Source organism: Salvelinus namaycush, chromosome 3 (assembly GCF_016432855.1).
Source record: "Salvelinus namaycush isolate Seneca chromosome 3, SaNama_1.0, whole genome shotgun sequence".
NCBI classification, from domain to species: domain Eukaryota; kingdom Metazoa; phylum Chordata; class Actinopteri; order Salmoniformes; family Salmonidae; genus Salvelinus; species Salvelinus namaycush.
In genome coordinates this window covers 55700881-55845059 of record NC_052309.1, presented here as the reverse complement: position 1 = coordinate 55845059, position 144179 = coordinate 55700881, and the positions used below count along the sequence as shown (strand labels likewise).

General features: G+C 41.8%; 4 protein-coding genes and 2 long non-coding RNA genes across 6 annotated transcripts; 2 read left to right on the top strand and 4 right to left on the bottom strand.

Moving 5' to 3' along the window:
• The first annotated feature begins 28332 nt into the window (after positions 1–28332).
• On the top strand, positions 28333–30366 carry LOC120044428 (heart- and neural crest derivatives-expressed protein 1-like). Its single transcript, XM_038989076.1, has 2 exons — positions 28333–28977; positions 29585–30366. Exons 1-2 carry the CDS (start codon positions 28507–28509, stop codon positions 29678–29680), a joined length of 567 nt encoding a protein of 188 aa, XP_038845004.1. The 5' UTR covers positions 28333–28506; the 3' UTR covers positions 29681–30366.
• Positions 30367–32218: 1852 nt separating this feature from the next.
• Positions 32219–47554, bottom strand: LOC120032747 (histone deacetylase complex subunit SAP30L-like). The gene is made up of 4 exons (XM_038978936.1): positions 46910–47554; positions 44817–44939; positions 44442–44540; positions 32219–34171 (listed from the first exon to the last, which is right to left on the bottom strand). The coding sequence occupies exons 1-4, from the start codon at positions 47093–47095 to the stop codon at positions 34043–34045; spliced, it is 537 nt and encodes a 178-aa protein (XP_038834864.1). The 5' UTR covers positions 47096–47554; the 3' UTR covers positions 32219–34042.
• Positions 47555–49265: 1711 nt separating this feature from the next.
• On the bottom strand, positions 49266–82063 carry LOC120032737 (gametogenetin-binding protein 2-like). Its single transcript, XM_038978926.1, has 13 exons — positions 81956–82063; positions 81279–81359; positions 71632–71885; positions 68947–69045; positions 66947–67060; positions 66630–66839; positions 63192–63366; positions 55374–55550; positions 52094–52247; positions 51021–51146; positions 50678–50835; positions 50231–50464; positions 49266–50051 (listed from the first exon to the last, which is right to left on the bottom strand). The coding sequence occupies exons 1-13, from the start codon at positions 82046–82048 to the stop codon at positions 49863–49865; spliced, it is 2064 nt and encodes a 687-aa protein (XP_038834854.1). The 5' UTR covers positions 82049–82063; the 3' UTR covers positions 49266–49862.
• Positions 82064–91807: 9744 nt separating this feature from the next.
• LOC120044427 lies at positions 91808–94505 on the bottom strand. Its single transcript, XR_005476549.1, has 5 exons — positions 94454–94505; positions 93595–93708; positions 93240–93370; positions 92624–92728; positions 91808–92512 (listed from the first exon to the last, which is right to left on the bottom strand). It is a non-coding gene; the product is annotated as an uncharacterized LOC120044427 (long non-coding RNA).
• A 4199-nt stretch (positions 94506–98704) lies between these two features.
• LOC120032726 (vitamin K epoxide reductase complex subunit 1-like protein 1) lies at positions 98705–123734 on the top strand. Its single transcript, XM_038978919.1, has 3 exons — positions 98705–98990; positions 113226–113335; positions 120242–123734. Exons 1-3 carry the CDS (start codon positions 98800–98802, stop codon positions 120466–120468), a joined length of 528 nt encoding a protein of 175 aa, XP_038834847.1. The 5' UTR covers positions 98705–98799; the 3' UTR covers positions 120469–123734.
• Positions 123735–133300: 9566 nt separating this feature from the next.
• Positions 133301–136160, bottom strand: LOC120044426. Its single transcript, XR_005476548.1, has 2 exons — positions 136109–136160; positions 133301–134246 (listed from the first exon to the last, which is right to left on the bottom strand). It is a non-coding gene; the product is annotated as an uncharacterized LOC120044426 (long non-coding RNA).
• Between the last annotated feature and the right edge of the window lie 8019 nt (positions 136161–144179).

Sequence of the window (144179 nt, the reverse complement as noted above, 5' to 3'; positions counted from 1 at the left end):
CCGATTTATTTTTTGTGATGCGAATATTGGGTCGCAAGGCAAAACCAGTTGAGAACCATTGATCTAGTGAACAAAATGGGAATCAGACAGAGGATATACATCAATGGATAGGTAGAGTCTTCAGCTTTCTCTTATATACAGTGCCTTTGGAAAGTATTAAGACCCCTTGACTTTTTCCCCAAAACATTACGTTACTGCCTTATTCTAAAATGGATTAAATTAAAAAAATCCTCAAATCTACACACAATACCACAAAACGAAAACCGATTTTTTTAGTTTTGCAAATTGCACTGTATATCATTCCTGTAAGACGAAAATTGTACTGTACGTTGCACAAGTCCTGCACATTTAAAATGGTTGTGTTCCAATGGGAATTTGTGCATGTTTAGAGGTAAAAGATCTGAGATACATTTTTCTGAATAACAAGAAAATCATTTTGGAACAGTATTTGGTGACATATTTGATATCAAACCTAGACTTTCAAATATTCTATTCTTTATTCTTTATGAGGATCGGATACAATATTATGCGTTGTTTAGAAAATGCCACCAGAGGTGGTCAGTTAGGGGAGTCACTAATCATGCTCTACCGTTTTCTTCCACAGGTCTTAATGGGCCCCGGCAAAACCCATACACACACACACACTCTATCACCCATCCCCCTACTTCTAAACAGAGTTGCGGAGAGAGACTGCAACCCAGGCCCTTACTTCCATCCCTCTCTACTAATTATCTTGAATTGCACCTCTTAAAGCCCAATGTGTTGCATATTATCAAGGCTTAACAGTGGAAGTGTAGGGAGGAACTTTTAAAGAGAAGTGATCTATTTAGCTTGAACCTGTGGCTTGGCAAGAGCGAGTGAAGTAACTCCAGAACTGAATTGAATCCCAAGCACGTTGTCAAATATCCAAGTATTTACTTTCCATCTGAAGCATAAACAGATAATAAGTCACCCCGTCCAAGCGTTTTGCAGTAATGGATTAAGAATCAGACAAAATGTGTGTGTGTGTGTGTAGTTGAGAAGGTGGAGCAGTGATCACAAAGTTCCTCCAACCATATCAAGCCTCTGCTGCCTAGTAAATGTCAGGTAGATTCAGGGGGAGATGTCACCCAGCAGGGAACTGAGGCTGAGTCCCAAATGGGACACTATTCCCTTTATAATGCACTACTTTTGACTAGGGCCCATAGGGTTCTCGTCCAAAGTAGTGCTCTAAAAAGGGATTAGTGTGGCATTTGGGAGTAACTTGAGACACCCAAACCCCGTGGGAAACCTCCAGGGGTCACAAAGCTCAACCACAGAACAAGACTTTAAAAAAAGGGACTCAGTTTCACCTTGTGCACAAACGTAAATGTTTAAATGAGCAGTGGTAAACATATCTAAATAATATCCAGGTCCGCAGTGTTCGTACACGCACCTTAGGGGAGCATGGAGGAATTATGAGTACCGAAGCTGTCTCTTAGCTGTCTCTGTGTTTGTATTTGAAGTGTGACAGAGGAACGGTTTGGGTGATTTACTCTCACACACAGAGAGGATAGCTAAGCAGCTGCCAGGAACAGATTTGGTTGAAATCTGCGGCTGTTGCCAGCTCTCGTCACAGCTTTTTCCATCCCTGCCAAGATCTATGATTATACGAGATACTGTAGCACTTAGGAGAACATGGCTTTCTTTCCTTCTGTCGTCCACACAGATAACACTGTGGAAAAACATTAAACATGATTTTGCCTAAATATAGCTAGCTATAAGTTACATTTGCTGCAAAGAAGCACTTTTCTGTGCTGAATATGTACTCACAATTGGGAATCTTTTTTTCCAGTTAGGATTAAAGAAAACCGCTGTTGAATAAAATACATCAAATATGAAATCATAAAAAATATTGTATGATTAAAACTCATGTCTGAAGGAAATCATAAATATATAAATATAAATATCATAATGTAACGAGGTTGTGGTGTCCTTTCCTTTCCTTAAAAAACTAATTCAAATAGACTACAAATTTAGTTTCTTGATTATTTTGAGAACCAAACAAATAATTAATTGGAATGCGGATAGAGCCTACTGATGGGAGTGTGAGATTGAGGTTGGGGGATAACTCCAAAATAAAGTTGTGGTGCCCCCTGCCACGGTGGATCTCCAGCTCCCAAGAAGCTGCCGGGCTTTGGTGGAGCCAGAGTTCTGCCCATCCATCATCCTTATCAGGGGGAGTCTGGCGGCACTGGAGTCCCAGACTGCAGCAGGGCCAGAAAGGCCTGCTCCAGAGGAGAGCAGAGGGCCAGCCCAGCATGTGCTGTTGGGGCCCAGGACTCGCCGACCGGCCAGACAGCAGACAGACAGGCAGGGGGAGGGAAGGAGGGGAGAACTGCATTACTGCAGTGATAAGTCCTGATACAAACAAAAACAACAGTCCCCGTCCACTAACATCAAAGACCCCCATTTAGATTTGGAACGTGGGGCTGAGGGAGGGCCGAGGGGTGTTCATCAAAGCCTGTACCAGAGACTGACCTGCGCTGGGAGTCAGAAAATATATTTTATAACGCAATGTTAAATAAACAAAACACAGTAAAAAGCACAGGAGAGAAGCGGTTGGAATGTCAAAACTAGCTGTTTTGTCTTAATAATGTGTTTATGGTATTAAAGGAGTTAAAGAAAGCTGGATGTCAGGGGGATAAAAAGCAATAACACTTTTCTGAATGTGAAGGATGAGAACTCAAATGAATGAAGAGATATGCTGGGATCAGACATTGTATGGGGATGGTTGGATGTCCCTGTAAACAGGGATAGCCAGTGCACCCCACCATGGCAATAGGACAAATACCAATGATCAGAAATGGCCGGCTGCACTTACAGCATCCAAACAACTTTATCATCAAAAAAGACTACATTGATCGTAACAAATAGAGTCCAAGAAAGCTGAAATGCATTGTGTTGCCATTTTTTTTAAAGTCAAGTTGATTATATCGGTGTCTTCTCAGCCAAAGGCATTGGTTTTCAACATTAGATACACCAGCACACATGCCACAACATCCTGACGGCATAGGAAAAATGGCACCATTTATCTTGATGAATGTCAAAAACAACAGCCATCCATCTCAGTGAAGATGAAGAAGGTTTTCTCTGGTTGGAAACTTAATAAAAACAATTTGTAATGGCTCGTAGTTGTATTAAGGCTGGTTATAAAAGCCATACGGCCACTGTCAGGCAGAGAGGGGAATACAGAATCATTACTGTAACAACAGACATCACTTTCTGATAACATTAAAGGAAGGCTTCCTTTGTGTAGCTGCAATCTGTTCAGCGCCATTCTAATTCTCTCTGGCATGAACCAGACAGAGGGCACTTTGAAGCCACACTCCATAGCCAGCGCTACTTATCTGATGTTGTTGGAGCAAAATATTGAAGAACAACCATAGCTGGAGGCTTTTTAATTAGTCACCAGAATAGGTTAGGATAGAGCGTTCATGTAATTTTCAAATGTAGGTCAGATGAAACAACTAAATGCAGCACTTTGACACTGATGATTTGAATGCAGTACTACACAATGTACATTACACAAGGTTTTACTGAAAGGCAATGTGCTTCGAAGGTTGATTACTCAGAAAACTATGCAAAACTGAACTTTGAACTACTCTCAAAACCGAACTTTACCAAACAAGAGTAGGCCAAATATAATATTTGTTACAGACCAATTATGAACTGTTCACAACTCATGTTGGTAAACATTGTTATAAATAGGGAGTCTTTCCTAGCCACCGTGCTTCTACATATGCATTGCTTGCTGTTTGGGGTTTTAGGCTGGGTTTCTGTATAGCACTATGTGACATCGGCTGATGTAAGTCATAAATACATTTGATTGATTTGATTGATAAATAGTATATCCGATCTGTGCCATTCAAGGACAGAATAAGACAGAATAAGTTCTGGAGAGTAGAAGCCTCCTGTTAGCACATTTCTACATTCATGTGGACAGGGCTAGACTTAGTGATTTGGAGGCCCCAGGCAGAGCCCCAGTGTATCAGGACTAAACGTCACAGCCATTTTGCATTGATTTATTGACTATGAGACACATTGTCCTATGGGAGAGGAAACTCTAGGAACATCTCTGAAATGTTGGTGCACTTTGGGTTATAATAACTCAGAAAAGACAAAGCACCAGTACAGAGCAGGGGAGAACGACTTCACCCTCTCATTGAAGCAATGAACCAGTACAGAGCAGGGGAGAACGACTTCACCCTCTCATTGAAGCAATGAAAGTTCAAGGCCGACTGCGTTACTGTAGGCATTGTTTGCCTACCCCCATTATAGTGAATGGTAAAATGCAAATCTTTGTGGTCAATCTTCGCATAAATGAAACTATTTTTAGAAGACAATCATGGTACCAATATTTGCTTCTAATACACCAGATGTATAGTATGTCCTTGAACTGATTATTTTTAAATCGCACACAGAATAAGTTGGAAGGACAATTTAGTAGCTAATGGCAGCCTGTAGTACCTCGGTCGGCCTTCAACTTGAGTTACTCAAGCCTGCAACTTCACTTCTTGGAGTAGCTCAAACTGCACCTGTTATGTATCCACGAGACGCCATCATAGCCCTGGTCACTAATAAGTGCCTAAATTGGAACGTAGTGGCTGTACAGTAACATGCTATACATGACGTCAGAGCTCTGACTCACTTCACAGCGTTGTGTGGATTTTGACTGACAGCCGCTTGAACGTGAGCACCAAGTGTGACAAGAGGTTCGCCCATCCCTCCCGGTAATTGGGCAACATTTGCAAATGTTTTGTTGTCTGACTGAGGGAAATACTGTAAATTAAGATGACTTGATGTAAAATGAGACGTTGAGGATTATAATAACTACAGCTTAGATGTCAAACAAGCAAGCCAAACACCCATGACTTCAAATTAGCACTTTTCCAAATCATAAAACTCATGTCATATACAGTGTCAACGTTTATGATCACTATGTTTGATGTACAGTTTCAAGATGACATGGCATCATTTCCTGTATTGTTTTGAACAGAAGGAGCCTATGTTTGTTTATTGTGAAGAAAATTTGCCATGGCACACGCACCTGAATGCACTTATGACTCCGTTCTATGCGCACCAATATTACGATATGTTTAACTAAATTGCCTTGTGAAAGCCTAACACTGTACAATTGTATTTTATAACATACAGTGGGGAGAACAAGTATTTGATACACTGCCGATTTTGCAGGTTTTCCTACTTACAAAGCATGTAGAGGTCTGTAATTTTTTATCAATTTTATCACAGCTGAATTGTACTTCAGCTGTGAGAGACGGAATCTAAAACAAAAATCCAGAAAATCACATTGTATGATTTTTAAGTAATTAATTTGCATTATATTGCATTACATAAGTATTTGATACATCAGAACAGCAGAACTTAATATTTGGTACAGAAACCTTTGTTTGCAATTACAGAGATCATACGTTTCCTGTAGTTCTTGACCAGGTTTGCACACACTGCAGCAGGGATTTTGGCACACTCCTCCATACAAACCATTCTCCGATCTGGAGGTTTCGGGGCTATCGCTGGGCAATACGGACTTTCAGCTCCCTCCAAAGATTTTCTATTGGGTTCAGGTCTGGAGACTGGCTAGGCCACTCCAGGACCTTGAGATGCTTCTTACGGAGCCACTCCTTAGTTGCCCTGGCTGTGTGTTTTGGGTCGTTGTCATGCTGGAAGACCCAGCCACGACCCATCTTCAATGCTCTTACTGAGGGAAGGAGGTTGTTGGCCAAGATCTCGCGATACATGGCCCCATCCATCCTCCCCTCAATACAGTGCAGTCGTCCTGTCCCCTTTGCAGAAAAGCATCCCCAAAGAATGATGTTTCCACCTCCATGCTTCACGGTTGGGATGGTGTTCTTGGGGTTGTACTCATCCTTCTTCTTCCTCCAAACACGGTGAGTGGAGTTTAGACCAAAAAGCTCTATTTTTGTCTCATCAGACCACATGACCTTCTCCCATTCCTCCTCCTCGGCGTGACATGGAATCTTTTATTTCAGCTCATGAAACATGGGACCAACCCATTACATGTTGTGTTTTAATTTTTATTCAGTGTAGTAATGACCAGTTGGAGTGCTGTTAAAGAGGATTTTTCCTAGATGTGGTAAATTCCCACTTCCCACTTGGTTACGAACGCATCATTAAACCGCTAACTATCCACTGTAGAGCCGTATAAGCGCAACACATAGACCTACACTTTGACATATTGTGGAGCGTTGTATGTAGTATAGTTTTTGTTTAAATCGATAACAAATTAAACAAAAAAATTATAGAAAGAGCCTAGTGTCAGATCTTTGGGAAAACGTCAGGTTTTTTAATGAAGTTGAACATGTGCTCTTTATGACAGAATGTTAACTTTTTATGGCTGCAGGGGCAGTATTGAGTAGCTCTGTTTAAGGTGCCCATTTCAAACGGCCTCGTACTCAATTCTTGCTCGTACAATATGCATATTATTGTTATTATTGGATAGAAAACACTCTCTAGTTTCTATAGCCGTTTGAATTATGTCTCTGAGTGGAACAGAACTCATTCTACAGCACTTTTCCTGATATGGTGTGAGATTTCAGACATCTTGGCCCCTGCTCCCAGGTCAGTTCATAAGTCCCTGTGAAGGCTATGATGCTACAAACACTGCCTACGCCTTCCTCTAGATGTCAGTAAGAGGTGACAATTTGAATGGAGTCGATTGCGCAATCAGTGCCTGTATAAAACGACAAAGACCGGATGTACCGTTCTTTTCCTGCTGCGCCTGACGCACGATGTACGTTGGACCTGCTCTCTTTCCAAGCTTGGGTTTAGCCAGTAATATTTCGCCGGTCATGTTTTTACTCGTTATAGGTGTTAAAGACATCATAAGGTAGTTAATTTAAACCGTTTTATAGCAATTTATATCCGTTTAGTGCGATTTTGAGGCAATTCTTGGTGATGCACTTTGAAGCTTTGGGCACGTTTCCAGTACCGGTCGAACGTTAGTGGGCATTTCGACGGACAAGCGGACATCTTTCGACCAAAAGAAGATTAGACCCAAGAAAGGATACATTGCCCAAGATTCTGATGGAAGATCACCTCATAGTAAGAAATATTTAAGATGATAAATCGTTGTTCTGTCGAAAAATTTTAAACGCATATTCCGCCATTTTCTTTGGTATAGCTTCGCTTGGCGAACCCTGTATTGCACAGTAAGAATAATTTTAGAAATGTAATTCAGCGATTGCATTAAGAACTAATTTGTCTTTCGATAGCTGTCCAACTTATATTTTTTTAGTCAAGTTTATGAATAGTTATCCATGAGACAAGATCACTGTGAAAGATGGCGACCGACATTTTCAGGCTAGTTTTGCTAGTTTTGTCATTGTATAACCACGTTTTTTTGTGGCTAAATATGCACATTTTCGAACAAACTCTATATGTATGTTGTAATATGATGTTACAGGAGTGTCATCGGAAGAATTCTGAGAAGGTTAGTGAAAAAATTAATATATTTTGGCGATGATTACGTTATCGCTCTCTTTGGCTTGAATCGATGCTCTGGTAACGTTTGCACATGTGGTATGCTAATATAACGATTTATTGTGTTTTCGCTGTAAAACACTTAGAACATCTGAAATATTGTCTGAATTCACAAGATCTGTGTCCTTCCATTGCTGTGAGCTGTGTATTTTTAAGAAATGTTTTATGATTAGTAATTAGGTAATACACATTGCTCTGTGTATTTATTCTAGTCGAGTTGTGATGGTGGGTGCAATTGTAAACTATGATTTATACCTGAAATATGCACATTTTTCTAACAAAACCTATCCTATACAATAAATATGTTATCAGACTGTCATCTGATGAGGTTTTTTCTTGGTTAGTGGCTATCAATATCTTTATTTGGCCGAATTGGTGATAGCTACAGGTGGAGAGAGAAAATGGTGGACAAAGAAAAATTGTGTCTTTTGCTAACGTGGTTAGCTAATAGATTTACATATTTTGTCTTCCCTGTAAAACATTTTAAAAATCTGAAATGGTGGCTTTATTCACAAGATCTGTATCTTTCATTTGGTGTCTTGGACTTGTGATTTAATGATATTTAGATGCTACTATTTAATTGTGACGCTATGCTAGCGATGCTAATCAGTGTGGGGGGGGTGGGGGATGTTGTCATAGGTGTACCGACCTCGGGCTTGCAGCCATAAGAGGGTATAGTATGGTGAAATCACAGTATGGTGAAATCATATCACTGCCAAAGTTTTGGCTTGGTTGCCAAAAACATGATCTCCGTTGATCAATAAATAAAGAGTAATTTAAGAATCTGAATTAGGACCACTCTGTCGACTAGATGTCATAGCCATGCATTTGTAAAATATTGTCAGGTCTTACATCCATTTGAACAAAGGTGCAAATGTATGTACATGCATCTCTGTAATACATTTTAAGGCATTAAATGCATTTGACAAAAAGATGCAAATGTATCTCCATGCATTTGAAATAAATATTATGTGACCTTAACTACACTGCTCAAAAAAATAAAGGGAACACTTAAACAACACAATGTAACTCCAAGTCAATCACACTTCTGTGAAATCAAACTGTCCACTTAGGAAGCAACACTGATTGACAATAAATTGGTGTGGGGTGGCATTTCTTTGTGGGGCCGCACAGCCCTCCATGTGCTCGCCAGAGGTAGCCTGACTGCCATTAGGTACCGAGATGAGATCCTCAGACCCCTTGTGAGACCATATGCTGACACATGCACATTTGTGGCCTGCTGGAGGTCATTTTGCAGGGCTCTGGCAGTGCTCCTCCTTGCACAAAGGCGGAGGTAGCGGTCCTGCTGCTGGGTTGTTGCCCTCCTACGGCCTCCTCCACGTCTCCTGATGTACTGGCCTGTCTCCTGGTAGCGCCTCCATGCTCTGGACACTACACTGACAGACACAGCAAACCTTCTTGCCACAGCTCGCATTGATGTGCCATCCTGGATGAGCTGCACTACCTGAGCCACTTGTGTGGGTTGTAGACTCCGTCTCATGCTACCACTAGAGTGAAAGCACCGCTAGCATTCAAAAGTGACCAAAACATCAGCCAGGAAGCATAGGAACTGAGAAGTGGTCTGTGGTCACCACCTGCAGAACCACTCCTTTATTGGGGGTGTCTTGCTAATTGCCTATAATTTCCACCTTTTGTCTATTCCATTTGCACAACAGCATGTGAAATTTATTGTCAATCAGTGTTGCTTCCTAAGTGGACAGTTTGATTTCACAGAAGTGTGATTGACTTGGAGTTACATTGTGTTGTTTAAGTGTTCCCTTTATTTTTTTGAGCAGTGTATATTGAAATAAAATAAAAATCTGTATGGGAAAGAAGAGAAAAGATATTGCATGAATTTACAGGATTTCTCATTCACCCCAGGGACAAAATGGTTCCGCCTCTCTCTGATATAAATAGAGAACTAGCCTCCTCGACTAATACAACGGTTGCATCCCAAATGGCAACCTATTCCCTGTATATATTGCAGTACTTTTGACCCGAGCCTTATGAGCCATCTGTGGCCCTGGTCAGTAGTTGCGCACTATATAGCGAATAGAGTGCCATTTGGGATGCAAACAATGTCTGTATTTAGTCTCCCTACTTGATTTCAAGTGCTTTCGAGCCATACACCCATATACAGTCCCTAACGCATCTGTTATTGTTACATCACACACATACTGTACATGATGTCTTGGCAAAAGTCCCATGCAATCGGACCAACAAAACATGACACTGTGGATAGTGAAGGGACTCAATGGAGGCTAAACAATATGTGACATGAATGGCATCTGTAAATCAGGTGGGAAGCTCAGTGGCTCATTGAGTATGGGGAACAATGAGTGGCTAGAGTGAGCGAGCGGAGCGGGCCAGATGTGGCATGGTGAGGCTGAGTGAGGAACCAAATTTAAGGCCCTTTCTTTAATGAGGTAACATCCTTTTCACTCATAAGACTTTTAAGAAACATTTTGTCCTACATGTGAGGAAGTAGTTCTCTTCCAAGGCGAAGGGAGAGAAAAACATTAAGAGGTATTGTCAAACATCAACATAAACATCAACATAAACAAAATGAAAGTAACCAGTAAAGGGAGTGTCTGGCTATTCATGGGAAGTCGGATTACTCTAATAGCAATGTCAAGGGACCATTCAACCGTTCATGACCTCTACATACCTCTTATCACCTCTACTACTGTACATATAATTCGTACTATATTTTTTGGTGTATATACAGTGTGGCAAAAAAGTATTTAGTCAGCCACCAATTGTGCAAGTTCTCCCACTTAAAAAGATGAGAGAGGCCTGTAATTTTCATCATAGGTACACTTCAATTATGACAGACAAAATGAGGGAAAAAAATCCAGAAAATCACATTGTAGGATTTTTAATGAATTTATTAGCAAATTATGGTGGAAAATAAGTATTTGGTCACCTACAAACAAGCAAGATTTCTGACTCTCACAGACCTGTATCTTCTTCTTTAAGAGGCTCCTCTGTCCTCCACTCGTTACCTGTATTAATGGCACCTGTTTGAACTTGTTATCAGTATAAAAGACACCTGTCCACAACCTCAAACAGTCACACTCCAAACTCCACTATGGCCAAGACCAAAGAGCTGTCAAAGGACACCAGAAACAAAATTGTAGACCTGCACCAGGCTGGGAAGACTGAATCTGCAATAGGTAAGCAGCTTGGTTTGAAGAAATCAACTGTGGGAGCAATTATTAGGAAATGAAAGACATACAAGACCACTGATAATCTCCCTCGATCTGGGGCTCCACGCAAGATCTCACCCCGTGGGGTCAAAATGATCACAAGAACGGTGAGCAAAAATCCCAGAACCACACGGGGGGACCTAGTGAATGACCTGCAGAGAGCTGGGACCAAAGTAACAAAGCCTACCATCAGTAACACACTACGCCGCCAGGGACTCAAATCCTGCAGTGCCAGACGTGTCCCCCTGCTTAAGCCAGTACATGTCCAGGCCCGTCTGAAGTTTGCTACAGAGCATTTGGATGATCCAGAAGAAGATTGGGAGAATGTCATATGGTCAGATGAAACCAAAATATAACTTTTTGGTAAAAACTCAACTCGTCGTGTTTGGAGGACAAAGAATGCTGAGTTGCATCCAAAGAACACCATACCTACTGTGAAGCATGGGGGTGGAAACATCATGCTTTTGGGCTGTTTTTCTGCAAAGGGACCAGGACGACTGATCCGTGTAAAGGAAAGAATGAATGGGAACATGTATCGTGAGATTTTGAGTGAAAACCTCCTTCCATCAGCAAGGGCATTGAAGATGAAACGTGGCTGGGTCTTACAGCATGACAATGATCCCAAACACACCGCCCGGGCAACGAAGGAGTGGCTTCGTAAGAAGCATTTCAAGGTCCTGGAGTGGCCTAGCCAGTCTCCAGATCTCAACCCCATAGAAAATCTTTGGAGGGAGTTGAAAGTCCGTGTTGCCCAGCAACAGCCCCAAAACATCACTGCTCTAGAGGAGATCTGCATGGAGGAATGGGCCAAAATACCAGCAACAGTGTGTGAAAACCTTGTGAAGACTTATAGAAAACATTTGACCTCTGTCATTGCCAACAAAGGGTATATAACAAAGTATTGAGATAAACTTTTGTTATTGACCAAATACTTGTTTTCCACCATAATTTGCTAATAAATTCATAAAAAATCCTACAATGTGATTTTCTGGATTATTTTTTCTCATTTTGTCTGTCATAGTTGAAGTGTACCTATGATGAAAATTACAGGCCTCTCTCATATTTTTAAGTGGGAGAACTTGCACAATTGGTGGCTGACTAAATACTTTTTTGCCCCACTGTATGTATGCAAAGATTGCATTTGGATTACTGACAGTGTTATTTGGGTTGTTTCTAGTATTTTATTATTTATTATTTGTCTACTTATTTAACATTTTACTGCACCATTAGGAGCTAGTAACACAAGCATTTTGTTGCACTCGCTATAACATCTGCTAAACTGTGTACGCTATTTGATTTGATGATTTGATTTATCAAGCCAAATGAATTTCCTAAAGAAAGCCAAAATGTGATTATGGCCCACATTATAGTATGTCGTATAAATCTGAAGGCTGTAGATTGTTTTTGCAGAGGCAGTGGGCGGCCCTTTATGAGCAGCTAACATGAATGGAACCAGGTTTTAAAAGAGAGTAGGTAACAGAGGATTTGTGTAGTTGCACTCTGGGGCCTCCTGAACGCTGGACTAGATTGTTGCCCCATCCTGAATGGTCGAGTCAGCACCCTTTAACTTCTCAAGATTCCTAATCTCCGTCCCAAATGGCACCCTATTCCCTACATAGTGCACTACTTCTGACCAGGGCCCTATGGATGCATCCCTTCACTACAGCCTCTCCACCTTCACTCAACAGTGTTTGAACAGTGTTGAAGGACCCTCAGATGAAGAAAAAAAAACATTTAATTCATGAATGGGTGTTGCTTTCTTGCTTTTCATAAAGAAAGAGGGAGAAAATGTCACAGAGGAGTCCCACTGACAGAGAACGACAAGAGTCTAAATTGAATTTCTGTTAAAGTGATGTAATCCGGTGCTACGGGTCAAGCGGAGATGTTATCTTGATTTGGGGTTCATTAATCCCGTGAGAAGCGACCCGATGACAGGGTTTCCACCTTGTCCGAGCTGCCTGGACCTGCCAGGTGATTTAGGAGGGCTCCCTGCTTTAGTATGTAAACCATTTGCAGCAGGAATGTATAAGCAAGCAATAAAAATAGGATTTGGTCTGAGACACATAAGACAGATAGCGCCATAAAACAATGCGCCCCATCTCCAGTGCGGCCGGCCAACGGTGGTTCTCAGCGGCAGAGGGGAGCCCGCAGGTTCAGAGTTTGCCAAATTACAGACTATAGATTGGAGGGGGAGTGTGTTTAAACCTTAGAATTTATCATTTGGCCAGAACATTGTTATCCTCCTCACAAATAAACAATATATTATGTACGACTCTCATGAGAAGTACTTAAGAAGATGACACATGCACAGAAGTAGAAAAAACGTCTCAGAAAATCTTGAAAAACAAAGGTCTTGAGCTTGGGGCCCCTGCAATAAATTCAGCCAGTCAAAAACATGGCTCCATGGCCAATTATAATCTTTACTGAAATAAGGCACAACATCGTACATGACAGCATGCACAGAAATACTTGATGGGCTCGCATCTCATGAGATGAGTTCACAGGAGATCTGTGCACACTGCTCTCTCCATTCATCCATGTGTCTCCATCCTGACTTGCTGTTCTTCAAGTCAAGGCAAATGCATTACAAGTGGATAATTAAGTATTTTATCTGAAATCTGAATGAAAGTGAAATAACTCATTATTTTGTATTATTTGATTTGACAGGGACAATGTACAACAATCATTGTACCAGATGTTAGATTTGTAGTCCCTGTGTTCATTATTATTTGTGAATCAATATTGAATCAATTAAGAGATAGGATAGGATTCCATTACACATCGTCTCGACATCTGATCCAGGACCATGTCCAACAGTGCTGCTCTCAGAGCATCTCCTCTACAAATAGAAACAGACACCATTACACAGAGATACAGAGGAAGAAAATACACAAACCTTTAACGCAAGGTTAATTGTTAAACGGCAACGTGTTGCCTCTCCAGCATAACTCAACTGAAATTGAGCTCCCTTTGTTAAAAAATAAAAAATAAATAAATAAAAGTATATAAAATAAATATTTCATTTTGGTGGCAGGCAGAACAAATAGTCGTCATGCAAATGAGTATAATGTATACACAGAGTTACAACATGTCATACTGTATAAGCCAATAGCCAAGCAGAGAGTCCACAGAAACCTACAATTAGGCAAGGTAGACAGGTAAAAAAGAAATTTGCCCAATGACTTCTACACTACACAGAGATGATTTCTTACCTTCCTAAATTGCCAAGCGTACTGAAAATCCAAGTGAATGTAGTTTGATTGGATTATAGTATATATATTTTAGGGAGGAATTAATCAACAATGTTATCGCTGCAGAAAACTGGCATGGACAGAGATTGGAAAGTAGTGCTTCCTATTAAACAGCTCTATGGACATGACTATATAATCACATGCTCTGTATTTCTGGCGTTGTATGATAGTGTACATGCTGTCTAATGCATGGCAGAGGTCAAATGTCAAAGGACCTGCCATAAAAAAGCCTGAGAGGAAAAGGGAAAGAGAAGAAAGCTGGGAGAGGGAGGAAGAGGAAGGGAGGAGGGGATGAGGGGAGGAGGGGAAGAGGGGGGAGGGTGGTGGAGGTGTCTGCTTTTTCTCAGGAGCGAGGCTGTGAGCAAGGCCGACGTGGAAAAGCCAGGGAATGGGAAAGTGGTGTGAGCGGGGAAGAATCTCCAGCCCTATGCAAGGCTCCAAACCCACCCCAGGCCTACGATCCGGGACAGGGACAGCACGCAGCCCTAGTCCCAGAGGCAGTTTGGGTCCAGATAAGACCCAGGGCTATGGCCAGGCTGTGATGGCCTATCCTGGGTTCAGATGACAAGGTGGTCCACTGGCACCACTGGAGCTTAGCCCAGATTGACCGTGTGTTTTCTCTTCCCAGAGAATTCCCTACATGACAAGGTTCAAACAATATGAACAGATTTATGTTCTAGCCACAGAATTTCCCTCTTCGCATTACGTTATACTGTGCTAACACTGCTCATAATGCTATTTAGTTGCTTTGCCACACACACACACATTTTCCCTCTATATTATAATACACATACTGTAAATGGGAAAGTCCAGACTGAAGATAGAGCCCACTGGGCACAGATGTCAATTCAACTTTTATTCCACGTTTCATTGAAATGACATGGATTCAACCAGTGTGTGCCCAGTGGGAGGCTACCTCACCCAGGTAAGGCATCCATGGCCCATAATCAGTATGCTTCCTAAATGGCACCCTATTCCCTATATAGTGCACCACTTTTGACCTGGGCCCATAGGGTCACCACTCAAAAAGACAGCCAACATTTCAAATTGGTTATTACTATGCTTCCAACAATCTAAATGCACAACCAAATTCCAATGGAAATACAATGTCTAATTTTTGGTTTAGTTGTCACCCAAATGTCTATCACTGCACTTTCAACTATTTATAAGCACAGCAAAGTTCAAATGGGCATACAATGTCAGGTATTTTGTTTATTTATACAAGAGATTAATTTATTATCACTGTGCTTCTTCTAATTAGCAGAACCAAAAGATCTGGATTGCAGCTGAGATTACATTAAAAGTACATGGTGCAAGTGATCAATGCCGTTTGAGATTATTCACAGATTATTACAGCAATTGTGAAGCTCTGCCCTGCGACGACCTATGCATGCTATATTTATATGATTACATAAAAATAAATGTTTAGTCACAGTAACCTCAAAATGTGCCCATGTTAATTATTTTAAGGATGAATGTTACATTATTTTGTAAGATATCCTTAACTGTAGGCTATTTACTCTATTACAAAGTAATATTGAATTGTGTTTGGTTGACAACGCAACCATATATCAACATTTAAAGGAGATGTATTTACTGCTTGGATAGATCCATCTGAGCCCCTGGCTTAATCCCATTCTTTAGCTCTAATTTTTGGTTGAGTTGGAGACGTGAATGCAACATATTATTTGTTAACAAATTAGGCTATTTATTGTATTTCAAAAGTAATATTGAATTGTGTTTGGTTGTCAACGCAAACAAATATCAACATTTGAAGGAAGGAGATTAATCTTCTGCTTGGATAGTTCCATCTGTGCCACTGACTTAGTCTGGCTGCAATTCCAGTTTTATCACGACTCACGATAAGACCCAGATGGAGGCACAGGAGGCGGATAGTTCGATTCTCTGAATATTTATTATAACAAAGGGGGCAGGCAAAAGGCAGGTCGAGGACAGGCAGAGGTTCGTAAACGAGGTCAGAGTCAGACAGGTACAGGACGGCAGGCAGGCTCAGGGTCAGGACAGGCAGAAAGGTCAGAACCGGGAAGACTAGAAAACAAAAACTTGAGAACAGGATAAACTGGAAACATGCTGGTAAGACCTGACAAAACAAGATGAACTGGCAACAGACAAAACAGAAAACGCAGGTATAAAAACATAGGAGATAATGGGGAAAATAGGAGACACCTGGTGGGGGGTGGAGACAAGCACAAGACAGGTGAAACAGATCAGGGTGTGACAAGTTTGTCCACAAATTAATAACTGATATGTTGGATTCATGTCTAGGGCTCTCACAAAATGTCATCAGCCGGTGATTGTCAAGCGAATAACTGTCGGTCTCACGGTAATTGACGTTAATGAACATAAACACTTTTAGCATCTCTGCTAACTCTGTGCTGAGCATGATCTCATCATCACTAACACCTTGTCCAGCAGAAGAACAAAAATAAAACATGGATGCACCCAAGCCACTGATGCCTTACATTGTAAGGCTGCATGATGCAACTCCAATGATGATTTGAAAAAAGTAGCTTGAAAGGCATGAGCTCTGCTTTGTTTTTTGAGTAGGCTGCACACACTTTATCAGTTTCTCATTCACAATTTGACAAGTACTTGATAATGCCTCGAATTTCACGGCGGAATACCCTTTGTGTGGCCATAATGCAACCTAAGAAAATCCATGCCTTTTGTGGCCAGTGGCCGTTGGGCCCTTGGCCTGGAGTGCTCCGAAGCACTTCTCACTCACATGGCTCTCCATCATGTGATCGGGTCTTTCTCACAGGCTACAAGTGAAGACCAACACACCCACGATGCAACTGCGCGCCTGCTTATCCAAATCTGAGGTGCATTGTGAAGATATTGGAAGAACAGATCAGAACGTTTAGCTTTAATTGTTGATAAACTATTAGGCTATTTCTTCATATTATAAGCCCAGCAATGTCCACATGGCAGTAGGCTATAAGCACGAATGTTCCATCAGCAGAAAAACACCATTATTAAAAGCGACTACAAATGCGATTATGCATGTAATGCTTTCATTATTAAGGTGCATTTCTATGGTGAAAATGATCTTCCCCCAAACTAGAAACTCACGCGCTGCTTATGAATGCCAGTTAGGCTCTACACCCCTTGTAAAGCAGATTTATGTGCTTAATTTTAAGAAATGTTACTTTTTTGTACCATCACCTTTGAAATGCAAGAGAAAGGCCATAATGTATTATTCCAGCCCAGGTGAAATTTAGATTTTGACCACTAGATGGCATCAGTGTATGTGCAAATGTTTAGACTGATCCAATAAACCATTGCATTTATGTTCAAAATGTTGTATCACAACTGCCCAAATGTGCCTAATTTGTTTATTAATAACTTTTCATGTTCAAAATTGTGCACTCTCCTCAAACAATAGCATGGTATATTTTCACTGTAATAGCTACTGTAAATTGGACAGTGCAGTTAGATTAACAAGAATTTAAGCTTTCTGCCAATATCACATATGTCTATGTCCTAGGAAATGCTCTTGTTACTTACAACCTCATGCTAATTGCATTAGCCTACATTAGCTCAACCGTCCCGTGGAAGGGACACCAATCCCGAATAAGTTTTAAACCTGTCTAAAAATAAATAATGGATTTATTGTGATGGATTTATTAGACTTTTTAAAATGTAGATGTTCCAAAGGTCTGCATCAGTGGCTTGTAGGCTATGCGTGGAAGCCAGGAGATGCTAAATGTGTTTATGTTAATTAACGGTCAATTACCGTGAGACCGGCAGTTAATTGCTTGACAATCACCGGCTGACAAAATTTCATGACCGCCACAGCCCTAGGTGGGACAGAAGAACAGGATATGGAGCAGAGTGCTGGGTAGGCATGGTGTTGGCCAGGTCAATGAGAACGGCATGAGACTGCTAACTCTGTGCTGAGCATGATCTCATCATCACTAACACCTTGTCCAGCAGAAGAACAAAAATAAAACATGGATGCACCCAAGCTCCAAACACTGGCACCTGATCAACTATGTCATAGTGAGATGTTCTGACACCAATGACGTCCTGCTGACACATTCCATGAGGGGTGCAGAATGCTGGACAGATCCCTGCATGATACTGGCTAAACTCCAGGTGACGTCCCCTCCCAATGCCTGCAAAAGTCCAGTAAGAGGCATCTGCACTGTGCCCAGCTTGAGAAAGCTGCAGTAAGGGACGAGTTCTGTTGCTCTCTCGCTGAAAGGCTGAAGGAGATTGAGCCTCTTCTGATCTCAGAGGACCCCATGGACCAGAAGGGGGCATCTATCAGCTCAGTGCTCTAACAGGCAATGGCCCACTCCATTGGCTACAGAGGTAGGAAACATCATGACTGGTTCGATGAGAACTCGGACACCATCACAACCTTACAGTGCTATTCTCAGCCCCACATCTGCTACTCTCCGCCAACAATGACGAGCATCCCGCAAGGAAGTGCAAACAACATTGCGTGCTCTGCAGAACAAATGATGGATGAATAAGGCAAAGGAAATCCTAATTTATGTCGACAAAAATGACATGCACAATTTCTACAGTCGTGGCCACAGTTTTGAGAATGACACAAATATACATTTTCACAAAGTCTGCTGCCTCAGTTTGTATGATGGAAATGTGCATATACTCCAGAATGTTATGAAGAGTGATCAGATTAATTGCAATTAATTGCAAAGTCCCTCCTTGCCATGCAAATACACTGAATCCCCAAAAAAACATTTCCACTGCATTTCAGCCCTGCCACAAAAGGACCAGCTGACATCATGTCAGTGATTCTCTCGTTAACACAGGTGTGAGTGTTGACGAGGACAAGGCTGGAGATCGCTCTGTCATGCTGATTGAGTTTGAATAACACACTGGAAGCTTCAAAGGGAGGATAGTGCTTGGAATCATTGTTCTTCCTCTGTCAATCATGGTTACCTGCAAGGAAACACGTGCCGTCATCATTTGCACAAAAAGGGCTTCACGGGCAAGGATATTGCTGCCAGTAAGATTGCAATCAAACATTTATTGTATCATCAAGAACTTCAAAGGGAGCGGTTCAATTGTTGTGAAGAAGGCTTCAGGGCGCCCAAGAAAGTCCAGCAAGCCCCAGGACCGTCTCCTAAAGTTGATTCAGCTGCGGGATCAGGGCACCACCAGTACAGAGCTTGCTCAGGAATGGGCAGCAGGCAGGTGTGAGTGCATCTGCACGCACAGTGAGGTGAAGACTTTTGGTGGATGGCCTGGTGTCAAGAAGGGCAGCAAAGAAGCCACTTCTCTCCAGGAAAAACATCAGGGACAGACTGATATTCTGCAAAGGGTACAGGGATTGGACTGCTGAGGCCTGGGGTAAAGTAATTTTCTCTGATGAATCCCCTTTCCGATTATTTGGGGCATCCGTAAAAAAGCTTGTCCGGCGAAGACAAGGTGAGCGCTACCATCAGTCCTGTGTCATGCCAACAGTAAAGCATCCTGAGACCATTCATGTGTGGGGTTGCTTCTCAGCCAAGGGAGTTGGCTCACTCACAATGTTGCCTAAGAACACAGCCATGAATAAAGATTGGTACCAACACATCCTCCAAGAGCAACTTCTCCCAACCATCCAGGAACAGTTTGGTGACGAACAATGCCTTTTCCAGCATGATGGAGCACCTTGCCATATGGCAAAAGTGATAACTAAGTGGCTCGGGGAACAAAACATCGATATTTTGGGTCAATGGCCAGGAAACTCCCCAGACCTTAATCCCAGTGAGAACTTGTGGTCAATCCTCAAGAGGCGGGTGGACAAACAAAACCCCAAATATTCTGACAAACTCCATGCAAGAATGGGCTGCCATCAGTCAGGATGTGGCCCAGAAGTTAATTGACAGCATGCCAGGGCGGATTGCAGAGGTCTTGAAAAAGAAGGGTCAACACTGCAAATACTGACTCTTTGCATCAACTTCATGTAATTGTCAATTAAAGCCTTTGACAATAAAGGTATATTCTTTAAAAAAGTATGTATGTCTATATAGGTATGTGTATGTATATGTATGCATACGTGTATGGATATATATATTTACCCCAAAAAATATGGGGGATTAGAAATGATGCAGACAATTACATTGGAAGCAACATTCTTTCCGCAATATTAAGCTGATCCACCCCTAAAAAGAAAAGAAAAAAAAGAAAAAAAAGAAAAAAAAAGGCCTTTGACACTTATGAAATGTGTCACGTTCCTGACCTGTTTTCTGTTGTTTTTTATGTGTGTGATGGTCAGGGCGTGAGTTTTGGGTGGGCAGTCTATGTTTTCTGTTTCTATGTTGGTTTTGGGTTGCCTGGTATGGCTCTTAATTAGAGGCAGGTGTTTTGCGTTTTCCTCTAATTGAGAGTCATATTAAGGTAGGTTGTTCTCACTGTTTGTTTGTGGGTGATTGTCGCTGTGTCTGTGTTTATTGCACCACACGGTACTGTCTCGTCTCGTTCGTTCGGTCGTTCCTGTTCATGTGTTCTTCGTTTCATGTAAGTTCGTAGTTTAGGTCTGTCTAGTTCGTTTTGTTATTTTGTAAATTAGTCAAGTGTATTTTCGTGTCTGTTCTTCGTCTTGCAATAAAGTCATTATGTATTCACAACCCGCTGCGCCTTGGTCTACTAACTCACCGAAAGACAGCCGTTACAGAATCACCCACCAAACCCAGATCAAGCAGCGGGTTAACGGACAGCAACGACAGCAGCAGTGGGTCAAGGAGGATTGGACATGGGAAGAGATCCTGGACGGTAAAGGACCCTGGGCAGAGCCAGTGGAGTGTCGCCGCCCCAAAGCGGAGCTGGAGGCAGCGAAAGCGGAGAGGCGACGTTATGAGGAGGCAGCACGGAAGCAAGGCTGGAAGCCCGCAAGTACTACCCAAAAATTTCTTGGGGGGGGGGCTAAGAGGTAGTGGGCCGAGGGCAGGTAGGAGACCTGCGCCCACTTCCCAGGCTAACCGTGGAGAGCGGGAGTACGGGCAGACACCATGTTACGCAGTAGAGCGCACGGTGTCTCCTGTACGTGTTCATAGCCCGGTGCGGGTTATTCCACCTCCCCGCACTGGTAGGGCTAGGGTGAGCATTGAGCCAAGTGCCATGAAGCCGGCTCAACATATCTGGCCTCCAGTACGTCTCCTCGGGCCGGTGTACATGGCACCAGCCTTACGCATGGTGTCCCCGGTTCGCCAACACAGCCCAGTGCGGGTTATTCCACCTCCCCGCACTGGACGGGCTACGGGGAGCATGCAACCAGGTAAGGTTGGGCAGGCTCAGTGCTCAAGGGAGCCAGTACGCCTACACGGTCCGGTATTTCCGGCGCTACCTCCTCGCCCCAGCCCAGTACCACCAGTGCCTACACCACGCACCAGGCTTCCAGTGCGTTTTAAGAGCCCTGTTCCTCCTCCACGCACTCTCCCTATGGTGCGTGTCTCCAGCCCAGTGCCTCCAGTTCCGGCACCACGCACTAAGCCATCTGTGCGTCTCCAGAGCCCTGTACGCACTGTTCCTTCTCCCCGCACTCGCCCTGAGGTGCGTGCCCTCAGCCCGGTACCTCCAGTTCCGGTACCACGCACCAGGCCTATAGTGCGCTTCGAGAGGTCAATGTGCCCTGTCCCTGCTCCCCGCACTAGCCTTGAAGTGCGTGCCGTCATCCCGGTACCTCCAGTTCCGGCACCACGCACCAGGCCTACTGTGCGCCTCAGCAGGGCAGAGTCGGCCGTCTGCCCAACGCCTTCTGCACTGCCTGTCTGCCCAGCGCCGTCTGAGCCATCTGTCTGCCCAGCGCCGTCTGAGCCATCTGTCTGCCCAGCGCCGTCTGAGCCATCTGTCTGCCCAGCGCCGTCTGAGCCATCTGTCTGCCCAGCGCCGTCTGAGCCATCTGTCTGCCCAGCGCCGTCTGAGCCATCTGTCTGCCCAGCGCCGTCTGAGCCATCTGTCTGCCCAGCGCCGTCTGAGCCATCTGTCTGCCCAGCGCCGTCTGAGCCATCTGTCTGCCCAGCGCCGTCTGAGCCATCTGTCTGCCCAGCGCCGTCTGAGCCATCTGTCTGCCCAGCGCCTTCTGAGCCATCCGTCTGCACAGCGCCTTCTGAGCCATCCGTCTGCCACGAGCCATTAGAGCCGCCCGTCTGTCCCGAGCCATTAGAGCCGTCCGTCAGTCAGGAGCCGCTAGAGCCGTCCGTCAGTCAGGAGCTGCCAGAGCCGCCAGCCAGTCAGGAGCTGCCAGAGCCGCCAGCCAGGCAGGAGCTGCCAGAGCCGCCAGCCAGTCAGGAGCTGCCAGAGCCGCCAGCCAGTCAGGAGCTGCCAGAGCCGCCAGCCAGTCAGGAGCTGCCCTACAGTCAGGAGCTGCCCTACAGTCAGGAGCTGTCCTACAGTCATGAGCTGCCCTCCAGTCATGAGCTGCCCTACAGTCATGAGCTGCCCTACTGTCATGAGCTGCCCTACTGTCATGAGCTGCCCTACAGTCATGAGCTGCCCTACAGTCATGAGCTGCCACTCAGTCCGGAGCTGCCACTCAGTCCGGAGCTGCCACTCAGTCCGGAGCTGCCACCCAGTCCGGAGCTGCCACCCAGTCCGGAGTTGCCATTAGTACAGAGTTGTCCCTCTGTCCTAAGCTGTCCCTCTGTCCGGAGCTACCTCTCTGTCCTGAGCTACCTCTCTGTCCTGAGCTACCTCTCTGTCCTGAGCTGTCTCCTCTATGTTGGAGGGGCCTTAGTAAAGGTTCCTGGACCATGGTTGGGGGCGAGGGTCGCCACTCAAAGGACGCTATGGAGGGGGACAAAGACAGTGGTGGAGTGGTGTCCTCGTCCACCGCCGGAGCCGCCACCGCGGACAGATGCCCACCCAGACCCTCCCCTTGAGTTTTAGGGGTGCGCCCGGAGTTCGCACCTTGAGGGGGGGGGTTCTGTCACGTTCCTGACCTGTTTTCTGTTGTTTTGTATGTGTGTGATGGTCAGGGCGTGAGTTTTGGGTGGGCAGTCTATGTTTTCTGTTTCTATGTTGGTTTTGGGTTGCCTGGTATGGCTCTTAATTAGAGGCAGGTGTTTTGCGTTTTCCTCTAATTGAGAGTCATATTAAGGTAGGTTGTTCTCACTGTTTGTTTGTGGGTGATTGTCGCTGTGTCTGTGTTTATTGCACCACACGGTACTGTCTCGTCTCGTTCGTTCGGTCGTTCCTGTTCATGTGTTCTTCGTTTCATGTAAGTTCGTAGTTTAGGTCTGTCTAGTTCGTTTTGTTATTTTGTAAATTAGTCAAGTGTATTTTCGTGTCTGTTCTTCGTCTTGCAATAAAGTCATTATGTATTCACAACCCGCTGCGCCTTGGTCTACTAACTCACCGAAAGACAGCCGTTACAAAATGTTTGTAATTATACTTCAGTATTCCATAGTAACATCTGACAAAGATATCTAAAGACACTGAAGCAGCAAACGTTGTGGAAACTAATATTTGTGTCATTCTCAAAACTTTTGGCCACGACTGTACAGCTAAACTCAGTTAAAGCTATCTATGGCCTTAGAAGATGCTCCATCACCCCCCCTGAAAACAGCTGATGGTCTGACTCTCTTGAAGGACCAAAACTAGATACTGTTGAGGTGGGCTGACCACTTTGAAGCACTACTTAACCAGCGCTCTCCAACCGCCCACTCCATCCTGGAAAAGCTGCCTGTCTGTCCCCCTATTCAAGACCTCAACCATTCACCAACCTTCCTAGAGGGGTTATCAAGACTCCTGGCGCTGACAGAATTCTGGCAGAGCTACTTAAGAATGGAGGTTACTTCTGCCCCAGAATGCTCAACCAGTACATCACTGAGGTTTGGGACTGGGAGATTGTCCCCCAACAGTGGCGGGATGCAAACACCATCTATATATGAAAAGGGTGACAAGTCAATCTGCGACAACAGCCGGGGGATATCCCTTCTGGCTGTTGCCGGCAAGGTCCTGGCCAAGGTGATGCTACACAGGCTGGTGAATAACATCACAGAGGAACTGCTGCCAGAGTCATAATGCAGCTTCAGAATGAATAGGAGCCCAGTCGACATGATATGCACGGCACGGCAACTCCAGGAGCGGTGCCATGAACAACATCAGGACCTTTTCATGGCCTTTGTCGACCTCTCCAAGGCCTTCGACACGGTGAGCAGGGAACTACTGTGGGGCATTATACTCAGATTTGGCTGTCCAAACAAATTTGTTAACATCCTTTGCCAGTTCCATGATGGGATGATGGCTCAGGTGGCCATAGGAGGACAGGAGTCAGTGCCCTTTGGAGTACACATTGGTGTAAGGGAGGGGTGCGTGCTGGCACCTGTACTCTTTAACATCTTCCTCCTATGTGTCACCCAGCTTCTCCACATGGAGCTTGAGGACAGCAGCGGCGTTGCGGTGGACTTCAGACTGGATGGAAATCAGAATGCTCCAAGCAAGCACCAAGGTTTCGATAGAGCGGGTTCTTGAGCTGCAGTATGCTGATGACTGTGCTCTTGTGGCTCACACTCCAGAAGACTTTCAATCCATCCTTGTAATGGCTGTGAGGGTCTGTAGCAGGATTGGACTGTCTATCAACCCCACCAAGACAGAGGTGGTCTGCCAATGGAGATCCAGCTCTCCACTCACAATCAAACACAAATCATTGACAATAGTCCCGTCATTCAAATACCTGGGCAACATCCTCTTGGAGGAATGCAGCATCGACCCCGAAATTCAAAACAGGATCAAGCATGCCTTCGGCAAACTCAGACACAGAGTCTTCCAAAACAGGGATCGCCACCTCTACAACAAAATTGCCATCTATCAAGCAATCTGCATTACCACACTTCTTTACAGCTGTGAAGCCTGGGTCACCTATAGTCGCCACAACAAGCAGCTTGAGTGAATCCACATAGGAGGCCTGCAGCACATCCTGGGAATCACCTGGCACGACCATGTGCCCCATACGGAAATACTTGCTAAGATCAACTGCAAGAGTATGGAGGCCATGGTCACCCAACACCAACAGTGCTGGCTCGGCATGTCATTAGAATGTCTCAGGAGAGCTTGCCGTGGAAGATCCTGTATGGCCATCTACACCTAGGCCGGTGGTCTGCAGGGGGGCAGATTAAGCGTTACAAGGACCAGCTGAAAAGATGTGCAACATCAAACCCACAGGCCTGGAGGATGCTGCTGCCAACCATTCCACCTGGCGGCAGCTCTGCCAGAGCAGTGTACAGAGGTGGGAGGAAGAGAGGAGCAAAACAGTTCATGAGACATACAACCATGCCAGCCCCCTGCCAACTGCACATGCCCCACCTGCAATAAAGTGTGTGGACCTAGGATTGGACTCTACAGCCACCAAAGAATTCACTGTCAACTCAAAAGTGTAAGTCCTCATCGGATACGATGTACTACCATAACTAAGTAAGTGTCTGTGTGTGTGTGTGTGTGTGTGTGTGTGTGTGTGTGTGTGTGTGTGTGTGTGTGTGTGTGTGTGTGTGTGTGTGTGTGTGTGTGTGTGTGTGTGTGTGTGTGTGTGTGTGTGTGTGTGTATAAGTAGAAAAAAGCATGTATACTCACCATACTTGTAGAGAAACGCCTATACCATCCTCCTCTCTTTCATGTTGCCGAAACAATCTATGACTCTGTCATACAGTAAGTCTACACACTTTAAATTTTTTGTTGTTCTTGGCTACCTGGCTAAAATGCTTGCTCGCTAGCCTAACTTCCTTTCATGGTCAACGATGAGCCATCTAGCCTTCTACATCTAGCTACATATTGAACTTCCATCCTCTCAGGCCAGGACACAGTGTATGAATTTATGGTTGGATCAGAATCGCAGTTATAATCATTTGCCAGTACAGAGAATTAAGTAAAACCACAAGTCCAAATCTCCAGCCATAGCTAATTTAGGAAAGGGACAATTGAGTTATCTAGCCACCGGAGGACAACACAACGAGATGCAACAATTCAAGTTTTCTCTGTCAATGACGTTTGGCTTTTGATGTGATGTGATGTGATTGGTGTGAAGCCATATCCAAACTGGCTTCCCTTGACACCAGGACCATTCACAGTTGAGGTCACTCAGTCACTGATTGGCTATTATTTTATAGTTTCTTTATCAAGGGAGGCCAAAATATTTATGAGCTTCCCTTGCATTCAATGCTACAGGTGGCAACAATTTCATACTCTTTTTGACCAGACAGCAAATTCCAAAGAAAAATCTTAAAACTAATATAAATATAAACACAAAAATATAATAACCTTGATATTCACACACTGAACCATCATTCATTTCAACCTCAAGACCATAAACATTAATTCAAACTATGAGTCATGCATTTGAATTATAAACATTTAACATATGACAACAACAACAAATTATGATTAATATGAATGTTTCTGTAGCATATCAATACTTAGACTTAGACTGTTATTATTACTTGCCATGGATTACATTACTTTAACAGTGAATTTAAAAAATATAGGATTCAACATAAGCCTCTCCAATTAAGGGAATAGATAGCCTAATTAATAATTGATATTTTGTTGGTCATGTTAACTGCATAGACATTTTTATAGTTAAAATATACATATGTGATAGCCTATGTAAACAAGTATGCCTATTTGATGAAATGGGCAGCTTTTACATTTTTATAATTTCCCAATTAGGACTAATATTCAAAAAGATACACACTGTTGAGTTTAATAAAAAAGTCCCTTGCTAGATTGACAAAAGTATGTTATAATTTAATTATTCACAGGACACACAAATATTAAGCTACATGTAAGTCAGATAAGCTTGTCAACTATGAGGTCATAATTTAAAGGGTCTTTATAAATACATTTTCTATGGTATTATATGATTATGCATTTATACAATTATAATAAAGGTTGATTCTACAGTTCTGGTAAAGCAACAATTATTTTGGGAAGATTTCAATCCAGGGAGTGAAAACAGAACTGATTGACCCTCATTTGAAAGGTTAATAAAAAATAAAAAAAAGTGTTTCCTTGGGTTATATGCCAAAAGTGTTTCTAAATTGTCTCGGCCACACATCTTACAAATGATAATACACGGATTTCACACGAAACGACTGGCCCACGTACCAACAATTTTACAAAGTAATAGCTATAAAATACATCCCTGCATGTTTTTTTTTCAAATGTAGACGTAAGACAACAATATTAGCCTGCACGTTTATTTTGCATTTCTTTCTCTAGCCTACATTATATTGAATTAACCATTTCCCTCCCTCAAAGTATTTCACATCTAGGCGGCGGCCTAATTGTATCAGCCTACTATAACATATACTAGGCTATACTCACAAAGAAATACAACATGCATTCAAGGAACTTATTTCTTCCACAAATGTATGCAAAAGGGGACCAACGTAAGCATGCTGAACGAAAACACAACATTTTACTAACTGAAGCAAAATATAAATATCAAAATTGCGTAAAATCCGTGTGCAAAGGCTGTCAGAGAGCTCATTATGGAATCAGCAGGAGCCCTTTCCACTGCAAATATTCTAAATAAACACATGAAAATGATGGCATTATGCCATTTTTAAAATGGGGAAAGACCCTGCAAATGATGTCTTGATTTGCTTTGTATTCTCCCATATCCAGTTACTGCAGTTTTGTAGTGGGACCATGGCGCATGTTTTTGTAGGTTTAGGTCGCGTCCCCTGCTCAGACATTACATGCATCATCCAATGGTCGCGTGCCACGTCATCGACTGTACCGTCGGGCACCATATTGCTATAACATATGATGTGGTTAGCTGATCCGTAAAATACCTATCCAGGCGTGGTAAGATCTGAAATACGTTGGCAAAGCCTGGGCAGAGGAACGCGCCCTTAACCTCGCGGACTTCTCTGCTCTCATGGTGCTTTCAAGACAAATGGGAACTCGGAAAAACGTAACGGCAGTGATTTATAAGTCGGAAAGACGAAGCTCTAGAAAGATGCCAGAGTTTCCGACTTGCACTTCCGAGTTGAATGATCATTCAGAACGATTTTTCCAAGTCGTAGAAGTCGGAAGTTGGAGAGTTCCGAGTTCCCAGTTGTCTGAACGTGGCATCAAACACGCTCCACCCAAACCTCTAGCATTCTCACGCTATTGGCTGTTCGTTCTGTCACTTCCGAAACCATATAAACCTATGGCCCGCACCTTCATTGCCGTCAAAATGTATTGCGCAAACGAGCGCAATCCCACGAAAAAATTGTGCACTCGAGATTGCCAAAACCTGTCTGGATTATACTAGGCCAACCTCACTTTAAACGTATCAGAATGTCAACGACAGATTCTCAACAAACTTGACACTTTTTTGATGATAAACGTTTAAAACGTGTGCTGGTTGTCTTATGTGTTTTTGGGCCTATTTGTAATGGTGAAGGTCTTCATATGTCGATTGGAACATCATTCGCGAATGTCACTTTCCCCTGTTCACTATAGCATAGGTCACTGACTAGTGTCACCAACCGCAAGACTCCAAAAGACCTGCAGACCGGTGGCGATTTTTATTTATTGTAAAAATGAACCTTATTGGGAGCTACCAGCATCATCACCTGATGCACAAGACGTTTCCATTCGTCCAGAGGTGTCATCAAGATTATCCCTACTTCCAAAACTGGGTGGTGAACCATGGTGAAGTCAACTCTGATTTCCAGATCCAGATGCCTTACTCCACGGAGTTCGGGGCTCCGGGTCCGGCGCAAGAAAGTCAGCTGGACGCTCTCTCCGCGTGCATGGGGAAGAGGAGAGCATCAGGGCCGAAGAAGGAGTGGAGAAGGACGGAGAGCATCAACACCGCGTTCGCCGAACTGAGAGAATGTATACCTAACGTACCGGTAGATACGAAACTGTCCAAAATTAAAACGTTACGACTAGCAACAAGTTACATTGCCTACCTAATGGACGTGCTGGCTAAAGAAACTGGGGAGACAGAGGGATTCAAGGCCGAAATCAAGAAATATGATAGAGATTTGAAACGGAAACGGGAAACGGTAGGCTATGTGAACTATTTTAATAAGCAGCCTATTATTTTTGCATAGGCCTAAGCTATATGGTGATAATATTTTACTGTTCCGAAAATCTAAATTCATATTCTGCAAACTATAACAGCATTGTAAAAATGATTTCTATGAATTAGGATCACGTAGTCTACGTTCTGCCATCAATCTAAATGATTGTCTTAATTATTGAGTGTCTTATGTGTTTTATATTACGGAATATGATGGAATATGCACCTTCGTGATTGTGGTTTTATGTTGAAACAACGTTGAGGCCATAATGTTGTAATTACTGTGTAGGCCTATTACATTTGTTAAAATAAATTGTGTTTGTTGGCTCTGTAAGCGAAAACATTTCAAAGTTTAGAGCAATCCCATGTCAGAGAAATTATACTTTGAGCTCAATTGAACAAGCCTGAAAAGGCCTATAAAGATAAACAATATAACATTATCCGACCTCTGGTTGTTAATGTGAACATGTAATAGGCCTAAGTGTTTATTTAATTCAGGCCATGTCATTTTACATTGAGTTTAAAATCAGTCTATTACAATTGCAGAGTGCTTATATCAATATTGACTACATTTTTGCTTTATTTCACAGAACGATGGCCTGCAAGAGTCATTAGGAAACGAGAAAACGTTCAAAGGACGGACAGGTTGGCCACAGCAAGTCTGGGCTTTGGAACTGAACCAGTGAATGTTTTGACCTCTGAGCATGCAACCCACTCAAAGACTCCGTATTCAAGCACGTCGCTGCAAGGAATACAACCACTTATACTCATCTACTGTATATACGTGCAATGTTTAAATTCAAACAAGGTGGACTTGGTAAAATGCAATATTATGCAGATATTTCAACAACTGCCTGGTAAACGTTCCTTTGTCAATTGTCGTCTGAGAGAACTTAAATGAAAGTTGTATAGCTTAGAATAAATATTTTTGGTTGTGGATAGGCCACAATAACGAACGGAGAGACTGGGATATTTGAGGTGTTTCTTTATGCCTCCCGGTTATGGGGCAATGCTGTTCAGCATTATTTTTCCCGCTTTGCATTTGTCTTGTTGTAGTAGAGTCGACTTACTGTCGTGCTATGTCTTGTAAAGAAAAATGTTGAATCTACCTCAAATTAATGTAACTGTTCGTTTGAAATAGAAAACTAATACATTCAGCAGTTCAAGACAAATAACCTATTTGTTAAAAAACAATGGAACGCACAGGTTTATATTACTTCGAAATGATACCGGTAAAGGCCAACTATTAGACTATTGGTATTTCGTTTTGATAGTTTTCTTCTTATGAATTCAATGTGAAATTATATTCATAATGACTTAATTTAATCACACAATCTTTAAAACGGCAATGAAATCAGTCAGTTCTTCAACAGAATGATTAGGTAGGCTATACAAATCTTGATATGCATAGCTCTAGGCAATTATTAATTTGCTTTATGAGGACACATTCTTATTTTATTTATTAAAACTTTTGTTTTATGGTGATGTAGGCTGACTAGATAATTTAAGGGTTTGAGGTGCAGTAGTATAACATATGAAAATACATGCTTCAGTGTGCTGTGTCCGGAGGTCAATAAACAGTGGTAGGACTAAGGTTCGATCTGTATTTTTGTCCAAATTTAGTTATTGACATAGAACATGGAACAGAAAAAGGCTAATGTATAGTCTACTCTAAATACCCCAATTCATGTGGTTAAGTTCAAAAGAGTACAAGATGAAAATTTGCTGACATTTATACCAATGAGGGTTCGGAACTTTAAAGCCAACTATTTCAGAATCATATTTTTGAAGATAGAACCTTATCGTCCCAAGCTCTCGATATTTCTAGCCATATGCCATTTGTGATTTTATAGGCTATTTTATTTCAGGGTACCCGCATGGTTCCATGGTGTGAGCTAAAACATTTGATTGGCTCTACACGATATTTACCAAATTGAGAAATTAATTATAGATCAATATATCTACAGCAATCAAATGATATTATCTAAATGTAGACGAAACAAATATTTTTCAATTTACGGTTCTATTCCTTTTTGGGGCTGGGACAGATGCATGCTATTTCGCCTGAACTAAGAGAGCGGTCTTTCGATTGAACAGCCCACAAGATAGTAGTCCCATCAATCAATCAATCAATCTCAAAGTATATCCTATAGGATATAATAATCGAATTAAGAGATGTAGGCTATTATTTCAATGATAAACATACAGTGTATATAGCCTATGAACAAATATTTGCTTATAGGTCAGAATAATATTGGTTTGGAATAGGCTATTTGCAGAAGCCTAATCATACATGACAACACGTTTCACATCAGAGAGGAAAAACAATCAAATTGGCCAGAATAAACCATTATTAGGCTAAATAAAGAGGCTGAGCCAAAACCTAAATCCTTATATTGTATAACTTATAACCTACGTGGTCTAACTTAGTTCTCTACAAGAAAGGGGTTCCTCGAGCAAAGGTGTACATCTGTGCGCGTTCAAGTTCATTGCTCATCAACCAATCATGCTCAGGCAATATTTCTTTGAAAAACAAAAGTGTCATTCTCCAACATCAATGCAAACTATATAAATTCGCCTATGCGAAAACTCACTGAAAAGGTGTGGTAGGCTATGATAGTAATTAGTAGCATGCAGGGAACCTTGTATTCCATAGCCTTTGTAGGGAAATGCAAAATATACAGCCTGAGCAATGTCCTTATTTCCTGATATTGGTGCCTCAATTCTGGACATAGCCCTACTCGTGCATGGACTAAATTATTGCAGAGAGAAAGGGCTAGGCAGGATACACATTTTTTAATTGTCCTTACAAAGTCATACAACTGAATTTATATATATATATATATAAGGCCTGTGTGTGTTTTTAGAAAACTAAAATAGACAGTATCATAAAAGTATAGAGGTTTAAGTCCTGTGACCTGCATAGAGCAGTAGGTAGATCTAGTGTTTCTGCTCAACCACTGGGGGGCCCCAACAGAATGCTGCTGGACACCTGGTGGTGGATCTAGTAACACAGAGCAACCTGGCCTCCGGGCAATTCATGATTTGGGGCATTTTTTTAAATATATCCCTCCATTTAGTACGACTACATAAGTCTCCCAGCTATTCCTTTGTCTATGGTTGAAAAAGCATGAAAGGAGAAGTTTTGTCCAGTCGCTAATTCCATCCACCCACTAAAATCAGAAAATGGCGTGACTGCCCCACAATAAACAAAAGACAAGCCATTATGTACAATACATTTATTAAAAGCAATAAGCAGCCATATTTAAATAAATGTGTCTTCTATAATACAACAATTGGGTTAAGCAGCACAGCCAATATGCTAACATAGGAGAAAAAAAAGAAGAAGAGGGAAATCTGACACTATAAACCTACAAGCAAAAACAAAAAAAAGCCATCGATAGTTCAGCAAATGACACATTTGACATGACTAATTGATGGTGTAAGATGGAAAACAGTAGACATAACTTATTACGTTGGACTTAAATAAGGTCTGGGACAGAGAACCTAATCAATACTAAGGCATAGCATCATCTGTGAAAAGACCACTGACAAACAAAACAGCGCGCATACAGCAGTGTTGAAGTGAACAAGAAAATCCCAATTAGTGATAGAGAGAAAGCAAAAACATTTTATTTAAATTTTTTTACAACTCCCATCTTCAATAAGCGGTAGGTAGTGTTATCGTGTGGTTGCGTGCCCACGAGACACACACATAATTTCAACACTGTGCCAGGAGAGGAAATAGACTTGACAGCTGAGGGTGACATGATTCCACAGAAATACATTGCAATAGAATAGAACAAATGTATTGTGAACACTAAGGCAAAGTACAGCCAGTGCTTGTGTGCACTGTGAAAACTATTTAGGTGGTTCAAATATGGTTCATTGCTCTCAAGTTGAGACGTTCTACGTGCTTGTGTTAGTACAGCAACAATTCTTCTGAAATAATATAATAGTAGTAGTAATAATAATAATAATAATAATGCATTTTAAACCCCTAATGAACAAGTTCAATTAATTGCTTTAAATTAGTCTCAAAAGCTGAAACCATGAAAATGAACAGACTGAAAGTTACTTTCCACCAGACACACACAACTTTACAGAGACCTTACAATCAAGGATGAACTAAAGTACTGTACTGACATCTCACAAAAAAGTAGAAAATGTAGTAAAGAAAAAAGTCAGACATAACATTTCCACCAATACTTGAAAAGAGCTTGGTATTCACTGAAACGCCATTTCAATCTGCAGTGTGTTTCAGTGTATAAGACGGGAAAGAGCGGGTAAAGTCAATGTAAAATGTAAAAAAGGGTCAGGGCCAAATGCTACATCATTCAACTTCAGTCATCCCATGTATGTCATAACACTGGATGAGTATTATAAAACTGGGTTGTTCGAGCCCTGAATGTTGATTGGCCAACAGCTGTGGTATATCAGACCGTATACCACGGGTATGACAACATTTATTTGTACTGCTCTAATTACGTTGTTAACCAGTTTATAATAGCAATAAGGCACCTCAGGGGTTTGTGTGATATGGCCAATATACCACGGCTAAGGGCTGTATCCAGGCACTCTGCTTTGCGTCATGCATAAGAACAGCCCTTAGCCATGGTATATTGGCCATATACCACACCCCCTCGGGCCTTATTGCTTAAATTCTAGTTGGACACCAGAAAATGTGCAACGCTTCCCAAAACCTTATCCACCATCTTTTCATTCACAAAATGCTCCATGACTAGTTTATTGAAATATTAAGTTTGCACACTCTGGTTTGACACAAGCCTTTCTTAAAGTTGTTAACAGTCCATGCAAAATACAAAAAATACAAACAAATCTTTAAGGCAGTTCTCATACATTGCATTCTATCGTGTTGCTGATATCTTTATACTCTGCGTATTTTGTACATATCGGCATATTCACATTACAGAATTACATTACCCTGCGGAGAGTCTTGACAACAGTCTGAAATCAGATTAGGCTGCCTGGCGGAAACACCTTTTCATCAAACACACGTGCTCATGTCCAAGACTTATTGGTGGCCTTTATTCCAGCTGTTTGCTGCCCTCCGATTTCTGGTCCAGTCGGCTTTTGCTGCTCTTCACCATATAAATAAAGTATGTGAGAGTCTCCTTCTCGTTCACTGGGATATTCCGGAAGTGGCGACTGACAGTCTGAAAACAAATAACATTGCATTGAGGCCAAAATCATTTAGTTATCACAGAGAAGAACTACATTCTATCCAAAGTGGTATGTAAGACAATAGAGGTGTAGAGGTCAGTTTAATCAGTCTATTTTTTGAACATCCAGTTGTTTTCTCCCCAATTTTAATAAAAACATTGTGGTGAGGATTAGTGGTATGGTCAGGGGCGCAACTTTCACTGGGGACATGTTTCCCCCCACATTCTGAATTTACATTTTTGTCCCCCCAGTTCTTTCATTGGAATGTAATACAAAAAACCCAAGCACAGGTGTGCTTTAGGACCATGCGGATGCCTCCAAGCGATCGGGTAGGCTGTTGGGAGCGTTTATCTGACTGGATAAATAAAAAAATAATAAAAAAACTTCCACTTCTAAAACCAAAGTTGCGCCCTACCTCATCAGTCTGGTTAAAGGGACACTTCGGGATTTTGGCAAGGAAGCCCTTGATCTACTTCCCCAGAGTCAGATGAACTCATGGATACCATTTTTATGTCTCTGCGTGCAGTTTAAAGCATCCATTTAACTCCCAACCAAATCAATGACTACAATTCTGACAAGGATCAGAACTCCATAAATAAATTCAGGAGACCCCGTCTAAACCCAAACAGATTATTTGATTTAAAATAATAAACGTGAAGGGAAATAAACATCCTCTATGTAGTCTCACCAAGGGCTGTTGCGGTATTACCGTCACACCGGCGGTCATGAGTTATGAAGGCAGTCAAATTCCATGTGACAGTTTAGTCACAATAATTAGGCTTCAAGCTCTGATGCTGCTGATGGTCATCAGTAGCCTACCAAACTGCCTTGTACTCAGCACTCTATATTCCCTCTAATCACTCTGACATCAATACAAGTCTAATCAAAATTCTAATCAAACACTTCATGAGAGCTTATGAGCTCATGTTGCGCAACATTTCTATAGGCTATGCAATTGCGCGAGAAAACAGAGTAATGGCCTCTATTAAAAAGAGGATCCAATCAGCTTTCTATAGGCTAAGCCTACTATATTTATTTCTCAACTTTCCTAATATTAAGCACATTGCTTATCTTTACAACAGGAGTATAGCCTACCTGACCGGCATGAAAATGAACCACGGGAAAAGCGTCCTCCATTTGCTATTTAAGTGCATAGATGACATGTATTTTCCCCACTACCCCTGTTGAGACAGGTGCATGATAATGATCCATTCTAAATCAAAACAAATTTCACCAATATTAGCCTATCACTTGTGAATGATATATTATCACTTGTGAATAATGCCCAGCGTAAGGCAAGAAACAATGCCTTTTTTGGGGGGGGGGACTTTTCTGATCAAAGTCGCACACCTCATGTAGCCTAGCTCATAGGCCTATATCATTTGATAAGGTTTGTATCAAATCAAATGTATTTATAAAGCCCTTCTTACATCAGCTGATATCTCAAAGTGCTGTACATAAACCCCAAAGAGCAAGCAATGCAGGTGTAGAAGCACGGTGGCTAGGAAAAACTCCCTAGAAAGGCCAGAACCTAGGAAGAAACCTAGAGAGGAACCAGGCTATGAGGGGTGGCCAGTCCTCTTCTGGCTGTGCCTCTTCACGTCAATTACCGTGAAACCGACAGTTATTTGATTTGCTTGACAAACACCGGCCGACTAAATTGTGACTGCCACAGCCCTAGTCTCACCCAGCTCCATTCAGGGCTGGCAGTTCCACTCAATGGGGGCAGCACGTAGAGAGCAGTAATTGTTTGGACCTGTTGACTTGTTCTTTATTAATGACATGACAGGCTCATTAATGGAGGTCTAGGCCTCTACCGCCTAGGGAAACATTTCATTTATTGCACACTCGTAACTGTCATAGCCATCTTGCTAGCTAACTTAGCTAGCTCAAACAATCAGTATTTTTCTGTGCTATTTCTGCACTATGACACTTATTAAAGCCTTGAATCTCATAGGGATCCCTGTCACCACTGGTCATCTAGCTAGCCACGTAACCAGCAGGGTTGCATACGTTTCTATTGGACTAGAGCTAACTAGGCTGGCTAGCTAGCTAATGCTAGCTAATGCTAGCTGGCTAACGCGAGCTGATAATCATGTAGCAGCCTATGCTGACTAGTATTGCTAATATACTAGCTAGCTAATGCTGGGTCCGCAAAAATCAAGTAAATGCTACTGAACTCAGGACAAAAATCACGTTTCCACATTGTAGTGGCTACTAATGTTTTGGTTGTTTGTTTATTTGCTTAGTGACATTGCGAATATCATATTTTTGTAATTTAACTCTAAATTTAACTACCGGTATGTACAGTGCATTCCGAAAGTATTCAGACCGCTTCCCTTTGTTACGTTACAGCCTTATTCTACAATGGATTAAATCATTTCTTACCCTCAATCTACACACAATACCCCATAATGACAAAGTGAAAACAAGTTTAGATTTTGTTGCAATTTTATTAAAAATAAAAACAGAAATACCTTATTTACATAAGTATTCAGACCCTTTGCTATGAGACTCAAAATTGAGCTCAGGTGCATCCTGTTTCTATTGCTCATCCTTGAGCTGTTTCTACAAAATGATTGGAGTACACCTGTGGTAACTTCCATTGGATTGGACGTGATCTGGAGCAACGAACCGCCCTTGCTGTCTCAGCCTGGCCAGGTCCCCTCTCTCCACTGTGATTCTCTGCCTCTAACCCTATTACAGGGGCTGAGTCACTGGCTTACTGGTGCTCTTCCATGCCGTCCCTAGGAGGGGTGCGTCACTTGAGTGGGTTGAGTCACTGACGTGATCTTCCTGTCTGGGTTGTGCCGTGGCGGAGATCTTTGTGGGCTATACTCGGCCTTGTCTCAGGATGGTAAGTTGGTGGTTGAAGACTTCCCTCTAGTGGTGTGGGGGCTGTGCTTTGGCAAAGTGGGTGGGGTTATATCCTGCCTGTTTGGCCCTCATATCCTGCCTGTTTGGGTGTCATCGGATGGGGCCACAGTGTCTCCTGACCCCTCCTGTCTCAGCCTCCAGTATTTATGCTGCAGTAGTTTGTGTCGGGGTGCACCAAGACTCTCCTATAGCTGGTCACCCAGCCAAACTGAGCAACTGGGGGAGAAGGGCCTTGCTCAGGGAGGTGACCAAGAACCCAATGGTCACTTTGACAGAGCTCCAGAGTTCTTCTGTGGAGTTGAGAGAACCTTCCAGAACGACAACCATCTCTGCAGCACTCCACCAATCAGGCCTTTATGGTAGTGGCCAGACGGAAGCCATTCCTCAGTAAAAAAAGGCACATGACAGCCTGCTTGGAGTTTACAAAAAGGCACCTAAATGACTCTCAGACCATGAGAAACAAGAGTCTCTGGTCTGATGAAACCAAGAATGCCAAGAGTCACGTCTGGAGGAAACCTGGCACCATCCTTACAGTGAAGCATGGTGTTGGCAGCCTCATGCTGTGGGGATGTTTTTCAGCGGCAGGGACTGGGAGTCTAGTCAGGATTGAGGGAAAGATAAACGGAGAGATCCTTGATGAAAACCTGCTCCAGAGCGCACAGGACCTCAGACTGGGGCGAAGGTTTACCTTCCAACAGAACAACAACCCTAAGCACACAGCCAAGATAATGCAGGAGTGGCTTCGGGACAAGTCTCTGAATGTCCTTGAGTTACCCAGCCAGAGCACGGACTTGAACATCTCTGGAGAAACCTGAAAATAGCTGTGCAGCGACGCTCCCCATCCAACCTGACAGAGCTTGAGAGGATCTGCAGAGAAGAATGCAAGAAACTTCCCAAATACAGGTTAGCCAAGCTTGTAGCGTCATACCCAAGAAAACCCGAGGCTGTAATCGCTGCCAAAGGTGCTTCAACAAAGTACTGAGTAAAGGGTCTGAATACCTGTGTAAATGTTATTTTTTGTATTTTATAAATTTACTAAAATGTCTAAAAGACTTTGAATTGTCATTATGGTGTATTGTGTTTAGATTGAGGGGGGAAACTATTTAATCCATTTCCGAATGCACTATATCTAATCCGGTTTTCGCATGAGAAAATTAGTGAAGTCCCAAATTCCCGGCGAGATACTGCGACACACACTTACTGATACGAAGTCTCAGAAATAAAAGATCCGGTCACGGATTAGGAACCACTCCCTTTGAGGATACTGGAGTTCTTAGGAGAGGAAAATGACTTTGGATAATTGCCCTAATGAAATCCCAAGACAGAAGTTAACTCTTATAGAGCTGAGTCCTTCTGAGACAGCTTTACCAAGTTCTTTAGATGGGCTACTAACTAATGAACAAAAATATAAATGCAACATGTGTTGGTCACCATGTTTCATGAGCTGAAATAAAAGATCCCAGAATGTCCCATATGCCTCAATCTTATTTCTCGACAATGTTGTGCACAAATCTGTAATCGCTGAACATTTTTCCTTTGCCAAGATAATCCAGCCACCTGACAGGTGTGGCATATCAAGAAGCTGATTAAACAACATGATCATTACACAGGTGCACATTGTGCTGGGGACACTAAAAGCCACAGATGTCTCAAGTTGAGGGAGAGTGCAATTGGCATGCTGACTGTAGGAATGTCCACCAGCGCTGTGAACGTTAATTTCTCTATCATAAGCCACCTCCAACGTCATATTAGAGAATTTGGCAATACATCAAACTGGCCTAACAACCGCAGACCACGTTTAACCTCACCAGCCCCGGACCTCCACATCTGGCTTCTTTGACGGCGGTATCGTCAGAGACCAACCACCCGGACAACAGATGAAACAGAGGAGCATTTCTGTTTGTAATAAAGCCCTTTTGTGAGGAAAAACGAATTGGCTGGGCCTTGCTCCCAAGTGGGCCCATGCCCTCCCATGGCTGTGCCCCTGCCTAGTCATGTGAAATCCATAGATTAGGTCCTAGTGAATTCATTTCAATTGACTGATTTCCTTATATGAATTGTAACTCAGTAAAATGGTTGAAATTGTCACGTTTATATTTTTGTTCTATATATATTTTTTTTTTTAACTAACAGGACAGCACTGCTGTATAAAATCAGTAATGTACGATTTTTAAAGCCTGCCTACTGTCACTGTGGCAATAAACAAATGAACCATTTGTCATTTGGATATGTTGACACTAAGCAGTACAAGCCATAATTAGGTTGGAATAAGCTTATTTAGACAAGGAACGAGATTGCAAGAGGGACGCGAGTAGTTTCTCCTGCCTGTGGGTCTGGCACTTTGGCTTTCTACTCTACCAGCCAGCTCCCCTTAGGCCAAGATGTCAGGCGAAACTGGTTTCGCAAGTTGCAGTTTGTTTTGGATAGCCGCTGGGAGACTTGGCATCAAAACAGACCATTGTATTTAATAGTCCAGTATTATGAAGTACATCTAGATTGCAAAATGCGAAAACTCCATATAGGACAACAATATATGAATACATTCATCAAAGTTAAATATTGTGCCTGGTGCTTGTCTTTAGCTGGAATAGATACCCCACTGCGGTGTACACTGTTAGCGTTCTATAACATACTACAAACATATTACTGCTGTAGGCCCTGTGGTTAAAACAAATAAAAATCCCAAGACAAACAAGTTAACCTCCCCTTTCATGTAAATTCCACAAATTCCAGTTCCCTTGCTTAGGGGGACCGGGGAGGATAATTTTTATGCAGAAGGGTTGAGAAGCTCTTTAAAAAAAGGACATTCTAGCCATTAATTAACTATTAGATAGCCTTAAATTATATATTTTAATACACTGAAAGTATGGACCAGAATAAGGCTCTCCTCCTCACTTTTCAGTTTGCTGCAGCTAGTGACTGGAATGAACTGCAACAAAGACTCAAACTGGACAGTTCTCAATCTCTTCATTTAAAGACTCAATCATGGACACTCTTACTGACAGTTGTGGCTGCTTTGTGTGATGTATTGTTGTCTCTACCTTCTTGCCCTTTGTGCTGTTGTCTGTTCCCAATAATGTTAGTACCATGTTTTGTGCTGCTACCATGTTGTGTTGCTACCATGTTGTGTTGCTACTAGAGGTCGACCGATTAATTGGGGCCGATTTCAAGTTTTCATAACAAATCGGAAATTGGTATTTTTGGGCGCCGATTTATTTTTTTACACCTTTATTTAATCTTTATTTAACTAGGCAAGTCAGTTAAGAACACATTCTTATTTTCAATGACGGCCTAGGAACGTTCTGCCTCGTTCAGGGGCAGAACGACAGATTTTTAACCTTGTCAGCTCGGGGGATCCAATCTTGCAACCCTACAGTTAACTAGTCCAATGCTCTAACACTGATTTACATTGCACTCCACGAGGAGCCTGCCTGTTACGCAAATGCAGTAAGCTAAGGTAAATTGCTAGCTAGCATTAAACTTATCTTATAAAAAACAATCAATGACTGTCATTGCTCAAATGTGTACTTACACATAAACATCAATGCCCTTCTTAAAATCAATACACAAGTATATATTTTTAAACCTGCATATTTAGCTAAAAGAAATCCAGGTTAGCAGGCAATATTAACCAGGTGAAATTGTGTCATTTCTCTTGCGTTCATTGCACGCAGAGTCAGGGTATATGCAACAGTTTGGGCCGCCTGGCTCTTTGCGAACTAATTTGCCAGAATTTTACGTAATTATGACAACATTGAAGGTTGTGCAATGTAACAGGAATATTTAGACACATGGATGCCACCCGTTAGATAAAATACGGAACGGAATAAACGTTTTGTTTGAGGTGATAGTTTCCGGATTAGTCAAAGGTATATGGTTTAGAGAGAAATAGTCGACGCGTTATAATTCCTGTAATAACTTGCGGCTGAATTTGAAAGGGGTTCCTTCGTTATTTTACCGTTCATGTCTTCCATAGAGAATGTCTTGATCTACTTCAAATAAAGTCTGTGTTTCGTGCAGGCTTAAACCGCCTCGACGTTTTGATACCCGTGTAATTCTCACTAGGATAAGGTAACGTTTGTCAACATATTTTCATAAATCCACTCTACAAAAAAAATGATCTTCGCTTATATTTAGCCAATATTGATCAGAGTTATCTTGTCCTATGAATATCTACAGTTATAAAATTGGCAAGGTGGTGTAAGCCTACACGAAACACAGACCTTATTTTAAGTGAATCTAAAAATATCCTATGGAATAAATGAAGGAACCGCTTTTCAGATTTTGCTAGGTGTCATGGGAATTATGACTCGCACTTTGGTCGTCAATTCTTACCATGCCCATTATTAAAATAGGATTTCCTGCATATAGAAATGACAGTTTTTGTTTTCAACATTCATCACAGGTAACTTAAACTCTATTTTTATTCAAATAGTTGAGAGTATTTGTCTCCTAAGCAGACTCTTCAGTATCATTGTCACTTCAGAGCTGTGTGTGTGTGTGTGTGTGTATTTATGTATTCAGTGTTGTTGCAGTTGTCATTATTACAAAAATGTGTGTGTGTGTTTATGATATATAACATATTTTTTTATTTATTATAAATCGGTATCGGCTTTTTTTGTCCTCCAATAATCGGTATCGGTATCGGCGTTGAAAAATCATAATCGGTCGACCTCTAGTTGCTACCATGTTGTCATGTTGTTTTGCTACCATGCTGTGTTGGCATGCGTTTCTGCCTTGCTATGTTGTCGTCTTAGGTCTCCCTTTATGTAGTGTTGTCTCGCTTGTCGTGATGGGTTTTGTCTTATATTTTATTTATTTTTAATCCCCCGTCCCCGCAGGCCTTTTTTTTTTGTTGGTAGGCCATCATTGTAAATATGAATTTGTTCTTAACTGACTTGCCTAGTTAAATAAAGGTTAAATAAAAAATAAAAATATTGTTTCTGCAATGAGAAATTACCATCTTCAGCGAAGATACAACGAATTTCATGGAGTATCACAATCATTTTTTTGAGATCGTATAGCGGTTTTCTCTACAAACGGCTCTTTTTGGTGAACGTCAGGAATCGAACATGTGAAAGAGCCATTCATTTGGCTCCCTGATTTGCATACTACTAGTATCTTCTCTGAAGATGGTCATTTCTCATTGTTCAGAAACAATATAGTGAGGAGAGAGCCTTCTGGTCCACACTTTTTCAGTGTATTAAAATATATACTTTTTAAGGCTATCTAATAGTTAATTAATGGCTTGAGCAGTCAGCACCAGGAGGAAGGCTAGAGTAGAGGCAGTTGTTTCCCCCCCATATGGCTCCTGCAACTTGAATGAGCCTCAAAAGGAATATGTATCTCGCATAGAACACAAGTTAGTAAACTATTCTACTATGGGGTTGTTTGAGTATGTTTTAATAACAACATTACATGGCAAAAATAGTAGCACTGGAAAGTTGCATCCTGAGTGACAAAGTATAGGCTGTGCACACAGCATAACAGAAAATAAAATATTTGAGAATACACTTATTTGGGAATATATTTCTTAGAACAGACATGCTTCTGTATTAGGCTACATCATCTCCAGAGATGTTTATTGCGGATCTACACTGATCTCAAAAACAACCTGTTCAGGATTCATATAATGAAAATCCGTCGCAGTAAAGGAGAACTTCAACCCCTGTGTAGAAATACTTATCTTTCTTGCACTTGTAGAAAGATGCCACTCAAGGAGTAGAGAAATAAGCACGGTAGCAATGGAAACCAGGGACCCCCTCTTTTTTTTTTTTTTACTTCTTATGGCTGCAAGGCAAAGTGTTGAGTAGCCAGTGAAATCGTGCCCATTTCAAACGGCATCCTACTCAAATCTTGCTCGTACAATATGGATATTATTATTCTTTTTGGATAGAAAACACTCTCTAGTTTCTAAAACCGTTGGAATTATTTCTCTGAGTGAAACAGAACTCCTTTGGCAGCACTTTTCCTGACCAGGAAGTAGAATGTCAGAAATATATGCTCTCTTCAACTTCCTGCCTATACATGGTCATGACACGTAGGAGTCTACGTACACTCCATACGCCTTCCTCTGGGTGTCAAGATGATGTGAGAGAAGAAATTTTGTGTTTATCTTGGTCTGGGGTGGAATAAAAGCTATTTCTTTGACGTGACCGTCCACTTCCGGTACTCTGAAGCGCGCGACTTGGAAGTGTGATTGCCTTCTGTTTTGCTGCCGTAATGGATGACTAACATCTCCGGCTCGGATTTTATTTGATACATGTGACCATATCATCGTAATGTATGTTTTTTCAATATAGTTTAATCAGATTATTGACATTTTTTTGGGAGTTTTGCCGTGTTCCGTCCTCTGACTTTGATTACGTTGGAGAGAATTGTGCCACTCGGCTAGTGCCAATGCTAAGTGAAGAGGGAAATTTGCCATTCTGAATCCAAACAACGACTCATCTGGACAGAGGACACCTTGTTCAACATTCTGATGAAAGATCAGCAAAAGTAAGACCCACTTTATGATGTTATTTCATATATCTGTCGTGCATGTGAACTGGTCGTGGGCGCCCAAGTGTTTCTGGCTATCGTGGCTATGCTAATATAGCGTTACATTTTGTTTTCGCTGTAAAACATTTAATAAATCGGAAATATTGTTTGGAATCACAAGATGCCTGTCTTTCAATTGCTGCACACTATGTATTTTTCAGAAATGTTTTATGATGAGTAATTAGCTATTTGACGTTGGTGTCTGTAAATATTATGGCTGCTTTCGGTGCAATTTCTGATTGTAGCTGAAATGTAAACTATGGTTTATACATGAAATATGCAAATTTTTCGAACAAAACATATGCTATACAATAAATATGTTATCAGACTGTCATCTGATGAATTTGTTTCTTGGTTAGTGGCTATTTATATCTTTATTTGGTCGAATTTGTGATAGCACCTGATGGAGTAAGAAACTGATGGAGTTAGAAAAGTGGTGTCTTTTGCTAACGTGGTTAGCTAATAGATTTACATATTTTGTCTTCCCTGTAAAACATTTTAAAAATCGGACATGTTGGCTTGATTCACAAGAAGTGTATCTTTCATCTGGTGTCTTGGACTTGTTAATGTGTGAAAGTTAAATATTTAAAAAAAATATATTTTGAATTTCGCGCCCTGCACTTGAGCTGGATGTTGTCATAAGTGTACCGGTGTCGGGCCAGCCAGCCTAACAGGTTAACAAAGGCCAAAATTGCTGCATTTCTTACTAGCACTTATTTCACCAACATTTGTTTTGCTTGCAGTGACTGTGATATGTGGTTGTCTTACCTATCTTAGTTGAATGCACACTAAGTCGCTCTGGATAAGATTGAACGCTAAATGACTAAAATGTAAATATTGGCCTACCTCAGCCAGTTGGGCCTTGTTCAAGCCAGGTCTGGTCTGGAGCTTGTAGTGTCTCTTGTAGCGTCTCAGCGTGTTTACCTGAAGCTGGAACAGGTCCACCTAACATCACAGAAACAGACATTGTGAGGAAAGAGTGGTGTGTTATTCATTAAGCATTGAATATCTTTAAGCACATCTGACTGTTCTCTATCAATTATATTTCACACAAAAGAATGCATAGAACTGTCATGCTATTATGCCTTTTCATCAATAGTCATCTTATGTTCTTTTTCATATCTACTCAACTTGATGTTTTTTTCTTCAAGGAGAAGCAGTGTCATTCTTAGAGACACATGATTAAAGGGAGGACAATGGGCTCGTTTTCCCAGCTGTTACCTCTGGCACTTCCACATCATGATCAGGAGACTCCCCTCCGTCGTCACTCGTCTTCCTCTTCCTTTTGTTACGGACACTCTGGATGAAGTTTTTGTGGAAGTCGCATATGTAGAGGTGTCGAACCTAAAATAAGAGGAATAAGAGTGTACAAAACATTTCCCATTACATATACTTACCAGTTGAATCCAGGTGAAAGCTATGATCCCTTATTGATGTCACCTGCTAAATTGCTTCAAATCAGTTTAGATGACGGGGAGGAGAAGGGGGATATCTACTAAGCCGCTCGCTCCTGTAAGATGGGAAGGCAGAGCAGGCAGTGGCCCGGTTGTGTGAACCAAATCGCAGAAAATAAACAAATGAGGAAAATCCAAAGCTTTGTGGACTCAGAGGAGTGCCAGATAGCTTTATGGGACTCTGCTTCCCTACAGTTTGGGCCTGGTTCAGGCACCTAGCCACAGAGATTTAGGTCTGTAAGCATACAGACCTCCTCCCACGCATTTGGGTCTAGGGTGTCAGAGTCCAGTTGCTTCCCCACATCCTCCAGTAGCTCAGCCTGATATGCCTACAATACAGAGTCCTGGTACATCTTCTGAAAAATTGAGGCAGTAAAGCGCTCCGTCTTTCAAGGGAGTGAGGGCCTGAAGTTGTTAGCCAGTGACTGCTCCACCGAGGGAAGGTTACCAAACCCGGATTCCTCCATGTTGTTCGTGTTCAGGCCCGGGGGTGCCTCTAACAAGAATCTTGCTAGTGAGAAGTTTGTCCAACAGGCTCTTAGCTTCCCTGAGGCAAGCTGGTAGTGCAGGGAGCAGTTGTTAAAGGTCCTTTAACAGGCCGAGCTCCTACGGGAGACGACCACTCAATGCAGCCAAGCACGAGTTTTCAGTGTAGCCTATTAATCGTCTATAAATGTTGAAATATCTTCACGCCTACAATACAAACCTCTAGGCTTCCGTCATAAGAGTAAAAAAAAAACAATTACAGGAGGCAGTTTGGAAAAAACAATCTTGTGTGAATCATCCTCTGGAATAACGCACATGCTTGGATAATAATTACAAAACCAGCGTCTCATGATACCGTCCAAATAGGGCTATAACATAGCAAAGAATAGGCTTCTCAGCATAGAGTGCACCACATCATCCCATGGGATCAGTCAAGGCTGCACACAGCAGAAATATCACTGAGCTATTATAGTTTGTACACATCACCTATATTCAAACAAAGTAGGCCTTTTATAGGCAAATGGGAAGCATCATGCTCATGTCAGTCCTCTAGAACGCAAATGTTGTCTTCCTAGTAGTAGGACTCTGCAATAGTGAGGTTTTGAGTATGTGTGCACCGTGTTTTGGGAGGCGAGCAAGAGTCGACTCGTGCACTACTAGCTATGCAGGGTGAAACCAAATTGTCTATCTGCAGACTGCGGTTATAAACATGCCGCGCCCACTGCCATTAGGTTGTTAAGCGCCGTCTCTGACACACACACACCAGAACAGTCCGTAACCGTAATGCACCAACGTTGGAAACCCCCACCTAAGAAGAAGGCTGCTGGTTAGCTAGGATACCCGTAGACAGTGTTCTTCGCCACCGCCTACCGAGCACTGTTTTGCCGCAGTTCTATTAACGTTACAGCGAGGGAAGTAGCTAGTTTGTGCAACCCAACACTTGCACCAACGCAACCCAACACTTGCTTAACGTTAAAATATCTGCGGAGAGGAGGCGGGGGGCGAAGGACACTGTGGCGGTCGCCTGGCTAGCTAGCAGCATCAATGGCAGTGGGCGCGGGATGTAGTAAACACGGAATGTTGGTGGACCTTCTCGATGAAACAGCCAAGGATTGGAGGTCCTCCTTGTTTGATGTTCCACAAACTAATCCAAATGAAGCCATAAGCAATCAGAGAAATCCAATGTTCCGTGATTATGGCGCAGAACAATTGTAAAACAATAGCAAATAGATAAGTGAGGTTGAATTTGCCAACAAGCTGAAGCGTGCGCGATTAGCACATTCTTGCCTAGAAAACTGTCAGTGGGAATGTCTACGGGGCTAGCTAGCTACCTCGTCTCATAGTTGGAACAACTAGTTAGCAATACACACTTACGCTTTTGTCGATGTCCAGCTTTAGTTTTTTCTGCGATATGCTTTTCTGGATCCGCTTGCTGAAGGAAGCGTTTCCAGCTGATCGTCCGCAGCGCTCACCATCCTCAATCAAACAACACGTCTGGCCGTAAAACGGAGGAGCCGGAGGTCCATCGTGACTGTCTTCTTCTGTGCTGAACCCGTTCATGATAGTTGGTTTGGGAATCTTCTTGTAAAAGCCACTGAGAACGTTCTGTCGTCCTTCAATGTCCACTTTCTTCTACAGACAAGCGTTTAACGTCGTTACCTAACAACTTATTTTATATTAAACCAATGCGAAAAATTAGATAATGAAATTTCACTGTACTGAGTTTCGTCGTCAAGCTAGGAACCCATACCACAATACAGGCTAGAATGCCAAGAAAGAGACAGGACCTCAAGGTGGCTTGCTAGCTAGGTAGCTACTGCTAGCGAACAAAATTCCTAAACTGATAACACGCAACCGTTACTTTTCTATCATTCGTACATGTAGCTCTAAACAGTTCACATATCAAACTAAATCGGAACACTTCAATCGTCTTTCACTGATTAAACCATTTTGAAGACATCACGTATTTCATAGACTTCACCTCAACAGCCGCGGTATTCTTTCAGAATAGCTTGTACAATGAACACGTCCTGCTACTGCAGCGGAAGTTTTCTTACTGGATCACCATTGGTCATTTTCTAATAGAGGCGGGATTAATATGTTTTGTATTGCTCTTCGGTTGGTTAAAATGTATGTAAATCGTCCAATTGTTGCTTCCTGGATCACGATGCGTATTTGTTTTGTATGAAAAGATGAGTCTGAAACGGCCAATGTGCTCAACTGTGTAATCTTCATACTGACAAACATAGACATACATTTCTTTGTGTGCATTATATACGGATAGTATAACAATACTAAATATGCAGTAGCGTAATAATGTTATGACGTACTGTAAGTGCCTTAATGTGTTTGGACCCCAGGGAGAGTAGCTGCTAATGGAGATCCTTAATACAAATACTGTACAATGATAGTCTGATATTATTTGTCTAAACGCGGTCGTTGTGTAGTCTGCTTTTGAATAAGATTTCCTTATGCATTCTTTTAGACGTCTGCAGCACACATGAGTTATCAATTTGTTAAAATACAGAAAGTAATATCCGTGGTCTTGAAAATGTAGCCAACCACTGCCCTAATCAGGACGTTTCCCAAAAGCATATTGGTTAAATTAAGATGCTTTTGGCATACCAGGCCTCGATGACAGGTTTGACAGGTTTTTCTAAAGTAGCTAGGTGATTTATTTTAAATATGAATAAATAGTGGATCTTTTTTTTTTTAAAGGATTACAGACTGACTCAATTATAATTATACTGCAAATTAAATGGTGGTTAGACATCTCAACTTTTTATGGAACAAGGCCCAAACTATATTTAATGCTTTAAAATTGGTGCTTTTAGGAGACATTGCCATCCTCAAAGTAACTAGTCAGAAGAGTACATTGCTACAGTATAGAAAAACAGTAGTAAGCTCTGTCATCATGTAACGTGTGACCTGTCCCCGGCAAGAGCTGTCCCCTGCAATGTCCCACGATTATAAAGTAGCAACTCTGTAGTTAAATTGATGATATTTCAGTAATCAAAAGCTGTATCAAATCGGATTTGCATGTAAAAATGTAGTCTCACCTTCACTCGTTTTATGGCGTTTTATCAGTGATACAATTTCAACCACCGAATGAACCCCAAAAAATGAACAGCCAAAAAACAAACAGCATAGGCTACCAAATTTGGGTGATTCTAAAATTACTACATAGACTAACATGACCACACCGCTGCGAGTGTTGCAAAATAAATGTACACATACATGTTATTCAATCATTGCCTCCACACTGCTTGCACACTTCAACGAGCAACATGCGCGCCCAGTCTAGTCAGTATGTTCGAGTAAAACATGGGGTAATCTATGTATGTGTTGTAGTTGAAAGAACTGTACATTTAAAATGGATCGTTAAATATAGTTCAATTATTTTTTTTCCCCCAGCAACACATTTCCCAAAATCTGGTCACGTTACTTCACATTCACGTGCATGTTGCATTCTTTTGCAACCAACGGGAGCCAAAGTGCAAACTTGAAGAGGGAATTTATTGCAAAACTTTCCATGTGTATAATAACAAGTTATTGGAATGGAATAATTAGTCTAACGAAGGTACAGTACCGTGCCTTCGGTCAGCTCCCAATGATAGGCCTGTGAAGCTAAACTTGTCATATTACGCCATCTACTGGTTATTCAAAAACATAGCGCATGGTAGGTAGCCAGGTCAGAAGCACGCACTAATAAATAATATCAAAACGCAGATCAATAAATATTTTTTTATTTAGTAAATATTACACATTGTCTTACTGTAAAATCTTTATATTCAGATCATTTCATGTATGTACACATTTATTGGTGCAACTTATTCCACTAAAATTAAGTGTCACAGAGTAAGACACACAAAATGGAATATGCGGGGGAAAAAACGACATAGGACTGACGACCAACATCTAAATCCTAATGTCACAGCTTGCAAGCTTGATTATCAGATCTACTGTGCTACAAAAAAAAATTTTTTTTAATCCATCAGCCCTACAAAATGAGACCAGAAAGAAACAGCTATGTTTGGTCAGGCTGAGAGGGAGAACAGATGGGGCGACAAGGTGAACGGGGAGAGGTGACAAGATAGGTGAAAAGTAGGGAGAGAGATAGATGGAGAAAAGATAAACAAATGGAGGGAATTAAGAATCACATTTACTTCAACCACAGAGTGGGGGAAAATAAAATAAACACCAGACCAAAATGTACTTCGATTTTTTCCAATTTTTTTTAAAAGGCGGTACGCACAGAGCAGTGCTAATAATCATGAGTGTTAAAAAGATTTCACAACAGTAGAGTAGTGCAACAGCAGGGAATTCATTAATTGACGCTGGTGGTGGCAGCAGCGAACCACTCTCCACCGCCGCGGCAGTACTTCGTAAATTTATCCTTCAGGTGCTGTCTGTACTGGTCGCGGTTGTTGTAGAAGGACTTGTTGCTATCCACAAACAACTGGATCTCGTCCTGCGTGAGGCAGTTCTCTTCGTCTGAAGTCACTTCAGAGTCGGTCTGTTTTCAATAGAAAATACAGTTAAATGGACCTTCCAAACACACACACACACACACACACACACACTGAATAAATATTTTACATCCTACAGCACCACTCATATGGAACTCAAAACGAGTACAAATAATGACATCCAGCACTGAAGTGACTATCACAGCTTTTTTTAAATTTCACTGACCAGTAGTTCCATGAGACTGTTGGCTCTGGTGTTCCCCTGACCACACACGTTTGCCTCCAGATAATGACTCATGTTCTTTTGATGTTCTGCCCATGGTAACTGCAGTGCAATGCTAGAAAAGGTGTCACAGCACAACTTGGCACACATCTCTTTGGTTCTGCACACACGTGACGTTGTAGAAGTGTTTTGCCCTCTCCTGTACCCTTCCATCACACAACCCTCTGTTTTTCGACCCTTTGGAGAAAATAAATGTTTTATAGTTTCGTTTAATAGTTTCACCTGATTAGCAATGAATGACGTCCTAATCATAGCTCTGACTAGACTAACATAACATAAGGAAAAAATGTCAAGGGGAAAAGTCAATTTAAATGATAAGCTATACAAATGGAAAGATCTGAAAAAATCACATCCCTACTATGGTGAAATCAAACTAAATTCTCATCTCACCTGATCGTTACATAACAAGCCCTTGCTCTTTCTTTTCTTATTATTTTTCTTGCCCTTAGTGTTTTCTTCAGAGTTAGCCCAGCACTCCACACAGCTGTATACCCAGTCCACCTCGTCTTCATCACAGTGATTATGATGGTGACCACACAAGTAGTCTCCTTCAGATGACAAGACACAGCAGCAGTGAGAAAGGAGACCGGTGAGGAGTCAAAAAACATGACAGGCATCCTATCCAGATACACCACATTCTGTCTTACAAAAAAAGAAGACAAATGACAGCAACACCAGGCTTGGAAAAACACATCACTATTTGGACCACACACACAAAAAAAAATGGACCAACCTGCTTCCTCATGGTTGCAGATTCCCTCAGTGCAGGCGACGTCAGAGCCCTCCCGTGAGCCAGTCTCGCTGCCTTCCATGCTAGAAGAGTAGCCACAGTCACTCCCATTGCTGTGGGGTGACAAACCTGGGGAAAGGACAAGGAGAAAAATCCTTTAAATGAGCTCAACAAGTGCCTGAGGCTGGTCTAGCGGGCAATGCCGGCTACCCATATACAGATAACTGCCAGAATAAAGGAAACACCAACATAAAGTGTCTTAATAGGGTGTTGGGCCACCAGGAGCCAGAACAGCTTCAATACACCTCGGCACATTATCCACAAGTGTCACGAGAAATTCCATAATTTGATGTTTTGTTGATGGTGGTGGAAAATGCCATCACGGGTGCCACTCCAGAATCTCCCATAAGCGTTCAATTTGGTAGATCGAGTGGAATACTACGAAGCAAGCTACAGTAGATCAACTCAGGCTTTTATAAAGCTAGCCAGCTTCAGTTTCACATTCCATGTCATGCTTCAGCTGTACTACGACAGTGGATATTGCTTGTCCGCCTGCCGCTAACTCAAGCAGGCTTGAAACTGCGAGTGCATGTTGCACATGGCTAGTGTGCAACACTAAGTTCTTCATTGAGACTAGGCTGAAGCAAATTCGTGCCACATTTTCAATTGTGCTGGAATCAAAATGAAAGAAAAGTTATTTAGCAAATTCAGCAGTCTATGGTGTGAATAGGGCTGTTACGGTGACCATATTACCTCCACACTGGCAGTAACGAGTCATGACCGCAGTCAAATTCCACGTGACTTGATTCACGGAAAGTAGGTTTCTCCAAAACTGCACTCCGATGCTGCTGATGGTCATTAGTAGCCTACCAAACTTGCCAAAGGCCAGTCGCTAATGGCCTGGTACTAAACACTCTATAGTCCCTCTAATCACACTGACAAATGCAAATGTGATCGAAAATCAAATTTAACACTTCACGAGAGCCCTGGCATTCAGAGTTTGAGTGAAAGATTGATCTTACCCAGGGTCAGGTATCTGGTCTTAGGTGATGGTTGGATATTGGTGGCAGCTTTACCTTTCTTGACTTTAGGAACGGTGCCGTCTGGGCAGCTGCAGGACATAGTGCTCTCGTTGCTGGTGACGACCACCTCCACACAGCCGACATGACCCTCCACCTCTGGGCTTCCACAGGCCTTGCAGCCTCTTCTCTCCACAGACTCTAATGAAGCCTGTATGGGGGAACATAGAAAATGACAGAACAGTATTATATTATTGTTAATGGGATGACCACAAAGGGGTGGCAGTAGGCCTGTCCCAGACAAAAACAATCTTGGTCGACCGAGTCGTCTGTTCTTTCGACTAATTGATTGGTCTATATTTTGTAACATGTATTTTTCCATATATAGACACAGCCCATGTTTTAATAAAATCAACTATATGCAGGCTACTGAGTCTGATAATTTTTAATCACAGTGCTTAAAGGCAAATTACTAGAGGGAGCCAGAGATTAATATAGCCTAATCAGAAAGAAAAAAAACCTGGGCCCATATTCACAAAACCTTCTTAAAAGAAATTTCTTCTTTACTATAGACTTAAGAAAGTTAAGCAAAGTTGCTATTCCTCAAAATAGTTCTTAGACATTTTCTTGCACTATTTCTTATGTTTCTCCTTAAGCAAAAAGTTAAGAAATTTGATTCTTGAAAATAAAGTTATTGGAAATGTTCTTAATTCCAAGATAGCTAAACCCTTTGTCTTAAACTCAGGGCAGTGAGAGAAAAAGTTCATGAAAGCAAATTAACATGTTTAATTCACTCAAACTTCTGAAAGTTTCAGTATTGATTATTTTAAATCCAAGAACATGTTTTAGAACAGTAATCTCAGTAAAAAATATGCTAACATGATTGCCAGTGCTAGCGAACTAAAACAGTTGCCTAGCAACAAACATCTTAACATTTATAAGATGATATTTGAGAAGTTTGTAAGAAAATCATTAAATCTTAAGACATTGTTGGGGAATTGAACTTACTATGTTATGAACTTCCTATTTTTGTTTTCTTAACCTTACATTTTTGCGCAATAAGTGTTTTGTGAATCTGTGCCCTGTTCCCGACCCTCCTCCCCACTGCTGCTGGCCTTCTGCCTTTATGCTCCAGAAGTGTCTGGTAATAGGCTACACCCGAGGTCGGCAACCTTTTCCATTTGCATTTACATTTTACATTTACTCCATTTGGAGTGCCAATTTATCGTACCATTTCTACTGATTTGCATGCCAGTTATGTTTTTCATGTGCACATTTTTGTGGAACAGCTTAATTTAATATGTACAATCAAGTCATCATATCTCAAAGTCAATGTCATGTGCAGGTAGAAAATATTGTATAAAATTCACATTGGCTACGCATGGCCTGTCTGCAAGGAACTTGAACATTTTTATCAACTATAAACTTGGTCCTGCAAATTTACAACATAGTATAAAATATTCTGGGCCCGAAGTTTCCAGTGCCAGTGAGCTCCTGACAGACACAGCTGTAGGCTATTTGCGCAAGGGATAAGAAGTAATTAGGTAGGACTATTTCATGACGTTTCCACCCAGATTAGAGCACAACTTTTTTTCCCCCTTTCATAATGGGTGATTATGAAAAGGAGAGAGCTGGAAAGATTTTTCAAATAGGCTACGTTGAGGAACTAAAATCAGAACACTCAAAACATGAGCACAATGGCAGCTCTTCCTTTAAAGAACTCCAGGCCTCAAGAGGGCAGATAACCCAAAAACACGGGTGGAACTAAAAAATTGAGCCAGGATTTCTGGAGGGACTACTTTTACATGCGCACCTGGCAGATAAGCATGGGTATAAAATGTTTGGGCTTAGCTTTGCTTGGGTCCTCAACATACAAACAGCTCATTGTTCAACTGGTATGTAATGTTTGGAATTATTTATTATGTTGCATCCAGTGCTTAGCACAATTTACATGTTTAACTCTGGTAGGAGTGGTGACTTTTTTGTGTGGATATTTTCTGACTGCAGAAGTAATTGCTTGAAGTGCTAGATTAAATTGTTTAAACGTTTACTTTATTCAAAGCCATGCTTTGTTGCTGTGTCATGCATTGTTTATTGTGTAAAATAATGCATGTTTATTCTCTGTTTAAGGTTATCAACCTATTCCTTATTCCTCTGTCATTCAACTACTCTATTCAACAAATCAACTGTTTCAACATATTCAACAAATGGCATCAACCATAATAAAACACTAAAAAGGAATTGATGTAAAAACAGACTTTGTTTACTTGCTGTTTGAGGCAAATAAATTACTTTGAGAAGCTCCACAGTGTTAGTGAGTTAAGACAAATCAGAAAACACCATCAGATCCCCAGACAGGCACATTTATAAGCTTACATTTGCACGCAGGCCAGGTAGTCTAGGCCTACTTTTATGCGTAATCAGGTGCGTTTCTCACAAGTGTAGCATAGGTTGTGCACTCCGCAAACAACGTGTCCACTCCAATAATGAGAACGATAAGACTAATAGTAATAATAATAAATTGAACGTATTAACAGAAATTACAGTAACCAAACAAACGTAAATGAGAAATTATTGGAATTAACAGTAAATGTAGGCCTACTACTGGTGTGCCATTCCCGGGCCTCTGCAATGGATTAGTCCACTCATACAGGCGTCGTGTGCCATAACAAAAATAATACATATTTGTGACTGCTCAGACATTTTTTTTTTTTATCTTGGTCGATTAAAAGCCCATCGATCGACCCCCCCCCCCCCCCCCCCCCCAAAAGTACAAAATAAAACATGCCTTTAAAAAAGAAAATATTTAACTAGGCAAGTCAGTTTAGAACAAATGATTTAAATGACGGCCTACCACGGCCAAACCTGGACGACGCTGGGCCAATTGTGCTCCCTATGGGACTCCCAATCACAGACGGATGTGATACAGCCAGGATTTGAACCAGTGACTGTAGTAACACCTCTTGCACTGAGATGCGGTACCTTAGACCGCCCTAAGTGGCAGTGTTATGGGCAGGGAGAGTTATGGACTTATAAACACTGTATGACCATTTGAAAGCCATTAGTTGCTATTTAAACCTATGGATGCCAAACACTATGGATGCCAAACACTGAGTGTGAATAATAAAAAAGGTCACAAATAGAATGCTTTAGTAATCTGGCAATAACATGATTAGCTTGATAATGAAGAGCCTGGATAAGGTTAACCACAATGTGGAACAAGTATGCCGGACAAGGGCATGTGGGGACAGTTTCCTAGAACAGACTCACTGGTATTTCCCTGTTGTCATACTGCCTTAGTACTCCTGTCGTGTGTAAGAGTGGAGAAAAAGATTACCTCATCCAGGCTCTGCTCTTTGCAGTCGGACATGTTGAAGCCGCACTTGTTTTTTCGTCTGTTCTTCTTCTTCTGCCTCTTCTTCTCCTGCTTCAGCTCCTTGGCCCTCTCCTCCTCCGACAGCTCTTCACACAGCTGCTCCAGACGACTGATGCCTTGCACCTTCTCCACCGCCATCTGGGGAAATGGGTGTTATAGTAAAAATTATTCGGCTAAATAAAAGGTTTAATGTTGACTCAATACATATAGCGCCTTCAGAAAGTATTCATACCACTTATTCAACATTATGTTGCGTTAAACTGAATTCAAAAATAGATTAAATACACACAATACCCCACAATGACAAAATGAAAACATGTTAAGAAATTTTTGCAAATTTATTGACAATGGATTTTTTTTAGTATTCACACCCTTGAATCAATATAGGTTAGAGTCACAGTTGGCAGCAATTACTGCTGTGAGTCTATCTGGTTAAGTCTAAGAGCTTTGTACACCTGGATTGTACAATATTTGGCAATTATTATTTTCAGAATTTTTAAAGTTCTGTCAAATTGGATGTTGATGATTCCTAGACAATCATTTAAGCAGATTTAAGTCAAAACTCGGCCAGTCACAAACATTCACTGTATTCTTAGGTAAGTAATTACAGTGAAGATTTGGCATTGTGTTTGGGGTTATTGTCCTGCTGAAAGGTGAATTAATCTCCCAGTGTCTGGTGGAAAGCAGACTGAACCGGGTTTTCGCCTGTGCTTAACTCCATTCCTTTTCTTTTTATCCTGAAAAACTCCCCAGTCCTTAATGATTACAAGCATATCCATAACATGCTGCAGCCACCACTATGCTTGAAAATATGGAAAGTGGGACTCCGTAAAGTGTTGTATTGGATTTGCCCCAAACATAACACTTTGCATTCAGGACAAAAGGTTTGTTGCTTTGTCACATGTTTTGCAGTATTACTTGAGAGTCTTGTTGAAAACAGGATGCATGTTTTGGAATATAAAAAAACGTTATTCTGTACATGCTTACTTTAAACTCTGTAAATTAGGTTAGTATTCTGGAGTAACTAAACACAACAAAAAAAGAAACATCCTCTCACTGTCAACTGTTTATTTTCAGCAAACTTCACGTGTAAATATTTGTATGAACATAAGATTCAACAACAGACAAACTGTACAAGCTCCACAGACATGTGACTAACAGAAATTGAATAATGTGTCCCTGAACAAAGGGGCGGATCAAAATAATAAAAAGTAACAGTCAATGCAGCTGGTTGCCACACCAGATACTAAGTACTGCAGTGCATCTCCTCCTCGTGGACTGCACCAGATTTGCCAGTTCTTGCTGTGAGATGTTACCCCGCTCTTCCACCAACACACCTGCAAGTTCCCGGACATTTCTGGGGGGAATGGCCCTAGCCCTCACCCTCCGATCCAACAGGTCCCAGACGTGCTCAATGGGATTGAGATCTGGGCTCTTCGCTGGCCATGCAAGTTCACTGAACACTGACATTCCTGTCTTGCAGGAAATCACACACAGAACGAGCAGTATGGCTGATGGCATTGTCATGCTGGAGGGTCATGTCAGGATGAACCTGCAGGAAGGGTACCACATGAGGGTGGAGGATGTCTTCCCTGTAACGCACAGCGTCGAGATTGCCTGCAATGACAAGCTCAGTTAGATGATGCTGTGACACACCGCCCCAAACCATGACAGACCCTCCACCTCCAAAATCGATCCCGCTCCAGAGTACAGGCCCTGGTGTAACGCTAATTACTTCAACGATAAACGCGAATCCGACCATCACCCCTGGTGAGACGAAACCACAACTCGTCAGTGAAGAGCACTTTTTGCCAGTCCTGTCTGGTCCAGCGATGGTGGGTTTGTGCCCATAGGCGACGTTGTTGCCGGTGATGTCTGGTGAGGACCTGCCTTACAACAGGCCTACAAGCCCTCAGTCCAGCCTCTCTCAGCCTATTGCGGACAGTCTGAGCACTGATGGAGGGATTGTGTGTTTCTGGTGTAACTCAGGCAGTTGTTGCCATCCTGTACCTGTCCCGCAGGTGTGATGTCCGGATGTACCGATCCTACACGTGGTCTGCCACTGCGAGGACAACCAGCTGTCTGTCCCGTCTCCCTGTAGCGCTGTCTTAGGCGTCTCACAGTACAGTCATTGCAATTTATTGCCCTGGCCACATCTGCAGTCCTCATGCATCCTTGCAGCATGCCTAAGGCACGTTCAAGCAGATGAGCAGGGACCCTGGGCATCTTTCTTTCTGTGTTTTTCAGAGTCTGTAGAAAGGCCTCTTTTTAGTGTTCTTAACTGTGACCTTAATTGCCTACCGTCTAAGCTGTTAGTGTTTAACGACCGTTCCACAGGTGCATGTTCATAAATTGTTTATAGTTCATTGAACATGCATGGGAAACAGTGTTTAAACCCTTTACAATGAAGGTCTGTGAAGTTATTTGGATTTTTACGAATTCTATTTGAAAGACAGGGTCCTGAAAAAGGGCCGTTTCTTTTTTTGCTGAGTTTACAATGTTGAGCCATCCTAATTTCTCCTATCACAGCAATTCAATTCTAACTAGTTTTAAAAATCACCATTGGCCTCATTGTGAAATCCCTGAGCGGTTTCCTTCCTCTCCGGCAACGGAGTAAGGAAGGATGCCTGTATCTTTGTAATGACTGGGTGTATTGATACACCATCCAGTGTAATTAAGAACTTTACCATGCTTAAATATACTTTTATTTTTTAAGATATCTGTGACCAACAAATGCATATCTGTTTTCCAGTCATGTGAAATCCATAGATTAGGGTATAATTAATTTAAATTGACTGATTTCCTTAAATTAACTGTAACGGGCTCATAAGTATGCATTTCACCTGTTGTATACGCATGCATGTGACTAATCAAATTTGATTTGAACAGTAAAATCTTTGAAATTGTGTTTTTACATTTTTGTTTGGGGTAGATGTGTTTTTTTTTATCTCACATTGAATATCCCCTTAACTTCTTAATAGGGGGCGCTGTTTTCACTTTGGGAAAAAATCGTGCCCAAATTAAACGGCCTCGTACTCTGTTCTAGATCATACAATATGCATATTATTATTGGATAGAAAACACTCTGAAGTTTCTAAAACTGTTTGAATTATATCTGTGAGTAAAACAGAACTCATTTGGCAGCAAACTTCCAAACAGGAAGTGAAAATTCTGAAAATGGGGCTCTGTGTCAGGGCCTGCCTATTCAACTGGCTTATATTTATGGATCTGTATGCACTTCATACGCCTTCCACTAGATGTCAACAGGCAGTAGAAGGTTGAATGGGGTGTCTAGCTTGATGTGAGGCCGAATGAGAGCTTTTGGAGTGACAGGTCTGCCCTTTTGTCAGTTTTCAACTGCGTGCCGGGGAACCTCATTGTCTTCTGAAAAGCGTTCGGTATACACTACGAATTGCTCCGGCTCTCATTTTATTGGATACATATGAGAAGAACATCATAAAGTAGGATTTTCAACCGAGTTTGACCAGTTTATTGGGAATTTTGGAATTTTTCGTTCCATGCGTCAAGAGATGATGGACACGTGCGCTCCACAATGCTAGCCAAAGTTGCTAATTCGACAGAAGAAATGGACATTCTAAAACCAAACAACGATTTATTCTGGACCTAGGACTCCTTGCACAACATTCTGATGGAAGATCAGCAAAAGACAAAATTTATGGTGTTTCGTATTTCTGTGTAATATGTTGACTCCAACACGGCGGAGAATAGGTGAGCGCTGTCTCACAATGCATGCTGTATGTTGTGGTAAAGTTATTTTTTTTTAAATCTAACACAGCGGTTGCATTAAGAACCAGTGTATCTTTCATTTGCCATACAACAAGTATTATGTAAAGTTTATGAATTCTTTGGTTAGATTAGGAGTGTCGAAAATATCTCCGGACATTCTGGTGAATTGTTGCTACGTATTCACAATGTATAACCACGATTTGCAGCTCTAAATATGCACATTTTCGAACAAAACATATGTATTGTATAACATGATGTTATAAGACTGTCATCTGATGAAGTTGTTCAAGGTTAGTGATTCATTTTCTCTTTTGTCAGTTTTGTGAAAGCTATTTTGGCGGGGAGTAAATGGCGTTGTGTGTTTGGCTATTGTAGTGAGCTAATAAATGTGTTTTTGCTGTAAAACACTTTAAAAAATCAGAAATATTGGCTGGATTCACAAGATGTTTATCTTTCTTTTGCTGTACACCATGTATTTTTCATAAATGTTTTATGATGAGTATATGTATTTCACGTTGCTCTCTGTAATTATTCTGGCTGCTTTGGTGCTATTTTTGATGGTGGCTGCAATGTAAAACCAGGATTTGTAGCTATAAATATGCACATTTTTGAACAAGACATAAATGTATTGTATAACATGATGTTATAAGACTGTCATCTGATGAAGTTGTTCAAGGTTAGTGATTCATTTTATCTCTTTGTGGGTTTTGTGAAAGATACCTATGCAGTGGAAACATGGTGCCGTTGTGTGTTTGGCTATTGTGGTTAGCTAATATAAATACATAGTGTTTTCGCTGTAAAACATTTTAAAAATCGGAAATGATGGCTGGATTCACAAGATGTTTATCTTTCATTTGCTGTATTGGACTTGTGATTTCATGAAATTATATTATATGATATCCCTGTCCCGCTAGGCTATGCTAGTCAGCTTTTTTGATGAGGATGCTCCCGGATCCGGGATGGGTATCACTGAAAGGTTAATCAGCTTCTTGATATGCCACAACAGGTGGATGGATTAACTTGGCAAAGGAGAAATGCTCACTTACAGGGACGTAAACAAATTTGTTAACATTTGAGAAATAAGCTTTTTGTACATGTAGAACATTTCTTGGATCTTTCATTTCAGCTCATGAAACATGGGACCAACACTTCATATATGTTGCATTTATATTTTTGTTCAGTATAGCAATAGGTGCTATTCTTTGCGAGGCATGGGAAAACCTCCCTCGTCATGGTGGTTGAATCTGTATTTGAAATTTCACTGCTTGACTGAGGGACCTTACAGGTAATTGCATGTGGGGTACAGGAATGAGGTAATCATTTTAAAAAATCATGTTAAACACTATTGCACACAGATTGAGTCCATGCAACTTATTATATGACTTAAGCAAATCAATACTCCTGAATTTATTTTGGCTTGCCATAACAAAGGGGTTGAATACTTATTTACTCAAGATTGACATTTAAACTTCATTTATTAATTAGTTAAACTTTCAAAATACATAATTCCACTTTGACATTATGGGGTATTGCATGTAGGCCAGTGACAAAAATCTAAATTTGATACATTTTAAATCTGGTCTGTAACACAACCAAATGTGGAAAAAGACAATAGGTGTGAATATTTAAGGCACTGTACATGAGTCATATGTCTGATGGAAACACAACACAAAATACAGCTCCGAACTGCTGACAATGGATTTTAAAGAAATGATTCAAGCTCTAAAAGATTTTAGAATGTGGCCAATTATTTCAGCTCCGGTACCATTGTTGGGCCGCGGGTGTGAAAGATTCAGCTGGCTAAAAGATTACTGTAGTTCTGTTGGCGTAACTTTCATACCTTCTGGAAACACAAGATGCTCTACAGGATTGACGGAGTCCATCCAAATCAGCTCCTGGACTCAAGCCCAGCTCAGATAATCCTTACCATCGTGTCACCGAGTTGTTGTAATTCTGCAGCATATGTACATTATCCCGGGGTTGTTGGCAGTCACAATGCAAGTTCCTCTAACTCCCCCGAATGCCTCTGTCGAGCATGCCTGGGAGGTATTCTCACTATCAGTATAAGCAATTTGGCAGTACGCCCAGAAAATTGTTTTGAGAACTGAAAAGGGTGTCTCAGTTTCAAGGTCTCAGCTTGGAGAGAATTAGTCTTGTAAGGTATTGGTCAGTCACATGCATGAACCTAACGTTAATGATGAATATTGAATAAGCTAAATCATGCAAATATAAACTTGTCTGTGAGGAGCTCTGCTGCTTACACAGACATGTACTACTTGGTGCATTAAGTTTGTTGGAACCTCTCCAGCATGCTGATAATAAAGAATGATTCATTTAAGGGTGTCCTTGGTGGTAATTTCCATGACAAAAGCTCGGGAGCAACGAAAATGCAATAGTCATGCAAAAGAAACAAAAGTCTTTATGATACCCAAGAATAGTAAAGCCCACTTTACTGGCTCAAATAGCTGACCAATCAGCCTGATACCAACCCATAGTAAACTTCTGGAAAAAATAGTTTGACCAGATACAATGCTATTTCACAGTAAACAAATTGACAGACTTTCAGCACGCTTATAGGGAAGGACATTCAACATGCACAGCACTTACACAAATTACTTAGATTGGCTGAGAGAAATAGATGATTGTGGGGGCTGTCTTGTTAGACTTCAGTGTGGCCTTCGACCAGTCTGTTATGGCTTTACACCCCCTGCTATATTGTGGATAAAGAGTTAACTGTTTAACAGAACAGAGGGTGTTCTTTTATGGAAGCCTCTCCAACATAATCCAGGTAGAAGCAGGAATTTCACAGGGCAGCTATCTAGGCCCCTTACTTTTTTCAATCTTTATTAATGACATGGCTGAGTAAAGCCAGCATGTATGTGAATGACAACACTTCAGATACAATTACTGCAACATTTAACAAAGAGCTCAAGTCAGTTTCAGAATGGGTGGCACGGAATAAATTTGGCCTAATAAATTTCAAAAATAAAATGGGGACAAAATCCTTCACTAAACCTCAACTAAATCTTGTAATGAATAATGTGGAAATTGAGCAAGTTGAGATGACTAAACTGCTTGGAGTAACCCTGGATTTTAAACTGTCATGGTCAAAACATGTTGATGCAACAGTAGCTAAGATGGGGAGAAGTCTGTCTAGAATAAAGTGATGCTCTGCCTTCTTAACGACAAGGCAGGTCCTACAGGCCCTAGTTTTGTTGCACCTGGACTACTGTCCAGTCGTGGGGTCAGGTGCCACAAAGATGGAGTTAGGAAAATTACAATTGGCTCAGAACAGGACAGCACAGCTGGCCCTTAAATGTACATGGAGAGCTAACATTAATATGCATGTCAATCTCACATGGCTCAAATTAGAGGACAGATTGACTTCATCACTACTAGTTTTTGTAAGTATTGACATGCTGAAGGCACGAGCTGTCTGTCTAAACTACTACCACACAACTCGGACACCCACGCATATCCCACAAGAAGACTCTTCACAATCCCAAAGTCCAGAAGAGACTATGGGAGGCACACATTACTACTTAGAGCAATGACTACAAGGAACTCTATATTCCACATCAGGTAACTGATGCAAGCAGTAGAATCAGATGTATTTTTTTACTGATAGAAAATACACCTTATGGAACAGCGGGACCTGTGAAGAGATATACACAACACACGTACACATGGATTTTGTATTGTAGATATGTGGTAGTAGAGTAGTGGCCTGAGGGCGCACACTTCATGTTGTGAAAAGTTATGAAATATAATATTTATTGTATATAACTGCCTTAATGTTGCTGGACCCCAGGTAGAGAAGCTGCTGCCTTGGCAGCAGCTAAATGGGGATCCTTAAAAAATACAAATACATCACTTCCATCAACAAATGTCTGATACATGTCACTTCAACTTGTTATTATGTCATGCAGCTGGCAGTGTATAACAAACCTCAGCTTGTTTGTTGGTGTTCTTTTTTGTATGTTATTGGGTGGAAAAATATATAATTTGAGCATAAAAAATAAATAAACAAACCTCAAAGCTTTTGCGTAGAGCGCCAATGCCAAGGTAGAAGAGCATCTGCCAGGTTTGCTCCTCTGCCCTCAGCTTCAGCCAGATTCTGTGCAGCCGCTCGTACAGGTGGATGCCCAGGCAGGTCAGCACTTCCTCTTGAGCAATGTCAATGGTCTTAGCGTGCCGTTCTCTACGTCTAAGAAGAGACGGCAGGAGTTTTGTTGTGAAAATTAAACTCAGCAAAAAAACAAACGTCCCTTTTCAGGACCCGGTCTTTCAAAGATAATTCGTAAAAATACAAATAACTTCACAGAACTTCATTGGAAAGGGTTTAAACACCGTTTCCCATGCTTGTTCAATGAACCATAAACAATTAATGAACATGCAGCTGTGGAACGGTCATTAAAACCTCTGGGATAGGGTCTAGTTTCCTGAATTTCCGCCTAACTGACATGCCCAAAGTAAACTGCCTGTTACTCAGGCCCAGAAGCCAGGATACGCATATAACTGGTAGCATTGCATAGAAAACACTTTGAAGTTCCTAAAACTGTTAAAATAAATGTCTGAGACTAACAGAATTGATATGGCAAGCAAAAATCCAACCAGATTTTGTTTGTTTTTGAGTTCCCAGGCTCTTATAATGGGAACCTATTGTTTCTATGTAAATCCATCTCCCAGATTACAATTCCTATGGCTTCCACAAGATGTCAGTCTTTATACAAGGTTTCAGGCTTGTTTTTTGAAAAATGAAAAAGTATTTGGAGTTTTGGTGAGAAGAGCACCAGAACAAATCAGTCTTTCGGTGCGTGAGGGAGAGGGAGCGCACATACTAATTTTCCTTTCCTATTGAACATACTACTTTCCGTATGAAATATTATAGCTCATCTACATTTGAGTACCTGAGGATTAAATAGAAACGTTGTTTGATTTATTTGGACGAAGTTTAGCTTTTTGGACTCCTTTGTCTGCATGTTGAATGAGTGGATTACTGAAATTGATGGCACCAATTAAACTGACTTTTTGGGATATAAAGAAGGATTTTATCTAACAAAACGACCAGTCATGTTGTAGCTGGGACCCTTGGAATAGCAAACAGAGGAAGACCTTCAAAAAAGTAAGTGACTTATTTAAAAATCGCTATTTGTGATTTTATGAAGCCTGTGCTGGTTGAAAAATATGTTGATGTGGGGTGCCGTCCTCAGACAATCACATGGTATGCTTTTGCCGTAAAGCCTTTTTGAAATCAGACAATGCAGTTAGACTAACAAGAATTTTAGCTTTTAAATGATATAAGATACTGTATGTTCATGAATGTTTAATACTACGATTATTTATTTGAATTGCACGGCCTCCAATTTCCAATTTCGGCTGGTGTCCCGCTATCCCTATTAAGACACTAACAGCTTACAGACGGTAGGCAATTAAGGTCACAGTTATGAAAACTTAGCAAACTAAGAGGCCTTTCTACTGACTCTGAGAAACACCAAAATAAAGATGCCCAGGGTCCCTGCTCATCTGCGTGAATGTGGCTTAGGCATGCTGCAAGGAGGCATGAGGACTGCAGATGTGCTGTGAGACGCCTAAGACAGTGCTACAGGGAGACAGGACGGAGAGCTGATTGTCCTCGCAGTGGCAGACCACGTGTAACAACACCTGCATAGGATCGGTACATCCGAACATCACACCTGCGGGACAGGTACAGGATGGCAACAACTGCCCGAGTCACACCAGGAACGCTCAATCCCTCCATCAGTGCTCAGACTAGAGGTTGACTGATTAATTAGGGCCGATTTCAAGTTTTCATAACATTCGGTAATTTTGGACGCCGTTTCTTTTTTCTTTACAACTTTATTTAACTAGGCAAGTCAGTTAAGAACACATACTTATTTTCAATGACGGCCTAGGAAGAGTGGGTTAACTCCCTTGTTCAGGGGCAGAATGACAGATTTTTACCTCGTCAGCTCAGGGATTCAATCTTGCAACCTTACGGTTAACTAGTCCAACGCTCTAACCACCTGCCTCACGAGGAGCCCGCCTGTTACGTGAATGCAGTAAGAAAACAAGGTAAGTTGCTAGCTAGCATTAAACGTATCTTATAAAAAACAATCAATCATAATCACTAGTTATAACTACACATGGTTGATGAAATTACTAGTTTATCTAGCGTGTCCTGCGTTGCATATAATCGATGCAGTGCGCATTCGCGAAGAAGGACTGTCGTTGCTCCAACGTGTACCTAACCATAAACATCAATGCCTTTCTTAAAATCAATACACAGAAGTATATATTTTTAAACCTGCATATTTAGCTAAAAGAAATCCAGGTCAGCAGGCAATATTAACTTCTTTATGATAGGGGGCAGCATTTTCACTTTTGGATGAATTGCGTGCCCATAGTGAACTGCCTCCTACTCTGTCCCAGATGCTAATATATGCATATTATTATTAATATTGGATAGAAAACACTCTGAAGTTTCTAAAACTGTTTGAATGATGTCTGTGAGTATAACAGAACTCATATGGCAGGCAAAAACCTGAGAAAAAAGGTTCTCTCAGAAAACCTGACGAGTCGCGGTTTCGTCTCACCAGGGGTGATGGTCGGATTCGGTTTTATCATCGAAAGAATGAGCGTTACACTGAGGCCTGTATTCTGGAGCGGGATCGATTTGGAGGTGGAGGGTCCGTCATGGTCTGGGGCGGTGTGTCACAGCATCATTGGACTGAGCTTGTTGTCATTGAAGGCAATCTCAACGCTGTGCGTTACAGGGAAAGCATCCTCTTCCCTCATGTGGTACCCTTCCTGCAGGCTCATCCTGACATGACCCTCCAGCATGACAATGCCACCAGCCATACTGCTCGTTCTGTGAGTGATTTCCTGCAAGACAGGAATGTCAGTGTTCTGCCATGGCCAGTGAAGAGCCCGGATCTCAATCCCATTGAGCACATCTGGGACCTGTTGGATCGGAGGGTGAGGGCTAGGGCCATTCCCTCCAGAAATGTCCGGGAACTTGCAGCTTCATTGGTGGAAGAGTGGGGTAACATCTCACAGCAAGAATTGGTGAGTTCAAAATCTGGTGCAGTCCATGAGAAGATGCACTGCAGTACTTAATGCAGCTGGTGGCCACACCAGATACTGACTGTTACTTTTGATTTTGATCCCCCCCCATCCCACTTTGTTCAGGGACATGTTAGTCACATGTCTGTGGAACTTGTTCAGTTTATGCCTCAGTTGTTGAATCTTAGGTTCATACAAATATTTACACATGTTAAGTTTGCTGAAAATAAACGCAGTTGACAGGTAGGACGTTTCTTATTTTGCTGAGTTTATAAGATCTTTAACAAGCAAACAAAGGTAATGGAAAAACTACAACTAAGCTAGTATATCAGAAGGATACGGGCATATTTTATCATACTTTACTACATGTTTATAGAACATAAGAAAAAGTAGCAGTTTACATACTCATAACCTCCGGTGAACTCGGGCTCGGCCCGGCCCAGGAGGTGTGCGATGAAGTCTGTCTCGCAGCAGACATGGACATGGCGCTCGTGGGGGCAGCAGCGGATACCCTCGTACAAGGCAGCGCAGTAGCTCTTCTCTTTAGTGCAGTCCAGCTCCCCTACCAGGATGTTGTACGCTCTCAATACCTTGTTCTTGCAGTCAGTACAGAACCTGAAAGGAAGAGAAGGGACAAAAGGAAAACACTGTAGTAGTAGTAAAATATATTTTCACAGTCTAAGTTACATTAAGGTGCCATTACATAAGTAACATTACTATACCTGTGTTTGCGCAAGTATGTTTCCAGGGTTTCCAGGAGGCAGGCACTGTCAATCAGAACAACCTCATCCCTGCACTCCTGAGACATGAGCTCCCACACCTCCAGCCAGCTTCCCCTGTGAGCAGCAAACCCCCATGGTTAACATCAATCAACAATTATTTTTTATTTTTTATTTTTTTTAAACCTATCAAGTCAGCTTCACAATAATGGTGACGAACAAGACAGGCATGCCAACTTAACATTGGTAAGTATTCATTGGATAAATCCTAATTAAAAATGCGCTTGAACTCAAGAAAGTATTTTACTTTTGATCCTGAAAATGAATTAAACTACTTCAGACTGGCGCTAACTAGCTAGCATTCAGAAATGTCACTCAAACTCTTAACGAACAAGCTGTGTTTGCTTTGCTGCATACCTGCTGGGGGACTGAAAAGGTCCAAAGTGAAAAACGACGTTACATCTGCGGTCTCTCTTGGCTCCTCCATCTTTGTCTTTCTCTAAACCTAGCCCTTTGTCTACGCTCCCTTCTCCTCTAAAGAATCAGAGACATCTCAAAGACACTTCAATACTGTACATCACAAAATACTCTTACTACAGCTTCAAATTGCCTAGTCTGACCAATAGGTGGACATACAGCTTACATTTAAATTTACCAGAACTGAAAGAACAGTATTGCAATTAAGTCCAATACAGCAGTTAGTGCATTCGGAAAGTATTCAGACCCCTTCAGTTTCTTTGCTAATGTATATAAAAACGGAAATATCACATTTACACAAGTATTCAGACCCTTTACTCAGTACTTTGGTGAAGCACCTTTGGTAGCGATTACAGCCTCTAGTCTTTGTGGTTTCAAGTCCAGCCACTCAAGGACATTCAGAGACTTGTCCCGAAGCCAATCCTGCGTTGTCTTGGCTGTGTGCTTAGGGTCGTTGTCCTGTTGGAAGGTGAACCTTCGCCCCCAGTCTGAGCTCTCTGGAGCAGGTTTTCATCAAGGATCTCTATGTAATTGACTCAGTTCATCTTTGCCTCGATCCTGACTAGTTTCCCAGTCCCTCCCGCTGAAAAACATCCCCACAGCATGATGCTGCCACCACCATGCTTCACCGTAGGGATGGTGCCAGGTTTCCTCCAGATGTGACGCATGGCATTCAGGCCAAAGAGTTCAATCTTGGTTTCGTCAGACCAGCAAATTTTGTTTCTCATGGTCAGAGTCCTTTAGGTAGCTTTTGGCAAACTCCAAGCGGGCTGTCATGTGCCTTTTACTGAGGAGTGGCTTCCGTCTAGCCACTCAACCATAAAGGCCTGATGGGAGGAACTTCCAGCACTCCACCAATCTCTACAGAGGAACTCTGCCAGAGTGACCACCAAGTTCTTGGTCACCTCCCTGACCAAGGCCCTTGATTGCTCAGTTTGGCCGGGCGGCCAGCTCTAGGAAGAGTCTTGGTGGTTCCATATTTCTTCCATTTAAGAATGAAGGCCACTGTGTCCTTGGGGACCTTCAATGCTGTAGAAATGTTTTGTGACCCTTCCCCAGATCTGTGCCGAGACACAGTTCTGTCTCGGAGCTCTACGGACAATACCTTCGACCCCATTGCTTGGTTTTTGCTCTGACATGCACTGTCAACTGTGGGACCTTATATAGACAGGTGTGTGCCTTTCCAAATCATGTCCAATCAATTGAAGTTACCACAGGTGGACTCCAATCAAGTTGCAGAAACATTTCAAGGATGATCAATGGAAACAGGATGCATCAGAGCTTATTTTCGAGTCTCATAGCAAAGGGTCTGAATACTTGTGTAAATAAGGTATGTTCTTTTATTTTTTATTTTTGCAAAAATTTCAAAATAATATTTTCGCATCATTGTGTGTAGATTGAAGATTTTTATTTATTTAATCCATTTTAGAATAAGGCTGTAACCTAACAAAATGTGGAAAAAGTGAAGAGGTCTGAATACTTTCCAAATGCACTGTAGATAGATAGTGCCAGTTAATGTGACTCACCCCAGTGGCTTAGGTTTGTGTGTGTCTAAGGAGTGCAACTGGCAGCGTTTATTCTTTTTGCTTTTTGGAATGGCATCGATCATGTCATTCAACTTTGACCTACAAAAAAAAAAAAAAAAAAAAAAAAAAAAAAAAACATTTGATTTATTTCTGGCACATTTACTAATACTGTAGTAGTTGTAAGAATATTTCGAAGATAACTACACAACGCAGAGGACTAAAAGTCAATAGAGTACTAATGATGAATGGAAAGTGGTTTCTGTAATAGGGGATTAACGATCAATGGGTTAGAGACATGGGAGGAATTTGTCGATACATTGAGCCGGAAATAGGATACTTGTTATTTGGCCATTGGTCCAGTTTTAATTCAAGGAATTCTAATTGGTCAACCACATACTAGGGTTGGGTTATAAAACTACATCCTGTCCCTTTGTTCTGTGGAGAGTATCACTGAGGACAAGGGAGAATGAACATCTACCTCTCTGCATAACGTCTATGATTTGTCCTCTTTGAATAAACCTATTCTTCGCCCCCAGTTTGCTTTGGGGTCTGTGTTATTGAAGAGTAACATCAACTGCTAACACTTGGTGCCGTGACCCAGATGGATTGGTCACGGCACAACCCACGGGTCCTGCAACCCACGGGATTCAAATCTTAATCTCCTGACTGCTAACATATTGCTGGGTGAGTCTAGACCGATATCATTTAAAAAGAACCAAAATGAGTGCATGCAATGAGTGATACCTATCTGTTATGTATAAGGTTAGAGTCCTTTGTTTGCTCTGTTACAGGTTTGTTATATCTCTATTATATGGGTTCAAGTCCATTTTGTGAAACCTTGTTGCATAGGAGTTGCTCATTTTTACACGTGTGGGTAATGTAAGCCTTGTAAGCCTTCAACAAGCTTTTGAAGAAAACAGGTTTTATGGGTAAACAGGCCCTACAGACACAATATGTATTCTATAGAAAGGAGGTTTGAGTCCTCAAGATTTTTTTGGTGGGTGGGGGGGGGTTAAATAAATATAGATATATTATACAACTTTTGAAGTTAATGGCATTACATTAAGTGAGAAAACCACTCTGGAAAAGGGCGGAACAGCTCCTCCAGATGTGAGCATGATAAAGATTTTAAATTCACTGTCTAGTGATATGAAGAACAATTTCAAAGCAGAGAAGTGTAGGCAAGAGATAAATAAATATTCTGTCATTGTTGACAAAGATGGAATCTGTCTGATGTACAAAAAGCTTGGATGAAAAAACAGAGAATGTCTAACTCGTTGACAAAAACAAGATGGTCTTTATCTGTATTAACAGAAGTAAGGAAGCGGGATGAGAAATTCTGTCTTGATAGGACATTGCAGAGAGGTATAGATAGTTTGAGAGCTCTTAGTGAACAGATAAAAACCTTTAAAGGAGAAATTCAACAAGTACAGGAAAGGGTTGTAAAAACAGACTTGGCCCCAACATGTGGACCCTTTGTTTTCTCCATCTACCGTCACACCGAGTTGCGCAACGCAGATAAGGTTTCAACCATCTGGTCAGCACTACCTGGCTTTGAGTCAACAGATACTGACAGAGGTTACAAACGATGTCTTAGGCCAACCAGAACACCGGCTGCAAAAAGGTAGTAAAGACAAACCTCCAGTGACAGTAATCACATAAATCAGCATCTCCAAAACAGATGGATGAATGGTCAAAAACATCCACAAGACGTGGGTATGAAGACATGGGACCATTTGAAGCGTTATAAGAAACTCTACAATCAACATCCTTATGATGGGTTACAGTTACTAGCCTTTATTTTGAACAACCGTGAACATGGAGTACTTAAAGAAAAGGTTTATAGAGCTGTGGGTGGTGAAGAGCAATATGTGGCCGATGGATGGAGAGCCATACATGTTTTCCTTAAGGGCCTGACCAATGCAACCACCAACTGGGGAGAGATAACCAAATGTGTTCAAAAACCGAAAAATAACCATTTGTTGAATATGAAGAAAGGTTTAGAGCAGAAGTGGTTAGACAGTGGGTTACCCGACATGGAAGAAGCACTCAAATCCTCCAAAAATGGGGAAAAATCACTCATCAGCTGATGCAATCCAAACATGATGATTTGCGAAAAACGTTTGTTTCTACAACTACGGACTGGGAGAGAAAACTACGGCGACATCATCGACAGGCTGTCACGACTGGACAGAACACCAACCAACATAATAAACTGGCTGTCAGAGTTGTGCAGGTCCCGAGTGAAACCAAAAACTACACTCATTCAGCAGAAGTGATGTGATGCTAAACCTGGTATCAAACTAAAAATTCTACTATTGTAACAACACTAACTAATAGCTTACCATAAAAACATAAGTGGTCAGATTTGATCAGTACTTATTATATAAGTTAAACAAAAAACCTTCCAACACACAAATACAGCTGATTCTTACTGGGACTCGAGAAATGGTAAGTAATATTTTTGCTGTCCATCAAGGGGAGTTTACAGATTCTTTCTAAGGCAAATTGGCCAATAAAATACGGATAAAAGATGGACCACAGCAATAGTATGAGTCCGTCTTATGACAGGTCAATAAAGCATTAATAAAAGTTAAGATACACAAGATTCAGTCTGTGACATGCCAATAAAGTATGAATAAAGAGATAAGACTACAAGAGTCTCATGTGACAGGTCTCACCCACCCATGGACGTAGAAGAGGGTGTAGAGCTTCTTTGCGTTGACCACGCAGGCCTTGGTGACAGAGAGCACGCCGATGGACTTCACAGTGAGGGGCTCCAGAGCCGGGTTCCCAGACTCCACCAGCTGGGAAAAGAGGCGCTCCACACTCCGCCTGCAGCCCACACACGGCACCAGCTGGGACAGGGCGCTGAACATCTCCCTGGACGACACAATCATGGCGTTGTTCAGGTCCTGCTGCTTCAGCATGCTGTGATGCTGAGGGGGGCAGAGGCAGGTAGGCACACACACAACTTGACTTAGTACAGTGTGTAGCGAAGTGTTGAAGAAATAAAGGCATGATCCTTGAGCAAAGTATGACAACCAGTCTTAAGGTCAATATCATCAAGCCATGTTTGAAAGGCACACACTAGGGATGCAAATTTGGGTCAATTTTGCTGCTGACACTAGGGATGAGGACCTCAGACTGGGGTGAAGGTTCACATTTGAACAGGACAACGACCCTAAACGCACAGCCAAGACAACACATGAGTGGCTTCGGGACAAGTCTCTGAATGTCCTTGAGTGGCCCAGCCAGAGCCTGAACTGACCCTCATTAACGTGTCAAACGTTTAAGCGGTTATAATCCAACCCCAGAAATAAAAATCATGAAACTCCTGTCAATTCAGTGAAAGCCTATGTTCTATCAGTGGGTAAAATAACAAACTTCTCTAAGTGTTCAATCTGAAATCAGGAAATCGTGTAGGAACGCATCACAGCTACATGGTTCTCGTCACTGGGCCACGACATTATACATTTTGAAGCGGAGCCATTTTCTTGTGCACTGCTACACAGTACAGTCATATCTGACTAAGATCCTAACATGGTGTCAGAAGTGCTTCAAACTCGTCAAGTATAAGGAGAGATATTTCACAGAAAATAATGTTCCTTGAGTTTAGAGTGAAAAGTAGCTAACTGCTCTCATGTCTCCACATTGAGCAGAGCAACCCAAGCGGAGCCGTTGCTATGGTTACTCACAGAGCAACCATGAGCAGAGAACATGCAGAGTGAGCTGCACACAGAGAGCAAGTGACAGACAGAGGAGCCACTAATAGATTTACTAACAGAGGAAGGTATTTCTGATTTCGGGCAGGGCCTTAAATTTGTCAGAAGCAAATCAACCAATAGATCAACGGTAGACAGCCCTGGTCCTGGAGAAGGCCTCAAATTTCCCGTCAGCATCGACCGCCATGGCCGTCGATGCCACGTGTGGCTGTAATGACACCTAAAAAAAATCCATGCCAAAGTGGACGTTGTGCCATTGGGCTGAATATAATATTTTAAATAATTGTTATTACAATTCCCTTCTCCCTCACAGAGCGCGGGATTTTCCCCAATGCTGGAAGTGGGGCCCCCTGAGTGAAAAAGTTTGGGAACCCCTGGTGTAGAGCATCCTTGTGCCATCTAAACCCCCAAAATATATTTTCAATAACCAGCTGTTTGATGCTGGTGTATAAAACAGACAGTGAAAAGACGCAAAAAATGACTTAAGAACGGGACGCATAGAAATAGTGCACATAGAACAGATCTACAGCTTCATATACTTGCTTTCAAGTAAAATAATATATCAATAACTTGCATTTCTATGCGAATTTGGTCAGGTCGCCCAAAAAGTTACATATTGCCACAAATAGGATTGTGTCTGGCTGCTGGACAATGAAAGAAAGTTGAGAACATGAGTTAAATATTGGTTTTAAATGGCATATGAGGAAGGGTTCATAAAATAATCCCCTTAACATTGCTATGGTTGGAACATGCTAAGAAATGCCTCAAAATAAAACGTCTAGGTTAAACAATTACATTTACAGTTAAATAGTTTCAAAAACGGGCCTCCTGAGTGGCTCAGGGGTCTAAGGCACTGTAGTGCTTGAGGCGTCACTACAGATCCGGGTTCGAACCCGGGCCGCGACCAGGAGACCCATGAGGTGACGCACAATTGGTCCAGCGTCGTCTGGGTTAGGGGAGGGTTTGGCCGGCCGGGAAATCCTTGTCCCATCACGATGTAGCGACTCCTGTGGTGGGACGGGCGCATGCACGCTGACACGGTCACCAGTTGTACGGTGTTTCCTCTGACACATTGGTGCGGCTGGCTTCTGGGTTAAGCGAGTAGTGTGTCAAGAAGCAGTGCGGTGTGGCACGGTCGTGTTTCGGGGGACGCATGGCTCTCGACCTTCGCCTCTCCCGAGTCTTTACGGGAGTTGCAGCAATGGGACAAGACTAACTACCAATTGGATATCACGAAATTGGGGAGAAAAAGGGGTAGAAAGGTTTCAAAATGTTTTTCCAAAACGTTGATGATAGGTTATATGACAAGATGGCGCTGACGTTTTACATTCTCCCAACCAATAGTGCTATTTTGTTATTTTTGTTTTGTTTAACTTTTTAAAAACGTATTGTGTACATAATGTTGCCGAAAAGAACTTCTGGACATCAGAAAAGCGATTACTCACCACGGACTGGAAGAAATGTTTTCCTGTAACAAGTCCGACAAGAAGGATATCCTGCTTTCACTGGAACAGGCCCAGATCCACGCCTTTTGCGTGAAGAAAAGGCGCCAGAAAAGAGGACGCAGATCGGGACTCCTGAGAATCCGGAGGCGAATGAGTAAACTCCCACTACCTTCCATTCTTCTCGCTAACGTGCAATCATTGGAAAATAAAATTGATGACCTACAATTCAGATTAACCTACCTACGGGACATTTAAAACTGTTACATCTTATGTTTCACGGAGACGTGGCTGAACGAAGATACGGACAATATAGAGCTAGCGGGATTTTCCATGCACCGGCAGAACAGAGACACTACACCTCTGGTAAGACGAGGGGTGGGGGTATGTGTCTGTCAATAACAGCTGGTGCGCGATGTCTAATATTAAAGAAGTCTCGAGGTATTGCTCGCCTGAGGTAGAGTACCTTATGATAAGCTGTAGACCACATTATCTACCAAGAGAGTTCTCATCTGTATTATTCGTAGCCATCTATTTACCACCACAAAAAGAAGCTGGCACTAAGACCGCTCTCAACCAACTCTAAGGCCATAAGCAAAGAAGAAAATGCTCACCCAGAAGCGGCGCTCCTAGTGGAGGGGGACTTTAATGCAGACAAACTTAAATTAGTTTTACCAAATTTACACCAGCATGTCACATGTGCAACCAGGGGGAAGATAATCCTAAACCACCTTTACACCATACACAGAGATGCATACAAAGCTCTCCCCCGCCCTTCATTTGGCAAATCTGACCATTATTCTATCCTCCTGATTCCTGCTTACAAGCCAAAACTAAAGCAGGAAGTACCAGTGTCTCACTCAATATATAAGTGGTCAGATGACACGGATGCTACACTACAGGACTCTGTTGCTAGCACAGGCTGGAATATGTTCCGGGATTCATCCAATGGCACTGAGGAATACACCCCCTCAGTCTTCGACTTCACCAGTAAGTGCATCAATGACGTCGTCCCAACAGTGACTGTACGTACATATCCCAACCAGAAGCCATGGATTACAGGCAACATCCGCATCGAGCTAAAGGCTAGAGCTGCCACTTTCAAGGAGTGGGACAATAATCCGGACGCTTATAAGAAATCCCGCTATGCCCTCAGATGAACCATCAAACAAGCAAAGCGTCAATACAGGATTAAGATTGAATCCTACTACACCGGCTCTGACACTCGTTGGATGTGGCAGGGCTTGAAAACTATTATGGACTACGAAGGGAAACCCAGACGCAAGCTGCCCAGTGACACGAGCCTACCAGATGAGCTAAATGACTTTTATGCTCGCTTCGAGGCAAGCAACACTGAAGCATGCACGAGCGCACCAGCTGTTCTGGATGACTGTGATAACGCTCTTGCCGACGCTCTAGCCGATGTGAACAAAAATTTTAAACATGTCAACATTCACAAATCCGGTGGGCCAGACGGATTACCAGGACGTGTACTCAAAGCATGCGCGGACCAACTGGCAAGTGTCTTCACTGACATTTTCAACCTCTCCCTGACCGAGTCTGTAATACCTACATGTTTCGAGCAGACCACCATAGTCCCTGTCTCCAAGGAAGCGAAGGTTACCTGCCTAAATGATTACCGCCCCGTGGCGCTCACGTTGGTAGCCATGAAGTGCTTTGTAAGGCTGGTCATGGCTCACATCAACAGCATCCTCCCGGACACCCTAGACCCACTCCAATTCGCATACCGCCCCAATAGATCCACAGAAGACGCAATCTCAATAGCACTCCACACTGCCCTTTCTCACCTGGACAAAAGGAACACCTATGTGAGAATGCTGTTCATTGACTACAGCTCAGCGTTCAACACTATAGTGCCCACGAAGCTAATCACTAAGCTAAGGCCTCTAGGACAAAACACCTCCCTTTTGCACCTGAATCCTGGACTACCTGACGGGCCGCCCCCAGGTGGCAAGAGTAGGCAACAACATGTCTGCCATACTGATCCTTAACACTGGGGCCCCTCAGGGGTGTGTACTTAGTCTCCGCCTGTATTCCCTGTTCACCCACGACTGCGTGGCCAAACACGACTCCAACGCCATCATTAAGTTTGCCGACGACATAACAGTTGTCGGCCTGATCACCGACAACGATGAGACGGCCTATAGGGAGGAGGTCAGAGAACTGGCAGTGTGGTGCCAAGACAACAACCTCTCCCTCAATGTGAGCAAGACAAAGGAGCTGATCATGGACTACAGGAAAAGGCGGGCCGAACAGCCCCCAATAACATCAACAGGGCTGTAGTGGAGCAGGTCGAGAGTTTCAAGTTCCTTGGTGTCCACATGACCAACGTACTATCATGGTCCAAACACACCAAGACAGTCATGAAGAGGGCACGACAAAACCTTTACCCCTCAGGAGACTGAAAAGATTTAGCATGGGTACCCAGATCCTCATAAAGTTCTACAGCTGCACCATCGAGAGCATCCTGACCGGTTGCATCACCGGCTGGTATGTCAACTGCTCGGCATCTGAGAGTAAGGCGCTACAGAGGGTAGTGCGAACGGCCCAGTACATCACTGGGGCCAAGCTTCCTGCCATCCAGGACCTATATAATAGGCGGTGTCAGAGGAAAGCCCATAAAATTGTCAGAGACTCCAGTCACCCAAGTTATAGACTGTTTTCTTTGCTACCGCACGGCAAGCGGTACTGGAGTGCCAAGTCTAGGACCAAAAGGCTCCTCAACAGCTTCTACCCCCAAGCCAATAGACTGCTGAACAATTCATAAAATCGCCACCAGACAATTTACATTGACCCCCCTCCCTTTTGTACACTGCTGCTACTCTGTTGCCTATGCATAGTCACTTCGCCCCCACCTACATGTACATATTACCTCAACCATGTACCCCCGCACACTGACTCAGTACCGGTGCCCCTCTTTATTATTATTCTTAGTGTTCATTTTTATTATTACTTTTTATTTTAGTCTACTTGGTAAATATTTTCTTCTTGAACTGCACTGTTGGTTAAGGGCTTGTAAGTAAGCATTTCACGGTAAAGTCTACACTTGTATTCGGCACATGTGACGAATAAAGTTTGACTTGATATTGCGGTGGGTAAATACATTTGACTGGTTATGCTTATCAACCTATAGGTTAATTTGCATAATTTTGAGGAATTAAATTGGCGTGTGTACTAGAGGTCGACCGATTAATCGGAATGGCCGATTAATCGGGGCCGATTTCAAGTTTTCATAACAATCAGAAATCGGTATTTTTTTGCGCCGATTCGCCGATTTAAAAAAATGTATATATTTTTTTTTTTTACACCTTTATTTAATCTTTATTTAACTAGGCAAGTCAGTTAAAAACACATTCTTATTTTCAATGACGGCCTAGGAACGTTCAGCCTCGTTCAGGGGCAGAACGACAGATTTTTAACCTTGTCAGCTCGGGGGATCCAATCTTGCAACCTTACAGTTAACTAGTCCAATGCTCTAACACCTGATTACATTGCAACCCACGAGGAGCCTGCCTGTTACGCAAATGCAGTAAGCTAAGGTAAATTGCTAGCTAGCATTAAACTTATCTTATAAAAAACAATCAATGACTGTCATTGCTCCAATGTGTACTTACACATAAACATCAATGCCTTTCTTAAAATCAATACACAAGTATATATTTTTAAACCTGCATATTTAGCTAAAAGAAATCCAGGTTAGCAGGCAATATTAACCAGGTGAAATTGTGTCATTTCTCTTGCGTTCATTGCACGCAGAGTCAGGGTATATGCAACAGTTTGGGCCGCCTGGCTCTTTGCGAACTAATTTGCCAGAATTTTACGTAATTATGACAACATTGAAGGTTGTGCAATGTAACAGGAATATTTAGACTCATGGATGCCACCCGTTAGATAAAATACGGAACGGAATAAACGTTTTGTTTTCGAGGTGATAGTTTCCGGATTAGTCAAAGGTATATGGTTTAGAGAGAAATAGTCGACGCGTTATAATTCCTGTAATAACTTGCGGCTGAATTTTAAGGGGTTCCTTCGTTATTTTACCGTTCATGTCTTCCATAGAGAATGTCTTGATCTACTTCAAATAAGGTCTGTGTTTCGTGCAGGCTTAAACCGCCTCGACGTTTTGATACCCGTGTAATTCTCACTAGGATAAGGTAACGTTTGTCAACATACACTGCTCAAAAAAATAAAGGGAACACTTAAACAACACAATGTAACTCCAAGTCAATCACACTTCTGTGAAATCAAACTGTCCACTTAGGAAGCAACACTGATTGACAATAAATTTCACATGCTGTTGTGCAAATGGAATAGACAAAAGGTGGAAATTATAGGCAATTAGCAAGACACCCCCAAAAAAGGAGTGATTCTGCAGGTGGTGATCACAGACCACTTCTCAGTTCCTATGCTTCCTGGCTGATGTTTTGGTCACTTTTGAATGCTGGCGGTGCTCTCACTCTAGTGGTAGCATGAGACGGAGTCTACAACCCACACAAGTGGCTCAGGTAGTGCAGTTCATCCAGGATGGCACATCAATGCGAGCTGTGGCAAAAAGATTTGCTGTGTCTGTCAGCGTAGTGTCCAGAGCATGGAGGCGCTACCAGTGGACAGGCCAGTACATCAGGAGACGTGGAGGAGGCCGTAGGAGGGCAACAACCCAGCAGCAGGACCGCTACCTCCGCCTTTGTGCAAGGAGGTGCACTGCCAGCGCCCTGCAAAATGACCTCCAGCAGGCCACAAATGTGCATGTGTCTGCTCAAACGGTCAGAAACAGACTCCATGAGGGTGGTATGAGGGCCCGACGTCCACAGGTGGGGGTTGTGCTTACAGCCCAACACCGTGCAGGACGTTTGGCATTTGCCAGAGAACACCAAGATTGGCAAATTCGCCACTGGCGCCCTGTGCTCTTCACAGATGAAAGCAGGTTCACACTGAGCACATGAGCACATGTGACAGACGTGACAGAGTCTGGAGACGCCGTGGAGAACGTTCTGCTGCCTGCAACATCCTTCAGCATGACCGGTTTGGCGATGGGTCAGTCATGGTGTGGGGTGGCATTTCTTTGTGGGGCCGCACAGCCCTCCATGTGCTCGCCAGAGGTAGCCTGACTGCCAATAGATACCGAGATGAGATCCTCAGACCCCTTGTGAGACCATATGCTGACACATGCACATTTGTGGCCTGCTGGAGGTCATTTTGCAGGGCTCTGGCAGTGCACCTCCTTGCACAAAGGCGGAGGTAGCGGTCCTGCTGCTGGGTTGTTGCCCTCCTACGGCCTCCTCCACGTCTCCTGATGTACTGGCCTGTCTCCTGGTAGCGCCTCCATGCTCTGGACACTACGCTGACAGACACAGCAAACCTTTTTGCCACAGCTCGCATTGATGTGCCATCCTGGATGAACTGCACTACCTGAGCCACTTGTGTGGGTTGTAGACTCCGTCTCATGCTACCACTAGAGTGAGAGCACCGCCAGCATTCAAAAGTGACCAAAACATCAGCCAGGAAGCATAGGAACTGAGAAGTGGTCTGTGGTCACCACCTGCAGAATCACTCCTTTTTGGGGGGTGTCTTGCTAATTGCCTATAATTTCCACCTTTTGTCTATTCCATTTGCACAATAGCATGTGAAATTTATTGTCAATCAGTGTTGCTTCCTAAGTGGACAGTTTGATTTCACAGAAGTGTGATTGACTTGGAGTTACATTGTGTTGTTTAAGTGTTCCCTTTATTTTTTTGAGCAGTGTATTTTCATAAATCCACTCTACAAAAAAATTGTTTTTAACTAACTGCAGTATGGAACGAACATTTGCACGTAGACTACTGCCTTGTGCGCTTATAATATAAATAAATAATAGTTCAACATTTTAAGATAAACGTTGCATCAGACTCTTTGCTTTGAAACATATTTTTACGTAGACTTGGCCTACTGGTTGTATGAATTTGGAATCGATCGTCCCACAACTGTCCCAGAGTCTGTTTGGAATAGGCAATTTTTTTTGACAAGCTGACCAATAGAATAGGTAGCCTAAACTTTGACTATAGCAGATTGACATAGGCTAGTGATTTTGCTGTTCGTTACTCATCTTGCTGGCTGAGGAAAAGTAAAATGTGGACAGTTATTCGAACATGTTCAAAGTGCACATCAAAAATCATTAAGGACCGCACATCGTTGCATCCTCAACTTGCATGTTCTGTTAATATGAATGACCATATTCGAAATGTGATTTGTCATTCTGAGCACCGTGGGTTTATTCCCTAATTAGGTTACGCACCCAATGCATACGGGTCCGGTAAAAATGTTGATGGTCAAATTCCAACTATCAATCACTTAGATCATGTATTTTCAGATAGAGATACATCACCAAGCAAAAGCTGCTTTCTAGATACCCGCACAATCGCGCATTCTTCTGCCTCTTCCGTAGCAGGCATAAAAGAAACACAGACCGGATAAGTAGAATCGCAATGGATTATGGTCATTCTAGTTAATAACCACGTTTTAAGCACTAAACTATGTAGAATATTGGCCTTTTAGAAACTCCTTAGTACATCACATAGTTCAGGCTGGACCTGATTTATCTCTATAGAAACTGTATCAATGAGCGCATTGAGTGCACAGAAGAAGAAAAAACAAACAAAATGGAATTCAAATAATTTAACTGACATCTGTCAATTAGTTGTTTAAAAAACTTTTTTAAAAGTACATTTTGGTTAATAAGATGCATGACGACTAACGAAAACACACACTGCAATTTAATTCCACCTAATTATGCAAATTATTTTATATTTATAACCTTTATTTAACTACGGAAGTCAGTTAAGAAAAAAATTATTATTTACAATGACGGCCTACCCCGGCCAAACACTAACTAGGACGATGCTGGGCCAATTGTGCGCAGCCCTATGGGACTCCCAATCATGGCCGGTTGTGATACAGCCTGGAATCGAACCAGGGCCTGTAGTGTCACCTCTAGCACTGAGATGCAGTGCCTTAGACCGCTGCGCCACTCTGGAGATAAATGAAATTAAGAATGACCGGTCAAATGTGTTTTCAGTGGGTAACCGACTAACGGTAAATGGGTAACGTCCCTAATACACACAAATCTTCTTCCTTCCTCATGACTAGGATGTTGACAGTACTCACTCACCTCAACAAACTGCTTCATCTCAGAGCTGTTGATCTGGTGACTGTCAAGGTTCATGACATTGTCAGTAAACTCCATCACCATCTGTAATAACAAGAGGACATATATTGAAAGTGTCATCAGCATAAGTATTCCACAACACAACTGGGAAATTCTACACTATGTAGAGGAAGTAAAGCTGTTCCAGCATTAAGTAAAACTCTTCCAACATTAACTTGTCCATACAGTGTCTGCATCGCCAACATTGGTCCAAGCCCAGTATCTAATATGCTGCCACTGCTCAAATTATAACCATTTAGGCTAGCCACCCAGCAACCGCATCCAAATTTGCGGTCATGATTAGCTTGCCGGTTAGTTAACTGGTCAGTTAGGCTAGCCTAACAGCTCAGAAATGTAATGGAACAATGCATTGCTTAACCTACATCAAGGTGTCATTGGAAATACGTGACAGCTAGAACATGCCTAGTTAGCTAGAAAGCCGGTTGGTGGATCCGGATAGCTAACGCTAGCTTGCTGGCGCTAGTTGTTGGAGAGGCCTAGCTAGTCCTCTCGGTCTCTCGCTCGCAACCGTGTTTCATTGTCGACATAGGTAGCTAGCTAGGTTCAGAAGAGTGCCTGATTGTAAAGCCTTCAAACAACTTGAGCACCATATGGGAGACGGAAACACTGCACTTTCTTACTGTGAGAGTGTCATCGATGTACAGGGGAATCTGTCGTGCGAGGAAAGGGAAGTCCTCTTCCCCGTCCCTGCAAACCGCAACCAAACTCGCCATGTCTTACAGCTCCTGTCGCGGTGGTATCACGTATTGCCTGTATACAGTGGGGACAGATTCACCAATAGCTAGGGCTAACGTACACACCGCGCGTCATTTCAAGTTCTATGCCTTGTCATAACACGCAGTGAACTATAATTTGGAAAAAAATACATTGTAATGTTTTTTTTTTTCACCTTTATTTAACCAGGTAGGCTAGTTGAGAACAAGTTCTCATTTGCAACTGCGACCTGGCCAAGATAAAGCCATAAATACTTATGATAAATAATAAATACATAGAGGGATGAGACATGAAAAGAGAACAGAGACAGCCGGGAGGGAAGGGATATTCAGAAATGGGCAGGAAGGCGGGTGTGAGAGTACTCGGGAGTACTGTACTGTAATATGAAATGATCCCAACAATTTTAAAAGCTTCTGTGGTTGATAAATGCCACTGTAGCAAGTCAATGATATATTAGTCATGGATAACTGGCTGCCTGCTGCTAGTTACCGTTAGCGCGCTGGACTTCGGGCTAGAAGGTCGAGGGTTCGAGACCTGCTCCCTGGTGTTTTATTACATTGGTGTCAGAATTGATCGGACCTTGCATCCACAACAGTGCCTGTGCTTGGCCGGTGAGCGCGCTCCTATAAGACGTAGAGTCGCAAGCTAGCGCGAGGACGTGCTCTTTGAAAGGAGGGAGTAGTGTGACGACCCTGGGTTTATACGCGCGGATATCGACTCTGCCGCTCGAGCATGCTTTTGCGGCAGTCGATAGTTAGCTAACTGGAGTGTTTTAAACTGAGTAGCAATCGTTATGAAATACAAAAACTACAACCAGAACGTGTTAGATTACGGAAAAGTTTACATTTACTGTGGTTAACTTTCTTATTTGGTTAACTAGCAACTACCTCCACTGGCACCAGGGTCTGAAGAAATTCGAATCAAATTGAAGCGTCAAAGAAACAGATTAATTTAGCTAGCTAACTTTAGCTGCTTTTCCGGCGAAGAGTTAACGTTATGTCAATCAATCTGTAAATTACTGATCTTGTTTCATGTTCTTGACAACTGAAACTTCTTCACGAATTTACAAATGTATAATTACATTATTTTGTAAACACAAGCAATCATCGTACATTACTTACCAGGCTTTTGAAAGTTGCCTTTTTATACAAAAACAAGCGCGTAATAGGCGGAGGAATCTTCATGTGTAACTTTTGCCCTCAAGACGTAGCAACAAATAAGTTCCAGATGTACGCTCGAGATGAGATTCGGGCGCTAGGGGTTGCCAGAGATAAGAACAGATAGAACAATGATACAGATATTTCACCGAATGTATAAATGTGCAACCGCTTGGCGTTTCCACGCACTTCCAAATATGGTAGCCTAATGGCCGGTGTCAGGTTAAAATCTTCCCAGCGTGAAATAGCTCCCAATCGTAGGAAAACTGTTGTAGTGAACACTTATGAGTATGGTGGGATGAATTCTGGACTTTACTACCTTAAATAATACTTTTAAGATCAATTGGATAAAACAATTCCCAAGAAGACCCACTTATATGTGGAATTGTATTCCTCACCATACTTTTTCCTCACCAATACATTTGGTGGCCTTCATTTCATGTTGGTTTGCAATTATAATATTGAAGTTCCAGTGAAACTCTGCTTTTCATCGGCAGGTTTTCTTATCATGGTCGTTAATTACTAAGCATAATTTTTCTCCACACAGATATTATATGTGGAATAATCGGGATATGGTATAAAAATACTTTTGTTTTTAGAATACTGTTTCCGAAATAATATCCTGTTGGTGAGCCAACTTGTAAATGCAGAGTTTTATAAAACTTAGTTATAAGGAATTCTTATCACTTTACATGATCCCTGTAACACCTAAATATTTTGCAATTGTTTTAGATGCCATTCCCTCAGGTGTTGATTTATTATTCAGGAACGTGTCAAGATCTGACCCTCAGAATCTACCTTCCCTGTTGACTCATCAGTAGGAAAGATTTGTTTCTCTTTTGGTCCATTCAACAACAGAGCGATACGAACCTTGTTTCAGCAGGATGTTGTATCTATACCTTTTGTCATGCCTTATTGGAACGGTTTTATTGATAATATCTGTTGGAAATAAGGTTGGATGTTGCCACAAACATACCTACTTGTTAACAAAATTAAGGAAGTTTCCTTTAAAATTATGAGTAAATATTATCCTGCAAACCACTATATGAAGAAGTTTAAGAAAAGCTAATTCAAATTGTAGCTTTTGTAATGACCACATAGAAACGGTGTTGCATCTTTTTTGGCATTGTATTCATGTGAGGAAACTGTGGCAAGACATCAGTAGATTTATAATTGAACACATTTATGAAGATTTTACACTATTGTGGAGAGATGTACTGCTTGGATTCTTTACCTACGATAGAACAAGTTGCAACAATTTTATGTAATTAATTTCATTATTCTTTAGGCCAAATTTTATATTCACAAATATACATTTACAAACAACAGTAGGGTATAAGGTAAGAAAATGTGGTTAAGTAGGGTTTAGAAATCCTGTGCTATATTGACATTGTGTGTGGAAAACATTTCATCACAGGTAGACATTTACTGTAATTTTTTTAGTATAGTCCATTTGTAACTCAACTCACTACTTGTAGCTGTATAGTCCGTTTGTGTTGATGGTGTTGACTAGATAATGTTAATGTTCGTAACTAAACTCAACAAAAAAGAAACGGCCCTTTTTCAGGACCCTGTCTTTCAAATCAAATTTTATTTGTCACATACACATGGTTAGCAGATGTTAATGCGAGTGTAGCGAAATGCTTGTGCTTCTAGTTCCGACAATGCAGTAATAACCAACGAGTAATCTAACCTAACAATTCCACAACTACTACCTTATACACACAAGTGTAAAGGGATAAAGAATATGTACATAAAGATATATGAATGAGTGATGGTACAGAACGGCATAGGCAAGATGCAGTAGATGGTATCGAGTACAGTATATACATATGAGATGAGTAATGTAGGGTATGTAAACATAAAAGTGCATTGTTTAAAGTGGCTAGTGATACATTTTTGATCAATTTCCATCAATTTCCATTATTAAAGTGAGCTGGATTTGAGTCAGTATGTTGGCAGCAGCCACTCGATGTTAGTGGTGGCTGTTTAACAGTCTAATGGCCTTGAGATAGAAGCTGTTTTTCAGTCTCTCGGTCCCTGCTTTGATGCATCTGTACTGACCTCGCCTTCTGGATGATAGCGGGGTGAACAGGCAGTGGCTCGGGTGGTTGTTGTCCTTGATGATCTTTATGGCCTTCCTGTGACATCGGGTGGTGTAGGTGTCCTGGAGGGCAGGTAGTTTGCCCCCAGTGATGCGTTGTGCAGACCTCACTACCCTCTGGAGAGCCTTACGGTTGTGGGCGGAGCAGTTGCCGTACCAGGCGGTGATACAGCCCGACAGGATGCTCTCGATTGTGCATCTGTAGAAGTTTGTGAGTGCTTTTGGTGACAAGCCGAATTTCTTCAGCCTCCTGAGGTTGAAGAGGCGCTGCTGCGCCTTCTTCACAACGCTGTCTGTGTGGGTGGACCAATTCAGTTTGTCCGTGATGTGTACGCCGAGGAACTTAAAACTTACTACCCTCTCCACTACTGTCCCGTCGATGTGGATAGGGGGGTGCTCCCTCTGCTGTTTTCTGAAGTCCACAATCATCTCCTTTGTTTTGTTGACGTTGAGTGTGAGGTTATTTTCCTGACACCACACTCATGGGGCCCTCACCTCCTCCCTGTAGGCCGTCTCGTCGTTGTTGTTAATCAAGCCTACCACTGTAGTGTCGTCCGCAAACTTGATGATTGAGTTGGAGGCGTGCATGGCCACGCAGTCGTGGGTGAACAGGGAGTACAGGAGAGGGCTCAGAACGCACCCTTGTGGGGCCCCAGTGTTGAGGATCAGCAGGGTGGAGATGTTGTTACCTACCCTCACCACCTGGGGGCGGCCCGTCAGGAAGTCCAGTACCCAGTTGCACAGGGCGGGGTCGAGACCCAGGGTCTCGAGCTTGATTATGAGTTTGGAGGGTATTATGAAGTTAAATGCTGAGCTGTAGTCGATGAACAGCATTCTCACATAGGTATTCCTCTTGTCCAGATGGGTTAGGGCAGTGTGGTTGCGATTGCGTCGTCTGTGGACCTATTTGGGCGGTAAGCAAATTGGAGTGGGTCTAGGGTGTCAGGTAGGGTGGAGGTAATATGGTCCTTGACTAGTCTCTCAAAGCACTTCATTTACATTTTAGTCATTTTAGCATGATGACGGAATTGAGTGCTACGGGGCGGTAGTCATTTAGCTCAGTTACCTTAGCTTTCTTGGGAACAGGGACAATGGTGGCCCTCTTGAAGCATGTGGGAACAGCAGACTGGGATAAGGATTGATTGAATATGTCCGTAAACACACCAGCCAGCTGGTCTGCGCATGCTCTGAGGACGCGGCTGGGGATGCTGTCTGGGCCTGCAGCCTTGCGAGGGTTAACACGTTTAAATGTTTTACTCACGTCGGCTGCAGTGAAGGAGAGTCCGCAGGTTTTGGTAGCGGGCCGTGTCAGTGGCACTGTATTGTCCTCAAAGAAGCAAAGAACAAATAAGTTATTTAGTCTGTCTGGGAGCAAGACATCCTGGTCCGCAACGGGGCTGGTTTTCTTTTTGTAATCCGTGATTGACTGTAGACCCTGCCACATACCTCTTGTGTCTGAGCCGTTGAATTGCAACTCTACTTTGTCTCTATACTGACGCTTAGCTTGTTTGATTGCCTTGCGGAGGGAATAGCTACACTGTTTGTATTCGGTCATGTTTCCGGTCACCTTGCCCTGGTTAAAAACAGTGGTTCGCGCTTTCAGTTTCACACGAATGCTGCCATCAATCCATGGTTTCTGGTATGGGAATGTTTTAATAGTTGTTGTGGGTACGACATCGCCGATGCACTTTCTAATGAACTCGCTCACCGAATCAGCGTATTCGTCAATGTTGTTGTTGGACGCAATGCGGAACATATCCCAATCCACGTGATCGAAGCAGTCTTGAAGTGTGGAATCAGATTGTTCGGACCAGCGTTGAACAGACTTGAGCGCGGGAGCTTCTTGTTTTAGTTTCTGTCTGTAGGCTGGAAGCAGCAAAATGGAGTCGTGGTCAGCTTTTCCGAAGGGAGAGGGCCTTATATGCGTCGCGGAAGTTAGAATAACAATGATCCAGGGTTTTACCAGCCCTGGTTGCGCAATCGATATGCTGATAGAATTTAGGGAGTCTTGTTTTCAGATTAGCCTTGTTAAAATCCCCAGCTACAATGAATGCAGCCTCAGGATATGTGGTTTCCAGTTTACATAGAGTCAAATAAAGTTAGTTCAGGGCCATCGATGTGTCTGCTTGGGGGGGAATATATACGGCTGTGATTATAATCAAAGAGAATTCCCTTGGTAGATAATGCGGTTGACATTTGATTGTGAGGAATTCTAAGTCAGGTGAGCAGAAGGACTTGAGTTCCTGTATGTTGTTATGATCACACCACGTCTCATTAAATTATAAGGCATATTATAAGGCATCTCTTCTTACCAGAAAGATGCTTGTTTCTGTCGGTGCGATGCGTGAAGAAACCAGCTGGCTGCACCGACTCCGATAGCGTCTCTCGATTGAGCCATGTTTCCGTGAAGCAAAGAACGTTACAGTCTCTGATGTCTCTCTGGAAGGCAACCCTTGCTCGGATTTCATCAACCTTGTTGTCAAGAGACTGGACATTGGCGAGTAGTATGCTAGGGAGTGGTGCGCGATTTGCCCGTCTTCGGAGCCTGACCAGAAGACCGCTTCGTTTTCCCCTTTTACGGCGACGTTGTTTAGGTTCGCCGGCTGGAATCAGATCCATTGTCCTGGGTGGATCCGCTTCGGGAAAATCATATTCCTGGTCGTAATGATGGTGAGTTGACGTTGCTCTTATAGTAGTAGTTCCTCCCGACTGTATGTAATAAAACCTAAGATTACCTGGGGTACCAATGTAAGAAATAACTTCGTAAAATCCAAAATAACTTCACAGATCTTTATTGTAAAGGGTTCAAACGCTGTTTCCCATGCTTGTTCAAGAACCATAAACAATTAAATAACATGCACCTGATGAACGGTCGTTAAGACACTAACAGCTTACAGACGGTAGGCAATTAAGGTCACAGTTAAGAAAACTTAGGACACCAGAGGCCTTTCTACTAACTCTGAAAAACACCAAAAGGAAGATGCCCAGGGTCCCTGCTCATCTGCGAGAAACATGCCTTAGGCATGCTGCTAGGAGGCATGAGGACTGCAGATGTGGCCAGGGCAATAAATTGCAATGGCCGTACTTTGAGACGCCTAAGACAGCGCTACAGGGAGACAGGACGGACAGCTGATCGTCCTCGCAGTGGCAGACTACATGTAACAACACCTGCACAGGATTGGTACATCCGAACATCACACCTGCGGGAAAGGTACAGGATGGCAACAACTGCCCGAGTTACACCACGAACGCACAATCCCTCCATCAGTGCTCAGACTGTCCACAATAGGCTGAGAGGGACTGAGGGCTTGTAGGCCTGTTGTAAGGCAGGTCCTCACCAGACATCACCGGCAACGTCGCCTATGGGCACAAACCCACCGTCGCTGGACAAGACAGGACTGGCAAAGTACACTGACTTCACTGACGAGTCGCGGTTTTGTCTCACCAGAGGTGATGGTCGGACTCGCGTTTATCGTCGATAGAATGAGCGTTACACCGAGGCCTGTACTCTGGCGCGAGATCGATTTGGAGGTGGAGGGTCCGTCATGGTCTGGGGCAGTGTGTTACAGCATTATCGTACTGAGCCTCTTGTCATTGAAGGCAATCTCAACGCTGTGCGTTACAGGGAAGACATCCTCTTCCCTCATATGGTACCCTTCCTGCAGGCTCATCCTGACATGACCCTCCAGCATGACAATGCCACCAGCCATACTGCCCGTTCTGTGCTTGATTTCCTGCAAGACAGGAATGTCAGTGTTCTGCCATGGCCAGCGAAGAGCCCGGATCTCAATCCCATTGAGCACGTCTGGGACCTGTTGGACCCCCCCCCCCAGAAATGTTTGGGAACTTGCAGGTGCCTTGGTGGAAGAGTGGGGTAACATCTCGTAGCAAGAAATGGCAAATCTGGTGCAGCCCATGAGGAGATGCACTGCAGTACTTAATGCAGCTGGTGGCCACACCAGATACTGACTTACTTTTGATTTTGACCCCACCCCACCCCCCCTTTGTTCAGAGACACATTATTCAATTTCCGTTAGTCACATGTCTGTGGAACTTGTTCAGTTTGTCAGTTGTTGAATTTTGTCATGTTTATACAAATATTTACACATGTTAAGTTTGCTGAAACTAAACAGTTGCTAGTGAGGACTTTTTTTTGTTGCTGAGTTTAGCTAGCTTTCACGTGGCTACTAGCACTGTCATGAAAAGGGGCATGAGGGAAGCATAACATTACGTTATTTTACGTCGTGAGAAGGCTCGAGAGCAGTCAATGTTGAAAAGTAATCTTTAGACATGTACTTTTCTTAAATTAAGTTTTGTAATTGACCTAAACAAGCAGACAAGAAAATTGCGTTTGGAAAAAGTCAAACCCTTTGCTGTTAGAGTGCAGTATGCTACAAATACTGCGTCCAAAATATCACAGTTGACTGCAGTTACTGCACTTTTATTGCAGCTTTAAAACTGCAATCTTTTTTGTAAGGGAAGTTTTTGCTGTAAGCCAATGGGTTAACCTAGGTAACCACAGGTTGTTTTCCCCCACACAGGCGTGCGGGCCGCAACGTTTTAATAGTCCGCCTCAGTGGAGGTGTCATAATACCCATAAAACCTAGCGGTAAAACATGGAAATGGTTCCAATCCTTTTTCCACCCTTCATTTTTCACAGTGAATTTTACAAACACTTAATTAAGTGTGTGTTTGGTGTAGGCTTATCTTGGTGTGACGTTTTGATAACTGTGTAATTCTTTCTTTGGTACCCTTTCTGTCATAGCTAGCCACTGACTGCACTTTAGCTAGCTAGTTAGAATAGCAGTAGATCAAAAAAGTATTTATTATTTAGCCTAGATAATTATTTGTACAGTATGTCAACCTTGGTGTCTATTTCAGACCTTATGACATTTTAAGGATGAGCATAAGAGCATTAAAATGGGAGAAGTCTGGTCATGTGGAGAAGTGCAGCTACAGTTAAGGCAACTTAGAGGTTTGGTCAGGGCCGGCATGAGGGTTAAAGTTTATCCTGTGTCGGTGAGTGCAGCTATTAAGTTAAGTTTGAGCGTCTTAGCAGTACAATGTGTTCTACACAGCTGTCAGCATTCTACAAGAAAATAGCCACTTAATCAATTATATAATCATTAACCAGATTACTCTGGATAACAGACTTGGATGAGTGATAACTCACTTCGATACTGCAAAAAAATATAAACGCAACAATTTCAAAGATTTTACTAAGTTATAGTTCATATATATGTACAGTTCCCTGGGTCGCTCGTCTTTTCAGTTCGCTGCAGCTAGCGACTGGAGCGAGCTGCAACAAACACTCAAACTGGACAGTTTTATCTCAATCTCTTCATTCAAAGACTCAATCATGGACACTTACTGACAGTTAGGGCTGCTTTGCGTGATGTATTGTTGTCTCTACTTTCTTGCCTTTGTGCTGTTGTCTGTGCCAAATAATGTTTGTACAATGCTGTTGTCATGTGTGGCTGGCTGCCATGCTGTTGCTTAGGTCTCTCTTGTCGTGATGTGTTTTGTCCTATATTTTTTATATTTTGAATCCCCGTAGGAGGCCTTTTGGTAGGCCGTCATTGTAAATAAGAATTTGTTCTTAACTGACTTGCCTGGTTAAATAAAATCAGTCAATTGAAATAAATTAATTATGCCCTAATCTATGGATTTCACATGACTGGGCAAGGGTGCAGCCATGGGTGGGCATAGGTCCACCCACTGGGGAGCCAGGTCCAGCCAATCAGAATTCGTTTTCCCCCACAAAACGGCTTTATTACAGACAGAAATACTCAGACGATCCCGCTGGTGAATAAGCTGGATGTGGAGGTCCTGGGCTGGTGTGGTTACACGTGGTGTGCGACGGATGTACTGCCAAATTCTTTAAAACTACGTTGGAGGTGGCTTATGTTAGAGAAATTAACATTAACAGCTCTGGCGGACAGTCCTGCAGTCAGCATGCTAATTGCACACTCCCTTAACTTGAGGTCCCGTGTGGCTCAGTTGGTAGAGCATGGCGCTTGCAACGCCAGGGTTGTGGGTTCATTCCCCACGGGGGGACCAGGATGAATATGTATGAACTTTCCAATTTGTAAGTCGCTCTGGATAAGAGCGTCTGCTAAATGACGTAAATGTAATGTAAATGAGACATCTGGTATTATGCCAAAACGGAGCAGTTTAGAGTGGCCTTTTATTGTCCCCAGCACAAGATGCACCTGTGTAATGATCATACTCTTTAATCACCTATGGATTATCTAGGAGTTATGCCCACTAACAGGGATGTACACTAATGTGCCCAAAATGAGAAATGTTTGCTTATGAAACATTTCTGGGCTCTTATTTCAGTTCATGAAACATGGGACTAAAACCTTACATGTTGCATTTATTTTTGTTCAGTATAGAATGTTGTCATTGATGAGAATTAATCTTAAAATCGATTGACGTTCAGAATTGACTTTGTTTAGACCTTCTGCTTGTATTTTAGTTTCATGACCAGAGACAAAGCTTCAAAAACTATTTATTTATTCAGAGTGGTACATGTATTCACAGTCTTGATTATAGGACCCTTTGCACTCTGACTGATGTCAAGTGATAAAATCCCAAGTTATCAATTAAAAGTTTATGGGAAAACTGCACTTGTCCTTATGAAAATTACAGTTGAAATATTCTACAGTTGTAATGTCAATCAAACTTTTTATATAGCACTTTCTTACAACAAATGCATTTCAGCGTGTTCAAAGTCAAGCATTGAAAGGCATGTGGCACTTAAAATCCTTCCACTTGTCAGGTCTCTATAATAAGTGACCAGGTAATTCTCTCTACCACATGCAAATGCCTCCGTGGAGCTCATAAGTGTAGCAATGCAGCCTATTTTGGCAGTTCACAATATCGGTTGTACGGATGTGGAATGTGAGGAGGAAGCCAGCCGTGCCCAACCAGGTGCATTCAGTGGAGGACCTGTACCTGGCCGAAGACTACAACCCTCTGTCCCGAGAGCCCACAGAGGAGGATCTTCAGTGGCTAAGGAACCGTCCCCGGGGAAGGTTCAGTGGAATGGCATGTCTCCTTGAACCTGAGCTAGAACAACCGCAACCCTCCCTGTACCAGACATTGTTCAAAAACAAGGCCACCTGGGGCATGCAGGCTGGCATGGTGCTGTCGGTGGAGCAGGGTCCTCAGATCACACTCATTGGATGGGGTGTCGTCTGTAAAGTGGGGCACATAAAGAGGGCGGCATCAGGCATTCAAAATGGCTACAGGGATGAATATCATGGTCACAGTGAGAATTTATATCTGATGTTTAAATTATGTCTTACCCCAAAGTGAGAGTACATCACTTCCAGCAGATCTCCTTGCTGAGGATGGCGTTGATCATGTACCGCTTCTCGTGGGGTGAGACTGTTTCGCATGTCACGCCTCATCTAAAACATGGGGTATCTGTACTTTACTATTTATATTTGACAACTTTTACTTCACTACATTCCTAAAGAAAATAATGTACTTTTTACTCCATACATTTTCTCTGACACCCAAAAGTACTTGTTACATTTTGAATGCTTAGCAGGACAGGAAAATCGTCTAATTCACACACACTTAAAGAGAACATTCCTTGTCAACCCTACTGCCTCTGATCTGGCGGATTCACCCCCTGATCTGGCTGATTCACATGCTTTGTTTGTAAATTATTTCTGAGTGTTGGAGCGTGCCCCATAGCTATCCGTAAATTAAAAGAATAAGAAAATGGTGCCGTCTTGTTTGCTTAATATGGAATTTTAAATGATTTAGACTTACTTTTGATACTTATATATTTGAGCAATTACATTTACTTTTGATACTTTAAGTATATTTAACCAAATACTTTTAGACTTTCACTCAAGTAGGTTTAAAATGGGTGACTTTCACTTGAGTCATTTTCTATTAAGGTATCTTTACTTTTACTCAAGTATAACAATTGAGTCCTTTTTCCACTACTGGTAGCCTCCACAACTGGACGCTCATGCTCGGATCACACTGGCGCAGGATGTCCATGCACCGGATGGTCTGAAGGATGCATTCCTGTTGGACTGGAAAACAAAAAAGAGACATTTGGTCAGTGATAGGTCTTTTTCAATGCTGTATCACCATCTTTATCTGGACAGAAAACACATTGTTTTTCATAACACAAACACACCTTGGACAATGTGACAAGTGGTCCCTCACCACCCAATCTTAACTCATGGGAACCATACACAAACATACTGTGCAGATATCTACAAATTCATTGTATCACATTTGATGAGTTACTGACCTCTCCGTCCACAGGCTCGATCTGCTGTAGTCTACAACTGGACGGTTGCGCTCGGCTCACACTGGCACAGGATGTCCATGTACCGGATGGTCTGAGGGATGCACTCCTGTTGAACTGGAAAACAAAGACATTTGGTCAGTGGTAGTTTTTTTTCACCCCAATAGGTTGATTACTAAAATTGTAACATCTATATTTAAATACCAAAACCCACAGACTTGACTATAGTAACAGTAAAATAGACTGGACTTTGGTCTATCTGCACATCTGAAATCCTACTATGTGGATGGGACATTTCTGCTGGGATGGAGAAATTATCTGGAATGCTCAACTAGATGATCAAGACAGTCTAGGATACTATTTGCCCGAAGAGGAAGTATTGCGATGAGCTATACGGCTGTACTTATGATTCTAATTCTCAAGAGGAAAGTTAAAACCCTCAGCCGTAAGGTCACCGAGGAGGACCAACAATGATGGGGGAATCGTCTGAAGGGGACTGACATGCAGGGGTAGAACATAAGGATTTCAACTAGCCTGGGTAACATTCAGGTCCCAAATCTGTGGCAAGCAATTTTTGTAAAGGCAGAATTTCACTGCTGTGTCAGGCTAGTTTGGCACATTTTCTACAAGCTATTCCACAGCTGTGTCAGGCTAGTTTGGCACATTGTCTACTAGCCCAGTCTGAAAAGTAATAGCCTCGGGTAAGCTTAATTTCCATCCCTGTTGACATTTCCAACTGACTTCACAGGTCATTTGATTAGTCATGTACACCAGATGCACTTGTGGAACAAAACCGTTTCTGTGTTTTGTATGGGGAAAGCATTGAGGCCAAAAGTCTCTGCTAGGTAAAGCCCCGCCTTACCTCAGCTCACTGGTCACCATAGCAGCACCCACTCGTAGCAGGTATATCTCACTGGTCACCCCCAAAGCCAATTCCTCCTTTGGTCTTCTTTCCTTCCAGTTTTCTGCTGCCAATGACTGGAACGAACTGCAAAAATCTCTGAAGCTGGAGACTCATATCTCCCTCACTAGCTTTAAGTGTTACGCCCCTGAAAAAGAGGAGAAATAATCACGAGAGTGATTTCCTCAAGGATAACTTTTAGTGCAATCCATTTTACAAAAATAACACATTTTACAGAACAACAGATCTACAGGAAATAGATAGTTTTGTAGGGTACAAGGCTATAACAGTATACACTGTAATTCACTGAAACAGATACTAATTTCAATATAACTGTCAAGCACAAAGCTTTACCTCAGTAAACCATAACTCAATTTATCAACAGGCAATAAAGTGTTTGAAAAACCATTATACAAATAACACCGCAAAATATCTTATTAACAACGCACATGTTCATTCACAATCGACATAAAATGGCAGCTACTCTCAGTACGAAGCTATTCTTCGCTGCAACCATGCAGGGCTCATATTACTCTCTGCAAACTTAACCTTAAACACTCTTGACATGTTAGCGAGTTATTACATTTAAATTACTATTTTTTATCATCAATAACGTACCTGAAATAATCACGAGAGTGATATGGTATTGTTTCCTCAAGGAGAACTTTTAGTGCAATAAGGAAAGACCGCGATTTCCCCAGGAACTTGGGTTGAGACCAGAGCAATCGATCTCAGGCTCATAGATTAAGAGCATTTAGTAGATCACAGATTAACACTTTTACCCTTCCATTAGGCACCACAAAATAAAGTAATCAATATAACGTTTACACATTCCTCACAATTCGTACCCTTTGTACGCTTGACGGATTTTAACACAATTATATGAATGTTATCAATCTCTATCAACTAATACTGAATGCATGATCTTCTTAACCTTAGATGTTTTAAGATCCTCACATACTATGAACTTACTAATACTTTTTAATGTATAACAGGCTATGAGTATTTCCTTTAACCTGTCACATAAGCACCAGCTGTCAGAGCAGCTCACAGATCACTACACCTGTACATAGCCCATCCATCTACCTACCTCATCCCCATACTGTATTTATTTATTTATCTTGCTCCTTTGAACCCCAGTATCTCTACTTGCACATTCATCTTCTGCACATCTACCATTCCAGTGTTTAATTGCTATATTGTAATTGCTATGGCACCATGACCTATTTATTGCCTTCACTCCCTTATCTTACCTCATTTCCACTCACTGTATATAGACTTTGTTTTCTTTTGTTCTACTGTATTATTGACTTTTGTTTATTCCATGTGTAACTCTGTTGTTGTATGTGTCGAATTGCTATGCTTCATATTGGCCAGGTCGCAGTTGCAAATGAGAACTTGTTCTCAACTAGCCTACCTGGTTAAATAAATGTGAAATAAAAAAAATCTAATAAATAAATAAAAAAGTCCCTTGTGAGCTAGCTAGCCAAATTCAGCTAGCTAGCCAACCAGGCAATATTTAGCTAAATAACTAGTTAAAACTTCTTATGGCTGCAGTCCCGATATCGGGACCAATATGACAACAGCCAGTCCAAGTGCAGGGCACCAAATTCAAAAACCAGAAATCTCATAATTAAAATTCCTCAAACATACATGTGTCTTATATCATTTTAAAGGTAATCTTGTTGTTAATCCCACCAAAGTGTCCGATTTCAAATAGGCTTTTCAGCGAAAGCACTACAAACGATTATGTTAGGTCACCACAAAACCAAAAATAATCACAGCCATTTTTCCCAGCTAAATATAGCTTCACAAAAACCAGAACAGAGATAAAATGAATCACTAACCTTCGATTATTTTCATCAGATGACACTCATAGGACTTCATGTTACACAATACATGCATGTTTTGTTTGATTAAATTCATATTTATATAAGAAAAATAATTGCACGCTATAATCTGAGACGGCGCTCAAAGTAGCATACCACAGCTGCAAAGATAACTTTATCTATAAACAATAAAATACATGATAAATATTCCATTACCTTTGTTGATTAGGATCAGAAAGCACACCAGGAATCCCAGGTCCACAATAAATGTTTGTTTTGTTCGAAAAAATCCGTTATTTATGTCCAAATACCTTCTTTTGTTAGCGCGTCTGGTTTACATATCCAAACGCTAATTCTGGTCAGCGTTATATCGGACCAAACTTCAAAATGTGATATTACCGGTTGAAGAAACATTTCAAACTAAGTACTGAATCAATCATTAGGATGTTTTTAACATATAGCTTCAATAAAGTTCCAACCGGAGTATTCCTTCTTGTCTCCGTGAGCAATGGAACGTCAATGTCGTGCATGAAGAAAAGGCATGAGCAGCGCATGGCTGCTTGATGGACACCTGACTGATTCTGCTCTCATTCTCTCCCACAACATCATAGAAGTCTCATTGGAATTTCTATTGATTGCTGACATCTAGTGGAACCCCTAGGCAGTGCAACATCAGTCATAACTCAATTGGATTTCTTAAAGGACTCTGGTGAATACAGACAAACTCAGATTTCTGACGTCCTGTTTTGATTTCAACTCAGGATTTTGCCTGCCAATATGAGTTCTGTTAATCTCACAGACATAATTCAAACAGTTTTAGAAACTTTGGAGTGTTTTCTATCCAATACTAATAATAATATGCAAATATTAGGAACTATGACTGAGGAGCAGGCTGTTTGAAATGGGCACCTTTCATCCAAGCTACTCAATACTGCCCCTGCAGCCATAAGTTAACATTAGTTCACCGTTCGTGTAGTCAGACTTTTCTAAGTGGTGACATGCTAGCTAACCAACTATCATTGCCGTGGTGCCGTCCTAATGTTAGCTACTGTAGCAAGTCTGGCTACACAAATGGTGAGTTAACGTTAGCTAAATATCCCTTCCCTGGCGGGCTAATGCTAGCTAGCATGTCACCACGTGAAAAAGTATGACTAACGTTACACAAACCGTGAGCTAACGTTAACTAGCTCAACACAGTCATTCTAGCATATGCTGGTTCTCCTTTTACTTCTAAGGTAGGTAACGTGCATTGTACACGCACATTACCTACGGTCGGTGGTTATCTAGCTAATTTTCATAAGTACCTAGCTAACCACAGAGCTTTGACCTAACCAAAATAGCTTGTTAGTAGCTAGCAAACAGGGCTTACCTTATCAGACTGCTCCAGCGACGTCTCTCGAGGTCGGAAAACAATCAAATGTGTGTGTGCTTATTGGAGTAGTGGTTACAATCCGGTACATAGCACAGAACCATCCTTGCTTCTGATCGACGGAGAGACCTAAGGTTAGCTAGCTCGCTACAAAAGGCCAGAGTGTAATAAACATTTAGAAAATCTAGTCATTTAAAAACTGCTAAACGTAGCTAGCTAATTTAAAAAATGCTAAACAAGACTACACGAGAAATACACACTATCAATAATTTACACGAGAAACTAAAAAGGCTATAATACTGTATCTACATGGTAGGTTACTTGTCGATGAGAGTTTGCATGGAGAAACGTGCCTTGGGTGATGACGTCAAAGCTTGAGGTAGGATGTGTAGTTAGTTCTGTATGATAGCCACATTAGAGATAATTAGCATTTCATTTTTGGGGGGGGGTAATTACAGGCAAATATATTGAGAAAAGTTACCTTGTCCGAGAGAGATTTGCGCGGTTATCAAAACGTCATGCCAGGATAAGCCTACAAAAACAGATACCTTATATGAAGTAGTTCTAAAATTCCAGACGGAAAAATGAATGGTTAAAAAACGATTGGAAACATTTCTGGGTTTTACCGCTAGGTATTATGACTTATACTTAAGCAATAATGAATGATGGGGTGTGGTATAGGGCTGTTCTTCGCATGATGCAACGTGGAGTGCCTGGATACAGCCCTTAGCCGTGGTATATTGGCCATATACCACAAACCCCAGATGTGCCTTATTGCTATTATAAACTGGTTACCAACATAATTAGAGCAGTAAAAATACATGTTTTGTCATACCAATGGTATACGTTCTGATATACCACGTCTGTCAGCCAATCAGCATTTACGTGTTATTCGGAACTAGGAAACTCGGAAATTTCTGACGTACTAACAGTAGTTATACAGGTGGCCACATCGAATCAGCAAGTCGGACATTTTCGAGTTTCCTAGTTCCGACTACTATTGGAATGCAGCATCAATACCGACTGCCCTGGTCGTGTGGCACGTTTTTCCACGTCGCAGTTCTCGTCATCGGTTGCGTTGCGTGTACGACTCGAGCGAGGCCGGAAAGATGGCGGCGCCCGTCCTGAGAGTGTCCACCCCTCGATGGGAAAGAATAGCCAGGCTCCTTGTTTGCTTATTGGGCATATTGTTGTCTTTATACGCCTATCATGTGGAAACGGAAAAGGCCAGAGACTCGAATTATCGGGCCATGTGCGACGTGAGCAATTCTATCAGCTGTTCAAAAGTCTTCACCTCCAGGTAATTTTAATTCAACAGAGGCGCCGAGTACTAGCAGCGCTCTGGATGACACTGAGCGTTTTTTTTACCATCATTGTGCGAAACTGTCAATGTTTTAGCATGCGCTGTTCTTTAGTACATTAAACATGTCAACTCTGTTGATAATAAACGTAGCCTGTTTAGTGTGTAGAAGCTATCGTAGCCACATTGCTAACACTACGGTAAATTACTTAGTTATTCACCAGGCAACAACTAGGTTAGCTACTAGCTGGCTGTTAGATACTATGAAATTGTGTATTTTAATTTGCATGGATGCACACTATTGTTCTCCAACCTTAACACTGATATTTAGTTTTAATTAGATTGCTAAATTAGCTAGTTAGCGAATGGGGCGCCACCCTTATTGAGTTAACATTGGCTAGCTAGCTCGACGAGAGGCGTAGCCATTCAGCCAGTTTTGTGTAGCATTTTCTTAGCTATGTGAATCAGCTGTCTACTTTACACATTAAATACATTGGAGAGTACCTCAAACAAGTTTACCAAGATCTTAAACTGATATCATTTTAATAAGTCTCACTACAATTTTAGAAACTATGCTGCATTTGTATAATTCCATAGCGATCTCAAATATGGGCCTGGCATTTCTGCCCTCGATGCGATTAGTTGGATTGTGGGCTGTAATATGTCAATGACAAGATAAACAACCTAATCCTTAGATTGGGAAATACAGAATTGTATATTAACAAAGCTGAATTCACATAAGGGCATCTGTTGTCTGAAACTGTTGAATAGTCTGTTGAATTAAACTAGAGTCCTAAAGTGAAACAGTGTCATTAGAGTTCAGCTTATGATTGTTGGTCACACATAGTTCATGTGCCCAAGTGATCTTAGGTAATTTATTTGTGAGTAGCTATCTGGGTTGTAGGACATTAACACTCCTGTTTGGTGTACAAATGCTGACATCCAAGCAATGTCAGGTCTCCGGGGGAAATGCAGGGAATAGTTTTTTCAGACATGATGCACAAGTCATGAGAACAACACTGCTGAGACATTCAGTTAAACAACCACAATCTGCCTGCCAAACGCCATCATGAGCAGCCTTGAATAACACCGAAGCAAATAACCAACCTGCCCTGTGAAGTGTCATTGTGTAGGACTACAGTATTTTGTCTCAACAAGGGGAGTTTTTTTTATGGTAGAGCGTAGTGACTTGATGCTCTTTGTCTGTGTGGCATGTCTGTGAACTGTATACAGGAACCCTATAGGGAAGTAGGCCTAACTGCTAGGAAGTACACTTTAACTTGAAATGAAAACGACTTTCTGACAAAATTAGAAATGTGTAATATCTGAAAATGTAGCTAGCTAGACTCACTTACCCGTATACATGGATGGACGCTTCTCCCTTTTTGTCACGGATGCCATGGTTGCCCTTAGTTTGAACATGTAATCCGGAGCCTTCCGTGTGTTCTCTTTTCGACTCAGTCTTCATATTTGCAATCAAACGCCAGAATTTTCTCCATCTCCTTAGCTATCATACTCTAATTCCACCGGGCATTCCACTGATTTCAAAACTTGGTCCTCCAGAAAGTGGAGAGCGCCACTTAAGCAATTATTATACGTGATATCTTTCAAAACAGCCATGTTAGAAAGGATTACCTACACATACTAACCAGCTCATATTATAGACAGAAGCGTGCTACGTGGCAGACCAATCTGAACTCATCTCTCGGCATGTCCAGCCCACTCATTATCTCAGCCAATCATGGCTAGCGGGAAGGTTGCGGGCTTTTTCCATGGCTAAACCAACTAGGCTCGTTATTTAACAATTGTATTTGTATTTACAGATGGCATACAGTTTGTTATTAAGGCACATGAAATTTCACATGTTCCAGAAAGCATTTCTGCCCCAAAAAACGTTTTGATTTAAAAAATGTAAAAAAAAGTTTACATTCAAATGGCGCTCCTGTTAAGTAGTGACACGCAACATACACCTAGTTTTCTGAAACGAGTCACATATAGCCTAAGCATACCTGATATGGACCATGTAATTAGCAATAATCATTATCACCTTTAGCCCAACTGATGCAGCAAAGTACAAATAAATAGGCTGAAGCATGGGGTTTCCTTTCTGCATTTACCCTATTAGGCTAATCATTAGCCAGATCTCAAATGTGATCTTTTAACTAGTTATTATCATAGATTAATTTTATGTCCCAAAAAACTTGCATAAACACTGAATATAATGTAGGCCTACCTGTTAGGGTAACTTGGTAACTCGCCACCTGGGGTAAAAAGCCCCCTGCCTGTACTTCTCACAGAAACCACTTCATGTAACAATTTTTCCCCCAACACTTTTCCTGGTTTCCACTACTCTTACTCAACAAAAAATATTATCTGTCTCATCACAATTTGAGTAGTTCTAAATACATTATTTTGAGGTAGAGAGGCATTGTACCCCAGTCAGCCTACAATTGACCGATGTTACATTTAGCCTGACTCTCCCCTGTGCACTCACTGCCAGTTGCAGAGCGGTAATGTGCTTAACCATGCTTCTGCTAAAAACCCTGAGTTTAAAATGGTGCAGTTCACACATATTTAGGAGTTGAGAAAAAAAGTAGGAATGGAAAGCTGTGACTCCCCTCTTTTTAACAAAAGCCATTAACTAGAGGTCGACCGATAATTAAATCAGCCATGCTGATTAAAGAGTCGATTTCAAGTTTTCATAACAATCGGTAATCGGCATTTTTGGATGCCGATTATGGCCTATCACGTTGCAATCCACGAGGAGACTGCGTGGCAGGCTTGACCACCTGTTACACGAGTGCAGCATTCCCGTGTGGCTCAGTTGGTAGAGCATGGCGCTTGCAACGCCAGGGTTGTGGGTTCAATTCCCACGGGGGGACCAGGGTTCAATTCCCACGGGGGGACCAGGATGAATATGTATGAACTTTCCAATTTGTAAGTCGCTCTGGATAAGAGCGTCTGCTAAATGACTTAAATGTAATGTAAATGCAGCAAGGAGCCAAGGTAAGTTGCTAGCTAGCATTAAACTTATCTTATAAAAATATAAAAAATCTTAACATTGTCACTAGTTAACTACACATGGTTGATGATATTACTAGTATAACTAGCTTGTCCTGCGTTGCATATAATAATTGCGGTGCCTGTTAATTTATCATCGAATCACAGCCTACTTCGCCAAACGGGTGATGATTTAACAAAAGCGCATTCGGGTCAGGGTATATGCAGACCATTTCTTCCTATCAAAGACTAATTTGCCAGAATTTTAATTAATTATGACATAACATTGAAGGTTGTGCAATGTAACAGCAATATTTAGACTTAAGGTTGCCACCCGTTCGATAAAATATGAAACAGTTCCGTATTTCACTGAAAGAATAAAGGTTTTGTTTTCGAAATGATAGTTCCCGGATTTGACCATATTAATGACCAAAGGCTCGTATTTCTGTGTTTGTTATATTATAATTAAGTCTATGATTTGATAGAGCAGTCTGACTGAGCGGTGGTAGGCAGCACCAGGCTCGTAAGCATTCATTCAAACCGCACTTTCCTGCATTTGCCAGCAGCTCTTCGCAATGCTTGAAGCACAGCGCTGTTTGTCTTCAAGCCTATCAACTCCCGAGATTAGGCTGGCAATACTATAGTGCCTATAAGAACATCCAATAGTCAAAGGTATATGAAATACAAATAGTATAGAGAGAAATAGTCCTATAATAACTACAACCTAAAACTTCTTACCTGGGAATATTGATTGAGAAGAGTCAGGCTTCTTCTCAAAATAATTTTTGGGTAGGCCTAGTCCAAAAAAGTATATTTCGTACACGTGGACTAGCCTATATGATCTGTTCCGTTTGAGATGGCGAGCGCGAATGTGAGGACTGGAGGTCAACTTTGATAGCTTGCTACTACTATAATTGATTTGAATAAAACAGTATGTTTCTTGTCTATGATGTAGTAATCAGAGTTATTGACCTCACTATAAGCCAGATTCAAGTAACTTGGTGCTAAAACTTGAGCTGCAGCACAGTCAATCTGAAATGGATAGCTCATAGTGGTGAATGTAGGCAAATTCGAGTAGGCATAATTAATTTCAACAGTCATAATTTTAGTTTTGACTAAACTAACAACCAGGGGGCTTTATGTTGGAGCCTATTTCTTCTTAACTTCTCACGAGTCACCATCCCAGATCCGGGAGCACCCTCATCAGTAAAAAAGCTGACTAGCATAGCCTAGCATAGCGCCACAAGTAAATACTAGCATCTAAATATCATGAAATCACAAGTCCAAGACACCAAATGAAAGATACACATCTTGTGAATCCAGCCATCATTTCTGATTTTTAAAATGTTTTACAGGGAAGACACTATGTATTTCTATTAGCTAACCACCATAGCAAAAGACACAACTTTTTTTCCCCACCATTTTTTTTCCTGCATATAGGTAGCTATCACAAATTTGACCAAATAAAGATATAAATAGTCACTAACCAAGAAACAACTTCATCAGATGACAGTCTGATAACATATTTATTGTATAGCATATGTTTTGTTCGAAAAAGTGCATATTTCAGGTATAAATCATAGTTTTACATTGCAGCCACCATCACAACTCTCACCAAAGCAACTAGAATAACTACAGAGACCAACGTGAATTACCTAAATACTCATCATAAAACATTTATGAAAAATACACAGCGTACAGCAAATGAAAGACAAAGATCTTGTGAATCCAGCCAATATTTCAGATTTTTTAAGTGTTTTACAGCGAAAACACAATATAGCATTATATTAGCTTACTACAATAGCCAACCACACAACAGCATTGATTCATGCACGTTAGCGATAGCGAATAAACCAGCAAAAGATATTACATTTTTCACTAACCTTCTCAAAACTTCATCAGATGACAGTCCTATAACATCATATTACACAATACATATATTGTTTGTTCGAAAATGTGCATATTTAGCGGCACAAATCGTGGTTATACAATGAGAATAGTAGCCAAGCTGCAAAGAAAATGTCGGGAGAAATCTTGGGAGAGGCACCTAATCTAATCAATAACTAATCATTAACTTCACAAAAAAATGCAGGTTGGACAGCAAATGAAAGATACATTAGTTCTTAATGCAACCGCTGTGTTAGATTTTTAAAATTAACGCTACTACGACATACAGCGTGCGTTAAAGCGAGACCGCACCGAAATTAATGGCGGAATAGTAGTTTTACATTTTTCAACAGAACAACAAATTAACATCATAAATAGTTCTTACTTTTTGATGAGCTTCCATCAGAATCTTGGGCAAGTTGTCCTTTGTCCAGAAGAATCGTTGCTCGGTTGTAGATTGTCGCCTTCAACTTTGGAATTAGCAGTAAACATTAGCCATGTGGCGAAGACGTGTCCAACTCACTATAACGCAGCACTAAGAAAATTCCGAAAATCGCAATATACTGATATAAAATGATATAACTCGGTTTAAAATAACTACATTATGAAGTTTTTAACACCTATATCGAATAAAATCAGAGCCGGATATATCTAAGGCCTATAACGAGAGCTTTCCAGAATGCCATCCTGAGGTCTGTCTCGCGTCATGGCGAACGTTGAAAAGAGTGCACCCCACGTACCAAGACCCTTTATATGGCCTCAGATCTGCCTAGCAACTCCATTCCAATTCTCACTGCTTGCTGACATCTAGGGGAAGGCGTATGCAGTGCATGCCGACCAATAGAATACATGCAAATTAATAAACTGACCCTAGAACAGAGTGCCCGATTTCAGATTTCTCACTTCCTGACAGAAAGTTAGCTCCAACTTGAGTTCTGTTTTATTCACAGATATAATTCAAACGGTTTTAGAAACTAGAGTGTTTTCTATCCAATAGTAATAATAATATGCATATTGTACGAGCAAGAATTGAGTATGAGGCAGTTTACGAAATTTTACAAAGTGAAAACAGCGCCCCCATATTGACAAGAAGTTTTAAGAAATAAAAGGTACGTCTACCTTTTTGATAGACGAAATTAGGCTATAGGCTGCTATCCATAGATTCCTCCACCCACCATGCAGTATTTAAATAGCCTACCTCTGTGTCAGTGAAGAGCTATTAAGTTAAAACCAGGACTCGAATTGAGCGTGTATGAGAGGGTATGCCATAGGAATACCTTATATTAAAGAAAATGTCAAAAAGCATAGGCCTACGCCTTTTCGCTTAAGATTTAGAAGAAAATATAACGAATCCAATTATTTGAAGTGATCTATAACAATGCTTTATGCTAGAAACAAGTTGTGAAATACATGGGAAACAGGTGACTCCAATGCATATGGTATCTTTGTTTTGTTTTTTTGACTTTGAGGCTGAGCTACAACCTATAGCTTGGGAAGTAATCTAATTATGTCACTATCAATTGATTAAGCTATTCATTTTCTTTACAATAAATGTTTCAACCAAGACAGCTTTTAGGGAAACACTTGTGACTTTCTCTCGTTGGGTTAAGCCACCGGAGAAGAGTAGGCAGAAGTTAAAGCTTACATTTTTCTGAGTTGGTAGGCCTACTCTGTCTGGGTTGAAAAGGTAGTCTTAACTTTTGAAAATCCCATTCTCAGATTCATAATGATGCCTTAGATTTCATTATTTGCAAACAGGGACAGTTTTGTTGCAAACAAGACACATTGATTTGGTATTTGAGAAATATGATAAGATTAATATATAGGCCCATCTCTGTACATGCTTAGCCTTTAATTTCGGTGGTATTAAAACATATTATACTAAGGTCTCCAGTCATGTAAAATACCTTAGAACTGCTTGACATAAAAAACGGCAATTTTTTTCTTGGACCCGCAAATACTATGCTAGATTCATGCAATGCTTTTACTAGAAAGATATTTCCACCCCTACTCTTGTCCACGGTGGTCTGCTGACCCACAACCTTCTTGCTCGCAGCCATGTGCGCTATCAATTTCTGCATTACCATGTAATCAAATAAAATGTATTGGTCACATACACATTTAGCAGATGTTATTGCGGGTGTAGCGCGACTTTACTTTCATTAATTTGAAGACTGTTATTTATCTAATCAATGAACTATGTTTTGTTACCCTGTTAAACAATTATGTAATATGTAACAATTAACTCATTGGGATCTGGGGCATCATGAGAGCGGTTCTTTAAAAGAGTTACCATCTCCCAAATTAAACTCTTAAGGTCTTTACCTATCACATCCATAAACAGTCAGCTTATCAATCACAACCTCTTATCATATCGTTCTGAACAGTCATAACCTTGCTTCTGCAAAAACCCAAGCCTTACTTATGATTCAGTACTACACAAATTGGTTTAATTATTTATTTACTAGCTAACTAAATGGTAGCACAGGATAAACATACATACTTAATGCATTAGAAACAGGTCCCTAGCGGACTGACAACAATATGGCTGCTTGATCCAAAAGATATGGAGAGGGCGAGAGGGACAGACACTTAACGTTGGAACATTTTGAAATTACTCTCACTTATACTTTGCACACGAACCGCCGCCCGCTTGGAGTAAGAAGTCATGAATGTATTTATGTGGAAAAGCCTTGGTTCGCCATGTATCTCTCTGAAACGGGCTGCCTTGGAAAGGGGATTGGTTGGGCCTTTATCGTGGCATGCTTGTAAGGCTCTGATTGTCCAAAAGGATCCCAACCTATCTTCTACTGTTTTTCTCTGCAGTCGTCCAGTATCCGGTGAGTTGTCGTATAGTCCTGAACAGAACTAAACGTTTATTCTCCTTCCATTTGCTCTGGAAGATGCTGCTTTGAAAATAGGCTAGTCAGCCGTGTTGATGGATCCCAGTGGGGTAATGAGAGTAGCATACTACAGTGGATTGAGCCAAGTAGTAGAATGGTCCCACTTCAATTCGATTTTTACTTAGGATAGCTAATCAGCCTTACCAGTGATTGTCCGGGAGGTGACTTTATCTTCTCTACCTTATGTTGAGATTGAGTTCAAACCACTTTAAACGTGAGCTGTAGCTCAACGTCTCTGGTATGATATGTTCATTCTTAACCCATCATTTTATACAGTTCATTCAAAAGGGGTGGATCCGTCAGGCAAACACGCTCTCTGACCTCACTCAAGGGTGTGCCTTGTCAAAATAAATGGCTCCTAAAATCATGTCCCTTAACAAAAACATCATTTTTCATGCACAATGCATCGGCTGGACACCACACACATAGTTGATAAACTTTCCAAGTTACAGTATTTCCTTTTATGGCATTTTTAATGACCACAAAATAACACCCAAAACGTCACCAGTGTTCTCCAGATCGCCCCTGACCATTCCCCACGTCCTATGTTAGCAATATTGTTCCAGTATTCGCTTTAGAACGTGTTAGTTTAGTCAGGAAAAGGTCTGTTGAAACAAAAGCACATTCCTTAGGTGAATTTGGAGAGGGATTTGCTGAATGTTCTCTCCTTGATTTACAACTGGGTGTGAGCTGTCAACCTCCACCAGTTTTCTTCTCCCCCCTCTGCGGGTGAGAATGGGTCTGGTTGAAGTTATTTATTACAAAGCTGATCTGACCTATTTGGATCCTCACAGGACAGTCCTGACAAGCGAAATGCTTGTGTTCCTAGCTCCAACAGTGCAGTAATATCGAACAATACACACATCTAAAAGTAAAATAATGGAATTAAGTAATGTATAAATATTAGGACGAGCAAAGTCAGTGGCATTGAATAGAATACAGTATATATGTATGAAATGAGTAAAGCAGTATGTCAACATTATAGTAACTAGTGTTCCATTATTAACCTTTACCGAACCTCAACCCCGTATCCGGGATCACCCCCCACCCCCCACACACTGATTAGCATAGCTAGCATAGCTTCACAAGTAGATAGTAGCATCTAAATATCATTAAATCACAAGTCCAAGACACCAGATGAAAGATACAGATCTTGTGAATAAAGCCACCATTTCAGATTTTTAAAATGTTTTACAGGGAAGACAAAATATGTAAATCTATTAGCTAAACACGTTAGCAAAATACACCACTATTCTAACTCCATCAGTTTCTTACTCCTTCAGGTGCTATCACCAATTCGGCTCAACTAAGATATTGATAGCCAATAACCTATAAAAAAAACCATCAGATGACAGTCTGATAACATATTCATGGTATAGGATAGTTTTTGTTAGAAAAAAGTGCATATTTCAGGTAGAAATCACAGTTTACAATTGCACCGACCATCACAAATCGACTAGAATTACTAGATAGAGCAACGTGTATGACCAATTTACTCATCATAAAACATTTCATAAAAATAGACAAAGCATAGCAATGGAAAGACCCAGTTCTTGTGATTTCAGACCATATTTCAGATTTTCTAAGCGTTTTTCAGCGAAAACACAATAAATCGATAAGTTAGCATACTACATGTGCAAACGTTACCAGAGCATCGATTCCAGCCAAAGAGCGCTATAACGTCAACATCGCCAAAAGATATTAATTTTTTCACTAACCTTCTCAGAATTCTTCCGATGACACTCCTGTAACATCATTTTACAACATACATATACAGTTTGTTCGAAAAGGTGCATATTTAGCCATACAAAACCGTGGTTACACAATAAAAATACTAGGAAATCAAGCCTCAATATGTCTGACGTCATCTATCAGAGTGATCTAGTTTAATTGAAAGCTAATCATATACTTGACTAAAAAATACAGGGTTGACAGGAATCGAAAGACAAATTAGTTCTTAATGCAACCGCTGATTTACATTTGTAAAATTATCCTTACTTTTCAATACAGGGTTCGCCAAGTGAAGCTATACCAAACAAAATGGCGAAATATGCGTTTAAAATATTTCGACAGAACAACAATTTATCATATTAAATATTGCTTACTATGAGCTGTTCTTCCATCATATTCTTGGGCAATGTATCCTTTCTATGTTATAAACGTCTTTTGGTCGATAGATGTCCTCTGTCCTTCGAAATATCCACTAACGATCGAACGGGACCCCAAAACGTGTCCAAAGTTTCAGAGTGCACAACAAAGAAATTCCTCAAAATCGCACTAAACGGATATAATTTCCTATAAAACGGTTTAAATTAACTACCTTATGATGTTTCTAAGTCCTATATCGAATTAAATTACAGACGGATACATTTCAAGTTGATAACCGAGCCTGTGAAAATGGCGTCCGGAGGTCCCTTCCTGCGTAAGGGCGAGCGTCGAAAGGGGGGCTACTCTCACTCCTTGGTCTTTTATAACCTCTGAGAGCTACGGAGAAGGCCCATTCCACTTCTCATTGGTTACTGACATCCAGGGGAAGGCGGGTGCAGTTCGTGTCGTTCCATAGGATAGACAGAGACCTTAAAAACTGATCTGAAACCAGAGCTTCGCTCTCAGACCTTTCACTGTCTGTCATGGATTTCGCTGTAGAAAGAGTTCTGGGTCACCCACAGACATCATTCCAACTTTGTATGAAACTAGAAAGTGTTTTCTTTCCAATAGAATTAATAATATGCATATTGTACGAGCAAGAATTGAGTACTAGGCAGTTTAATTTGGAGACGACAAAATGCTAATTCGGAACAGCACCCCCTGTAGTCGCAAGAAGTAATAAAAGTGACCAGTGATTCCATGTCTAGGTACAGTTGAAGTCGGAAGTTTACATACACCTTAGCCAAATACATTTCAACACAGTTTTTCACAATTCCTGACATTTAATCCTAGTAAAAAATTCCCTGTCTTAGGTTAGTTAGGTTCACCACTTTATTTTAAGAATGTGAAATGTCAGAATAATGTTAGTCATTTATTTATTTCATCACATTACCAGTGGGTCAGAAGTTTACATACACTCAATTGGTATTTGGTAGCATTGCCTTTAAGTTGTTTAACTTGGGTCAAACGTTTCGGGTAACCTTCCACAAGCTTCCCACAATAAGTTGGGTGAAATTTCCCATTCCTCCTGACAGAGCTGGTGTAACGGAGTCAGTTTTGTAGGCCAAATTGAGGTCAGGGCTTTGTGATGGCCACTCCAATACCTTGACTTTGTTGTCTTTAAGCCATTTTGCCACAACTTTGGAAGTATGCTTGGGGTCGTAGTCCATTTGGAAGACCCATTTGTGACCAATCTTTAACTTCCTGACTGATGTCTTGAGATGTTGCTTCAATATATCCACATCATTTTCATACCTTATGATGCGATAATTTGTGTGACGTGCACCAGTCCCCTTTGCAGCAAAGCACCCCCACAACATGATGCTGCCACCCCTGTGCTTCACGATTGGAATGGTGTTTTTCGGCTTGCAAGCCTCCCCCTTTTTCCTCCAAACATAACGATGGTCATTATGGCCAAACTGTTCTATTTTTGTTTCATCAGACCACAGGACATTTCTCCAAAAAGTACAATCTTTGTCCCCATGTGCAGTTGCAAACCATAGTCTGGCTTTTTTATGGTGGTTTTGGAGCAGTGGCTTCTTCCTTGCTGAGCGGCCTTTCAGGTTATGTCGATATAGGACTTGTTTTACTGTGGATATAAATACTTTTGTACCTGTTTCCTCCAGCATCTTTTCACACCAAAGTACGTTCATCTCTAGGAGACAGAAAGTATCTTCTTCCTGAGCGGTATGACAGCTGCGTGGTCCCAAGGTGTTTATACTTTATACTGTGCTATTGTTTGTACAGTTGAACGTGATACCTTCAGGCGTTTGGAAATTGCTCCCAAGGATGAACCAGATTTGTGGAGGTCTACAGTTTTTTTTTTTTGGCTGATTTCTTTTCATTTTCCCATGACGTCAAGCAAAGAGCCACTGAGTTTGAAAGTAAATACATCCATACGTACACATCCAATTGACTCAAATGATGTCAATTAGCATTTTCTGGAATTTTCCAAGCTTTTTAAAGGCACAGTCAACTTAGTGTATGTAAACTTCTGACCAACTAGAATTGTGATACAGTGAAATAATCTGTCTGTAAACAATTGTTGGAAAAATTACTTGTCATGCACAAAGTAGATGTCCTAACCGACTTGCCGAAACTATAGTTTGTTAACCAGACATTTGTGTAGTGGTTGAAAAACGAGTTTTATTGACTCCAACCTAAGTGTATGTAAACTTCCGACTTCAACTGTATAATTTTTTTCTGCCCAATTTTGTGATATCCAATTGGTAGTTAGTCTTGTCTCATCGCGGCAACTCTCGTACGGACTCGGGAGAGGCGAAGGTCGAGAGCTGTGCTTCCTCCGAAACACGACCCGGCCAAGCCACACTGCTTCTTGACACAATGTCCGCTTAACCCGGAAGCCAGCCGCACCAATTTGTCAGAGGAAACACCGTACACCTGGCAACCTTAGCATGCATGCGCCTGGCACGCCACAGGATTCGCTAGAGCGCGATGGGACTTGAACATCCCGGCCGGCCAAACCCTCCCCTAACCCGGACGATGCTGGGCCAATTGTGCGCTGCCCCATGGGTCTACTGGTCACAGCTGGCTGTGACAGAGCCTGGACTGGAACCAGGATCTCTAGTGGCACAGCTAGCACTGCGATGCAGTGTGTTAGACCACTGCGCCACTGGGGATGATGTGGGTGAATCATTTCAGATCATCAGTGACTTGTACGTCGGGGAACTTGACGCTTTCCACCTTCTCCACTGCAGTCCTGTCAATGTAGATAGGTGCATGCTCCCTCTGCTTTTTCCTGAAGTCCTCGATCAGCTCCTTCATTTTGTTGACGTTGAGAGGTTATTTTCCTGTCATCACTCCACCAGGGCCCTCACCACCTCCCTGTAGGCTGTCTCATCATTGTTGGTAATCAGGTCTACTATGGATGTATGTTCTGCAAATGCTTACAGTACGAAGAACAGTTTATAAAACTGCATATCTTATTCTCTGGTAAACGGTAGGCATGTTATCTGCTATCCACTTCGTTTACATTTTTATTTTGCTAAAGGGGAAGGTCACTTTTTGCTGAAGGGAGGGCCTTCCATTTTAATTTCTGAGGTCAGATTTTCTCCAGGTGACTCTTATTATAAATAACGTATACTCCCTGTCCCTTAAAGGGGCAGCTGAACATTTGTCTCACCTAATGATTGTGGTTGATTGAGCATGGATCACCCCTAAGGACTTTAATTCATAATTCTTTTGTTATTTCTTATCAAAACTTTATTCTTTAGTCCTTCTCCTAGATTTGTGTGCTTCTACATTTCTAATTAGGAGCACATGTACTCCTTATATCAGCGTAGTGCCCTGAAGTATAATAAATAAGCCACATCACTTAGCCTTTTGTGGCATGGTAGACGCCTTTGTTGATTCTTGATAAACAGTTCTACAACTGAACAGCTGTTTTTACTATTGTATCTAAAAAAACAAAAGAAATGTTTACCATGTATTTGTTAAGACGCAGTTCATGAAATTCAGCAATATACCCCATTACTTCTTACTGGTAATACATTTCTTGTCTTATCAAAAAATTTGTTTTTTGTAAATATAGCGTAAAACATATTTTGGCTTGTAAATGATCTGAGAGACTAGTAGATGACATAGTGGCGGGTGGGCCAAAAAGTTAATTTCCCTAGCTGGCCAGCATCCCTGTGGTATGCTTTCGACACCTTTTAGAGTCCATGCCCTGATGAATTGAGGCAAAAGGGGTTGCAACTCAATATTAGGACGGTGTTCCTAATGTTTTGTACACTCTGTAGGTCCTGAATGCATTGCTTAAATTCTGCTGTGAACAATGCAGTGGTGTGATCCTGTGGAGGCAGTGCAAGGAGGGGAGACGACAAACCAGGACCAGTGGTTGTTGCGCCACTCAGGTTTCCAGGGTACTTTGTTATCTTGCTTCTGAGGCCGTACAGTAGGCTCAGTTACGTACAGTTATCTTGCTTCTGAGGCCGTACAGTAGGCTCTTTACTATATTCCGTTTGTTCCCTTTGGTTTGATGAAATTCTGCTTTTACTTTTATGGTTCTAACTTGTAAATGACACTGTTAAGCCTTCCTATTGAGATACTGTATCAACATGGTTATATAATTTAGGATTGTAGACGTCACCCGTCATATCTTTATGATTATAACTTGTAAATTACACCATTTAGGCTATCACCTTATCAGAATCTCACCCAATAATAGTTTGACCTTCTCAGACATTTTCCTTGGCGTACATTGCTATTTGTCCCTGCAATTCATCACGATTACTAACAAATTTCCATTTGTTTTTTTCTAATTTCTCTCCCTGTGTAGGTGGGGTCGAGGATTTGGACTGTTGGGCTCAATCTTCGGAATCGACAGTGCAATGAACCAGCCAAACAGTGTCTATGGAATTTTCTTTTATGTCTTTCAACTGTTACTAGGTAAGACTTTCGATTCCACAGCCACCGGCTCTTGCTATTCAAAGTATGGAGAGAATTTAGGTGACAAGCCTCCTTGAATAGTCGCTTTGGGCTATTTGTGCTGACACACCACTCTGTCAGGCCCTCACTCCCTCTTTACTATATTTGACTGCACCCTGGCTCAGATAAGTCCTGAGTCAGGACTGTGGAGTATATTAAAGGTAGCGTTGTCATGATACCAGAATTTTTACTTCAATGCCAGGTTTAGTATCACGATACTCCATATCATCAAGATACTCTTTACCGCAGCAAAAAAAGCATATTAGCCAGTCACAGAATGGCACTTGATCTAGACAGAGACAATCAGCTAATGCTAAATCTCTAAATAAACTGGGTAAATCAAGATGTAGCCTAGGCCAGTGGTCACCAACCTCTTTTTTAATATTTTTTTTACCACTCAGATTAAAAAATAAAATACTTACAAAATGTAAGCATATACAACATTAACCTAATACACGTTTTGTAGGAATTAGGTTTGTGCAGTAGGCCTAATATCACATTCGCGTATTGGCATGGTCTGCCAATATTGTTCTTCTCAGACCAGGTATTCCCAAACCAGGGGTACGCGCAATGCCGCCGGAGGTACACCAAAAAGTGATTCATTATTTTATTTAATTTAAGTAACATTTTTCACATTTTTCAACGGTCCATTTATATTTTCCAACAGGGCTATACATTTGGGTGAGTTTTTTTTTCTTGCCTGAGTAGCCTTGTTTCACTGCCAAAAATAAAATGTAAACTATCTAGTGTTGAGCAAAATAACAACACAATGTCAAATACAGGTAGTCTAGTCAAATAATTAACATCCAATCACAATAACCGTTACTCTCTTGTGGGAATTCCACTAACATTCCGTATGTAGCCAAACGTAGGTGCTGCTCATTCCGTTTGCTCGAAAATGGATAAAAGGTCTAAAAAAACTAAGGCCCATAGAGACCCATACCAGCAGCACTGCACCTGTCGACGACACAAGTTGTTCTGCTTCCACGAGCAGATCCAATGCTAGCGTCAGTAATTCTACATTTGTTGTTAGCCCAGCTAGCATGGACACTGAGTCTGATGATGCAGCCGAAGAGCTACTGCCCCCTTACCCGGGAAAGCACCAAACAGGGACGTTGGACCATCGAAGAGGAGCAAATATGATGAGAACTACATTGATTTGGGCTTCACTTATATTGGGAGTAGTGCCTTTCCTCAGCCACAGTGTGTTATATGTGCATAAGTACAATCTCACAACTCGATGAAACCTTCACTATTGCGCAGACATTTAGAAACAAAACATGCCAATTTGAAAAATAAGCGAGAATTAAGACTACTTTCGAGTAGTAAGACGTGTATAAAAGCAACAGATACCATTAATAAGAAGGGGCTAGAAGCGTCTTATATGGTGAGCTACCGAGTGGCTAGGATTGGCAAGCCCCATACTATTGTGGAGGACTTAATTCTTCCTGCTGCCACGGATATGGCTGGGACAATGCTGGGGGAAAAGGCCCCAAAAAACTACACAGACAATGCCTTCATCAAACAACACTGTTTCACGATGCATCAGTGACATGGCAGGAGATGTTTTGAAACAATTACTGCTTTGCATACAAGCCAGTGAATTATATGCATTACAGCTGGATGAGTCAACAGACGTGGCGGGCCTGGCATATCTCCTGGTATATGTCCGTTACATTTATGGGGGGTCAATTAAGGAAGACAGCCTCTTCTGCAAACCACTGGAAACCAGGACAACAGGAGAGGATATTTTTAAAGTACTGGACAGCTTTGTGACATCAAATGGACTTTGTTGGTCAAGATGTGTTGGTATCTGTACTGATGGTGCAAAAGCCATGACAGGGAGACATAGTGGAGTGGTAACGTGCATGCAAGCAGTTGCTCCCGACACCACTTGGGTACACTGCAGCATCCACCGAGAGGCTCTTGCTGCCAAGGGAATGCCTGACCGCTTGAAAGACGTTTTGGACACTACAGTGAAAATGTTTAACTTTGTTAAAGCAAGGCCCCTGAACTCTCGTGTTTTTTCTGCACTTTGCAATGACATGGGCACCATGTAATGTAATGCTTTTACAACATACAGAAGCGTGCTGGTTATCAAGGGGCAAAGTATTGACACGTTTATTTTTAATTGAGATGAGCTTAAAGTTATTTTTACTGACCATAATTTTCACTTGTCTGACCGCTTGCATGATGAGTTTCTCACACAACTGGCCTATCTGGTTGATGTTTTTTCTCGCCTGAATGATCTGAATCTAGGATTACAGGGACTCTCCGCAACTATATTCAATGTGCGGGACAAAATTGAGGCTATGATTAATTAGTTGGAGCTCTTCTCTGACTGGATTAACAAGGACAACACACAGGTCTTTCCATCGTTTGATTTTATGTGCAAATGAACTCAAGCTTACGGACAATGTCAAATGTGATATAGCGAAGCACCGGAGTGAGTTGGTTGCGCAATTACACAGGTACTTTCCCGACACGGATGACACAAACTAGATTCGTTATCCCTTTCATACCCTGCCTCCAGTCAACTTACTGATATCTGAACAAGAGAGCCTCATCAAAATTGCAACAAGCGGTTCTGTGAAAATTTATAATCAGAAGCCACTGACAGATTTCTGAATTGGGCTGCGCTCAGAGTATCCTGCCTTGAGAAATTGCTCTGTTAAGACACTGATGCCCTTTGCAATCACGTACCTATGTGAGAGTGGATTCTCGGCCCTCACGAGCATGAAAATTAAATACAGGCACAGACTGTGTGTGGAAAATGATTTAAGACTGAAACTCTCCAATAAAACCCGACATTGCAGAGTTATGTGCATCCTTTCAAGCACACCCTTCTCATTAACCTGTGGTGAGTTATTCACAATTTTCGATGAACAAATAAGGTTTTATATGTAAGATGGTTAAATAAAGCGCAAAATAATTGGTTATTATAATATTATTATTTGTGCCTTGGTCCTATAAGAGCTCTTTGTCACTTCCCACGAGCGGGGTGTGACAATACACTCTTATGTTTTATAAATGTATACTATAGTGTGTGTGGGGCAGGCTTACAATGATGGCAAAAACATTTGAGAGTTCGCTGACCCTGGTGCTAGAGGGGGTACGCAGCTGTAGGTTGAATGTTTGAAGGGGTATGTGACTATAAACAGTTTGGGAACCACTGTCTCAGACCGTATTATATTTCAAAACTCGAGCTATGATAACAAAATAGATCAGTTGTATTACTTGCGAGGCACAGCTGAGCATACATGTAAATCATTTGCTTTTTTATTTTACTGGACTGATGGCGTCTCCATTTAATGGTCAGTCTCAGGGGAGAGACGGAGAGAGCAGCAAAGGGTCCGTCTCTTACGGGTCCATCTCCCTGCTCTCTCCTTTTCTCCAGCGGATCTGACCAGATAGATGAGACACTGTTCCACCTAATGTGTGAAAAATATAAATATTTTTCTATATTAAGGAAGAATGCGGGCACACTCGTTTGCCTAACCAAACTGAAGCATGTGGAAGGCTTTAGATGTGACACAGACAAAAGGGGGAAAGTATATTTGGATGTGAGGGAGAGATGATTAAGTGAATTCATGTTTTTGGGGACAAGCTTTCATCAGGGGACTTGGTCCTCTCAACCAGTATACGATGTGAGAGACATTTTGACAGCAGCACCGAAAGCAACAAATTCAAATACCCAAACGTTTTCAGCCGAATTCGGCCCACGGGAAGCCAGTTGTGGGGAACCCTGCTCTATTATATACCTGAAATGTTGGTGTCCTTAAGGTAGTAGGCCTAGATAAGTGTAATGCTTCTTGCTGAGCCCCTCTAAGGGCCCCTTCCCTGTGTGAAGTCATACTATACACTCCCGCCTGACTGTCTGATGTCCTTGTGGCAGGTTGGAGGTTTTGCTGACTCAGTCCTGCTGGTTTAGATCTGTTCCCCTGCTGACTGGCCTAAGGGCCCTGCGGCCTGCTTAACCAACTGGTGCTGCCTCAGAACTAGAGGCCCTTCTCCCATACCGATTTACTACACAGGTGGATTTGACTAACACAAAAGTGGTACAGTGGGTGAAACTTACTGTCCAGGCATTGTGGTTAGGTTAGTGAGGATATTAGTTATTTTTTTTAAATTATCATTTAGACACGTAGGTTGAAGGGACCATAGATTAGCTGGTGTCTCAGAATGGTAATTCTCCTAAAAAGAGCTTGAGCAAGAGGGCCTTTTCATCTGTGGCTACTGGACATCGTTTCATTTTTTATTCTCATGATCAAGTCAGCTAAGAAGACTTAGGCCAAAAGATATGGCCTAAGGCTTACTGTACATTTGGTTTCTGTTGCCCCATTCTTGCTGTTTTTTTCACTGTATTTACACAGTTCCGTTAACTAAAAACCAGTAGCTTTAACCTTATCCTGTAGCACTCTCGCCCTGTACTCTCGTACAGAATGTGTGAGCACTGTTTGTCCCTTTCCCCTCTAATATAATTTCATCACTATGAATAGAAGCCTGTGCCAGAACCAGAACATGTCTGTTTAGAATGTCCTCTACTCTAGAACACCTGCTCTTCTTCCTCCTTTAACCAGAGGGTCCTGTGTCCTGTCATGCATCTGGCTCGGTGGTTTACTTTCTTAAGCAGACCTGGGTTCAAACACTATTTGAAGTCATCAGAAAGAGAGGAGGACCAAGATAAAATGCCTTTATTTGTATGGCATGTTCAATGGAAACAAAGTTTCAAAACGCCAACGCGTTTCGGGTGCATAGCCTTCGTCAGGGAGTGCAAAGATATGATAATCTTTGATTTCATCAACCCTGATTTTGAAGAGGGAGTGGTTACAGAAATGATTTGTAACACCTAGTAAGCAATACTATCCACATTAAAAAGTGAAATACTGTAGATATGTTATCAGAAATGCATCTCAAGGCTAGAAGCATCAGAAGCCCCAGAAAGGCCGTTCCAACCCTGAATATGACTGGTCAGTGTTAAGAATAGGATAACCATTTATTTTATAGTACACTATTACACAGTTAACATGGACCACAACAGTCTAAACATAGCTGAGGGAAATAGAGCAAAATGTCCACTAGATGACAGCAAAGGGACCTCTCATGACCCTACAGGAAAGGAGAGAAATCCATATCTTAATTTAAACCAGGGTACTTAGTGGCCTGTAGTTTGTAAATCCAAAAACTTTCCCTTTGGTTTAGCTGTTTAAGATGGTCCCCTTTTCTAATTGAGGCCGGAACATGATCAATGCCCATAGCTTGTAGGGAGGCAGGGTTGCAATGGTGTAAGGGCTTGTAGTGCCTTGCCATGGGGTAGTCTTCATTGCCTACCCGTATGGCATACTTGTGTTCAACTAAGCGGTCTTGAAGGTGTCTCTTTGTCCGTCCAATATATAACACCTTGCACTGTGGACATTCCAATCAAATTTTAATTGGTCACATACACATGGTTAGCAGATGTTATTGCGAGTGTAGCGAAATGCTTATACACTTAATGTTTTCTGGGCTAACAATGTAAGAAATAATGCATAAAAAACAAAATACTGCAGTTTCCTAAGGACTAGAAGCGACTCTGCCATCTTTATTGGCGCCATCTTGCCTTCAAGATGGTGCCGATAAATCTGTAACCACATGAGTGGTTTTGCAGTTAAGGAAATGCTTGACTTGATACTCCATTTTAGAAGCTGTCAACAAAATACTTGCATTTAAATGAGCTCCTAGGTTTGTGGTATAGCAAAGTGTTTTGAGAGTCACCAGGAAGATAGCTGTAGACTAATTTGTCATTTAGGGTAGGACATCGCTTATAACTGGTGGCTCTGGTAAGACTTGGCGTAGTGACATATCACTTTAGTGACATATTTTGTAACAAAGTACACTCTCTCTGGTGCATCATGAGGCGCTCCCCTTCGCAACATGTTCTCTCTGTCAAGTTGTCCAGCCCTACTACCTGCATCTTTCAGGACCTGAGCGCCTTAGCCCCGATTCAAGAAGCGATTCTCCAATGCAGCAGATTTGACACTGTAGTCTGTTTCCTGATCGCAAATTCTGTGGATTCTTTCGAATTGGCCTTATGGAATGTTCTCTTTTAGCCTTTTAGGTTGGAAGCTGTCTGCCCTCAGAATGCTATTCCAATCTGTAGGCTTCCAAATGATTGATGTGTGCAAACAACCTCTGTCATCTTTACTGATGTCAAGGTCCAAATTTTTTTATCCTTGCAGTATTCCATAGTTTGATGTTAGGGTTATTTCTGGTATTGGTGGAAGAAATAAGTGAATCTTCTGAGCCAGACCAGAACTGTGGGAGGCATCTCGGTCTCAGGCCGGGTACTCGAGAAATGGTGCATAGCTGCCAATCCTTGTTCATGTTCAATGGTGGTGTATAGAGACTCCACATCCATGTTGACTAAGTCATTTCAAAAACTTTCTGGGTTTGATTGAGCTTGCCCGGCTTATTGGACCAAGACAAGTCCTAAAACTGCAAACCCACCCATCTGGCACTGTAGAAGATTTCAAGTAGTATTTTGAACCCAGGTCTGGTCTTAAGCGCTCCACTTTCAGTTGAAGGGTGCAGCCAGAGATTTGTGGTGGTCACTCACTAGTGCCAGGTTACAAATGAGGGGCCTAAGGGCCCATACAAAGGCACCAAATGTATTCCCCCCTGATTCAAGTGTACAAGGTCCAGGCATTTCATGACCACCGTTTTTATCCAAAACGCTTGCTTTTGTCTTTTCCATGTAGTAGTGTTTGTCAAAGTGATTATATTTCTTCACTGCCACCTTTGCACAGCATGTCTTACTGTACTTGTTTGTGCAGTGCACGTCATGTCAGTAGCCTAAGCCCCTGCTCTCTCTCATCTGGTTGGTTACAGGAATCACCGTGAGTGCGATGGCTGCCCTGATCCTCATGACGACGTCTATCCTATCGGTGATGGGCTCGCTCTATCTGGGCTACATCCTCTACTTCGTCCTCAAGGACTTCTGCATCATCTGCATCACCACATATGCACTGAACTTCATTCTTTTTATGCTCAACTACAAGCGACTGGTTTACTTGAATGAGGCCTGGAAGCAGCAGGTGCCAGCCAAACAGGACTAAGATGGGTTGTAAAAGTACAGTAGGCAAGTGAAAAATATAACAAACAAAAAATGAAATGTGACCTCTTGAACAGAACATTTTGACTTGCCACCAGGAGACCTTGCTTCCAAAACAATGTTTATTCTGCTGTGTGTTGTAAAAAAGAAACAAGAAGATTACCTTAAAAAAAAATTGGGACAGACATCTCTCAAGTTCATTGTTGCATATGTGATGGAAGGATTTTTTTTAAAAAGAGGGGGAATAATTTGTTTCTTAAAAAAAAAAAATCTAACTCCTGTGACACAGGTGATGAATAGGGTTATGGGGGTAAAACACATTCAATCCAAGCAAGCAGGAAGGCAGAATGCCAGTCTTCACTGTGGAAGATGGGAGGACAGGACACCCTTCTCCTGAAACAGAAGGACCAGAACATGGAAGAAAACTGGGACTTATAAAAAGGTGTTTACTTGAAATAAATAGGAAGGTCCTGTTCCTGCACACCTGACCGGGTCCGGAAGCTAGCTGAAACATTACTACAACCTGAGCGGAACTGAAAAATGGGTCAGAATACAAAATGCATGGTCATGGGGTGAACAATCATACAGTTCACAGCAGCAGCTATGAATCCATGAGGAGAGCGAAACAGAGAAACAGATGAACAACAAACACCATACAATAGTTTTTTTGTTTACACTTTACAGCAATTTTGTTTTGTCTTTTGAAAAGGACCACTAATATGAACCATTTGAGATTGTGTGTAATTCAGTCAGATTATTGTGTTTGTTTTCTTTTAGAAATTCTGTAAATAGCTGCTGAGCAGTATTCCAGGCTAGATTGTGATTTAGTGTTAACATAGACTTTAAGTTAAAAAATCTAATAATTGAATCACAAAATGAGGAACAAAAAAGTAACTGAAATCAAGTCATCTGAGTCTGTATGAAGATCTGTTTTGCAGTCAATCAGTGTGTGACATCTTAAGTTCATACAATCCCAAGCGAGGCATGCTGCTCTAAGTTGCGTGGATCTAATGTAAGTTAAGTGCTCACTGATCAGTTTCTTTCATCTCTTTCTCAGTCACACTCACTGAGGTCCCAAGGCATCTGATAAGCCCTTCCTCAGTGTTCAACTATTTACACTGGAAAACAAGGTCCAGGTAGTCCCAGCTGTTTCATTTAGATTTCTTACGTTTGGTGTCTAATGAACATGGCCCTAGTTAATTTCTTCTCTGCCGAGACTACTTACTCTCCATAATGGCACCTTCACTGTCTTGTCTTTATTACGTGTGAAAAGCATTCCTGACACCACACGCTACTGTAGGAGTGGGATCCATTAAGACGTATGTGCCTAAAAGAGATGTGAAGTGAATTGCCTTTATTTTGTTGGGAGGTGGGATATATGTAATGTATCACTACTTTTTGCTCATTCTCACCATTGTTTTTTTTTTTTATTAATAACTATTTAAATGCTATGTTAGTGTCTCACCCCTCCTGTATATTCTAATGGTAATGTAGCACAGGCGGCTAAACAAGCAATGATTGTCTGTCTGCTCAATGGTGGTGATAGTAGTAGTAGGCTGTTTTGTTTAAAAAAAAGAAGCTCTTAAGGCATTTTTGTAGGTTACTGTTGTTGGTTGAGAAATACGGTTCATTGTCTCTCTCTTAATGGTACAACAGCACTGTTTGTGGGGAAGGAAACCACACAGTACTCAGTGTCTTTGCCACTACCTCTCAGTATTGCCCAAGGTGTGTGGAACAACCCAAGCCAGTTGGAACGTCCAGAACCAGCGCCAAGGGAAGCAGACTAGATCAGCTTAAAGCCATTCAACCCCAAATAATATTGTACTTGTTTGTGAGGTTGCTTTCCAATGCAACATCCCCTGGCTCACATTGAACAATCTCATTGATACGGTTTTAGATGGGCACTTATCATAGCTACATGTTATATGGCAGATTGTTACACAAGTTGGTTTATGAGGTACATATTGTTTGCATTGTAACTCACTCACTAGCTCTGCACTTGGTATTTAGCAGTGACAAACTCACTGAGGTCATTGGGAAGAGACATCATTGCATGATGACACTGATCAAGAAATAAGCCTGTGTGCTCACTTCTAAAGCTCCACTCCTGGTTGATTTAAAGTAGTCTGGTTGCACAGTACAGACTTTCCTATGGGTTACTCACTGTGTCTATGTTGGCACTGTCAGCCATCAACAAACTACAATAGCAATCGTTGCTACAGTAGTTCAGTGCTGTTGGGACATAAACCATGTTACTATGGCATTATTTGGGAGACTTAATAATAGTCCCACAATTCCAGAGAGGTGGGTGGAATATGTTTGGCTTATTATATCACACAAGTCAAAGTCCCTAAAATAAGCTTACAGGCTGTGTTCCTGACCTGTTAGATAAGGAGTCACATTTGACGTATGTTTTTATGTCAAATTAAAATAATTTATTAATAAAGTCAATAGAAATACAGCTAAATGCATAATACGCCCTCGGCTAATCTTGACCAGTGTCCTGTTCATAAAGTGTTGAGTGAATTCTAAAAGGTCCCAAGATTTAGAACTAAGACGGTCATGTTCGCTGCATCAACAAATGCCATCAAAAGTGCCTTCTGTTGGCTAGTTGGCAAGAGCAAAAGCAGATCTGAGACCAGGCTACTCCATTAGACCTTCTGGGTCGAAATGACCCACCAAAAAGCTCCGTCTTGTATTTAAACGGTCATTTTTTTTTTTTCAATTCTCTTAACATTTTTTAAGATGAATGTACTGAAAATATAGTTATCTTTAATTTCTCTGTTATTAGAGATGGACACTTTTGTTTCTGAAAAAAATATATACATTGTCCGAATTACAATATTGTAAAGTTCTTATTTCTTTCTGACTGTGACTTTGTGAAATAATTGTTATTTCTCCCCTAATGTTGTATAAATGGACTCTATTAGTAACTACACCCTTTAGCTGTATAGAGTTAACATTATGGGTTATTTTAGTAGAAAAAAAGGATTGGAGGTCTAGGAATCCATGTCATCACATTTCTTTGTGGGAGGAAGACTAGGTTTGCTTTTGTATTTGCCAAATATTAAGTTGAAAAAAATGCTGTATTTTCTTACATGGAACAAGTGTTACATGAATGGTTGATGAGATGGGTGCAGAGAAACAATCGGATGAAATTCTGTATTTGCTTCCCTTATGAGTAACTGTTGCGGAAGTTGACACGTGTGAACATTTTAATTGTGTCATTGTTGTGTGGAAATGGTCTACCATTAAAACATTCCTTCTGAAGTGAGTTCTGTTCCTCTTCCTATGACATCTCACTCTTGAATTAATAATATTTCACTGAAAATATGTAACTGAAAGTTTAATTGGCAACAGCTATTCGATGTTTTTGCTGTCTCAACATGTACCGTTGGGTGTTGAAAATAACTTAAATCCATTGGGTTGATAATGTCAAGGTTTCACAGTATAAAGCTGTGGTGGTTATCTCTTCCAGGGAACGGACTTACTGGTAAGGAAGGAACGATATTTAAGAATCTCTACAGTTCATTACTAAGGGCTAGATTCACTCCGGACATTGAAGTTATTTAGCTTGATTTAAATTTAAACCTAATTTTCGATTGTGCCGACATACAGTACCTAATGAAAGTCTACACACCTCTTTAGGTTTTTTTGGAGGAGGAGGAGGGGGGGGGGGGTTTGATTTAAAATGGTTATGCCATGGATCATTTAGCTGTTTCATTTAGAATTTTAGGACCCCTGTAAGTATCACTTTTTATTTATTATTACTAAACATTGAATTTGGCCTTATCAATATAGAAACTCACTGAATATGAGTATGAAAGTATGAAGTCTGTCTCCTATATCTGAGACATAAGTAGCTCAGAAAAATAAAGAATTTACAGTGGAATGACCCGTATACATTTTAAATGGAAATGCCTTATTCACATCCATTCATTTTTCGACCCACCGTGCTTGATGTTCTTACTGTGGAATTTAGTGTTTGGTTTCACCAGGCATAGTGGATTTGGGTAATGTCATCCAAAAGTTATACTTTTGAATCATTTGTCCATAAAACATTCTTCCAAGAGTCTTGATGATCATCCAGGTGCTTTTTGGCAAACTTGAATCAACTTTTTGGACAACGTGTTCCATTATGCCTGGCGAAAACCAAAAAGTGGATTCCACAGTAAGAACATAACAGCGGTCAAGCATGGGGATGGCAGTGTGATCGTTCGGGGATGCTTTGCTACCTCAGGACCTGAACAACTTGCCTTAATAGAAGGAACCATGAATGCTGCTCCGTATCAGAGAATTATACAGGAGAATGTCAGGCCATCTGTCTGTAAGCTGAAGCACAGCTGGGTCATGCAGCAAGATAATGATACAAAACACACAATCAATTCTATATGAAAATGGCTAAAAACGTTTTGACGTTTTGGAATGGCCTAGTCAAAGTCCAAGCACTCGACTTCACCGGTTTACAAACCACCGGTCTTGGCAACCCATCATTATGTACACCTGGCAACCATCATCATGCACACTACCTTTGATTACTTTCCCTTTATCTCACGCTCTGTAGCCTCACTCATCAGGCAGCATTGGTTCTGTTTTCATGTCCAGATGCTGCTCTTGTTTCGTATCACTTATTAAACTCACCAACTGCACCTGCTTCCTGACTCCCTGCATCTCCATTACAGTTTGAGGGGATTAAAAATACAAACATTTGTTCAAGTCAATGCGTATAGGCATACGTAGCATTTGGATGATGCGTTTTACGCATATAAAATGATAGTATTCAACAGGCTACGGTGCAAGTGTTAGAAAAATTATGACATTTTCTTTTTGCGCTCTGGCACCTACAAAAATAGCACTACACCACAATAAAACACCACGTATACGTTTAACTATTTATTAGAAAAGATAACAATGCATCTCTTGGTGTTAGGGCTCAGCGAGCATAGCGAGTAACAGCTAGCGGCACCAAGAGACCCCAGCACATGCGAGCGCGTGACATCTGGCATTGAGGAAGCATGTGTGGAACTGGTCAACTTAAATAGACCACATGTAATTAGTGTGAATCCAATTGGCACAATATCCACTGATGCAATCAGCTGATGCCACCACACTCGGGTTTCCTATCTGAACTGGCTAAGCTTTATTTGAGAAAGAAAACACCATGTGTACATTTAACCATTTATAAATGCATGTCTTTGTGTTAGGGCTCTGCTTCTTCAGGGTAGCTCACTGCCAGAGCGAAGCATCACATGAAGATAATAGAACTACAGTTAGTAAGCACGATATGCTACAGTTGAAGTCAGAAGTTTACATATACTTAGGTTGGAGTCATTAAAACTCGTTTTTCAACCACTCCACAAATTTCTTGTTAACAAACTATAGTTTTTGCTAGTTGGTTAGGAAATCTATTTTGTGCATGACACAAGTAATTTTTCCAACAATTGTTTACAGACCAGATTATTTCACTGTATCACAATTCCAGTGGGTCAGAAGTTTACATACACTAAGTTGACTGTGCCTTTAAACAGCTTGGAAAATTCCAGAAAATAATGTCATGGCTTTAGAAGCTTCTGATAGGCTAATTGATCATCATTTAAGTCAATTGGAAGTGTACCTGTGGATGTATTTCAAGGCCTACCTTCAAACTCAGTACCTCTTTGCTTGACATCATGGGAAAGTCAAAAGAAATTAGCCAAGACCTCAGACAAAAAAAAATGTAGACCTCCACAAGTCTGGTTCATCCTTGGGAGCAATTTCCAAACGCCTGAAGGTACCATGTTCATCTGTACAAACAATAGTACGCAAGTATAAACACCATGGGACCACGCAGCCGTCATACTGCTCAGGAAGGAGACCCTCTCTGTCTCCTAGAGATGAACGTACTTTGGTGCGAAAAGTGCAAATCAATCCCAGAACAACAGCAAAGGACCTCGTGAAGATACTGGAGGAAACAGGTACAAAAGTATCTATATCCACAGTAAAACAAGTCCTATACCGACATAACCTGAAAGGCCGCTGTCAAGCTCGTTATATAAATGAGTGGACCAAGCCGCAGCGTGATCAGAGTTCCACATATTTATTACAGAGATACTTCAAAACAACAAAGAATTAACGAACGTGCACTACGTAGCACACATAGGCACTAAACAAAACAATATCCCACATCGCAGGTGGGAAAAGGGACACACTAAGTATGATCCCCAATTAGAGGCAACGAACATCAGCTGCCTCCAATTGGGAACCATACACACCAACCAACATAGAAAATAACACCTAGAACCCCCCTAGTCACGCCCTGACCTAAAAAACCATAGAGAACCCCGAGGGCTCTCCATGGTCAGGGCGTGACAGCCTCTCAGCAAGGAAGAAACCATTGCTCCAAAACCGCCATAAAAAAAGCCAGATTACAGTTTGCAACTGCACATGGGGACAAAGATCACACTTTTTTTTTAGAACTGTTTGGCCATAATGACCATCGTTATGTTTAGAGGAAAGAGGGGGATGCGTGCAAGCTGAAGAACAACAAGCACGGGGGTGGCAGCATCATGTTGTGGGGGTGATTTGCTGCAGGAGGGACTGATGCACTTCACAAAATAGATGGCATCATCAGGTAGGAAAATTATGTGGATATATTGAAGCAACATCTCAAGACATCAGTCAGGAAGTTAAAGCTTGGTCGCAAATGGGTCTTCCAAATGGACAATGACCCCAAGCATACTTCCAAAGTTGTGGAAAATGGCTTAAGGACAACAAAGTCAAGATATTGCAGTGGCCATCACAAAGCCCTGACCTCAATCCTATAGAAAATGTGTCGGCAGAACTGAAAAAGCGTGTGTGAGCAAGGGGGCCTACAAACCTGACTCCGTTACACCAGCTCTATCAGGAGGAATGGGCCAAATTTCACCCAACTTATTGTGGGAAGCTTGGGGAGGGCTACCCGAAATGTTTGACCAAAGTTAAACAATTTAAAGGCAGTTCTACCAAAAACTAATTGAGTGTATGTAAACTTCTCACCCACTGGGAATGTGATGAAAGAAAATCAATCTGAAATAAATCATTCTCTCTACCATTATTCTGACATTTCACATTCTTAAAATAAAGTGGTGATCCTAACTGACCTAGGACAGGGAATTTTTACTAGGATTAAATGTCAGGAATTGTGAAAAACTGAGTTTAAATGTATTTGGCTAAAGTGTATGTAAACGTCCGACTCAGAGTTATTGACTTGACGCTCCGGTATCGCTTGCCCTGCGGTAGCAGATTGAACGGTCTATGGCTAGGGTGTATGGAGTCTGACTATTTTTAGGGCCTTCCTCTGACACCGCCTGGTATAGAGGTCCTGGATGGCAGGAAGCTTGGCCCCAGTGATGTACTGGGCTGTACGCATTACTCTCTGTAGTGCCTTGCGGTCGGAGGCCGAGCAGTTCTGTTTAGAACGAAGTGATTGGAAAATAATTTAAGTTCCAACCCTTGCTTTTAACCCTCGTACTACCAACTAGGGTCATTTTGAAAGATGGTTTGTTCAATTTTTCAAAATATTGGACTTTTTATAAATTCAAGTCATTTGGGGTCATTTTGACCTCAGTCAAAAACACCTTAATCCGCCTATAATAATTTGATAGATAGGACCTATATTTAAATCTAAGTTTCTCTGGAGACATAACAAGTTATACATACCACGAGAGGGTAGAGGGCGACTTGTATCAGTGATTTCGGCCAGATAGACAGAGTATCTGCAGAGATATAGCACCCCATGTACTCGCCTAAGATGGTACTTTTACCACTTATCGTATGACTGTGTACAAAACTACTTTATTTTTGTGCATATACAAATCTGTCAATGTTACTGTATACAAAGTCTGCCAATGGGATGTAAAGTCTTTCTCTAAATCTACACGGAGCTGTATTGTTGTGTAGTTTTTTGAATCCAGGTTTTTCTGGAGACATACAGTGCCTTCAGAAAATATTCATACCCCTTGACTTATTGCACAATTTGTTGTGTTACAGCCTGAGTTCAAAATGTATTACAAATATTATTTCTCACCCATCTAAACACATAATGACAAATGACAAAGTGAAACCTGTTTTTATACATTTTTGCAAATGTATTGAAAATGAAATACAGAAATATTTAATTTACATAAGTATTCACCTCTGAGTCAAAACTTTATAGAAGCATCTTTGACAGCAATTACAGCTGCAAGTCTTTCTGGGTAAGTTTCTAATAATGCCCATGACTGGCTGAGGGAACACTTGTTCCAGAACCCCCCCACCCCACACTCTGCCATCCACATAGGTAAACTTGAGATCTGCATCCACGAGAGCCATTATTACAATGGAGTCCAGGTGAGGACATGTTAAATAATAATTATTGTATGAATAAATACACATAATGTAATCATGCATGTCAAATACAGTATATCACAAAAGTGAGTACACCCCTCACATTTTTGTAAATATTTGAGTACATCTTTTCATGTGACAACACTGAAGAAATGACACTTTGCTACAATGTAAAGTAGTGAGTGTACAGCTTGTATAACAGTGTAAATTTGCTGTCCCCTCAAAATAACTCAACACACAGCCATTAATGTCTAAACCGCTGGCAACAAAAGTGAGTACACCCCTAAGTGAAAATGTCCAAATTGGGCCCAATTAGCCATTTTCCCTCCCCGGTGTCATGTGACTCGTTAGTGTTACAAGGTCTCAGGTGTGAATGGGGAGCAGGTGTGATAAATTTGGTGTCATCGCTCTCACACTCCCTCATACTGACTGGTCACTGGAAGTTCAACATGGCACCTCATGGCAAAGAACTCTCTGAGGATCTGAAAAAATAATTGTTGCTCTACATAAAGATGGCCTGGGCTATAAGAAGATTGCCAAGACCCTGAAACTGAGCTGCAGCACGGTGGCCAAGACCATACAGCGGTTTAACTGGACAGGTTCCACTCAGAACAGGCCTCGCCATGGTCGACCAAAGAAGTTGAGTGCACGTGCTCAGCGTCATATCCAGAGGTTGTCTTTGGGAAATAGACATATGAGTGCTGCCAGCATTGCTGCAGAGGTTGAAGGGGTGGGGGGTCAGCCTGTCAGTGCTCAGACCATACGCAATACACTGCATCAAATTGGTCTGCATGGCTGTCGTCCCAGAAGGAAGCCTCTTCTAAAGATGATGCACAAGAAAGCCCGCAAACAGTTTGCTGAAGACAAGCAGACTAAGGACATGGATTACTGGAACCATGTCCTGTGGTCTGATGAGACCAAAATAAACTTATTTGGTTCAGATGGTGTCAAGCGTGTGTGGCGGCAACCAGGTGAGTAGTACAAAGACAAGTGTGTCTTGCCTACAGTCAAGCATGGTGGTGGGAGTGTCATGGTCTGCATGAGTGCTGCCGGCACTGGGGAGCTACAGTTCATTGAGGGAACCATGAATGCCAACATGTACTGTGACATACTGAAGCAGAGCATGATCCCCTCCCTTCGGAGACTGGGCCGCAGGGCAGTATTCCAACATGATAACGACCCCAAACACACCTCCAAGACGACCACTGCCTTGCTAAAGAAGCTGAGGGTAAAGGTGATGGACTGGCCAAGCATGTCTCCAGACCTAAACCCTATTGAGCATCTGTGGGGCATCCTCAAACGAAAGGTGGAGGAGTGCAAGGTCTCTAACATCCACCAGCTCCGTGATGTCGTCATGGAGGAGTGGAAGAGGACTCCAGTGGCAACCTGTGAAGCTCTGGTGAACTCCATGCCCAAGAGGGTTAAGGCCGTGCTGGAAAATGATGGTGGCCACACAAAATATTGACACTTTGGGCCCAATTTGGACATTTTCACTTAGGGGTGTACTCACTTTTGTTGCCAGCGGTTTAGACATTAATGGCTGTGTGTTGAGTTATTTTGAGGGGACAGCAAATTTACACTGTTATACAAGCTGTACACTCACTACTTTACATTGTAGCAAAGTGTCATTTCTTCAGTGTTGTCACATGAAAAGATATACTCATATTTACAAAAATGTGAGGGGTGTACTCACGTTTGTGATATACTATATATAAGTTGAAAACACCATGTTAAAAGCACTGTTTGTGTGTGAGTGTCCCTAGCATTGCCCTTGTAATTGTGGTACTGGGATCCACTGTGCTTGGGGGTTTGGATGTTGACGTGTTTCCCGTCCAAAGATCCTATGCAGTGTTGAAATTGCCTAAGCTCCTCATACTTAGCTAGCTACCTTTTAGCACTTTGCACTAGTGCATGTTCCCATCACTATTTCAGAATGGCTTGCCGGCTGATTCTAAACATGTTGGACAGGGAGATGAATGTCTCCCTGGGGGACAAAAATCTCAAGGTGACTGACCATCTCTGTGCTGGGCTGATTTCTTCCCTCATTACTGTCTTCCTCACTAACTCTTCAAAACGAGATAAACTCAGCAAAAAAAGGAAACGTCCTCTCACTGTGTAAATATTTGTATGAACATAACAAGATTCAACAACTGAGACATAAACTGAACAAGTTCCACAGACATGTGAATAACAGAAATTGAATAATGTGTCCCTGAACAAAGGGGAGGTCAAAATCAATAGTAACAGTCAGTATCTGGTGTGGCCACCAGCTGCATTAAGTACTGCTGTGCATCTCCTCCTCGTGGACTGCACCAGATTTGCCAGTTCTTGCTGTGAGATGTTACCCCGCTCTTCCACCAACAAACCTGCAAGTTCCCGGACATTTCTGGGGGGAATGGCCCTAGCCCTCAACCTCCGATCCAACAGGTCCCAGACGTGCTCAATGGGATTGAGATCCGGGCTCATCGCTGGCCATGGCAGAACACTGACATTCCTGTCTTGCAGGAAATCACGCACAGAACAAGCAGTATGGCTGGTGGCATTGTCATGCTGGAGGGTCATGTCAGTATGAGCCTGCAGGAAGTGTACCACATGAGGGAGGAGGATGTCTTCCCTGTAACGCACAGCATTGAGATTGCCTGCAATGACAACAATCTTAGTTCGATGATGCTGTGACACACCGCCCCAGACCATGACGGACCCTCCACCTCCAAATCGATCCCGCTTCAGAGTACAGGCCTCGGTGTAACGCTCATTCCTTCAACAATAAACGCGAATCCGACCATCACCCCTGGTGAGACAAAACCACAAATCGTCAGTGAAGAGCACTTTTTGCCAGTCCTGTCTAGTCCAGCGATGGTAGGTTTGTGCCCATAGGTGACGTTGTTGCCGGTGATGTCTGGTGAGGACCTGCCTTACAACAGGCCTACAAGCCCTCAGTCCAGCTTCTCTCAGCCTATTGCGGACAGTCTGAGCTCTGATGGAGGGATTGTGCATTCCTGGTGTAACTTGGAAGTTGCCATCCTGTACCTGTCCCGCAGGTGTGATGTTCGGATGTACCGATCCTGTGCAGGTGTTGTTACACGTGGTCTGCCACTGCGAGGACGATCAGCTGTCTGTCCTATCTCCCTGTAGCGCTGTATTAGGCGTCTCACAGTACGGACATTGCAATTTATTTCCCTGGCCACATCTGCAGTCCTCATGCTCCTTGCAGCATGCCCAAGGCACGTTCACGCAGATGAGCAGGGACCCTGGGCATCTTTCTTTCTGTGTTTTTCAGAGTCTGTAGAAAGGCCTCTTTAGTGTCCTAAGTTTTCATAACGGTGACCTTAATTGTCTACCGTCTGTAAGCTGTTAGTGTCTTAACGACCGTTCCACAGGTGCATGTTCATTCATTGTTTATGGTTCATTGAACAAGCATGGGAAACAGTCTTTAATCCTTTACAATGAAGATCTGTGAAGTTATTTGGATTTTTACGAATTATCTTTGAAAGACAGGGTCCTGAAAAGGGTTGTTTCTTTTTATGCTGAGTTTACATGTGTCACGACTTCCTCCAAAGTTGTTCCCTCTCCTTGTTCGGGCGACGTTCGGCGTCACCGGTCTTCTAGCCATCGCCGATCCACCTTTCATTTTCATTTTTTTTTTTTTGTCTTGTCTTTCCACACACCTGGTTCCAATTCCATTCATTGTGTATTTAACCCTCTGTTCCCCCTATGTCCTTGTCCGGAATTGTTTATTGTAAGTGCTTGTGCACGTTATGTCTGGTGTGCGTCGGGTTTTGTACCCATTTATTGATTATGTTTTCCTGTGGTTTTTATTATTAAACTGCGCCGTTGGAAACACAGTTTTTTCTCTCCTGCGCCTGACTTCTCTGCCGCCAGGACGCACTCCTTACAGGGACCGTAAATAGACAGGTGTGTGCCTTTCCAAATCATGTCCAATCAATTGAATTTACCACAGGTGGACTCCAATCAAGTTGTAGAAACATCTCAAGGATGATCAATGGAAACGGGATGCATCTGAGCTCAATATCGAGTCTCATAGCAAACGGCCTGAATACTTACGCAAATAAGATATTTCTGTTTTTAAAACGTGTTTTTGCCATGTCATTATGGGGTATTGTGTGTAAATTGAGGAGGAAACAAAAGTTAAATCAGTTTTAGAATAAGGCTGTAACGTAACAAAATGTGGAAAAAGTGAAGGGGTCTGAATACTTTCAGAGTGCACTGTAGGTACTATGTTTGGACAGTATGTGGGGAAAACCTTACAAGGGTTGCCAATTATAGCGAGAGAATGGGCAAAGATGAAAATCCAGCCAATTCTGGTTAAACATTTACTGGATAATATCACTGAGTAATTGATCATCTAGATGAAACAACAAACTTTGTGTTCTCTTTTAACCAAATATTTATTCTAAAAACATGAACAAAATTGTCTGAATGGATTTATTTATTGATCTATTCATTACTAAATTAAGTTACAATACATTCAATGGGGTTTTATTGTTTCTTTATTAAAATCATGATTCTAATTATCTATCCATCCAGACCAATAGCAGAGTGATATTCCATGGCCTATGATATTGTTCAGTGGTAACAGCCATGCTGCAAGCTATCATCTCCAGCTTCTGAGTTGAAGAAGTCACAGAACTCTTACCGAAATTCCTTGGCCCTTTGGAAATGGTAGTTTCCAGCATTGACGCTCAATGGGGGCCTCTCTTCTATTGCGTAATTACCAAGATTTTTAAGAAATACAGTATCACCTATAGTTGAAGATTGTGGTCTCTGTGGTCAGTTGGCCCTTTGGGTATGGCTTCCATGATGTTCTTCTTCAAGCCAAAAGCCCCGGCTACAACCATATAGGGGACAGGTGTACTCTGTGATGGGAAGGCAGATGGCGGAGGGATTTTTAGGGACCTGTATTGTAGTGCCTTGCTGAGGGAACACTTGTTCCAGACTCCCCATCACTCACTCTACCATCGACATAGGTAAATTTGAGGTCTGCATCCACAGAGACATTATTTCAATGGAGTGGTTGCCCTTGTAATTGTGGTACTGGAATCCACTGTGCTTGGGGTGTTGGATGTTGACATGTTTCCAGTCCAAAGATCCTATGAAGTGTGGAAATTGCCAAAGCTCCTCAAACTTCTTTGCGACAATCTCACACTCTGCCTCTGCAGATGGCACTGACAGATAGCTAACTACCTTTTAGCACTTTGTATAAGGCTTGGAATGTTTCCATAACTATTTAAGAAATGGCTTGCCGGTTGATTATGAACATGAAGGACAGGGAGATGAATGTCTCCCCGGATGCCAAAAATCTCAAGGTGACAGACCATCGCTGTGCTGGGCTGATTTCTTCCCTCATTACTGTCTTCCTTTTCAATTAGAGGTGTCACCATCCTCACTAACTCTTCCCGAATTCATCCGCATCCAGATCTAAAAAACAAAGAGATCAAATCACATTTTATTGGTCACATACCCATGGTTAGCAGATTGCGAGTGTAGCGAAATGCTTCTGACAGTGCTGCAATATCTAACAAATAATATCTAACAATTCCACAACAAATACCTAATACACACAAATCTAAGTAATGGAATGGAATAAGAATATACACTGCTCAAAAAAATAAAGGGAACACTTACACAACACAATGTAACTCCAAGTCAATCACACTTTTGTGAAATCAAACTGTCCACTTAGGAAGCAATACTGATTGACAATACATTTCACATGCTGTTGTGCAAATGGAATAGACAACAGGTGGAAATTATAGGCAATTAGAAAGACACCCCCAATAAAAGGAGTGGTTCTGCAGGTGGTGACCACAGACCACTTCTCAGTTCCTATGCTTCCTGGCTGATGTTTTGGTCACTTTTGAATGCTGGCGGTGCTTTCACTCTAGTGGTAGCATGAGACGGAGTCTACAACCCACACAAGTGGCTCAGGTAGTGCAGCTCATCCAGGATGGCACATCAATGCGAGCTGTGGCAAGAAGGTTTGCTGTGTCTGTCAGCGTAGTGTCCAGAGCATGGAGGCGCTACCAGGAGACAGGCCAGTACATCAGGAGACGTGGAGGAGGCCGTAGGAGGGCAACAACCCAGCAGCAGGACCGCTACCTCCGCCTTTGTGCAAGGAGGAGCAGGAGGAGCACTGCCAGAGCCCTGCAAAATGACCTCCAGCAGGCCACAAATGTGCATGTGTCTGCTCAAACGGTCAGAAACAGACTCCATGAGGGTGGTATGAGGGCCCGACGTCCACAGGTGGGGGTTGTGCTTACAGCCCAACACCGTGCAGGACGTTTGGCATTTGCCAGAAAACACCAAGATTGGCAAATTCGCCACTGGCGCCCTGTGCTCTTCACAGATGAAAGCTGGTTCACACTGAGCACATGTGACAGACGTGACAGAGTCTGGAGACGCCGTGGAGAACGTTCTGCTGCCTGCAACATCCTCCAGCATGACCGGTTTGGCGGTGGGTCAGTCATGGTGTAGGGTGGCATTTCTTTGGGGGGCCGCACAGCCCTCCATGTGCTCGCCAGAGGTAGCCTGACTGCCATTAGGTACCGAGATGAGATCCTCAGACCCCTTGTGAGACCATATGCTGGTGCGGTTGGCCCTGGGTTCCTCCTAATGCAAGACAATGCTAGACCTCATGTGGCTGGAGTGTGTCAGCAGTTCCTGCAAGAGGAAGGCATTGATGCTATGGACTGGCCCGTCCGTTCCCCAGACCTGAATCCAATTGAGCACATCTGGGACATCATGTCTCGCTCCATCCACCAATGCCACGTTGCACCACAGACTGTCCAGGAGTCGGCGGATGCTTTAGTCCAGGTCTGGGAGGAGATCCCTCAGGAGACCATCCGCCACCTCATCAGGAGCATGCCCAGGCGTTGTAGGAAGGTCATACAGGCATGTGGAGGGCACACACACTACTGAGCCTCATTTTGACTTGTTTTAAGGACATTACATCAAAGTTGGATCAGCCTGTAGTGTGGTTTTCCACTTTAATTTTGAGTGTGACTCCAAATCCAGACCTCCATGGGTTGATAAATTTGATTTCCATTGATAATTTTTGTGTGATTTTGTTGTCAGCACATTCAACTATGTAAAGAAAAAAGTATTTAATAAGAATATTTCATTCATTCAGATCTAGGATGTGTTATTTTAGTGTTCCCTTTATTTTGAGCAGTGTATATTATGCCAATAGCAAAATTATGACAAAACACATCACTGTTTAGATAAACATGTTCTCTAGATAAAAAAAAAAGGAAGAAACCATATGTATAAATGTTACAAACCTGAAAACAGGATGAATAAGGAGACACGGACAATCTACATTTTCAGTGTCCTGAAAAGACACAAAAACATAAACAGAGAGCAATTGTTTACTGTTCCAAGATGGGGTAAGGGATCAGAGGGTTGAGGTAGGGATACAGAGACGGATGAGTACAGGAGAAAGGACTAGGAAGAAGGAAATAATTTTAAACAAGTATAAAATGACTCCATCTCATAGCATCAGGCTCTCTTTGTTGACTATGACCACAACACATAGTTAATAAGTATTGTAAATGGCAATGAACTGTATGAGTAAATTCCTGCTGTGTGCCCATCCATTTCTGCCAGTCACTCCCTGGCCTGAGCTACACCTGGTAACTTCTTAGGGGCAGTATTCCCGGCACAGCCAGGAAGAGGACTGGCCACCCCTCATAGCCTGGTGCCTCTAGGTTTCTTCCTAGGTTTTGGCCTTTCTAGGGAGTTTTTCCTAGCCACCGTGCTTCTACACCTGCATTGCTTGCTGTTTGGGGTTTTAGGCTGGGTTTCTGTACAGCACTTAGATATCAGCTGATGTACGAAGGGCTATATAAATACATTTGATTTGATTTGATTATTGAGTAGCTTGGATGAAAGGTGCACAGAGGTGCCCAAAGTAAAACGGCCTGCTCCTCAGTCATAGTTGCTAATATATGCATATTATTATTAGTATTGGATAGAAAACACTCTGAAGTTTCTAAAACTGTTTGAATTATGTCTGTGAGTATAGCAGAACTCATATGGCAGGCAAAAACCTGAGAAAAATCCAAACAGGAAGTGGAAATTATTAGGCTGGTCGATTTTCAACCAAGATCCCATTGAAATCACAGCGAGATATGAATGAGTATTCACTTCCTACAGCTTCCACTAGATGTCAACAGTCTGTAGAACTTTGTCTGATGCCTCTACTGTGACGGGGAGCCCGAATGAGAGAGGAATTAGTCAGGTCTGCCAGGAGGTGACCATGCGCGTTCACATGAGGAGGGAGGACCTTTGTTCCATCGCTCATCTGAAGTCAATGAAATTCTCCGGTTGGAACGTTATTCAAGATTTATTTTAACAACATTCTAAAGATTGATTCAATACATCGTTTGACATGTTTCTACTGACTGTTACGGAACTTCTGGACATTTCGTCAGGTTTTAGTGAACGCGCTTCGTGACTTTGGAATTGTTTACCAAAGTCGCTAACCAAAGTAGCTAATTGGACATAAATAACGGACATTATCGAACAAATCAAGCATTTATTGTGGACCTGGGATTCCTGGGAGTGCATTCTGATGAAGATCAAAGGTAAGGGAACATTTATCATGTAATTTCTGGTTTATGTTGACTCCAACATGGCGGCTAATTTTATTATATTTTTGAGCGCCGTCTCAGATTATTGCATGGTTTGCTTTTTCCGTAAAGTTTTTTTGAAATCTGACACAGCGGTTGCATTAAGGAGAGGTATATCTATAATTCCATGTGTATAACTTCTATTATCATCCACATTTATGATGAGTATTTCTGTTCAATCGATGTAGCTATGCAAAATCACTGGATGTTTTTGGAACTAGTGAATGTAACGTGCCAATGTAAACTCAGATTTTTTTATATAAATATGAACTTTATCAAACAAAACATACATGTATTGTGTAACATGAAGTCCTATGAGTGTCATCTGATGAAGATCATCAAAGGTTAGTGATTAATTTTATCACTAATTGTGCTTTTTGTGACTCCTATATCTTTGGCTGGAAAAATGGCTGTGCTTATTGTGGTTTGGTGTGACCTAACATAATCGTTTGTGGTGCTTTCGCTGAAAAGCATATTTGAAATCGGACACTTTGGTGGAATTAACAACAAGATTACCTTTAAAATGGTATAAAACACATGTATGTCTGTGGAATTTTAATTATGAGATTTCTGTTTTTTGAATTTGGCGCCCTGCACTTTTACTGGCTGTTGTCATATCGATCCCGTTACCGGGATTGCAGCCATAAGATTAACCCTTTACACTCAGGGAAATTGGACCATGTTGAAATGTTTCTAACAGGAGAAATATGAGAAGCATATTCAAAACCATGGTAGCAATTGGAACACTTTGGAGATTATGGGTAAAGTATTAGACCAATGGTGAGGACAACAGTTCACCTGACAAGACTGAATCCAAACATTACTGTTGATTTTATGTGCATTTTACATTTACTGCACTTTGGATTCATTTCGTTATCGACAAACGCTGCAAACATTCAGTAGAATAATAATTAATGGAAAATTTGGGGGTAGGTGCAACATAAGATGAAAAAATTACAAGGGTTTGAGTAAGAAGTTTAACTGGTGTCTCCAAGTGGCCACACACACACACACACCTCTCCAAAGTGTGCACAGTTTAAGTAATTTTAATGCAAGAAAGAGCTCGAAACGGTTGTGCTTCTATAAGCTCTCCTAGCTGTGCTGTTGAGGAACTGAAGCAAGAACACTTTGTTTGGAACCCAGCCCTGCATCCCCACCCACCATCACACAATACTGTTGCTTACGCAATCCAAAAACAGTCTAGTATAAATCGCAATCTGGGTCAGGTGGGCATAATTTGATAGAATAGGCTATAGCCAATATGAAAGTTATGAAATCTTATCTTACACGGTTTTCACAAGGCACTTCAGAGAATAAGATTGCAATTTTGGTGCACATAAAATGGAGCTAAGTGTATTCAGGTGCGTGTTCCACCGCAAATTTTCTTCAGAATGGAGGAAGACAGGTTTGTGTCTGTCAATGACGTGAGGCCCATTGTTTAGTGGGCTCACAAGTGGCACAGCATTCTAAGGCACTGCATCTTAGTGCAAGAGGCGTCACAGCCTGGATACGAAAAAGGGACTGTAGTATCACATCCGGCCGGGATTGGGAATCCTATAGGGCGGCGCACAATTGGCTCAGTGTCGTCCGGGTTTGCCCATCATTGTAAATAAAAATTTGTTCTTAACGGACTTGCCTAGTTAAATAAAGGTAAAATGAAAAAAATTTAAATAAGTTTAGCTTAGCAATGACCATGAAGGGTAGAGAAAGTTTCAGAACGTTGGAAAACCCATTCACTTACATGTGTTTTTCTTGAAATTAACATGCTATATTTTTAGGTTTAAAATCATATTCATTCAACTTGAAGAATGTATTTTCTGTACTAGAATTAGCTACCTAGCTGATTAGATGGGCAGCTAGGCAGGTTGGTACTGCATAGTTAACTAGCATTACAGCTCAAACAACAAGGCAAAAAGTGTAATGCAGGCTAGATAAAGCAAACTTAGCTAGATGGGTTATGAAAGAAATGCCCAATTTGAAAATAGTTAGCTAGCTTGCTTGAAAGTTCTCACGTTCAAAATGCTCAATAGCTAGATCACTCACTTTCGGCTGCGCAAACCTGATCGGTCAACGACGACAACTAGCTGGCTCGGGTCTTCGAATTGCACAAAGTGGTGCTGTTGTTTTCACATAAATATTTTTTGATTGATGCTGATGAAGAGTAACACTGCTTCTGCCTTGACTCAAGCTATATAGTAGGGTGCCCAATCAAAAATAAATTTTGACCAATGTGTAAAAATGTTAAGTGTAGATAATCCTATAAGAAATCCTATAAGAAAACCAATGGTACATACGTCTATCATAATCCATTCCAAATGTATTGGAGTTTTTACCCTTTAAAATTAGGGGGACTAAATCAATGGATTCCAGATGGAGAAAAAAAATGGGAAAAAAAGTGAACAGAAAACTATAATGCAGTGAATTGTCAAAATGAGCACAGTGTACCGCACGGTTTATTTTCAAAGCCTTTAACATTTAAGTCAGTTCAAAAATGTACATTTTTGCGACCCGCGGAAACAACTTTAGAAGACGACCATAAAATGTGAAATCCACAAAGGTTTCGTCAAGAATGCTACACCGTCAATAGAGCTTGGTGTTTATTATCAGATGTATTAGGTTATGAAACATTACTTTTTGAACAAAAGGTTAATGCTATGTTAGAGAAAGACCCCACTGAATGAGTCAGAACATTAACCATATTTGTCTTGTTAAGATGTATTTCATAACATAAGGAAGTGAAATGTTATCAAAGTGCATTTTTCGCCAACTCTTGGCAGAGTGGGTGGACACCCTAAATATAGCTAGGTATACATAACATGCATGAGTCATGACACTTGATGAACGTTCCTCTTTTTATAGTTTTGCCTCATCGATATTAGCTAGGGAAAGTTCAATTTACTGGGTGGGAGGGTTGGTCCAAAATATGGGCAGTTTAACAAGCTATATTTTTTGCTTTGGGGAGGGTTGTGTTTAAAAAATAAATAAAGGCACGGGTGGGTAGGGTGTTTTTTTCCCCTGGTTAACATGAGCTTTTACTATATAATTTTCTCCATCCTAGCCAAATTTCCTCATCAGCTTGCATGCGCTTCCCCTATATCAAGGTGCTTTGGTACTTCCCTTCGCACACGGAAAAGCATAGTGTATAACTTTTACTATACCACAGGTCAGTATAGTCTCAGTCTAACGGTCTATCCTGCCCTCTATCCACCATTCATAGTAACAATTGTGGATAGTTTGTCCAGATATGCAATAGGCTAACTACCAATTATACCACACAAAAGCATTCAAAGCTGCATCAATTTTCAATTTGAACCGACAAGATCAAATAGGAATAGCTGATAGGCAGAGGAGAGTCCAGGTGATCATTGTGCAAGAAAGAACAGTGAAGACGTGACACACTGCTCAAAAATCTGGGGCAGTTATCCTACAACACCACATTGCATTATTGTTTAAGGGAGTACGAAATGTTACTCTAGGCTGCAGTGAAAATGTCGACAAAAGCCCTGTGATTTGAATGTTTCATTCGATTTCAATCAGTTGTGGGGCAACAGTGTTAAGTCTAGAAAGGCACAGTAGCAGGCCAGTCAGGCTGTACTTAAGTCACTGAATGCACTGGCTGTTTTAGATCATAATTTCTCCCAAGTTGTCCTATAATAAATAATATGTAAGGCCAAATATGCACCCAGCAGGCCCAGTTATTCAGGAAGGCTTAACATGCGCTCTGGCTCCTCTTCAATCCGAGCAGCTATTCTTCGCGCACCTAGAACCTAATGCTTAAATATTGCCTAAATAATTATCATTTATATTTGAAATGCATTACCTTTTATACACTACCGTCAAAAGTTTTATAACACCTACTCATCCAAGGGTTTCTTTTATTTTTACCATTTTCTACATTGTAGAATAATAGTGAAGACAATACTATGAAATAGCACATATAAGGAGACATGGACAATCTAAATTTTTCTGCGTCTTCCCCCCCCCCCCCCCCCCCCAACGCAGTTAAGGAAAAACCACGCCCGGTTATTCCGAGAGGCATTCTACTACGCTCCCATTGGCTAGCTAGCATTGTCTCACTCACAGGTGATCAGCACAGAGACAGTGACCTTCCAAGGTAAGGATGGAAAATGTAATTTAACAATTAGCTGCCTACCGTAATGCAGGCCTATTATTATCATGTTTGGTAACATTAATATTTTTTTTTTTTCACCTTTATTTAACCAGGTAGGCCAGTTGAGAACAAGTTCTCATTTATAACTGCGACCTGGCCAAGATAAAGCAAAGCAGTGCGACAGAAACACAGAGTTCCACATAAACAAACGTACAGTCAATAACACAAAAGAAAAGAAAAATAGAAAAATCTTTGTACAGTGAGTGCAAATGTAGAAGATTAGGGAATTAGGCAATAAATAGGCCCTAGAGGCAAAAATTATTGCAATTTAGCATTAATACTGGAGTGATAGATGTGCAAGTAGAGATACTGTGGTGCAAAAGAGCAAGAAGGTAAGTAATACTATGGGGATGAGGTGTGCTATTTACAGATTGGCTCTGTACAGGTAGTGAGCGGTAAGCTGCTCAGACAGCTGATGCTTAAAAAGTTAGAGGGGGAGATAAGACTCCAGCTTCAGAGATTTTTGCAATTCGTTCCAGTCATTGGCAGCAGAGAACTGGAAGGAAAGGCGGCCAAAGGAAGTGTTGGCTTTGGGGATGACCAGCGCAATATACCTGCAGGAGCGTGTCCTACGGGTGGGTGTTGCTATGGTGACCAGTGAGCTGAGATAAGGCGGGGCTTTACCTAGCAAAGACTTGTAGATGATCTGGAGCCAGTGGGTTTGACGACAGATATGTAGTGAGGACCAGCCAACGATAGCATACAGGTTGCAGTGGTGGGAAGTATATGGGGCTTTGGTGATAAAACAGATGGCACTGTGATAGACTACATCCAGTTTGCTCAGTAGAGTGTTGGGGGCTATTTTGTAAATTACATCGCCGAAGTCAAGGATCGGTAGGATAGTCAGTTTTACGAGGGTATGTTTGGCGGCATGAGTGAAGGAGGCTTTGTTGCGAAATAGGAAGCCGATTCTAGATTTAGTTTTGGATTGGAGATGCTTAATGTGAGTCTGGAAGGACAGTTTACAGCCTAACCAGACACCTAGGTATTTGTAGTTGTCCACATATTCTAGGTCAGAACCGTCCAGAGTAGTGATGCTAGTCGGGCGGGAGGGTGTGGGCAGCAATCGGTTGAAGAGCATGCACTTAGTTTTACTAGCATTTAAAAGCCGTTGGAGGCCACGGAAGGAGTGTTGTATGGCGTTGAAGCTCGTTTGGAGGTTTGTTAGCACAGTGTTCAAATAAGGGCCAGACTACTCTGAGAAGTAGTTGGTGAACCAGGCAAGGCAGTCATTTGAGAAGCCAAGGCTATTGCGTCTACCGATAAGAATGTGATGATTGACAGAGTCAAAAGCCTTGGCCAGGTCGATGAAGATGGCTGCACAGTACGGTCTTTTATCGATGGCGGTTATGATATCGTTTAGGACCTTGAGCGTGGCTGAGGTGCACCCATGACCAACTCAGAAGCCAGATTGCATAGTGGAGAAGGTACGGTGGGATTCGAAATGGTTGGTGATCTGTTTATTAACTTGGCTTTCGAAGATTTTAGAAAGGCAGGGCAGGATGGATATAGGTCTTTAACAGTTTGGGTCTAGTGTCTCCCCCTTTGAAGAGGGGGATGACCGCGGCAGCTTTCGAATCTTTGGGGATCTCAGACGATACGAAAGAGAGGTTGAATAGGCTAGTAATAGGGGTTTCAACAATTTCGGCTGATAATTTTAGAAAGCGAGGGTCCAGATTGTCAAGCCCAGCTGCCCATGTATTTATTTTCAGAGTTTCAAATACAAATGTCTCGGAAATCTGCTGAATTCCCTCAATTGAAGGTCAGCTAAGTTAACCTAGGCTACTTAACGTTACTAGCTCAGTATTTGAAGTTATATTATCATTAGTAGTCTATTATCAGGTAAAAGCATATGCTTATTATTCATAATTTCTCAAATATTTATTAGCTAATTATTCTGTCGAATACGCTATGCTACAGCCATTGAATCTGTCTTTGAGCGTTAAGTGACGTTAATGGCTAGCTCAGTCCACGACATTGTTATATAAAATTAATATATATTTTTTTAAATCGCACTACGTGATATTCACTTCCGGACTTGGAAAGAGCTCAGGTGCGCCTCATACGTTAGAAGAAGAGAAGCCCAGTGGAAAAATTGCTTTTTCCCAACGCAGTTAAGCCAAAACCATGCCCCGTTAGCCAAAACCACGTGGTTTTGGCTGCAGCTAACAGTTCAAATGTCTGCCCCTAGTTGTAGCGCTACATAAATGTTGTCAACAAACTTTAATTTCAAAATATGGAAATGTATAGAATCTATCACAGTACATGTTTTGTAGTTATAAGAGTAATAATAAGCCCGATAGGCCTATCACGTACATGACCATATGTCAGTTATAAGTCCCAAAGAGGGCGTTTTGTCCTGCTCCTGCATTCATCAGCGACAAACCATTGGGCTCGGCCCATATTTGACATCAATGTGTTTACAATTACAACAGTAAAAAAATTGCCAATTTTAGGAAATGTTATATAACATACTATTTACACGTAGAATGGAATGGTTTGCCTTGTCTTTGACACTCATAACCAACCAGAAAATATTAGAATATATAT

What these genes read in the sequence shown, in the direction of transcription:
- LOC120044428 (XM_038989076.1), top strand. Translation starts at nt 28,507, where the DNA reads ATGAACCTTATTGGGAGCTACCAGCATCATCACCTGATGCACAAGACG. An exon ending in TGAAACGGAAACGGGAAACG is followed by an intron (nt 28,978 to 29,584) that starts GTAGGCTATGTG and finishes TTTATTTCACAG; the next exon opens with AACGATGGCCTGCAAGAGTC.
- LOC120032747 (XM_038978936.1), bottom strand. Translation starts at nt 47,095, where the DNA reads ATGAACGGGTTCAGCACAGAAGAAGACAGTCACGATGGACCTCCGGCT. An exon ending in ATGATGTGGAAGTGCCAGAG is followed by an intron (nt 44,541 to 44,816) that starts GTAACAGCTGGG and finishes CTGTGATGTTAG; the next exon opens with GTGGACCTGTTCCAGCTTCA. An exon ending in ACAAGGCCCAACTGGCTGAG is followed by an intron (nt 34,172 to 44,441) that starts GTAGGCCAATAT and finishes ATTTGTTTTCAG; the next exon opens with ACTGTCAGTCGCCACTTCCG.
- LOC120032737 (XM_038978926.1), bottom strand. Translation starts at nt 82,048, where the DNA reads ATGGCGAGTTTGGTTGCGGTTTGCAGGGACGGGGAAGAGGACTTCCCT. An exon ending in ACATCGATGACACTCTCACA is followed by an intron (nt 81,360 to 81,955) that starts GTAAGAAAGTGC and finishes TTGTTATTACAG; the next exon opens with ATGGTGATGGAGTTTACTGA. An exon ending in CTGCAACCATGAGGAAGCAG is followed by an intron (nt 50,836 to 51,020) that starts GTTGGTCCATTT and finishes TGTCATCTGAAG; the next exon opens with GAGACTACTTGTGTGGTCAC.
- LOC120032726 (XM_038978919.1), top strand. Translation starts at nt 98,800, where the DNA reads ATGGCGGCGCCCGTCCTGAGAGTGTCCACCCCTCGATGGGAAAGAATA. An exon ending in TCAAAAGTCTTCACCTCCAG is followed by an intron (nt 98,991 to 113,225) that starts GTAATTTTAATT and finishes CTCCCTGTGTAG; the next exon opens with GTGGGGTCGAGGATTTGGAC. An exon ending in TGTCTTTCAACTGTTACTAG is followed by an intron (nt 113,336 to 120,241) that starts GTAAGACTTTCG and finishes GGTTGGTTACAG; the next exon opens with GAATCACCGTGAGTGCGATG.